Source organism: Aptenodytes patagonicus, chromosome 3 (genome assembly GCF_965638725.1).
Source record: "Aptenodytes patagonicus chromosome 3, bAptPat1.pri.cur, whole genome shotgun sequence".
NCBI classification, from domain to species: Eukaryota; Metazoa; Chordata; class Aves; order Sphenisciformes; family Spheniscidae; genus Aptenodytes; species Aptenodytes patagonicus.
In genome coordinates this window covers 19,599,173-19,743,351 of record NC_134951.1, presented here as the reverse complement: position 1 = coordinate 19,743,351, position 144,179 = coordinate 19,599,173, and the positions used below count along the sequence as shown (strand labels likewise).

General features: G+C 41.4%; 3 protein-coding genes across 5 annotated transcripts; 2 read left to right on the top strand and 1 right to left on the bottom strand.

Annotated features, from left to right (window-relative positions):
• Window positions 1-46,480: 46,480 nt before the first annotated feature.
• Window positions 46,481-52,323, bottom strand: CMPK2 (cytidine/uridine monophosphate kinase 2). Its single transcript, XM_076335309.1, has 5 exons — window positions 52,228-52,323; window positions 51,999-52,113; window positions 50,996-51,197; window positions 49,603-49,836; window positions 46,481-47,727 (listed from the first exon to the last, which is right to left on the bottom strand). The coding sequence occupies exons 1-5, from the start codon at window positions 52,321-52,323 to the stop codon at window positions 47,607-47,609; spliced, it is 768 nt and encodes a 255-aa protein (XP_076191424.1). The 3' UTR covers window positions 46,481-47,606.
• A 7,490-nt stretch (window positions 52,324-59,813) lies between these two features.
• Window positions 59,814-66,816, top strand: RSAD2 (radical S-adenosyl methionine domain containing 2). The gene is made up of 6 exons (XM_076332825.1): window positions 59,814-60,156; window positions 60,370-60,531; window positions 60,974-61,203; window positions 62,394-62,543; window positions 64,384-64,416; window positions 64,980-66,816. The coding sequence occupies exons 1-6, from the start codon at window positions 59,814-59,816 to the stop codon at window positions 65,142-65,144; spliced, it is 1,083 nt and encodes a 360-aa protein (XP_076188940.1). The 3' UTR covers window positions 65,145-66,816.
• Window positions 66,817-69,722: 2,906 nt separating this feature from the next.
• RNF144A (ring finger protein 144A) lies at window positions 69,723-139,285 on the top strand. 3 transcript variants are annotated; one of them, XM_076332822.1, is made up of 9 exons: window positions 69,723-69,837; window positions 86,736-86,825; window positions 109,310-109,455; window positions 126,302-126,406; window positions 126,617-126,677; window positions 127,741-127,948; window positions 129,801-129,948; window positions 131,267-131,356; window positions 134,472-139,285. In XM_076332822.1, the coding sequence occupies exons 3-9, from the start codon at window positions 109,321-109,323 to the stop codon at window positions 134,601-134,603; spliced, it is 879 nt and encodes a 292-aa protein (XP_076188937.1). In that variant the 5' UTR covers window positions 69,723-69,837; window positions 86,736-86,825; window positions 109,310-109,320; the 3' UTR covers window positions 134,604-139,285. The 3 variants fall into 3 exon arrangements, with proteins under 3 accessions (XP_076188937.1, XP_076188938.1, XP_076188939.1); XM_076332823.1 differs by lacking the exon at window positions 69,723-69,837 and adding an exon at window positions 79,203-79,222; XM_076332824.1 differs by lacking the exons at window positions 69,723-69,837; window positions 86,736-86,825 and adding an exon at window positions 108,846-108,864.
• The last annotated feature ends 4,894 nt before the right edge of the window (window positions 139,286-144,179 follow it).

The following is a 144,179-nucleotide window of genomic DNA, read 5'->3' as shown; positions in this document are numbered from 1 at the left end:
GCTGGTTTTGCCATAAAACAAAGTAAGGTCAAGGGACCTGCACAGGAGATCCAGTTTTTAGGAATAAAATGGCAAGATGGACGTCGTCAGATCCCAATGCATGTGATCAACAAAATAACAGCCATGTCTCCACCAACCAGCCAAAAGGAAACACAAGCTTTCTTAGGCGTCGTGGGTTTTTGGAGAATGCATATTCCAAATTACAGTCTGATTGTAAACCCTCTTTATCAAGTGACCCGGAAGAAGAATGATTTCAAATGGGGCCCTGAGCAACAACAAGCTTTTGAACAAATTAAAGAGATCATTCATGCAGTAGCCCTTGGGCCAGTCCAGGCAGGGCAAGATGTAAAAAATGTGCTCTCCACCGCAGCCGGGGAGAACGGCCCTACCTGGAGCCTCTGGCAGAAAGCGCCTGGGGAGACTCGAGGTCGACCCCCAGGGATTTGGAGTCGGGGATACAGAGGATCCGAGGCCCGCTATACTCCAACCGAAAAAGAGATATTGGCAGCATATGAAGGGGTTCGAGCTGCTTCGGAAGTAGTTGGTACTGAAGCACAGCTCCTCCTGGCACCCCGACTGCCGGTGCTAGGCTGGATGTTCAGAGGGAGGGTCCCCTGTACACATCATGCAACTGTTGCTACATGGAGTAAGTGGGTCGCACTGATCACACAACGGGTCGAATAGGAAACCCCAGTCGCCCAGGAATCCTGGAAGTGATCATGGATTGGCCAGAGGGCAAAGATTTTGGAATATCGCCAGAGGAGGAGGTGACGCGTGCTGAGGAGGCCCCACTGTATAATAAACTACCAGAAAATGGTATGTATATGCAATATGCTCTGTTCACTGATGGGTCCTGTTGTATTTTAGGAAAGCATCAGAGTTGGAAGGCTGCTGTATGGAGTCCTATGCGACAAGTCGCAGAAACTGCTGAAGGAGAAGGTGAATCGAGCCAATTTGCAGAAGTAAAGGCCATCCAGCTGGCTTTAGACATTGCTGACCGAGAAAAGTGGCCAGTGCTCTATCTCTATACTGACTCATGGATGGTGGCAAATGCCCTGTGGGGGTGGTTGCAGCAATGGAAGCAGAGCAACTGGCAGTGCAGAGGCAAACCCATCTGGGCTGCCGCATTGTGGCAAGATATTGCTGCCCGGGTAGAGAACCTGGTTGTAAAAGTCTGTCACGTAGATGCTCATGTACCCAAGAGTTGGGCCACTGAAGAACATCAAAACAACCAGCAGGTGGATCAGGCTGCTAAGATTGAAGTGGCTCAGGTGGGTCTGGACTGGCAACATAAGGGTGAATTATTTCTAGCTCGGTGGGCCCATGACACCTCAGGTCACCAAGGAAGAGCTGCAACATATAGATGGGCTCGTGATCGAGGGGTGGACTTGACCATGGGCACTATTGCACAGGTTATCCATGAATGTGAAACATGCGCTGCAATCAAGCAAGCCAAGCAGTTAAAGCCTCTTTGGTATGGAGGACGATGGTTGAAATATAAATATGGGGAGGCCTGGCAGGTCGATTATATCACACTCCCACAAACCCGCCAAGGCAAGCGCCACGTGCTTACAATGGTGGAGGCAACCACCGGATGGCTGGAAACATATCCCGTGCCCCATGCCACTGCCCGGAACACTATCCTGGGCCTTGAAAAGCAAGTCCTGTGGCGACATGGCACCCCAGAAAGAACTGAGTCAGACAACGGGACTCATTTCCAAAACAACCTCATAGACACCTGGGCCAAAGAGCACGGCATTGAGTGGGTGTATCACATCCCCTGTCATGCACCAGCCTCTGGGAAAATTGAACGATACAATGGACTGTTAAAGACTACACCGAGAGCAATGGGTGGTGGGACGTTCAAACATTGGGATACACATTTAGCAAAGGCCACCTGGTTAGTCAACACTTGGGGATCTGCCAATCGAGCAGGCCCTGCCCAGTCAGAACTTTTACATACTGTAGATGGGAATAAAGTCCCTGTAGTGCACATAAAAAATATGTTGGGGAAGACAGTCTGGGCTATTCCTGCCTCGGACAAAGGCAAACCCATCCATGGGATTGCTTTTGCTCAAGGACCTGGGTGCGCTTGGTGGATAATGCGGAAGGATGGGGAAGTCCGATGTGTACCTCAAGGGGATTTGATTTTGGGCGAGAATAGCCAATGATTTGAACTATATGATGTTAATTGCTACATAATATTATATGCCATAGCAATGATTTTACAGTAAGAATCACCCAGATTAATGAAGAATAACTTTGTTGAAACTGAGCAAAGCACAGTGATGATGGAACCAGAACTGACTTCAATATGAAACAATCCAACACCGCATAACATCCCCATCTTTCCTGCCCTGAAAGATTATTATTACAGATGGAGCCCAAAGTCATGGACTAAATGAACTCACCGAACATTTTAGAGGGACGGCCCACAGACTAAGGGCATGATATCTGTGTGTATATATATCAAAAACCAGGAAAAGGTGTGGTAATTAATGGAAATGTATTGGAAAGTGTGGGACCTGGGCATGACATAGATGTTATAGAATAAGGGGTGGATACTGTCCTGGTTTTGGCTGGGATAAAGTTAATTTCCTTCCTAGTAGCTGGTACAGTGCTGTGTTTTGGATTTAGCATGAGAATAATGTTGATAACACACCGATGTTTTAGTTGTTGCTAAGCAGTGCTTACACTAGTCAAGGACTTTTCAGCTTCCCGTGCTCTACCGACTGAGAAGGCTGGAGGTGCACAAGAAGCTGGGAGGGGGCACAGCCAGGACAGCTGACCCAAACTGGCCAAAGGGATATTCCATACCATGTGGTGTCATGCTCAGTACATAAACTGGGGGAAAGCTGGCCGGGGGAGCTGCTGCTCGGGGACTGGCTGGGCATCGGTCAGCGGGTGGTGAGCAATTGCATTGTGCATCACTTGCTTTGTATAGTCTTATTATTATTATTACTATTATTATTATTATTATTATTATTATTTTATTTTATTTCAGTTATTAAACTGTTTTTATCTCAACCCACGAGTCTTCTCACTTTTACTCTTCCGATTCTCTTCCCCATCCCACCGGGGTAGGGGGAGTGAGTGAGCGGCTGTGTGGTGTGCAGTTGCCAACTGAGGTTAAACCACGACAATGAGGTAGGCCTAGGGATGCTGCCATAGACCATGTCACATATAAGCTACTAAAGACATCATGGAGTTAAACAGTAACTCAGCAGGCATAAAAACAGCTACGGAGCCACATTCAGATGGATCACATAGATCTAGAATTTCTTGACATTAGTGGGAACATTTCCATTGGCTTTAGTGATTGCAGAATTGCCTGAAAACAATAGATTTTTTGTGGCTGTTTTTACATTTCAACAAGCTGGATTTAAATTCATTAACATTCCAAATGAGATCAATAATGAATAGTTCGGTAATAATTACCAGGACTCTACAGAAAACTCTATAAATTATGTCATGAGCTATACACTGCATGTGCCAATTTTCCATAAACAAGGGATTCATTCACTCTCTGTTTTCTAACAATAAGCACGTTTGGTAGTTGTGACTAGAACTACACGTTGTTCACCCAAATTTAAAACTGTGGTCATTTATTCCTTTGCTAAAATTGTCCTTCCATTCCAATACCAGGTCTGTAAGAAACAGATTCAACTGATGTTTCCTCCAAGGCAGTGGTTCTCTTGAACCTCATGACCTAGATCTGAGTTTGAGCTGAAAATTCATCAGTTCTAATAAATTTGCCAGGGCTAAATGTGATCTACCAATAGCTAATTCAGCTGACTGCAAGACAACTGGGCTGCCTGCCATAACAATTTTGTTGCACCTCTCATAGTGCTGTAGTGTTTATCCTAAGGTTCAAGCCCCTAGAGTAAAGAGACTATCTGAAAATCTCCTTTATTTATTTAAAAATAAATAAATTATTGGACTTTCTGGTCATGGACAGTGTTTGAAAACCTGAGGGTAGAGAAGGCCATGGTAAAGACTTCTATTTTAAAAATTACTTTTAGTCCCATTACATTAATGCATAATCCCTGGCCACAGTATTTGACCACATTGTAGACCAAAATCAATGGTAGATCAAAAATCAGAATTGAAAGGGAAGAGATTTTTAGAAATATACTTTTATGTTGTGTAGAGAAATTACCATTTGTGAACTTATTGGTGTATTTTACCTGGTGAACACTAAACTCTCAGCAGTTGATAAAACAAGGAAAGAACTTATCATGAAGCAGAATTTTAAAATCATATTTACAGAAGTTGTAACTGCATTTCCAAAATGATTACAAGGAACTATGAATTTTACAGTAGTCAAAATTCAAACTGACAGTTGTGAGTCTAACTGTGGAAGATTATTCAACATTTTGCCTCAAAAATTAGCCTTAAAACTTCATATGCTGACCAATTGTTTTAATATCCAATAACACAGACCTGAGAACTAGAAGGAATCACTGTTAACTTAATCCAGACACTTATTGCAAGTACCAGTCAAACTGTGTAATCTCATCCATGATCTCACCATTTTGAACCTGAAGTTTACCTTCTGTCCACTACTCCAAATGGAAATCTGCTTCAAATGAGCATTGACTCCTGCAGAGAGTAGAAAAAACCTTCTTATAATTTTCACCTTGTGTGAAAATTATATTTATGACCACTATCACTTATTTGTTCTTATGCCAATATTATTCTTCACTGAAAATATATCTTCTACTTCTCTGATGTGTACTATTTTTAGGCAAACTTCTTGTGAAGTTAAACAAGCCAAGCTCCTGTAATCTCTTTGTAAATTAAATTCTCAAATTCCTTGATCATCCCAGTATCTTTTCTCTGTAGACTGTCTGAATGCATCTTTCCTGACTGTGGATGATCAGAAGCATTTCATTAAAACTAATGAATTAATTTCATAGATGGCCACACCTGCATTGGTGAACACACCATGTGTAAAAGAGGTCAGCTGATGTGGCATGGCTCACTTCCACACAAGTAAACGCGCCTCATCCCCTGGTTTTCAGCACTCTCCTGAGAATGGTTCCCAGTCCACATTAGCCCCTGAGCCATGCCCAGGCACTACCTGGGAAAGTGCTAATTGGCTTAAACCAAAAACATGCAAGGGCTATACTAGCAGTTTAAAGTAGGGATGATCATGCATCATGGACTGGCCCATGTCTTGGTCCTGTTATTTTATTTGCATAGTTGTAGCCTCTGATGAATGCTACAGTGCTACTAGTACTTCTCAGTTTCTCCCGGAAATACTTTTCACAACATATCCTAGATCTCAGTTTGCCTTCCTGATGACTGTGTCACATTCATAGCTCATAGCCACACTGCGGTCAGCTGCTGTACTTGCATCTTTCTCCATCTGACTGCTATCATCTTCCAGGCTTTTACCAAGTCAAGCCATTTGGGGTTGTCTAACTGTGACATTTACAAATTTGTTCAGTTCTCCAAGGGGTCTTCAGAACTTCCAAGACTGAAATAATTACAACTCTACACCGTAAGCTAGTAAATCAGACTTGTAAGTTTTAATAGATCCATTCTCTATATAAAGCAAGTAAGGAAAAGGGCAACATAATACACTGAACAAGGGGGTTTATGTATACAGAAATGATCATTTAGTTTACCATATTTACTTGCTACTAGAGTGCACATGAGTTACCAAAATTCACACGAACATTGGGGTTTTTTTTTCAGGTACTGTGATTCGCCAATAGTCATATGCCAATAACTTCCTACATTTCCTCAATTTCATTCCAAGGTTGCATCTGTTAATAGAACACCCTGAGAGATTTCCTGTGAATATGCTAAAACAATACCCAGAGAAATTTCATATGCATTATATGACATTAAAATCTCAGTCTATGCATGTTTATCAAGCTTTCATTCAGAGACCACATGTGAACATTCATATTCTTCATCCCCAGGAAGTATATAACCAAATCAACTTTAGCACTCCGTTCACTTGAATCCTTGATAAAAAACCCCAAAGCATTCTGGTCGAATTCAAATGCAATACAAATAAAAGCAACGCTGACTTTGACTCTTTATTTCTTAAATGTCTTATCTCTTAGCCACCAGAGGAAGCTTACTGAGGCTATGAATAGTTGAAATAAGTGATTGATAATGAAGAGGGGGAAAAGTTAATTAAAGATTTCAAATGAGGATTTTGATACCCTATGTGTTCAAACAAAGTGCCTTTCTTAGATCGTACAAAGCCTTACCCATATGCTAATTTCTTGGAAATGAGGTTTATTATACTCCGTGGATTTTTCATTAAACAAGCAGAGGCATAACCATATATACTCTTCTCTCCCTACCCCAAGCTCTCACACATCCTGTGAAAGGTGTGATAACTACTTGTTTTTTATCCATTTTTATCCCTTGTCAACTTGCCTTTGTTGAATCAATATAAAAGAGACAGTATACTGTACAAGATGGATCCCCAGTCAGACTGAACTCAGCATTTCTTATCATCTACCCCGGCACTGTACATTTCTGCTGGTCTCTAAAATGCAAACTTTCCACATGCAAACTACTTACTGACAATGGTGTCTGCCTCATCCTAACTAACAAACCATGTCAGAGACTGGGCTAACATCTTAACATTGCATTCAAAACCGAGCCCATTTCCCAAGAATTGTCCCAATGCTTTAAAATTTGCTATTTTGGGCATATCTTCAGCCTGTACCCACACTATAGATTCAGAAGATTTTGTCAGATCTTTCTTTGGGATCTTTTCCTGCAGCAATTACCTCCTCTTTCCACCTTCAGAAGGTTCCACCTGGCCCAGGGTGCAGCCACCAGGACAGGAATATGCAGACTTTTTTTTCTTTGCTCCTAACCACAGCCCTTTTAACAGAGTATATCACATACTGAATTTATGCATGTAATCCTTTTGCTAAGGAGGAAAAAGAGCCATCTCAGATTTTAGGTATCAGCAATAAACACTATCTCGAGCCCATCCAGAGACCTCAGAAAGTTAAACTAAACTGCCTGGAAACTTCTTTCGGACTTAATGGTGACACAACTGCTTGGGGAGCACCTACATGCTATTTTCTGTAACAGCCTTCTATTCATAGCTATTCATAATACCGTGTCTCTGAACACACTTTACAGCTAAAAGCAAGCAAAAGCTGCTCAAATTCTCTAGTCTTCTCTGCTGCATTTATTCTCTCTGCTCTTTACTCTGCCTGAAAGATTAATATCTTAGTTGACTTTTCTATACCTGCTTGGTCATCCAACACGGAGTACTCACCAACACCACAGAGCAGGCTGAATTCTGAATATCAAGCATCAGTGTCACACAACAAAATGACAATGCTAAAAGCATATTTAATTAGCTAAATAAAAGCATGGTACAAATTTTTAATTTTAAACAAAGAGAAGTGTGGAAAACCAGTTCTGATCTGAACATTGTGCATGGCTCAAGAAGGCTAGTGAATCACTTATGCTACTTATTATTTATTCAACTATGTTAGAGCCTGTCTTAGTTCCTTCTCAAATCTGAGGAAGTCATTCCACTTGTTCCAGCAACAGGTCTATAAGGATATATATATTTTTAATATTCTGTATATTTTTTAGTTCCCCTTATTTTACCAACAGGTACAGCTGGCCATAAAGGATTCAATTACATTTTTCAGTTATACCTAGTATCCTATATATATATATATATATAGGATATATATATCCTAGATGCAACTTAATATCTATTAAATGTCATTTGAGTTGTCCTACATATCCCCCAGCTGCCAGTTCAGAAGGGTTTCCTGGTTTCCTCTAGTTTTCTGCCATATTTTCAGTGCCCATAGATGTCTTATATATCCCAAGGCTTCTTAAGAAGCCTAGACATTCATGTTTAGGCACCTTAATCAAGCTCTGGATCCAAACACCCATATTTCTACTGACAGTGCAAAGGAGCCCTATTTCACAGCAAGGGGCTGTGGCAAGGTCATCAACTTCTCTCTGCACTGTTTTCTGCTGAAATGCACTTACTTTGATCTCGTTTTATAGAATCAAACAAAACATGTGACTACTTTAAGAGTATTACAGTGAATGCTTTATATGACCAGTTAGTGAAGTTGTACTGAGTTCAGGAATTTTCTTTGTTAGTATATTGATTTAAATTAGTGGGATGCATAGAAAACTAATTAGGAAGCAACACTTGGTTTCCCAGAACAAATACTTAGGCCAGCTCTTCAAAGATAATGGGCAAAATTATTAACCTCAAGGACATGGCATTCTGTCTGCTAATAAGATGTATGTTTATTTTTCCAAGCTCAGAACTGGAAAATGTAAAGGCTAATGAGTAGTTAAAAGTATCCTGAGAAGAAAGGATAGGCTAAGGAAACAGACTGAAGGGTTAAGCAGAGGGAGAGGCAGAAAGAAACAGATTCTATAGAAAGAGCCTAAGATATTGATGCCTTTCCAGAACAAGGACGTAGCAAGCTGCGGGGAAAAGCTTCATATGAATGTATGCTGCATTTAGTGGTTTAAAGAATGTTTTCTTTGATGCCTTCCTTCTAAATAAATTACACTTCTAGAAGGCTACCGGTCATATATTACCCTGGCATGGCCGCAGGGAAACAGGAACTACAGGGTCCAACCCTATTTCAGACCCAGCCTTCGAGTGGGAGAACTGCAAGCCAGGGGACAGCCAAAGACCTGAAAAGGACTACATTCATTTAGACTACAGGAGCCACAGGATACTGTGATACTACTACTTTGTCAAAATAAGGAAAAAAACAAATCTCTCTGTTTCATTATAGTTAATATTTTACATTCTAACAACCCACATCTTTATTTTTCCTCATATACCTCTCTCAGGCATAATTCTCTAGAGAGGACATTTTTTTTCCCTGAATAAGGGGACTCTTTCTCTTCATTGTACCATCCAGCTCTTCCTCTGCTTGTGGATCACCTTTAGGCTGCATTTTGACCCATTTTGGTCTGAATAGAAATTGTGTTACTGTTCTAAGATACAATGCATGGTGAGTCAGGATGTGACAGCTTTATAACTTGGGTGATAGCATGGTGAACGGGCACATTACAAAAAGGGCAATTACTGTAGGCTTTGTGATGTTATTTACAGTACTTACTTTGCTAACAGGAGCAGCATTGTAAAAATACTAGTTGTTAACACTGCTAAAACCTAACACCAGAGTTTTCTGCCGCACAAGTGGCTGGTATGCTGATAAATGACACTGCATGAAATGGTGGCCATGAAAAGCAAATTCACAGTGAATCACCCTCAACACCAGATTGGAGTAAGAGCATTGCAAAGCTGATTTGTGGGCTGATGTTGCCATTTAATGTGGTTTCCATCAAACTGTTCATAAAATTCATAGCCGCAGCTAACCTCCATTACTGTGTCCTTGTACATTCTTCTTGAAAATAACTTGTTTATGAAGCTTCAACAGTGCAGAAGGATACTGTATGATCTGAAGGAAATGGAAGACCTTCATGTAAACATCACTGCAAAGCAGTGGCCAAAAGGTACATTCCCTGTGTGAGCTTCAACTTCTTACTTGCACGTTGTGATTATGTCCAACAGCCTTTATGATCATCTCTGCCATATGTTGAGACCAGCCTACAGGCAGATGCAGGTCCATAGCCCATAGATATCTACACAGATACCTAATTTATGAATCTTACTCTGGAGCTGAACTCCACCCTTTATCCCTTTGGTAAGCCTCCAGTTTCCTTGCAGCCCAATGGTATGATCCTCAAGAAACATGAGCACTATTCAGGATCCACAGAGGTGTCTGGCATGTTACGGCCTCCAGCTCCTTGGAGAATCCCTGATTTAGACACCAGCACCAAATCATTTCTCTATTAACATCAAAACCATTTTGATGAAACAGTCTATTTTTATTTGCAAGTTGATGATTTCATGTAATGTTTCTTCATCTCACCAGCCTCATGGCCAGCCTTGTGTGATTAAATGTTCCACACCTCCAGCCCTTTTACATGACTTAGTTTCATGATGAGAAAATATCAGTCATATCTATAGAAAGTATGACAATAAGATAGAAAAGCAGCCTGTGAAGTTCTGAGAGGGAATTTTTGTTTTGCTTGCTTACAGTAATCCCTTTCTTCTTTGCTAAAGGTTTTTTTTGTTTTATTTTGGTTTGGTTTACTTTGGAGGACACATAATTTATATAAAAAATATTGGGTTTTTTAAGCTGGGGAAAAAAGAAGATTCAAATTTATTTTTAAAATCTCTGTAGCAAAGTTAAGGCATATATTCTTAGATGCCAGAATCAGGGAAATGTTTGTAAAAGAAGCATATATTGCTGAGGTGTACACTTCACACAGTTTTTGATTCATGTTTCAAGTACAGATTTACACCATAAATTGAGTCTGTGGAGAAGAGTTTTTAACAGTCCAGTAGCAACGTAACTCTTCCTCTGGTTTTTCATAGAAAAGGACTTCAAGTCCTTTTCAGATCAGATTGTATGACTTGTCTAAAGGAAAATCAAACTGGAAAGTGTCGTTGCCTTAAAGAGGAATATGATTTTAACAAAGCAAGAAGCCCTGGGAAGACTGTGTGTCCACTATGATATCTTTGACTATAGATCATGGAGTCAATAATGTCTTCCTAGAAACTTGCATTAGGGAATGAAGCAAGTATCTCTCTGAGCTTCACAAAACGTGAACTCTGAAAATCCCTGCGTTTTCTCCATGTTGGGTAAAAGCAAAAATTAAACCATATTACTTGGAAACTTATTATTCAATACTAAGAACTGATTATAATGCTGAAATTACCAGATATGTTTGTAAATATTCTAGGCTCGGTCAGACAGGAAAGTAATTGAAATGTTTCAATGAAATCCAAGCTTGCATCTCCCTGGATAAACTGCTCAGCCTACTAGCTTGAAAAGGGAAAATACAAAGGGCAAGATTTTCACAACTGAATATGGAACTGAGAGAGTCACTTTGCATTTCCTTAAAAGGGGCCTGATTTTCATAAAATACAGAGAAGCCTTGAACCATCTCAAGCTGAGCACCCCAAGCTAAAGCAGCTAAATTTACAAGTAATTTTTGCCAGTCTCTGGCAAGTGGTATATTTAAATTCAGTTTCATGAAAAAAAATAAATCAAAGAGACAAATCCAATTTGATCATGAGAATCAAGTCCTACTAACTTTAATTATTGATAAAATAGATCAAACCCAGGAAGGATGCAAATGCTGCTGACATCTTTTGCTTTCATTCCTTGTTTGGGCTACCAGGAAAATGGTTTAAACTAGCTTGCAACATCATGTTGCATTCTGAAATTGAAAACAAACAACATCCTCTGCTCTACAAAGTCCTCACCCACAGTCAGAACGACAACAGCTAATTGGATTAAGAAATGGATTATGACACCCAGCATAGTTTGAATTTGCTAATTGGATTAAAATAGATTGAACTAGCCATTTGGATTAAGGCATAATCAAACTTCGCCACAGACAAAAGATCTGAGTAGCACGTTAAGGGGAAAAAAAAAAAAGAGAAAGAGAAAAAAAAGATAAGGGACAAGAAATGCTTGTTAAGGGGGGGTATGCTCCTCTCCTTTTCCTAGCTATTTTTAATGAAGAGCACATTATCTCCTTGCCTAGCAGCTGAAATAACATTGTGTAATGGAAATGAGCTCAGCAAAAGGGCTGTAGTTATTATAAAAGATCCCTAGAAATCTGTTTAAATGTTAATAAATAAAAAAGGATAAAAGAAGAAACTAAACATCACAATACAATGTTACCCGCTACACAAAACTTCCCAGTCTGCATTCCCTCCCCTCCGCATTATTGATTTTTAAATTACATTGTCTTTTTATTACTTTTCTCTAAATCTGTCACTGTAAGAACTGACACAAAATCTAATCAAACCGTAAGGAAACCATCAATTTTATCTAGTTATTCAGATGGTTGGTGAATAACACCACAGCCCCTGGTCCTGTTCACAGTAATGAAATCAGGCCCTGGCCTGTGCTTACTGATTTTAAAGGTTTTGCTTTGGAAGAACGGCACAGCTGAAGAGAACACCTGTTTTGGAGTGTTGAGGAGCAGGATAGGAATACAGACTGTCACAAGCTATTGACTGAAGCACTTTTATATTTCTAATTGAAAGATCTACGTAGAGCTCTACATGCTTTTTAATACTTTCTCATGTATGTGCCTTTTCCACCAGCAAGCCTCACAAAAATATTTATTTTCAGAGGTTTATAGAACAATAGACACCATTCCGATCAGTGTCATTTCACTGAGCGTCACACGGGCGTGCACAAAAAAGTTAGCCGGTGCAAAGAGCCTTAAACCCTTGCCATTAAGAATGGGCATCAAGCCAAGTGCTGCCATCCATTCCCATCCAGGGACTGCAAAAAGCCCACGGTGCTGGGAACATCTGCCAAACTTCTGGGCCCTCCAGGAGAGCCATGGGCTTGCAGCGCCTCCAGCAGTGGTTGAGGGTCTGCTTTATCATCCAACTCCCTATTGCAGAGCAGGTGATAGCCTGGGCTGGTGGGAGGAAGGGCTAGGGAGAGACGTGAGGGAAATGATTGAGGAAGACAGTCAGGTTGGCTACAGCGATGGTTGGGTTTCTAGGTGTTTCGTCTCCCCCTGTAGCTCCCGTGGCCCGTGCAAGCAGCAGGGAAGTGAGTTATTGCACTTCCAGCCCATGCTTAGCTGCCAGGCTAGAGAGGTCAGTTGTTTCCTTTTGGGTCTTCTTGCCCAGAGCTCAATCACTCTGGCTTTGCTCAAGTGCACCGAATGCACCCATCAATAAACAAACATAGTGAGAGGGTCATGAAAACAGATGACACTTGGGGTCAGAGATGGATTAAGTGTCATAGCAGTTCAGGACTATCTGAGCAATTTTCCCAGCTGCACAGTTTGCCAAAAAAACCAGTCTGTATTCAGCAGCAATGTGATATGTGTTAACTTAGTGTGAAAATCCTACCTCCACTCTCAACCTCCGCAGAAGCCCCATCATAACCCAAGTAACACTGCTGCATAATACGTGACTTAAATTAACAGATGAATGGAGGCAAGAAATAGTTATAAACTCTAGTCATAAATCAATGCGTATTGAACTTTCCAATCACTATCTCTCAATCAGCTTAGTTCTGTCCACATTTTCTTTTTCATCTTCTTTCTCAAGAAAGGAACAGGAAATAATAAAATCTTGGTAATTTATTAACGTAAGAACAGAAGTTGAGGATGGGATGATATACATTTATCAAAAGACTCCCTTTCTTCCATGATTCAGAAAATACATTTCCTGGGTTTGGTTTGCTTTGGTTTGGTTTCAGTCAGAGACCATGCTATGGATATTTGCAAATTTATAGCAAGACTTTTACTTTAATATCATATAGAAGACACCTGTACTACCTTTTAAGAATTATGGAAGAAAGCTTTTTCAAGTGTTACAGAAGTATAAACAGTAATGCTGCATTCTGCGACCTGGAGGAGTTCAGAGCATGCCTTTGAATGCTATTTTTGCACGTAACCATCTTCCTCATATTTGTTTGAACAGCCAGGACTGCTCTTCCGTATCAACATGAGCATCACGTGAAGGAACACAGGCCCTTTTTAGAGAGCTATGGAAGGCTCTTAGCTTCATCAAAAACCAGAACCAAAGGGTTTGGGGGCTTTAGGATCAACCATTAAATTAATCTGCTGCTTACCATCAGCTGCAGGATACTGCACTTTAGGACAGAAGTCCCGCTGACTATATATATCTTAATATAATATAACTTAATAATCTATATTAAGAAGTTTTTTAATTTCCTTAAGTGCTTAACTGTTTTCCTGGGACTCTGTGACTGGCCAAAGAGAACCAGAACCTAAAACTCTCAACCTCTATCCCAGCTGTGCTCCGCTGTGCTGGTCTGGCTGGGCACATAACAGGTACCACAGCCACCAAACTAAGTGAGAACTCTAGCAGCAGAGTGATTGCCAAGCCAGCACCCTAAGAAGTAATTCATAAAGCAATATTGGCTTTGACCCACCATCTCTTCCCTCCCCTCCCCCTCCGTGAACCTGCCCGTCAATCTGCAGCTTCAAGGTGTCAGAATTAAGCTTCTTCATGCTGAAGTAACCAATTAAGTTTTATTGCTTTATTGATGCCACAGATATAAAATGACTATGTAGAGCATCTGTCATAAAATGCTTGCTTAAGAATCCGTTGTTGGAGACATCAGTACTCCAGTAGGAAGATGAAAGGAAGATTTAAAACGCGTGATGTGGATATGTGTTAGAAGCTAATTACATGCAGTGGGAACAGATACAAGGATGGCTTGCCATCAGCTGTGGATTGCATCTAAGATGTGGTTATCAGTGCTAAAATGTTTTCATAAAACAATCTTATGTGCTGTCGAGCTAGTCATTTTTCTATCATGAATTGTTCCTGCTAGTGATTTTTTTTGAAGAAGAAAACTCGGTATTGGATTGAGCTCTTATATCGTATACAGTGGAGTTCTTTTATGGGGAATTCACTAGTACACACAAAACATTAAATGCTGGTCCTGAACAGGGAAACCTATTGTCAGGAGCCGTCTCTGATAGCAATGGCATTAATTTATAGAAATATAAAGAATAAATTCAGCATGAAAACTCTATGACCATATAAATCTATCATGGATCAGTTCAAATGAACACTGTTGAAAAGAACTGGACTGCCAGTATATTCATGTAACTGCCTGTGACAGAGAAAGTTTACAAAGGAAGAAAGAAATGCTAGCAATAAAAATGGAAAGGTGTCTTTTTTCGACCATATCCTTTTATCTTGATATATGCCCTGCTTCTGCATTTTTCATATGAAAGCTTAAGAGACTATTGAAATTCTTTAAAAAAGAAAGGAAAAGGAGAGGCAGTGTATATTGCCTATCAGATATAGTCACAGAGGCAGTAGGCTCAGATATACAGATTAGGGAATCTTTTATGCTTTGGCAGCATTGGCCCCTGCATTGTTCTGTGTAGACCAGAGGGGTATTATCTTCTTAATTTGTTATTTTATAAATACTTTGAACACTGAAACCTTTAAAAAGACCCAGAACAAAATAAAAAGCCCAAACAGCACCACTATTGTCAGTTTTAAAATGGCATACTCTGATTCCTAGCAGGTTCCTTTGAAAAGAGAAATTGTGTATGAGGATCATGTGCATAGGGACACATTATCAATTCTGAACGATTTTCAAGATGTAGTCTTGCCTGCTGCTAACACATTATACAGTGCTGCAAATCGGATGTACTCTTAAGAAAGGTCAGAAGAAAGATATTTTAAATACCATGGGATTCTTCTTCTTTTTATACAAAAGGCCATGCTTTATTGAAGAGGTTAGGAAATCTGGTATTGTAAAATCCACAGTGCAGAACAATTTTGTGGCACTGAAATAGGAGGGTATGTTATTTACTACATGTGTAAATATTAAAGAACTGAAAACCTGTTCTAACTTAACTTTAAAACACGTTTTTCAGAGATCCAGGCATATATCTAATAAATTCACTCTCTTATTCAGGAAAGCGAGGAGGTAGAAGTAAGTATTAAAACCCCCTACCAAACCTGCCCAAAGAAATATTCACTGATGATTTTCATTCCTTATTCCTTTTTTTCCCTCTTTTCCTTTCTGCGTCCTCTTCCTTTTTCTGGCTCTATAAATACTTATTTTTTTCAGGGTCAGGAAGGATGTTCTGTGGCAAGGGAAGGAAACTCTCCTATCTTTTTCTTTTTCTTTTTCTTTTTCTTTTTCTTTTTCTTTTTCTTTTTCTTTTTCTTTTTCTTTTTCTTTTTTTATTTTTTTTACCATTTGTTTCATTCATATACCAAGACAGAAATAGTTTAAAAATACTCCCTAAATATTGACATTCAATAGAATTAGAAAATTGCAATCTTTTTGTCCTGACCTGATCAACCTTCCAAAGCATTCAACATTTCACTCGATCAAGCCTATGGCTAAACCAGTGATGAAGAAGTATTTGTTTTGCTGTCTGATTTTATTATTTTAAGAATAAAATATACTATTTTTACTGTTATATTTGACCATGTCCTAAAACTCATTGTGAGATTAATAATTTCTTTGTGTCCATTTATTGGTCCTGACACAAAACCCCTCTCTTATTGACGCAACTATCTTCGTAACCATCACACCTCTTCTAAAGTGAGAAGGAGGAAATGAAGGAGTATTTCGTATTTACAGAATTTATTTCCTTCCTTGACATTCAAGAGAGTCAAATGCAGATGCTAAATATCTGCAGGTAATGTGGTTTACCTCCATCTTGTCAAATAAGGTCAGGTAAATCAAGTTGTACCAGGACCAGTCTTTGCAGCAATAACAGGGAAAAATAACTCTGGTTAGGGAAGGTACACGGGAAGGCTGCAATGGACGTATCTCTGCAACTGTGCCTCATTCCCCTCTGCCCACCAAGACAGCATCAGTCACCATTATCAGACACGTCTCTGTGTGTACTCTCTCCATGGTTACATTTACTCAGAGAGCAAAACCTAGTTATATATGAACCTCTGCTTGGAAGCTCGTCTCTGTTGAAATACCCAATTATCTTGAAAGTTATTAAACAAATTGCAGTTATGTGTTCACGCATAGTTGCAGCTATAGTACTATTTTTGTACTTTGGATATTATTTAAATTAAAATTATTCATACAAATACACAGTCTTCTTTCATTAGTGCTTTACACTCTATAAATCATAAAATTGAAGTCACAACAGAGCAATAGGGTGTATATTATAAACATTCCAGTTACAAAATTTCTGGTCCTGAGATAGCTTCTATCGAGACAGGGCACACCATGGATCTATCTTGTCATTGGAGTTCATTAGGCAGGTTGCATACATGTAGGCTGAATTCCTGGGTCAATCAAAGGAGGCACTGGAAACATGAGTTAATCTACCCTGTGCCGTAGTTCCTTATCTTGAAAACATGAAAAATCATTGCCTCTCCCAAAGGGGTATAAGAAGTACAAATCTATTAATGGTTGTGTAAACTTGGATATTACAGTGTTGAGGGCCATAGCGAGAGCTCTTGTATCTTTATATTGTCTTGATTTTTTTCCAACTTTTTTTTATTCCTTAGTCCCACCACCCTCTGGGAATTCCTACAAATATTCCTCCATCTCATCTTGCCTCTTTGTATAACATATGCTAGTTCACCACGACTGAATCCAGCAGTGGCTGGGGTCAGGCTGTAAAACTATGAAACTGGGAGCATAATCACATGGTTTTAATGGGGATCAACCACCTCCTGAACCCTTCCTGTAATGGTAGTCTATCTTAAGATATGCATTAGTGAAGAAAACCAATTAAATTACCACCACTTAATGAACTATTGCTTGTTGGCCAAGTCAGGGTACCTGACTATGTTTACCACAATTTAAAAAAATGTCATAAAGGAGACAAAGTAGATGCATGTCATTTCTGACTGATGCAGGCTGGGATTTCACACATGTTCAGATAGCAGTGAAATGTATTTTTATTGGCTTTGCTTGTATTCAGTCTTCCCCCCAGACGAACTACAAGTCACAAACTACAATCAATAACCAAAGCTCTTCTTTGGCATCTCCCTGCAGTGGACTAGACCTAACCTTCTCCCATTGCTCTTCCTCTCCCTGAACTACACGTCTTGCTTCGGACTACACCTTAGTAGGAAATTCTTGACAGAATGTTTAAGATAAGGAAGCAAATCACTGCAGCACAGTTACGCATACAGACACAGTCAAACATTAATTCAGTTCAGGTTAAGCTAAATAGCATATTTCTCAGATCATTAAGGATGAGCCAGTGTTTGTACTGCTGCAAGGATTAGCATTTAGTTTGAAAACTTCTGGGCTTTTAACTTTACAGTTCCTAGTATGTCTAAGGCCTCAAGCGCTAAGAAATTTGTGATCATGCAGTTGCTAGTAGTTCACATTGCAATGTCAGCAGTGAGTGTCTTGCATGGCTCTGCACAGGAAACGGCCATAAATGATCTGGACTAAATTTCCCCTTTCCCTCAAGAGGACTTCCAAGGTCAGAGTTGAGGTCATTAACAGGATGGTGTGGGGAAACTCACACTGCAGCTATCTCTCGTGTTTGCAGCTCATGGATAAACAACGGACTTCATTCTAAAATGTTTCAGTTCATTAATCTTCATAAACACAAATATTTATAATGCAGTAAGAATGTATTAGCCCTGTACACAGTGCCTGCTTGGTTTGCTTCCCTTTGTGCAGTTCATTAACTGTTTTAATACAGGCTTCAATTCCAAGGTGTGTTGTGTTCACTCTTCATCCATCTCTCCATGTATATCATGCACAGAATATCTAAGAATGTAGGGGTCATCTTCCTGCTTGTGGATTTTGTTATGGCGTTTAGGAGAACTTAATTGTTCCAACTTTATCCCCTCCCTCTGAGGTTGACAAGGCCATGAGAAAGAAGGCACTTTCTCCAATTGCTTTGAAAATCTTGGGAGCACCTTCACAGAGTACAAAAAAAGAGCAATCCCATAAAAGCTTTTTTTGTACTCTGTTCCCAAACTGTGCCAAGCACTCTTCAAAAAAAGATGCTGGTCCAGAAGAATAGTATTTTCAGAACAGGCTTTCGTCTTTGGTTATTTTCATTTGAACAAAAAAGTGTTTCATTCTGTTCCATCAATGCATACGTGTGTCAGTACCTTATAACTGAGATCCGTATTTTGTCCACTGCGCTTACCTTTCAAACACAGGTTCAGCACTCACAGTTGCAAGGAATGATTTTTCATAATACAGAGCAGTAATAACGATGCTGTTTCTCTTGTAGAGCTACTATAACTGACATAATATCATATCTAATGGGCCACTGTCAACAATGAACCGTCCATGAAAGAGGACATTCAGCGCTGTCACTTTCTAGGCAATTAGTTCACCATTTAAATTATTATATTTTCAACAATATGTTGAAAACATTTTCAACAATATTTCAACAGTGACGTAGGCACATCAAGAAAAAACTGTATTCTGGCAATTCTTCACCCATGTTAATTGCTTGCAGACCTGTGGAAAAGGCAATAGAAGGAAAAAAAGGAGAGAGGGGAGAAGGCAAAACAACCCTCTCAAGTTATGAGTCCCTGATGGAAATGACTTAACATTAGTAGTGCGCTATATGTATATCAATTTATAGACACATAGATGTTGCTTGCACTGTTCTTACAAATATTTGCTTAGTTAGATTGCTAGTTTCATAACATTGACTAATGGATCAAAATTATCTAGTACATTTTTATTCTTTTAGATTTCAGACATAGAAAAGTAGTTCTACTTACTCGCTCAACTTACTAACAGAAACCAGTCTCTCTTCTATACATAACTAAGCTTTTGCGTTTTGCTATGCCCAGTCACCAGTGCAGATCAGCAGCACCGTACAGCTTACGCTTTAGTGCAGGATTTTCTAACAAACAGCTAGATTTTTGCTCCAGCCAGTTCTGTGAACTGGGCAGAACAGGAGTGTACTCTGGCACCATCTAGCCAAAGCAAAAAGTAATTCTCATTCTCCTCCTTTCTAAGTACAGACTAAAATGGGGACATGAAATAACTAAACTGGGAGAGAATTCAAAATATTGGCACTGGGCCTCTTTTTTGACACAGGTGAAAGAGTGCTTTAGGGATCATTTATAAATATGTACCCACTGCTCAAATGTGGTTTTGTACTGTAATAGCAGAAACTAATTTCTTCTATTTCAATGCAAATGGAATAGAATAAATAATCTACAGCGATGATTTATGCCCCTGCAGAAGGGGATGAAAAAGCAAACTCTCATTTCTTAAGTGTAGGCTTCCGCTTTAATCTTACTTGAAACCACCAACCGAGGCAAACACCGATTGTCTCCTGAGGACCAGGGTGATTCTAACAGTGATTTGTCTGCTGGCCATGAAAAAGCCACCTGACCTGGTTTTCAGTATCTCCGTATATACAATGGAAAAAACAAGATTTATTTTACAGGATTGTAGTAAAAATAAATTCTTGCACAGTTACTGGTTGTTCTGAAAGCATGACCCAATCTCAAGTAATTATTTTCCTTCCTATTAACACTCTAATCAGACAGCTTTCAGGCAGAAGCTTAAACTTCTAAAGGGAAATGAGCAACCAAAACCTGGAGATGAGAAAGGAAAACGTGTTACCGTATTAAAGAGAGCAGCTCTGCTGTTCTTGCTTTACCTCGGATACAGAGGGTGAGCTCCTCAGCTGGTATGAATTGCACTCCTTCCAGCTGGCTTCAGATGATACCCATTTACATTGACTGAAGGCCTGGCCTGTGTTTTCTAGCAACTCTGACCTTAGAAATCCCTTTGTTTGAAGACGTTTTATGGAAACCTTGCCTTCAAAACATTTATTTTTGAAAGACAGAGGCAGTTGGAGAAGGTTTTTTCATTGAATAACAAATAATTGCTACCTTCTCTAAATAGGGCTTTAGAAAAGTTAAACACAATTAGCCTGACTTTATAAATCATATCGTTTGGGCTCATGTTTTAATTTTCTTCTCATCAAATTGCTTGTTCCATAAATACTTCCTTTTCTTTCATCTCACCAATGCCATCTTGCTTGCAATTTCTGATAGTTATTTGGGACAGTTTATAAAGAGCAGGGGTTCCTTAGTGCTGGTAATTTATCCAGTCATTTTAAAGTATCTGTAAACTTTGGGAAAATCGGGAAAAATTGTTTAGCAAGCAGTTTGAATCTAAAAATGTTAAAACCGTGTAAGTTATTTCAGACATAAATCAGTAACTAAAATGCCCAGGTATTTGTAAGTACGAAGTTTATTTCACAAGTTTATCTATGGACTTTTTCTTGCCTTTCTCCATTTACCTGAAAACAAGAATATATTTAAATCGCTATTTAAGCCTCATTCCATCCTCTCTTTTTCCACCTATTCTTGATTCATTCCATCACATCCTCTATGAAAAAAGCTAACTTTTGGAAGATCTACTCTGGAACCTAAGTGCATTAACATTTTCTTCAATACTTCATTAATTAATTCATATATCTTTATATAATATCTGTGAAACACTGACAGGAGAGAGGACATTTCTGATTTTCTCGCCTCTCCAAAGGGACACAGGCAGTTTCCAGGTCTGAGGGTTTTTCTCTTCCTGGCTTCTCCTAGTCCCTGTAGTGCATATTCAGGCTACAAAGAGCTAAATGCTTCCATCTGCAGGGTGTAACCTCAAGATATGTTATAGCCATCTCAGCTGTTTTCTGGGCCAACACATAACTTGGTAGAGACATATACGAGCACACCAGGTTATCAGTGAGGAATACTCATCTGTACCTTGCCTCCCATGGCATACATATACACAGCAGTCCCTGACAGAGCAGACTCTTAGCAGGGCTCCTTTCAGTGCCAGGCTCTTCTCACAGGTGGGATGTCCCCGCTGTTGCTGCCTCCCCCGGGGGCCCTGAGTCGAAGCACAGCTAGTTGAATCCTAATTCCGAGTCATGCTGCAGCACTGAAGGAGCCACATGGAGACTGCAGCAAATGACCACGCTAATAAACTGCAGCAGAAGCAGACCAGTATAACTTACACAACCGGTCTGTGCTCCTGCCACCATTTCATGGACTGATGGGAGGACTTGGCCTAGGATCTCACAGAGATCCACAACGTCAGCTGATTATAGGTGCACAGCTTTTACCCAAATGCATATTTAAGAACAACGTTTGGAAACATTTTTAAATCTGATTACATATGTTACTTAGCCACCTGCATTGGCTATTCCATACATAAAGACAAATTTTTGTTGGCTTCTTGACATGAGTTTAAAATATGTTTGCGAACATAGTTATGTGGGAAATTATTTGAAACTGGACCTTCTTCCATTCTGCTGGAACAATCCCTATGGCTTCAGGGTAAACCAAATGGAAGGCATTTTATTTAAGCTCTGGCAAGTCTCCACACTCCAATTTTTCACAAAGTCATGATACACATATGCGAAAAAGTTGACATATCTGAAGTCTTTTTGCAGCACAAATGTCACACTAATAATAAAACCAGTGGACTATGGTTTAGGCCTGGGTTTTTTGTACCATGCCAAATTCCCCTGTAGGATGAACATCAGAGAAATTATCTCTGGAAAAACAGACTGATTATACTTAGTTTCATTAATAAGCTGTCAGTGTCTCCCTCTAAAAGATTCACATATGCAAATGCTGGCCTTCATATATTTAGATTTTTCTCTATCACCCCAAGACTGTCCTAGCTCACTGCAGCTGTGTCCTTTCCAAGCTGTCAGACTCACATATTAACTGATATTTCATCAATTTGGCCTGAGCTGCATTTCTAACTGAGCCCCAAGGGGAAAAGCTAATGCATTAAACACAGAACATTAGCCTCCTGGAAGTCGTATTTCCTTCAGAAGGAAAGAAGCCTTCCTCAGTCGAGCTGTACAAACCAGAAGCACCAAGATGGCGTGGAGAAACTCATATTGTTCCTTGTGAATTTTTCATAAGTGTTTCTGCCCATGCATCTCTAACATCCAGCTGTACTTTACTGACCTTTACTTATCCTCATCCCCATGGTAAAGATGGGAAAGGTAAAAATGATCTGGTCCTCCACATTTTTGGGGATATTTGATACAGAAGGAAAACAAAGATGCTTCTTTTCTGTTTAAAAGGAATTGAGGATACCGGGGAGGAGTATTTGGAGCTGGGTGTGGGAATCAGGATGGATGTATGTTAGTTTGCTAGTCCATAGCCCAATGTCTACAGAATCATGGAGTGCCGGAGGTAGTTAGTTTGTAGCTGCACAGATGGTCATGGATGATAAGATTTGCCTCAGGCAGGAGAGCTGTTCTTGCTTATTCTACTGAAATGCAGCCTTAGATATCTGTAGCTAAATTGCTTTGATTTTTTTTTATTGTAAACTCCTCAAGTTAAAAGGGTAAAGCTCAATTTACGAACAAGATGTCAGAAGGCGAAGTATAAAATGCAAGCATCCCCTAACCTAGCTCAAATACAAATTTCAGAAACAATTTCATTTGAAATACATTTAACTTGCAAGCTTACCAGTCGCATCATTTCCCATACAGTTCAAATCAAGACTCGGCAGAACTTTCTCATTAATGCATCAAATAATGCAGATGTCCTTTTTTTGCCCCCTTTGAAGTGACATATGCTTCAATTTATTTTTAATCTTCTAAGTGATGTTGTAAGTAAAGCCGCCCTGTGTGACATATGAAGTTAGTATTTTCTTCATTGCTATGGATCTGGAGAACTCAGGCAGTAGTGGCTAAACCCAGATTGAATCAGGCTGTTTCACCTAAATGCCAAGGAATGAAAGCCAGCATTTAATTGTGAGGACATACACAAAGGCAAATGCAATGAATTTGCCCCTTGCACTAAGACACAGAATACACTAAACACTTAAAACCCCACATCTGCACTTTTCTTTCACAAGGCACATTTTCACTGCCAGATGAAGCCTCTCAGCTGTAGCTGTGTGGAACAACAGTGTCATCCAGTGGTTAGCTGGCTAACCACATACTTTTCTTCCCTCCAGATTTTCCAAAGTGTGCATCCCAAGCTTGCCACGTTGCTTGAGAGATGACAGCTTGAAAATGAGCTGGCACGGACAACTAGCCCTCTGCATCACATCTTTAAGCAATATTTCAGGTAATAGAATGGCTTTCTGCAGCATGAATGCCGGGGGAAGGAGAACAGGTTGCATGAGGAACCTGTCAGCCTTTTGGGGATGAGGTACAATGAGCAACTGTTTTGCTTCGGCCTGATGCAAGCAAGGAGAATTTGCAGCTCTTAGAAAGTTGTGGTCAAGGCCATTTCAATGGATGTTTTTAGGATTTGACTCTGGAAAGCCCTTTAAGAAAACTGCCCAGAAGTCCAGCTAGCCCAAGGAGGGCCAGGTGAGGAGGCCCTCACGCTGCTACAGAGATGTTTTGCTAACCTCCCTCGGCCTCCAGCATTCACAGCCCAGGGGCTTACTGAACCAGAGGCAGCACCTCTGTGTTCTGCAGTCTGTCATAGATTTTCACCCTGTAGTTTGTCCACATGCTCCGTAAAATTTTGATCCTTCCACATGCAAGGAACCTCATGATTTATATATACCTGTGCAGGGAAACAGCTTCTGTCGTCTGTTTTGACTCTGCTACCAGTCCTTTCTCCTTCTTATGCTGGAAAAGGAAATGAATAATCTATCCCAATGCACTCTTTCTAGGCCATCACCGTGCCAGATCTCCCCTCATCCACCTCTTTCCAGTCACCAGACCTGTACTTGATCGCAGCAGCCACTCCACATCTTTGAGCTTCTTTGACCTTCTCTATGCCGTTACTAACTCTACAATATCCTTTTTGAGACAAAGACACATGACTGCAGATAATATTCAAGATTAAAGATGGCATTTTTGGCAAAACTGGAACTTACTTTCACTTTCAATAAAAGAAAGTCAAAATTAATAATACAGTTTTGTTTCCTTTAAATAACATAAAGATCTTCACTAGTATTAAAATAAATTGATCTGTCTTTATTGTTTTCATGCATTTTCCTCTGACCTGAGGATTAAATATTAATGTTACTCTCTATATAACATATCTACAGTATTTAATATTTTATACTGTGATTTGCCATGGTCTAAATGAAATCCTTTAATATTAATGAACTGAAACTTTCTGACATTTTCAAAATAAAATGCAATAAATGCTCTGATGTTTCCAAACTTAGGGACATAATTAAAAAAAAGATCCAGTCTGTCATAAAATTCAAAATTTCCATTTTAGTTTGGCATGAGATTGTTTAAAAAAAAAATTCCATGGGAAAACAGTTCTATCTTCTCAAGGCTAGTTGCAAGAGTTTTCCAGATGGGAAATGATGCAGCTTCTCATGGGAATATAATGCTTTCCGTATATTTTGTTAAAGGAGTGCATATGATCACTTTGGAAAAGATATATTAATCTCAAGATTTATGCCTTGTTTGCAAGAAAAAGATGCTGCCAGGGAAAAATAAAACCTAAAGGACAGCCTAGGAGAGGCCATCCTTATGACTAAAGATTTTTTTTTTCTTTGTGAGAGATACCATCCTTTTTCAAGGCTTAATTTTCCTTTCCCTTGAATGGAACCTTTACAAGAAATTCAACAGTCTCAGAGTACAAGACCCCTCTCCCTCCTTTTGTCCATGCAGCCTCTCTATTTTGCTGCAGGAGAGCACTGGAGATAAGGAATTTTATAAAAGAACATAAGCGATTTAGGCACAATTAGATATGTGCTCTTAAATCTACTAGGTGCATTTAAAAGTCTCCCTAGACAGGTTATGACCATTTATATCCTCATTTATATGGCCTGCCAGGACTACTTCTTTAAATTAGCTTGAAGAAGGCCAGATAAACCTAGAAGGAAGTCAGTTGTCTTTTCTTTTGGCATATGGATAGCCATTGCTTCTGCTTTCAAGGCTAACAACAAACAAGATGAGGGTAGAGATAAAGGGGACAAAGACTAAACCATCTTTTTCCTTAAGAGCTCACCATGCAAGCAGCAAAATGTCAAGACGAATTGGATGAAATAGTAGAGTAAACTCCAGTAGGAACAATACATCTTTTGAAAAGAAAGGCTGCCAGATAGCCTGAAAATGTTCCTTGGCTAGATTACCTCTTCCCCAGCAAAGCTCATGAAATCATCATGCTAAACAATCATGGATAAAATGATGGTAATTATGAAGGTTTGAGCCATAATACTTGAACTTTGCAAAAAGCAAGATAAAAGCTCTCTGTTCATTAGTGTTATTAGGTTTCAGTTTGTGCTGAAAATCTATGATATTTTAAGAAGCCTGGAAGCATAACTCAGCTTGAAGAGTAATTTCTGCAAGAGCATACAATGAATGACGAGGAGAGCGTGTGTGATAGGATCTCTGCCAGTCTAACTGGAACTGGGTGCTGGGGGGGTGGGAGGAGGCCAGAGGAGGTATTATAACGCTCCTCAAAAGGTAATACTGCTAAGAAAGTTTCAGGAATGTGTGTTGAGAATCTGGCAGACGAAGGCAGGTTTTATATGAAGGTGACCTTCAGAAACACGTAAGCAGAATATTATCACTGACCTCTGCCTACAGCAGGAAGAGAAAGATGTATGTTCCTGGGGAGGGGAGCGGTGTCACAGCTACAAACCCAGGTGCTGCCCATATGACTTTGTATTCTGATTTTAATGAAACTATGTAACACAGATGCCTTTTTTTTTAACCCACTGTTTTGTTTGTTTGTTTGTTTTTGTTACTGGGTTTGGAGGGTTTTTGTTTCCTTATGTTTTTGGCAGGGCTTTCACAGGTGTGTATAGCTGCAGCTGTCACACAGCAAAGCATATGTACACACACGTATGTTCTGGTTTCATATGAAATAAGTTTTCCAGCCTCCAAGGAGAAAGAAGCAGGAGAAGGGTGCTGATGACTTCATGCAATAAAGTTTTTAGCCATCCTAACAGTAGTGCATAGAAAGTTCATGTTATGAAATGGGGAGAGTGAAAGCAAGTTTATTCACAGAGAGCAAGAGGCTGAAACAGGCAAAAAGTGACCTCAGCTGCAAGGAGTCCTAAAAAATAATGGCAGTATATGGACAATACAAATCATAGAATCATAGAATCATTAAGGTTGGAAAAGACCTCTAAGATCATCGAGTCCAACCGTCAACCCAACACCACCATGTCCACTAAACCATGTCCCTAAGTGCCTCATCTCCATGTCTTTTAAATACTTCCAGGGATGGGGACTCAACCACTTCCCTGGGCAGCCTCTTCCAATGTTTCAACACTCTTTCAGTAAAGACATTTTTCCTCACGTCCAATCTCCCCTGGCGCAACTTGAGGCCATTTCCTCTCGTCCTATCGCTTGTTACTTGGGAGAAGAGACCAACACCCACCTCGCTACAACCTCCTTTCAGGTAGTTGTAGAGAGCGATGAGGTCTCCCCTCAGCCTCCTTTTCTCCAGGCTAAACAACCCCAGTTCCCTCAGCCGCTCCTCAGAAGACTTGTTCTCCAGACCCCTCACCAGCCTCGTTGCCCTTCTCTGGACACGCTCTGGCACCTCAACGTCCTTCCTGTAGTGAGGGGCCCAAAACTGAACACAGTATTCGAGGTGCGGCCTCAGCAGTGCCGAGTACAGGGGGACGATCACTTCCCTACTCCTGCTGGCCACACTATTTCTGATACAGGCCAGGATGCCATTGGCCTTCTTGGCCGCCTGGGCACACTGCCGGCTCATGTTCAGCCGGCTGTCGACCAGCACCCCCAGGTCCTTTTCCACCAGGCAGCTTTCCAGCCACTCTTCCCCAAGCCTGTAGCGTTGCATGGGGTTGTTGTGGCCAAAGTGCAGGACCCGGCACTTGGCCTTGTTGAACCTCATCCAGTTGGCCTCGGCCCATTGATCCAGCCTGTCCAGGTCCCTCTGCAGAGCCTTCCTACCCTCGAGCAGATCAACACTCCCGCCCAACTTGGTGTCGTCTGCAAACTTACTGAGGGTGCACTCAATCCCCTCATCCAGATCATCGATAAAGATATTGAACAAGACCGGCCCCAGTACTGAGCCCTGGGGAACACCGCTCGTGACCGGCCGCCAACTGGATGGAACTCCATTCACCACAACTCTCTGGGCCCGGCCGTCCAGCCAGTTTTTGACCCAGCACAGAGTACACCTGTCTAAGCCGTGAGCCGCCAAATGTGGGCACATACAGGGTTAAACCCAATGTCCAAGGCAATACAATGAATTTAACCTCCTGTTCCTAAAGCAAAGTTCCTCTAAACATGACTCTGCAGTTGTTGGAAGCCAGTTCTTCACAATCAAACCACCCCTCGCCCAGGCTGCAAGCTGGTGGGGTGGAGATCTCCTAATTCACTTGGGCTTACAAAACCCGAGGAGACACCTCCACTGACACCAAGGGGGAACAGACGTATCCTCTCCCTAACCTCTCCACACTGCTCAGGGCAGTTCAAAAGACTGTACTTCAGAGAACAGCAGAGAGGCGGCAGAGTGATAGTACTCCTGCCCCGTACTGCAGCAAGTGAAATACTCCAGACCCTCACAATTGCGGCTGTAATTCCATTGAGGGTTTCTGGTGACATTAGCCAATCCCTCAAGTCTTTCTCTTGATGGAATTAGAGACCGGCTATGGTCTGTGGGATAGACATCAATGCTGATGTCATTAGCATCAGCGCTGGTTCTGCCTGAAAAGGCTGCAGCACTGAAAAGCAGCTTCTGAAAGTTAAGAGCTATTTGAAATAATGTTTTAATGGGAAGCCAAAGAGCTCACGTAGCTTTCAAGACAACAGTAGCTGAAAGATATAACAATATACAGAGAAATAGAATGTGCTGTTTACATTATGTGTTATAACATGATAACTCCTTGCTTTTCTCCTTGCTTTTCACCTTGCCTGCACCAATATCAACTAAAATAGCATCACTGAAGGCAGTGGGATCATGTTGCATAAACCCATCTGATGTAAATCAGGATCAAGCTTTAAATATAAATATATTACTAATTCTAGGACAGCTACCAGACAATGGTGGAAATCCTCATTACCTAAGGGGCAGTTTTGTGCCTGAAGCTCTGTTCGCACAGGACTTTGCCTTCCATAGAAGGCTGCCTAACTGGTTTCTGCACTTTGTCATCTTAAGTGGCCTAAAAATATGCTGACAATAAAAGCTTTTTTTTGACAGTTGTATAGAGGCCTCTAGTGGGGAGATAAACAGAGGGTGGAGGTTATTCATCCTTCTCCCTCCCCCACCCAGCCTGACACTCCACCCAACTCAGCAGAGCCAAAAATGTGTCCACTGAAGAAGCTTTCTCTTATTTTTGAAAGTTAATCTCCTCCAGAACTGGATTACCACTGGCTAATCCCTTTAACCACAGGCACATAATGTTGGAAATGGATAACTTGCTTAGAAACCTGCTCAGAGCACACACATTTAAGACACACACACGGCCTTTTGGCTGCTCAGCATCACGCCTGTTAGAGCAAACACTGCCCGCTGCTATTTGCTGGCTCCTGCCTTGCTTAAGAGGCCTGTCGTACCTTTCCTGTATACATTATAGAGGGATTTTTACTGAGCTGTTGTGTACTACCCTCCACATTATGCTGGAGCTCTGCTATTCCACCTCCTGCCTTCTCGGAATGTGTTTTATATTTTAGTTGGAGAGCTGTAGTAGAGATTTTAAATGAGCAGTTTCTGCTCATTACACAGGCCTGCCGCCCTATTAAACAGATAGATGTTGAGCTTCTCATTGTGCTGGAGTCTTCTGCAGCAGTTTGTGTACTGTGTCCCACACTACACTGCTTTTTATTTACATTTCAAAACACCTGTCTAGCGCTGTGCGTGCTGCACAAAAATTAAAATTACAGCCTAGTGCCAGAAATATGCTAAATATTTCTGCCTTGTTGATACTGCACTGGAATGTGTGAGAGGGGAGAGGGAAGAAAAAGCATTATTATTTCATTCAGAATGTATATGAGGAACCAGAGCTTTTTGATTAGTAGTGTGAAGCACAAAGGTGAGTTATGATACAGGAGTAATAATACATCTTGGTTGATGAGTCAGCACCGAGCAGGGAAGCAGCGACATTGTTTTTTACTCTGAGCATCGCTGGTATTTGTTCCACAATCAGGCAGTATCTGGGATATTGATGAAGTGTAGACAGCAATACTGGTTATAGTCTAATCATGTAACTGGAAGGCAGCTTCTGAACATATAATTACTTACACAAAAAATCATCCATGTTCTGTGCTGAATTATCATCTAAAAAGGGATATAATTAATATTCTGTAATGGCACAGAGGAGAAGGTAATAATGATACAGTATATTCTAAGTCTCACATTAAAAACTAATCCAATGCCACATTGTGATTCAGCGTGTGAAGTTAGAGGCAGTCAAATGCAGTCCTACCCATCTCAGAACCTTGGATGTTGATACCTGCTTGATTTAAGATGGAAGGGGCATTTTACTCTTTCAGCATAGGTAAATCTCAAATTTACAGATTCTTCTTATAAAATGGTCGTTGCATTTGCCTGCAGGCTCCCTGCAGTACCAGTTTCTAATCAGATATGTATTTTCAGTATGTATAATGCCTAGAAAGTAATTCTGAGCTGTCTATGACTGGAAAGTTTTAAGCTGGTACAGAGACACTGTCATAATATGAAATCAGGCCCTGTCTAAAAATCACTGATAATGGAGAGCAAAGGCATTATTTCTTTTTGTCATTTTAATATTGACCAGCACTGGCGTAATCAATTAAGAAGAGTTGTTAGATTCACAGATTTCTACTACATTGGAAATACAGAAGTGACAGTATGCCAGTATGCCATATGTGCATCACTTCTGTCTCCTGGGCATAACAGGGAAACAATTTATCACTATAGTGCACCCAACATGTCCCCATCTATCAGCCAGCCCCTTTATCATATGTTTGTGCCTCCATTTCAACAGCAGGTACCAAATGTCACACTTGTATTTACTAATGCATGGTTCTGCTGAGGCAGCTCCTCAAAAGCCTTTGTACTACAAAACCCAATCTTTTGCCGGAAAAGACTTTAAAAAAATGCGCAAACACTGTGCCAAGGTAGGTGTCTGCGTCGGATCAGCCGTTGTCGGCATAATCCAAGGTCTAGGTAAACTGTTTTGGAAATGGTTCAGATGCTCGGGCAATGTCTAGTCTGCAACCAGCATGTGAGCTTCACCTGCTGCCACGAGACTTCCAAGGAGACAGCTGGCAAGTGAGGAAGTCCATCAGCCCACCGAGGCTCAGAAACGTTGATGCTGCCCTTCTGCATGCATCAGCCAAAGCAGCCTGAGGATGGTCTTTGTCTCTGGGGGGCAACTACCTGCAACAGTGAAGTTGTTTCAGTCCTGTCAAACTGAGAAGTGTTTTCCATATGCTGAAGATTTGTTGTTTTATTTATGATGCTGTGATGGCTTACTGTAATGAAACGGTGCAATATGGGCTGCAGTCTCACTGAAGCAGAAAGCAGAAATTATCTTCATTTATTAAGATGAAGACTTTAAGTATTGCTAATTCCTTAAAATAATTCTTAAATGAGGTAACTGAATTTACACAAGATATTTGCTTCCAGTCTGTGGGATGGGGCTGGCTCTCAATGCTGCAGTGACTAGGAAGTGGTCAGATATCTCTCATGACAGAGACTGCATAGATGTTTCAATTTAATCATGTACAGAAAAATTTTACAGGTTTTAACTCTAGTCCCCCTCCATTTCCTATAAAATTCAAGGGTGCCTTCATTAATTGAAAGACCTGACAGTGATGTGAGATTTATAAATCTGGATTTTAAATTAGGTAATTTAGATTACTTGGGATAATCCAAAGCATATTCTTAGTTTGACTGGCAGAGGCTTTGTGTCCCAAAATGCTGAATTCAGATCCTTTTCATGGGCCTCTTGGGAAGACACCTTGGGCAGAGACTGCTATCCCATAATAAGCTACAGGTCTCAGCTACATCTGCATGTTCAGCTGAGCACTGGTGCTGGCTCACCTATACTATTAAATTGTTAGCACAGTCCTGAGAATGTTTCATGAACTAATACAGATGTCTCTCTTTCCAGGACAAGAGCAGATGACTCAAGAAGCTGTAGAGACCCCACCTTCTGTCTGTTATCAGTCACCGTTTACCACTCCAGAAACCAGTATTTGATGTTTTCAACCCATAACTCAGGGGCTTTGCAAAGGTTCCTAAACTCTGACTGTTTGTTTGAAACAGTACAAGCTATAGACAGGTCTTTCAACCACTGCGAGACCCGGCTGCAATCTCTGCCTCAGTTCCTCCAACAGTTGTGCATGTTCTCTGCAAGCTGGGCTGAATCAGCTGGGACATCACAAATCTTCTTGTGCAAAGTTTCTCCTGGAGAAAATGCTGCTGAATCTCATGCTTATCAAGGCACAAACCATTTTCCTAGTTTGACTACAAATCTTAGCGCTATATTGCCCCGTAAGAGCTATTCAGATGTTGCTAGTCCATGCATTGAACTCAAGCATGATGGCATCTTGCGCTTACCTTTGTAAGACAAGAAAAAATGAAGCAAGAGCTTGATTGCAAGTGTTTAGTACAAGGAGTTCATAATTTCAAATTCATGAATTGCAGATAAACAGACCTGTAATGGGTGAGGAACCCGAACACAAGTGCCAAGGAGTTTTTATGTTCATTATATTCTCACCTTAACAAATCAAAATTATTTAAAATTACTTTGGTGGCACAACAAGAATTGGTTGACTGCAGAAGGGAAGATACCACTGCTTAAGAAACAGTATTTGCCTCACAGTAGTAGGTGAAATCTGTCTCATTCACTCATTTTGGCCATCAGTTGTTTTTGTGATGGAGCAATGGAGAATGTACAGTTGGGAAAAGACCTTTTTTTAAATTTTATTTATTTAAATCTTCTACTTTGAGCATCTGATAATGCAGCCAGAGAATGCATTGAGGGGAAAATGCTGGTGAGGCACCTGGATGAAGTCAACCTGGCCAACATTTTTTTTTAAATGAGAAAAGTAAAAGGTTATACAAGTAAGTGCAAGAGCAGAAGGATGACAAGGTGCACTTTTTCTATCTCACTGCTTCCAGAATACACACACACCAGAGAGTACCAGGCTCTGTGTGATTAGTTGTGTACTGACACATCAAACTGTTTCAGTGAATTTGTAACAAAAGGACAGGCCACTCCAGCAATTTGTTGCTCAAAATATGTGAACTTCCTTGGGGCCAAATTGTGGTGCAGCTTCCAGAGTCACACAAGGGAATAACAGGACTGAGACACCCCATAAAAATTTATACTGTGAGTGGCTGCTAGAGCAGGGCGCTTGGTGACTCAGCTTGCCTTGCAGTCTGCTGCTGGGGCAATGTAACATTACCCAACCCTTTGCATGGGTCTCACAGCAAAGCCATAGTTTGGCCTTTAAAGAATAAATCTCCATCATTATATTATGCCTGAATTTTCAGCGTTAACATGCCAATGGTCAGTTTTGGAAGTTACATGGTGTTGCCAGTTAATATAATGGCCAAGCACATGTAAAGTGGGAATTCTGAATATTGCAGCAGGATATTTATAACTTAACACAGTTTTTCAAGGCAAAATTCAGTGTTACTGTTGGTGGCAGAGTGGTGGCAGAGTCTGTGTTGGGGTTGGGGGGGAGGAAGTGGAAAAGGGGAAAGGAAGGTTGAAGGGGGCAGAAGTTTCAATGAAGGCAGTTTAGGTAAGAGGGTGTTGAAGGAAAAAGTGTGCTAGAAAGGAAAAGCAGCAGAGAGCTATAGATGGAAATGCTTTCTTTTCCTGCTACTGCTGGGATGGGAATAGGGGCAGCAATTTTATGTGGGTGGGAGCAGCGCATGCCTTGAAGTAGTAACCATCCCATATACTCCTGTGTGGAAGCTGGAGCTGGGGAGTATATAAGATGGAATAGCCTGTCTCAGGGCAGCTGTCTGCTCCGACCCTGCCTTGAGCGATTTTGAGATGTCCTGCCTCAGATTTTGGCTGTCACAAGCAGCTGGAGCTCCATTGACTTTGGAGTCCCACCTCTTCTCTTTCTTCTGTCAACCCCGGCAGCAAGAGGCGCAAAGGCACACTGCATATGTAGCACGGTGCCAACAGAAATGGCCACTTGTGAGTTTTTAAATCACACGTTCATTGCAAAATTCATATCTTGTTTAATGGCTGTGCTCACTGTGCTCACAGCATTTGCTGTGCATGTCAGCCTGCAAAGCTGTGCAGCATTCACGTGGGAGCGTGAAAGGGTTAAGAGTCCGGCTGGAGCGTATGCGCAGCTGCAAGTTCAGATGAACCCTTGCAGACATTGTACTTCACTGTTTGTATAGGGTTCATTTTCTACTGCACTCCAGCACACTTGCATACCCCCGCTCGCACACATATACACACACGAGTACCCCTCTGAGAAGATTACAGTAACCAGCAGTTATAATTTTACTTAAGCCTTTATGACGTTTTTAATTAAAAAGGCTTTAGTGCTTTTCTAGCATGACATTTGATTGCACTCTAGATAATGCGCCCTTGCCGATTCTGGCACCAGTAAAGCGTTTAGAAAATATATGAAATATTTTTATAAGGAATTTTGCCTGATCTGTCTTCAATGAAAGACACAATGATTTTAAACTGTGTGTATTCTTTCGAATAAAACAACATATGTCAGAGCAAGATAGCTGAAGAAAATCACCCTGTCCAAACTACTGTCCATTCTAAACTGTTTTCATTCTTGCTGCCTAGATTCACGTTTATGTTTCAAATAAGAATTTACGCAAATTGAAGTACTGACTGACACGAAACCTGCTACAAGCTGCTTCTTGCCTGTCTGTAGAAACCTGGATCTGATGCCCTTGTTATCCATACCATTTTAATTTATTTGACTTAATCCTTATTTTCATCTCAAGCAGAATCACAGATCCTCATTCCTCAGAAGCTGTCAGAATTATGCTTTATTATTATTATTTTTATCACTATTAATATTTATATTCCTTTGATTTATTCGCATGTATTCCTTTATCCACTTTGGTCAGCAATAATCACACTTTGCTTAAACATGGTACCTTGTTAATCTCTGACACTGAGCTCTAATGCTACGCTCTTTCCTGGACTTATGCAAATCTGAAAGCAGAAATGCTGTTACTAAGGACCTCACACACTTTGATGCCATGGATGCATTTCCAAGATCCAAGAACAAAATTCTAGCACCACTGAAGTCATCTGAAGGTAGCCATTGACAAAAAGAGCTCCTAGATCTTTCTCAAAATAATAGATTTCTTAGAGAATCATTTGGTTGGTTGTTTTGTTTTGTTTTTTCCAATTAGGCAAAGCTTCTGACATTTCAAACTGTTTCCACCCAAATTGAAGCAAAAACTTTTTTTTTTTAATTAATTCTGAGGAAAAAAATCCTGAGTAAAGCCAAGTTGCCATTTTTGAACAAATTTAAAACTTTTTTCAATTTGTAGCAAAAGCTGTGTATATTTTGTGCTGAAAAATATTGAGAAAGTTTTACTTTTATTGTCTTTTTTCAAAATAAAACTTCCGTGGAATAACCCTGTAGAAAACTTCAGTCGTGGGAAACAAATCAGTCATTTCACGATGAATTTGTCTATGGCTCCATCAGGATAGCATGCAAATGCTTCCCAAATGGATATCTCCTGATAGTATCCTTATGACATGAATAGTTCTCACCCTTCGCCTGCTATGGATGAGGAAAAAGGCACAAATATTCACATCAAAACCTCCTCATTTGTTAAACCCTGATTTGAAATGCCAAGCCCCAGATTTTTCAGCCAATGTTGTTTTACGGTGCTTTATTTATCATAAGATGCTTTATTTACTCCGAGCATAATTCCCACTGACTCCAGTTGTCACCCTGAAAGCTCAGCCTTGCTGCAGACCAGACACCAGATGTCCCCTGGTAGGCACTACAATGAGGAACACACACACTTCGTTACCACCTGTGAAAAAAAAGTGATTTATGCCACTTGCCCAGGGATGTAGGGTGACCTGACCCTCCAAGAGCCCTGGGGCTCAGCTGGACCTGCTCCAGCCTTGGCCCATCTGCCTGTGCAAAGGGAAGGATGGAGGCGACTGGCAGGGGGCAAGCCGTGTGTCGCAGGAAGGAGGTGGCTCCTCAGGGGACAGCTCTGGGAACCGAGCGTTGTCCAGGCAGATTGCTCTGAATTTGATATCTACTTGAAAAAATCAGCCCCACGTTGGATCTGCTGTCAGACTGTTTCTTTGGAGGGGCTGGGGAGAAAATTGTTATCCCCCACCGAGGATTGCATAGGGCTTCACAGTCAGAGGGCAGGATTGGCTATCACTCTCTGCTTTAACAACCCGTCCAGCCTTCCCGGGGCTGCAAGCCCTTCACTGCTTTCCATTTTTGTAGTGAGACGAGGGTCCTTTTTAATGAGGCTTCACTAAATCCCTGTCTTGGTCCATTTCCTGAATCCCATCTATCTCATGTAGTGCGCAAGGTGGGGATACAGAAGAAAATATTTTGTTGGACTGAACCTGCTGAGTCCCATCTCATTCACCGGCACCTTGAGCCTCAAATGACGACGAGCTCTGCCCCTTGACTGCATACGGAGAGTGGTCCTCCGTTGTGCACATTCAAGTACATAGCTCCTTGCTTTTGGCTCATCCCAATTTTTTTGATCCTTAGGCTGATATCATGCAGATCTTCTTCTAACTGCCTGGTAACCCCAGCAACAAGCTGGGAGAGCCAGCAGAGGCAGCCCTGTGCCATCATGCCCGATGCCCAATGCTGGCTGTGGGTGATGAGACTGTGGAGACAGCTCTGCTCAGCTCCATCGGACCGTACTTACCAATGGGAGCATCGGGTCTCTTTAACAAGCCTCCTCTGAGCTGCAATGAATTGAAAGGCTGCAGAGGCTTATGACTTGGCCAGATGTTGATAGCTTTTTTTTGGTGAACACTACAAGCACGTTTCTGACACTTGGTTAGGAGTGGCCCATGACAGGTTTCAGATACGTTGCAAACCATGGAGATGCTAGATGCCTTCAACAAAATGGTGGCTGAAACTTTCTAAGATGGGTGAAGCAGCTCATCTTTTCCTGCATGCCATGCTGGGGAAGCAGTGCACCATTTTTGCAATGTTTTTCCTGGATGTTTTGCTAACATTTTTCCAAAAGCATTCACCCTGGGGCAAGCACTCTGCAGGAGATATTCCAACTCAGAAAGATTGGCAAAGTTATGAGAAACTAAAAATGGAGTCTTAAAAGGACACGTTTCAGGCAGCTTTCACCATAAATACCACTACTTATAAGGCATGGACTTACACAGTACATGTAACTTTTGAGGCACTGCAACCAATTTTTCAACAGTAAATTTTTCCCCTACTTTAAAATCAAAATTCAATACAACCTTAACTCTGGAGGTAACGTTACCTCCACAATGAAATTTTGTAATATCTTTAACACCAGTAATTCATATGACTCCTGCCATTATTTGTGGCCTGAAATATATCAGGAGAAGGAGAGTGAGGAATTCCTACTGACTTGAAAGAGGCTTTTAGAACCAGCGTATTATGGAGTGCAGTCCCCTTTTTCTTAATGGCCCAATTTGGTTCAAAGAATGCTTCAAGGCATTTAAAAATGCTTTAAAAGCAGCAGGTTCTCAACTACATATGTCAAGTTGCAGCCAAGAGTGAAATTTTATAGCTCATTGAAAAATAAGATTGTATTATGGAAAGATCTGACACGCCCTTAATTATTGCAGCCTGAACGAACCCATTACAATAAAGCAAACTGATAAAACTCAGGAGACACAAAAGACAGGTCTGTAATAGCAAGCCAGATCAATGCCATACGTGTGTCGCTGCAGAGCTCTGGGGATCTTGACTTTTTCATCAGAATACCTGGCTTGTAGCCTCAGCGGCACCCCTTCTGCATGGCTGCATGGAAAACCAGCCCAGAATGCACTTGAACAAAAAATAGCACCGTTAAAAAAAATCCAGTTATTTTATGCTAGTTGTAACAATCAAAGCCCCTGAGCCCCAGGTACCTGCGACATACAATCTTCGTACACTCTTTAGTGTATTTGAGCATGTTCAGCTTCTCTGTGAGGGGAAGATATTATAACGCATTCATTTCAGACCTATAGAGCAAATGGGGCATAGGGGAAATAGGACTACAGTATTATTTAGGTACTTCAGTTCTGCATTTTTTCTGAGTATTAGTTACTTAATTATCCCTGAGGATCTGGGTTTGGATGATTTGCTCACAGCCACACAAGAGAGCAGTGACAGAAAAGGCAAACCTTCCTTCAGCAGTGCTGTTGTAAAGATGAAGTATTGTGTTTAAATTCTGGGCAACTGAGGGTCATATTAATCACCTTATTTAATATTGCCCTTTTCCCTTTCTCTTAGAGGGACAGTAGAAAGGTACATGTAAAAGCTACACCTTTATGCCGTTCGGCAGCTTAGGCAGCTTAGCCGGTGTTCTCTATACAAAGAAATAAAGAATTGAAAAAAACCCGCCTACCATGTATCAAAATGGCTTTAAACTGTCTTTTGGTTTTCCACCTTTTAATACAACCACATACCTTCTGAGCTAAATCCCCCTGTTCTTCCAGCTCTCTTTATGTTTTATGTGTTTCTATCCCTCTGAAGCTGACTGTGCTTATCCAGCAGTATAACACCCTCTTAAATCCCAGATTGCCTTAGTTAGTACTCTCGCTCCCTCTCGTGGCTCTGTATTATCCATACACCGACTCTGAAAGATGGCTTGCGGAACAATTGCAAACAAGTAACTTCAGAAGAGACAGCGTTAATCTAATGCGCTGCAGATTTCCCTTTATGCACGAGCGTGCCTGATACACTGGATTAACAGAAGGAGTAAAAGAAACGAAACTTAAAAGAAAAGGAACTGGCATCGCGACAGATTTAGGCACGCAAATGGAGCAAGGCGGGTGGGTCGGAGCCTGCCGTCTGATCCGCAGTGCTTCCCCCTTCGATGGAATTTATGGCACGGTGCGTTTTGAAATCAGACTGCTCACATCGCCCGTGCCAGATCTGCTCCCTGTGTGGAGAAATCTGGGCAAGCGGCAGGAAAGTCTGCAAGGTTCCCTCAACGAGGCTTCCAGCAGATTGTTTTGTCAGATGTTGGCCACCCCACAGATAAAGCCCCAGGGCCTGTAGATCTCTGAGGGAGCCTGCCAAAAACCAGAGTCACCTCCCTTGGGTCGCTGGGGCTCTACCCTCCCTCCCCACCTCCCTGCCTCCCCCAGCCTAGCTCCCTGCATCTCCTTTCAGGCCCCTGTGGTCCTGCAAGGGGAGGATTTCACACTACAGGAGCCTGCCTGGGGCAAAATTCGCTCCCCAAATTCACACTAAAAATCCTTTTTCCGGAGGTCGAAAAAGAGGATCTTAATGGCAAGAGGCAGCGCTCCTTTCTGCACGAGTCTCTGCACAGATCACCAGGGACATCAATAGGTCATGCATGCTGGCAGACAGCCGGTGATGGAAAAAGCATGCAATCCAAGATCCCTGCTTCTGTCTGGGATGGGCAGACAGCCCCTACAAAAGAAAACATTTGACAGAAGAAATAAGATATATTTGCCTAAAAGAAATGCTGTTCCTTCCATGCCCTTTTATGCTATAGAACAGATTATGAGGACAGGGAGGTCTTTTAAAAGTCCGTTAAATACTTCCCATACAACTCCATTGCTTCAAATATTTGATTCTTCTTATTGAAGCACTTGAAAATGAGTATATCTTGAGGCTGTAAACCTCTTCAACTGCCTGAAACAGGGTGAGATGCTTTCTCACCGCTGACCAACAAGCAGGACCTGCTATCCTGAGCCTCAGCATGTGCACACCTCCTGTTAAAGACCAGGAGCTTAGTGCCCAGGCCTCTCCACATCTGAATATTAGATTCTAAAGCCACCATGTGGATCCTGTTAATTCTACACTGAGAAAGAATATCAGAGCTCAGAGTGATAATCCGTAGTGGGCCTAACCCAAAATTCCCAGCCGAAGCAGCCGTGACCTCTGAAGGAGTTCAGACCCAGATCCAGACTTCTGTGACTTACCCCAGCTCCACAGGCTGTGCATGCAACATTAACGCGACACGAATCCCAGGAGACAAAAGCAAACCACAGGTTTGTTGATGCCCCAGCTGTGCTTGATCTACTGAAACCGGATTCAGGGCTTTCCCTATTACAACTGGCCGTACCACTGGCATGGCTGGAAGCAAAGGACATTACTTGCTTTTCTCCTGCAGTGTGCTAGTATGTTCCTGCCTATTTTGTCCCTGATGCTGTAAACCAAAATAAAGCAAGGTTTGACATTTACTATAAAGCTGTTTCTCTGTAGGGTGGGAACTAGAACAAAGAGCTTGATTACAGAAATCTTTGAACTCCTCCTTCACACTGGTCATCTCTTTATCCCTCCTTATGTCAGTACCTCCAATTCTTCTGTTATTTTCTGCTCCTTAACCTGGCAATGGGAAATGCTAAAATCACTCACCTCTACAATTTTTCCTGCGGGATATGAACCAACACCATCTACAATATATTCATTTCTCTTTCAGTAAGTACAGCTGCTGAGGAAGAGAACAAAACAAAAACAAACCCTCAAACAGAGAGGTGAAACAATGGTGAGAACAAGCCTCCCACAAAGCTTTCAAGCCTGCTGTGATTTTATTGATACAGACCCCTCTGAAAGCAGGATTTCTCATTGTTTCAGCATTTGTAGTCCTGGGTGAAGGCAGTGAGAGGGATATGTACGGACAAGTTGAGCTTCAGAAGTTTCTTGAGCAGTTTCCTAGCCTGCTAGGTTTGGTTTAAGAGTTTTAATCATATCCAGAACACTCTTCCCATCCCTATTGCTGATGTTTTCCAAAAATTGATCAACACATCATTTTTTTGCTATCTGTCTACCAAAGATGAAGTCAGAAGTCTGAATGAGGTACCTGTGTTTTACATGCAGAGTGTAGACTTTGATCAAGGAACTCGTTACAGCAATGACACACAGCTTAAAGATCTCCAAAAGTACCAAAGTGGAAAGACTGAGCAGAAGGTCCCTATTAAATCCTCCTGCCTACCAATGCATTACTCACGTCTACCCAGGAGTGCAACCTCACCTTGGCAGTACTCTTCCAGTGAAAAGACTGGCTAGGGCTCACCCAGCAACCTTGAGAGCACAGGGACAGAAATGCTCTTCCTTTGTACAAAAGATTGACAAAGGAAGACATAACCAGGAGTCAGATCCTTACTCTGCCTTCAGAGGTTCAATCCCTTCTCTCTTTTCTCAGGTAAGAGTCAGGCTAAAACTGCTTTGGGAGTAAGAGTGTTCTTACTCTTGTAGCCCTGTGGGGAAAAGATTAGGAAATCACCACACTTGTTTTTCCTATTTCCAGGAGGCATTTGAAAAAAAAATTCCTGTCATATAACTAAGCTATGTATTCAGAGGCAGATTTAATTCCCTATGCCTTCCCCCAGCGCGGATGTGCACACATACACACACACACACGCACATACACATATGCACAGTTCAGGATGGTGTGCATCCAGTCCAGCATCCTTGCTTTCTTGCATCCTTGCAATCTTACATCAGTGCGATTCTATCATAGATGATCAGGTTTTGAAACAGAAATGCCTCTATTCTTTGCATTTCTTCATTTTTTTCCATTGCTGATTTTGTATGGAATATTTACTGTGCTTTTTATGCTTTTTGTGGCATGACCTTTCAGGAGGGAAATGCGTATTCCTCTGAGCCTGCCTTTTGTTTGAATATCCCCCATTTTTCCTGTCTCATTCTTTATTACGGCATGGGCTGAGTATAGCTCTCACTGATTCCCCTCTGACTCAGATCTCCCCTCTGCCTGGTGGGCTGCAAACCCGGAGCAGTTCCCAGGTTGTTTTGTTTGTGTTGGAAGACTTTCTTGTTTTCCTTTGCCCTCCCCAAGGGGCTTCCTGAAGCCTCCTGCAATTTTGTTTGATCGGGCTTCTGAGCCCTGTGCAGCGTCCCAGGGTTCTGTGGTCAGGGTAGACATCAGGGACTGTTCTGGCCAGTGAATTTGCGTGTACAAATGGCTGCAGACCATTCTGCTCCCCTTCTCCAGGACAGTACTGCAGCTGCTCTTTTGTTTTGCCCTGAAAAGAACAGCCCAAAGAACTTCTTCAGAAAAGAAGATGAGGGTAGCAATCCCTGTCCCTTCTGAATATTGTGAAATCATCCTGAAAAACCACCCTGTAGATCCAGTGTCTCTGGAGAGTTACCTGAGCAACAGGTTTTGTCCCAACAGATTCAGATTTATAGGAAAACCTTTGTGAAATGCCAAGCAATTTCTTCCTAAGATCAAACGCTTTGAGCAAGTGAATCTATTTTTGGTGATCGCTGGCAATGCTACATATAGGTGTTTCCTTTGAATTGCAGCTGCAGATAAATAAGTTTTAATTTCCTATGCAGAGCCCACATTCAGATAACCTCCTAGCTGTCTGCTCAGTGAAACTCCTGCACAGAAAAAGGAGAGGCTTTTTACGGTACCTTGAGAGCAGTTTGTTGCACAGATGATGCATCCTCCAAGGGAGGCAGCTGTAATTGTGAAGTAGATGAACTCTAGAGCTGAACTCTTTGCTGTGTTGCAACAGTCATATGGGAATGTTGCCGGTAGCTGAGGAGCTGTGCTGCTACAGGGAAGCAGAGCCAGACCCAGTTAAAGGCCTCTGATCACAAATGCCACCGTTAAACCCAACGGCAGTTCAGAAGCTGGGAACTGCTAGATAAAAGCTAACTGCATGTGCTTTCCCTTCACTAAAATAGCCTATATTCCATTTACCAAACAAAGCTCATGTGGAAAATGCAAAAGCAGAGCAAAACCCATGTTATTTGGGCAATACACATACGTAGTATGCAAAAATGATACATGAACTACATTATTAAGGAATGTCTATATAGCTTTTATGAGAACAGACAAACTTCGGTAATCAGCTTCAGTAAAATGTTGTTGTAGCGTGAGAAAACTCAAACGAAAATATTAGCACAGAGACATTTTTGCCAACCTGAAACAGAAGCATTGCATCCCATTTTGAAGTGAAAACTAAAAATAGTCTTAAGATGTTTGAGGATTTCTTTTCTGGAGGGGCAAGATGGGTATCAGGGGTGTCTGAAGCTTGTGTTGCCAGCAATTTGGACTGCAGGAGGGAAAGGCAGGTTTCTGGGAGCTGCAGTCACGGACTGGAGCATTCACCCTGAAAGCTTACAGGCTGGGAACAAGGAGTACATGCAGCTGGATACAGACCAAACTTCAGAGGCAGCAGCAGCACAGTATCTTCTGGGTGTCAATACACCAAAATCTGCTTGCATCAGCAGATGAGACTCATTAGCATGGTGCATCGTTACCGCTCCAACCTCATACAAGTCTGACCGATACCACTAGAGTCAAGGAAGACTTACTTGGAAATGGTCCTCAACAAGAGTATTCGTATCACCAACAAAAGCCTCAGTCTCTGGCCCAGGAGACTTACAGCTGTGGGAGGTGGTCTAGATCCTCTGCAGAAGTTGTGGCTTCAGTCCTCTCAAGAAAAGATGTGCCTGCTTGATTACAGCATCTTTCACGAAAGAAAACTGAAAGCCCAAGCAAGTACATAGACTGCACTAACCTTCCACCTGTACAGCTGCCCCTGGGGAGGGGGAGAGCAGCAGAAAACATAAATTACCCCACTGGAGCTCATTCTGTACCTGCCACGTGCTTAAAATGGGGCTTCGTCTGGCTGGCTCTTTTCATAAACAATGAGTTTGCGGACATAGCATTTTTTGCCATATTTCCCCTGCTTTGGAGTACATCACATGCACTGTCTCTATGGCTGAATAAAAGGTCATGACTGACCAGCTGGTGACACAGAATGCATTTTTACACTAATAGCAGGGTATTCTAGCTTTTGTTTCACATTACAATGACTGCATATTTACATAAACCCTACATCTGTTTAGTTAAATTAAGCCAGAGGGTGATGAACTTTGTCTTTACAAAAGAGCCGATTTAATTTTATTGATCATAGGTTTCCATTTAAAAGATCAAAGTCAGTGCAGCCCCCTGCAGCAATAATTCAGTCTTATGTGTTTCTTCAAATATTCAAATTAAGAAAATAGGGGAACTGGGACTGAAAAAGCTAATGAATTTTAACAGACAACTAGCAATTATTCATTCCTTAGAAGAAAAAAAAAGAGAAGAAAGGAAAATAAAAATAAAAATAAAAATAAAAATAAAAATAAAAATAAAAATAAAAATAAAAATAAAAATAAAAATGAAAACTCTTTGGAGCTTTTGTTTATCATGAGCTTGAAGAGAGACATTTTTCCTTCCATCAAAGTCCCATGGAATGTCCTGACTCTCCTGCCTCTGAAACTGTCAGGAATTGATAGTGGAGGCAGCATGCACATTTTTAGGCAAATTTCTAGAAGCTAGTAATGCTATGGGGAGATTACACAAAATGTGGAACAGTGAAGAAAACTTGGTGGAGAACCGGCCTCTCTAGGTGTCATGTGTTATTTCCAGGCACTCAGCACAGTGAACTCCTACTTGATAAACCATCAGTTTGTGTACGAAGTTGTTTGTTATCGCTACAGAAAATAATGGTAAAAATCATGACTATGGAACTGTATCTGTAATGGAGATAGATATTTCATGTCTTCTGAAAGAGCCCGCATGTCATCTTCTAGCCTCTGACTTTGGGGAATTAGTCTTTGTCTTGCAAACTTTTACTTTTTTTTTTTTTTGGGGGGGTGGGGGGGCGGAAATGGCTGAATACCAGCCTTACGTTTCACTGCTGAAGTTTGGTATTTGCTTACAAGTGGTTTCCTCGCCTCTCAGGCTGACAGCAGCACTTACTACTCCCAACACTGGATGAGCACCATGGCTACACCCCATGCTACGGCAGGATGGGGCCAAGCACACACCAAAATCCACTTTTCCCTGCTCCCATCCTGTGGTTACCCCCTGCAGGAAACGTGGCAACATGGACCAAAAGGAGCTGTAGCATGTTCCAGGTGAGCCCTCAATCTGGACACTGAGGAAACCGGACCAAAAGTCTGTTTTGGCTCCAAGGAAACCTTTCCAAGAGATACATGTTGCTTCTACATTACATGTGTAATACATCCACATTAGCATTTCAGCTTGGATCAGGAACGCACTTCTGAAGCGTTCCTCCTGGCCACCCCTCCTCACCATGCTTTGCTTCATGTCGTGGAACAGTCCTGGAGTCTGTGAACTGGACTCCATCCAAAGCTAAACCAAAAGATCTGGTATAGAAGCACACTTACTGTGTTACAGAGAGACCAGCCCACGTGACCAGATTAGAGCTGGTCTGAAATAAATCTCTGAAATACATGGAGGGCACACACACTGGGTCCTCTGCACCAGCTCCTCCACGCTACAGATCTGCCCTACTTGTTCCAGGCCACCTGCTAATACAGACACAGCCCAAAGAGGCTTCACTGCCGCTTTCTAACCCTCTCACTGCTTAAAGGGGTGAATAGTGCCATTTTAGGCACCATATGGTAACCCTGCAGCTCTCCAGCTGCCACTCTACAGATCAACAGCTCAACCAAACGTCTCGTGTCATATCTGGCAGCCCCACACAGACATCTCAGATACCTTAGGGAGACTAACTGTCTGTGGATGTCTATGTTTAGGCAACTGAATACCATTTTATTTAAGTAACTATTCCCCTCTAGACCAAAAAAATGGAAGCAAATGAGATTAAAAATGAGAAAAAAGGTGCTTGAAATACTATGGTGAGTTCTATAAAATAAAATAAAATATCTCGTAAAATTCTCTCATATAAAACTCTTGGACAATTTTTAAAAATAACTAAAAAGTACAAAAAGTTTAATTTGGGCAAATGGAAGTATCGTTTTGTACTTCAAGAAACATCCGAACTTTACAAATAGTGTTTATTGTTCAGTAAGGATTGGATTCACTGACTTTAACAGAACTATTGAGAAGCTTGATATTAAGTTTCTGTGTGTGTACTTTACTGGTCTAACACCCCAGATGCTCGGAGGACTGTAGTATCAGGATCTTTGCAGCATCACGTCCTAAAGCTAGGTCTGTACTAGTAAACCAGTAAATTATCAAATTGCTAAATTTACTGGGGTAGTAATAAAAGAAATATGCTTTGGCATGTCCTCTGCCCTGACAATGACTGACTGACAGAGAGCAGCCTTCGTCTGTGCTAGCAAACACCTGGCCTCCAAAATGGGTTGGCCGCAGGTAAACAGGGATGCTCCAGGGGCTGACCATGCTTGGGACTGTGTGGCAGAGTCTGGAAGCCACAGGCCAGTGCTGTGTTACAGGCTAACCTCCCAGTCTTACACAACGACCCCACTCCAAAGCTGCAGAAAACCAGTTTTAGCTACCAAGACATAGCCTAAGTTTCTGAATTTGCATGGAATTATTTGGAGCTCCAGGTTTTTAAGCACTGAAACCAATATCCTGACCTCTTGTGGCCATAAAACTTCCTAGCAAAACAGTTTGTAACACATGAAGCAGGTGATGCTCTTGCTGGGCACGCAATGGCTGGTGTTCATGTATTCCTGCTGCTCCTCCCCCAGACCTGCCTGCATTTCAGCAGCCACTGGCAAACCTCTACATTTGTTATACACTGAAAGCACTGGTAAATTAAAGTAATAGTGCAGTCTTTTTAGACACTGCGGATAAAAATGTGACAAAAATGCCACAGAAATGGGAAGTATGGGTGTGATGATGCACATTAACATCCTGCATGTGGCACACAACCTCCTGCAGACTTTTAACTGTAACAAAGACCTGAGAAAAGGACATGTTGGTTTGCTGTCTACCTTGCTTTGCTCTTCTGTTAGTCTGCCTAAGTAGCTTTGGGCTAAAGAAAAATATGGACTATGAATATATACTGCATGTGTGTAATTAATAGTGTCTGATGCCACTCGTTGCATATATATTACCAGCACTCTTTTAAGTACAAACCTACACTTCTAAGAACTTGGCATCAAGTTGTACTTGTACTGAGTACATTTTTATTTACAGGACAGATTCACTGATAATTGCACTTGCTTAACATAGGAAAGTAAGTAAAAATAGTGTTTTAAATCAAATTTACATTTTAGTTATGCTCTTTCTGGATCTGCAGTTCTTTTCTGACCCCGCAAAGGCTTATCCTTATGTTTAGTTTTACACTTATGAGTAACAATAGTGAAACTAACGTACATAAAAATAAACCTTTGCAGAGCTGAAGTCTTGATGGTAGCCCGCTTTCACATTCAACATGTGCAAAAACCCACACAAGAAAGAAAAGGTGACGTGAAAAGGTACAATCACTCCCACTGCTCAGATTCTCTGTGGTTTTTCATTTCATTCTCTCAAAAGAACACAAATTCACGTTAACAAAGCTATTAATAGGATATAGAAAATGTTTTGTAGAAAAATATCTTAGCAATCATTTATCAAATGTTTTTAATTTCAGGTTCTTCTCAGGTCTCTGTTTCCAATATGTCAGCAGTCTCCTGTTTCCCTCTGAAATGAATTGATATTTCAGTTGCATATGTTGACAGGCTTGGACTTTATTACTTGGAAGCCTAGATGCTTATTGGCCCTCATTTACGACACATTTTTTACAGGATGCCCATCACAGCAGCAGCTGCTCATTCTCTATTCCAGTAAACAACACTGGGCCACTGGATTCTCTGTTCCTCAATGCTATAATCATTTTATTGTTTTACTGATGGATGACATTTCAGCCTCTCCTTGGGCACCTAATGCTCCTGCTGCAGTCCAGTGAGTTCTGGTGCACAACGGATGCGGGAACAGGTTCTCCTGGTGATGAAGATGCAACACGATAGCATCTTGAAATGTCACAGTGTCAGAGAGCACTCTGAAGTACTTTGTACATGACTGTAGTATGTTTGTGGCTTCGCTAAGAATGCTGAACAATGTGGGAGTGGTATTTTGCCTTATACAGAAAAGTACCAGCGGGCAATAGTGAAACATAACCTGCCCAGATTACTGTCGACAGGAGAAAGAGAAGATTCTTCTGTGGGACAAAACACATCACAGTGCATTTTTAGGTAGCAAAAATAGAGGGAAAATAATAAAATATCTTTTAAGTGCTATTACACAGAAGTTGCTTTCACAAAGCACAGTGTTTTTTAATTAGTTGTAGCACTGTCTTGAGAACCTCTTCCTTGGAGGGGCTGGCATCGACCTCTTGGCACGCAGGATTCACCATCCTTCTGTATGACTCTTCAACTCTATTTAAAAACCAAACAAGAGAAACGAAACTACAAATTGCAGGGATATGAAATGTCATCAGTCATGGAAGAAAGCGCTTGCACTGCAGAATGAAATCTACTGCAAAGAGCAATAAACCATTAGTAACCATTACAATGCGAACCTCAAAGCACATAGTTTCCTTGACACTGATTCCCAGAGCTCTATCCATATTCACATGGCATGGCATTAAAGTATTTTTTTCTTTACAGCTTAGCACTGGATACTGTCTGGTACAGCAGTACAGTGGACAGCCTGCTTCTAACACCTGAGTTAATCTATTCAGAGCCCGCTAAGGTGTCTCTGAACTATATGGCATGGCGTTGTGTAGGTGTGCTCACTGACTGATCTCAGCTTTGAGTCACTGGAGAACTGGATTACAGAGTTGACACGTTGTTTAACCCTTTCCTCTGATCAGCTTTGCTAACCAGATGCATAACGGAATGAAATACAGGATGAAAACCTCCTCGCTTAGACTATAAGCCTTCTCATAATGTAGAACTCTCCCACATTTAGTCTATGAGGATGTGAATGAGAATGTGAATGTAATTTTCTATGTTCCCACAAGAATTAATAACGCCAAACATTCAGGCCACAAGTTGTAAGATGAATCAAGCAAGATTCTGAATGCTCTCACATCCAGGTTGACATAATTAACAGGTAGAAATAACCAAAGGCTTTCTGACGAGAATAAGTATTAAAACATGAAAGATTCTTAAATGGCAGCATGTTCCCTTGGCTCACACATCCCTCTGCAGGTCCCCCTATATGAACCGTGTGTCCGCACACAGCTTCTGTCAGAACTAAGCAATGGATATTTTAAAGGTATATATCATCACCAGAAATGTTAAAACCCTAGAGGTAGATTTCAGCTTTGTGATTTGTAGATAGACACCTACATTCAGGTGTCTATACGGAGGTATCTACACGAGCACTAGGTATTTAAGTTTCCACTGTAGACAATGATGATCTAAACAATACATTTGACAGAGCCTAGACAGCAATTCAGCACACCCTGAAGTAAGATACCTAGGGTGCAATTCAGTTGCCTAAGCAAATGTATCTAGTACTGTATCTAGTAGGTAAACATTGGAAGAGGCTGCCCAGGGAAGTGGTTGAGTCACCATCCCTGGAAGTATTTAAAAGGCATGGAGATGAGGCGCTTAGGGACATGGTTTAGTGGGCATGGTGGTGTTGGGTTGACGGTTGGACTCAATTATCTTAGAGGCCTTTTCCAACCTTAATGATTCTATGATTCTGTGCTTGAGATGCTCTGGATTCTCTCATTTAGCTGCCAGTTGCTGGTCCAGAAAGGGCCTGCAGGTTCTGCATCACATCTGCCAGCCTGATGCAGATGTCTCAGATCATGTCAAATGGCTCTAGGCACTTATGCTTAGATCACTGGGCTCCAAGCAGGTGGTGAGCTGAATCACTTTGAAGGCTCCATTGAATTTATTGACTGTATTGGGACCTGAGACACTTAGCACAACTAAAGACATCTACAAGAGGAGATATAAATTTTATTCTCTTAATCCGGAGCTCAATTCCAGACTTTGGTGGGGAAGCTATGCATTTCAACTTCTTGCTTCTCAGTTCTGGAACTTTTAGGTCTCTCTCCTTCATGACCACAATAAGAAAGGTGCTACAATAAAAGCAGCAAGTAGCAAAATACAAGTATTTTAACTCAAAGCTCCTTTGCAAGAGAATGAAGTTCTTCACCTGCAGCTTTTAAACACTTTCAATCAGAAGTGACAGAATTTACCCTCCTTGTCAGCCATGAACCCTTGCGACATTTTGCTACTGATCCTACAGGAGCCAAGATTGCCTCCATCCTCTTATTCCTCATTAAAGTGTACCTTTGGCGAAACAAACTGTTAGCTTCCAGCTCAGCTTCCTCCTTTGTTTTCTCCAGCCCCCGACGCTGAAGTCTCCGGACTCGCTCCTCAGGGTCAACAGTCAGGAGAAGAACAAGATCGGGTTTAAGGAGATCCTCAGGCCACTGGTACACCTCATCATGAACTGGTGGAAGATCCTGGACTTTGCCATTTATTTCAGTGGCAATTGTGTAGGCAGCTGTGCTGTGCCAGTATCTGTCAGGAAAATACAAAATGGAGAGAGAAATTTTAAAGAGGACACTAATTCTTCAGTAATATAGGAGACAGGTGTCAATATAATGACAAGTGCAATAATGACTAGGAAGGTGACAATGTGATTTTGAAGGAACTGTAAAGAACAATTCTGCGCCATCCATTTTTCCTTAACGGGGCGATAATACTCAATGCAGTATTCAGAACTGCTGTGAATTATTAATTAAAACATATGGCAGAAGCTACACATTAGGCAAAGAGTGTTCCAGATACTCAAAAGAAAGTCTTCTCATATAATGAGAGAGGTCAAAAGAAGAGTTGCATTATATGTCCAAACCCAATATGCAGAGTCTCTTTTTTGTGGTTCCCATCCTACTTCATGCAACCCATTTGGTATAGAACATGCAGTCTTCAACCACATGTGGATGAAGACGGACTTTATTAATGGTTACAACTTTCACTTGCATTTAACGTTCCCACCACTATAAGGCACTGTATTTTATATATTTCAGTGTTTTTGAGGCTGGTTAAAAAAAGCAGTCACACATATGCAAACAACTTCTGTGTATGTGTGTTGTGGGGGGAGGTTACAGTACATCTACTGAAACAAGCCAGGGGGTTCAAAGTGCATCTAGACTTTCTTTATTAACAGCAATACTGAAAGCTACCTACACAGTTAGTAAAACAAGAAATGACATAAACAAAACCAAAAAAGTGGGAAGCATATTTCTGGCTTTACATCCTCAAAGAGTAAGTCTACCTAAAACTCGGTCATTCTAATCCACCCGTATCTCAGACGCTTCTTGGAGATAGCCATGATCAGCAGCCCTCACTCTCCTCAGGTTTGTCACAGAGCCCTGCTTTGGTTCAGGCTGCACAGTCCATGCCTCCACTATTCCTAACTCAAGACGTAACGCTTTTCATGTGTGCTAAAGCCAGTTATGAGTATTTCACTGATAGAAGTCCCCCACCTTACTGTTATCCTAAGTATTGCGCTTTAGAAGATTGAATATTTATCTGACTACCTGCAAAGTAGCACTTGCAAAAAGAAAAAAAAAAGAAAAAAGACAAAACCCAGAGACTATCATTGACAACTTCTGCTTGTAACACTGAACAACTGTATGATGGCACTGATATAGGAGGACTTCTTAAATATACAAACCTGTCTATGATCACAGGTGCCTGAGTGGATGCTTTCGCTATTTCTGAAGCAAGAATGTAGTTGCCTGCAGCATAAAATGCTCGTTTAATGGGTGCTGGCTCATCATCAAATATTGTCCTCCACTGGCTGATGCAAGTGGGTGGAGACCTTAGCAGAACGCCATTCAGGGTGTCCTTAACAGACTGGGTTACGGTGGTTTTGCCTGCATTTCATTTACAGAAGGAAGCATTTGTTATATTATGTATGAGATACAACTGAGTTTTACAAACTGAGAAATGCTCCTATCTGTTCACCTGGAGCACGTGTTCTGACACCTGACCATGTAACCTGAGTATCTTGTGATAAGGTTTTCAGTGGACAATGATTATGAGTCTGGTTCCAGGAATTATTATTCCACTTCCTACTCTCAGGGCCTTCCTCCCCTCCCTCTTGCCAGCCTTCTGTCTTCACTCCTTTAAATGCATTAAATGCATGGCAATTTCTCTATATGTCCATTTACAATACTTTTCTAGGTCACAATTCATGTGGATGTTGCAGCGCTGTCACCCAACACTTTCTTCTTAGAGGGCATTTTCAGTTCTCTTTAACTGAAAATACAGAAAACAAAGTTATTCAGAGGCAACTAATATTTCCCTGAGAGACAAACTGCTGCCAGTTTCCCCGACTACCACTATTTTAATTCATCTATTTGAAAACCCTCCGGTAAAAGTACGTTTCATCATCTGGACAAGAAATTTAATTTCCAATACTCCACTCTTTGTATTCTGTCATTTACATAGATAAGGAATTCATCCACTGAAAATGAAAATTAGCATAGACTGTTTGATCCTTTACAAGTAAGAGAAGACAGACTGGGATTTATAATTACTAATTCTTTCAAATCTGTCACAGGTTTCCAGGATTTTTTTTGGATTTTTAAGCCTTACGCCTGGCCGAAAGCCATAGCGGCTGCTCTTTCCAACAACTTCTCATCTGCGGTTCTTCAACCGCACATGGCTCTTACCCGTGGCATCCAGCCCCTCAAAAACTACGACGGGAAAACCTCCTTTCTTCTGGTGCTCGGGACACTTCTCCAGCAGGTCGAGTACTGCTCCAGCCTCCGGGATCCACGCCGCGCACTGCAAGGAGAGATGCGACCCTTCACACCCGCCCGCCGCACAGGCTGCCTTCGCAGCACCCTGTGAAGCTGGAAGACCCAAACCGCGTCCCCCGCAGCCCCGGCGGGCTCTCACCTCCCGCAGGCGGTCGCGGACGGCGGAGGCGGCGGACGGCAGGGCGCGGCGGAGGGGCTGGGGGCCCGGCGGCCCCGGGGCGTAGCGCCGCAGCATCGCCGCCGAGAGCCGAGGCGGGCGGCAGCGCGGAGAGGGGCGGGCGGCGGAGGAGGAGCCAGCGGGAAACGAAACTAGCGCCGCCGGCCGGGAAAGCGCCTGTCTACGGGGAAAAGCCCTGCAGGCAAGGGCTGCCCCTCGGAGGGGAGGGTTTTCTGCCTCCCCCCCTCCGCGCTTCAGTGGCACTGCAGTGGAGGGGCTTGCTCCCCGCGGGAATGGCTCTGTGCAAGCGAAACATAAGGTCCTGGCCTCGGGATCCGGTCTGCCCGACCCCCTCCAGCAGAAGACGGTCACATTCCCACGGACTCCTGTGGCTGAATCCTGGTGGTCTCCAAAAAAAACCCAAGAAGCGCAAACACACTCTAATGCTCTGGACTGAGCCAAAGAGACAAGCAAGCTGTAAACCAACTTGAACTGGTTTGCTGTGTTGCAGTGCCCAAGTAGCACTGAGCTGTCAGGGCATACTGGTAGCCTAAACCCATTGTTCTGTTACTCCGTGCCTTGATAACAAGACTAACGGACTCAAATAATTTGGGAAGTAAAACGGACTTTTACAAGCCTGCAGTGTGTTCATAACTTTGTGATGGCCAATTTCAGCTTTCATCAGCTCAGGGGCTGGAACCAGAAGCTCTGCAAATAGCTGTAATTGGTTTCCTGTCAGCTGCTGTGAGTAATGTTGCCCAAAATGTGGATTTTGAGTTTTCAAAATATGTAAGTTGAAATGTAGGAGAACCTGCACCTCTGCAGAATCCTATTTCTCCCTTTCAATAGCTGGAAAACTGCCACTTAGAGATATCTAAAGTTAAGCTTCTGATGCATCTTCTGAAAGAATATACTCTACAAGCCAGTACACTCTACAAGAAATTCCTCAGAAACTTGGTGTTTTCCTCCGGTCAGCTCAAACATGCTGCCCAAATTACCTTCTGCTTAGCGTATCTGCAAGGAGAGGGGAGCAGTTGGTAGGCAGTATTGGTTAGCCAGAGATCAGCTATACTAGTTGGAAATTGCCCATGCTGAGGAAGCTGGTGGAAGGCTGGGCCAGAACAGGAGCTGGGAATGCAGCCTTGGAGGGTCTTCAGTACAGCCTCAGCAGCAGGTACAGAAAATAGCTTCTTCAGGTGCAACGTGTCCTTTTTCATACCTGAAAACTCCAGTGTCGTTCCACATCACTCAAACACATGGCTATAGCTCCTGGTTATGGATGGCAGAAGACAGTGGGCAAAACATGGTTCATTATCTAATAAGCCAATAGATGTTAATTTTAAGAACATAATAATATGCACTACTGAGACAGACTAGTGGCTCTTCTCGCCCAATTATTTTGTCTCCAGCACCGGAAGAAAGTCATGCTGTGCATAAGCCTGGCTTATCCATGGTCCCTTCCCGTAATCCTCATGCTTCTCCAGCGTCCACAGTCACCGGGTTAGGAATGTTAGACAGCACATCTTCACCTCTTCCTTTCAGCACCTATTTATGGTGCTGAAAAGCCATAAGCACCGGGGAAGATTATGAAGCGGTTCATCTTGAGGGCGCTCACAAGGCATGAGCGGGACAACCAGGGGATCCGGCCTAGCCAGCACGGATTCATAAGAGGCAGGTCCTGCTTGACCAACCTGATCTCCTTCTATGACCAGGTGACCCGCCTAGTGGATGAGGGAAAGGCTGTGGACGTGGTCTACCTGGACTTCAGCAAGGCCTTTGACACCGTCTCCCACAGCATTCTCCTCGAGAAGCTGGCGGCTCACGGCTTAGACAGGTGTACTCTGCGCTGGGTCAAAAACTGGCTGGACGGCCGGGCCCAGAGAGTTGTGGTGAATGGAGTTACATCCAGTTGGCGGCCGGTCACGAGCGGTGTTCCCCAGGGCTCAGTTTTGGGGCCGGTCTTGTTTAATATCTTTATCGATGATCTGGATGAGGGGATCGAGTGCACCCTCAGTAAGTTTGCAGACGACACCAAGTTGGGCGGGAGTGTTGATCTGCTCGAGGGTAGGAAGGCTCTGCAGAGGGACCTGGACAGGCTGGATCGATGGGCCCAGGCCAATTGTATGAGATTCAACAAGGCCAAGTGCCGGGTCCTGCACTTTGGCCACAACAACCCCATGCAGCGCTACAGGCTTGGGGAAGAGTGGCTGGAAAGCTGCCTGGCGGAAAAGGACCTGGGGGTGCTGGTTGACAGCCGGCTGAACATGAGCCGGCAGTGTGCCCAGGCGGCCAAGAAGGCCAATGGCATCCTGGCCTGTATCAGAAATAGTGTGGCCAGCAGGAGGAGGGAAGTGATCGTCCCCCTGTACTCGGCACTGCTGAGGCCACACCTCGAATACTGTGTTCAGTTTTGGGCCCCTCACTACAAGAAGGACATTGAGGTGCCAGAGCGTGTCCAGAGAAGGGCAACGAGGCTGGTGAGAGGTCTGGAGAACAAGTCTTCTGAGGAGCGGCTGAGGGAACTGGGGTTGTTTAGCCTGGAGAAAAGGAGGCTGAGGGGAGACCTCATCGCTCTCTACAGCTACCTGAAAGGAGGTTGTAGCGAGGTGGGTGTTGGTCTCTTCTCCCAAGTTACAAGCGATAGGACGAGAGGAAATGGCCTCAAGTTGCGCCAGGGGAGGTTTGGATTGGACGTGAGGAAAAATGTCTTTACTGAAAGAGTGGTTAAACATTGGAAGAGGCTGCCCAGGGAAGTGGTTGAGTCACCATCCCTGGAAGTATTTAAAAGACATGGAGATGAGGCACTTAGGGACATGGTTTAGTGGACATGGTGGTGTTGGGTCGACGGTTGGACTCGATGATCTTAGAGGACTCTTCCAACCTTAATGATTCTGTGATTCTGTGATTCTATGATTCTATGCACCCTTGCTCCATAAATCTGTCTAAAACCCTTGTTGACTCTGTGATGCAGTCTACCTCCACAAACCCCTGTGGTCTCCAATTCCAGCAGCGCACAACCTGTTGCATATAAACAATTTTCTTTTATCTGCTTTAAACTCATATCCTACTTGTTTCAACAAGTGCCCCCTTCTAATAATGTTGCTGACTTTGGTGAATAACAGTTCAACATTCAGCTTATTCATCACCTTCATGGTTTTGTAAAGCTCACTCAGATTTTCTCCTCAGCTTTTTCATGTCAGAAATGACAGCCCCCATCTCTTGTAAGGCAGCTGCTTCATCCCCTTGATGTTTTAGATGCAGGGATAACTTCTTTAACTCCGTGAGGTCCTGCTGAGATGTGGAGACCTGAACTGTACCACCAGTCAAGGTATGGCTATACATACCAAGGTTTCACAGAAAAGCAAAATAATGCCATCTGCCTTGTTCTCAAAACCTTTCTGGATGGTACTAAGCTTTTTGTTGATTTTTTTTTGCTGCTACCTCCCACGGAGCCATTGATTTCAGAGGGGTAGCAACAGTGACTCTGAGATCTCTTTCCTGAGATATAAGTGCCACTACTGAGCTCAGCATTAGGTATACAAGGTTTCAATTATTTTTTATTACGTTCATTGCCTTACCTTTACCTACACTGAAGCTTATCTACCACTTTTCTGTTCTTTCATTTATTTGAGGTCCAATCGACTTGCAGCCAAGTTTCACTTCAGAAGTGTTTGGAAAGCTGGCCGTGTTCCTCACTGACCTCTCTGGCTCCTTGCTCTTCTGTGTTTCTGTTTTCCTGATGCCGCTGTTGCCTTTCCCCTCCCTGCTGACTAAATGGAAAAAGTTTACTTTCGTTTTCCCTTTTCCCTGCTCACCACCTTGCTATAAACATTGCTGAGCCAAGTTGGTGGTGCTTCATTCTTCATTTATAATATGCTTATGAGATCATTTATAATAGGCATATGATGTCTGTCCTCCTGGCTAATTACTTAAGACTACCCTCTTGCAAGATTTTAGGTCTTTCCCATCAGATTACACACAAACAGTTCAGGTAAAAACATAGGAAAAGAGTTGCCTTTTATGTCCAAGACAGATCTTTGTATTTAAAATCAGTGTAGAGAGTATGAATCTGTTTTGAAATTAACCTATGGTAAGTATTTTTCAGTTTCTTCACAAGGACCTTTATCATTTTGTCTTCTGAGTAACATGAAATAATGTTGAAGAGCAAATGTGCTAATTATGTGAAAAACACTCTTCTGGAGCCTCTTCACATCTTTGAGCGCCCACTGTGCTTGCACGTAGCTATAGGGAAGAGATACAGATACAACAAGAAGCCGTATGACCATTCAAAAACTTTTTGATCCACCCAAAGTGGAAAAAGAGGAAAAAAACCTGACAATTAATCAACCTGTAACATTAAAAATATAAAGTGCACAGTCCTGTAATGTAGATAAACAGCTGTCTGAGACACAAGGCAGGAATTACTTAAGTTGAAGGCCCATAAAATGCATAGGTACATAAAATACACACAAATAGAATATAGGTGTTTTCATGCAGAATAAACTTTAAAGGACACCAATAAAGGGCCTTCCAGCAAAGATAAAGGTCTGCGGATAAGATCATAAGAACACAGAAGTTAGTATAGTGTCAGGCCAAAAGACCCTCCTCTTCTGCCCGTGACAGCGGCCAGTGCCAGATGTTTGGAGAAGAGTATGGAAAGGATGCAGAAGGATCCTTCTCCCAACATCTTGTCCCACATTCTAGGAGTCATCTGTTCAAATGCTTCTTGAGCTGGAGATCACGTACATGCCATTAAGGGCCCATGGTGGACTTCTTTCAAATATGCCTAATCTGTGTCTATATTTATATTGTGTGTTTCATATGTGTTTCATAACTTGATTGCATGTGGGTTTTAACTTTCTATCTGGTAATTTCAAAGGCACCCCTTGGATTCGTGCATCCCGAGGAGGGATGAGTCACTGCAAGTACAAGTTCCTTGACAGAATCCCATTTATGGTGCTGCAGACACAATGAGGGAGATCATTTCCAGCTGGGAGTGGAGCAAGAAGTAATACATTTATCAAATGCTAAAAACTACATCTGCCATTGCGTGACTTGCCTGGTTATCCTTAGACCACTTCTGGTCCTCACAGATGATGTGATAACAGCTCCTCCTTTAACCTTATTTATGTTACTGGTTCATGTCAGTAATTTGCTTTCCCTAGCAAGATAGTGTTTGACTGGAACTGCCAACTAGCCACACTGGAGAAAGCAATCTCTTTATCTAAATAAATAAAAATACATTATTTAGATAAATAATATATCATTGTTTTAAAGTTTTGCTTTCCTAGCAACTAGGGAGCACAACAGCATTATCCATGTTTATCCAGTTGGATTCTTCCATGCTAGTTGTGTACCTATATACCATCCAGTGCACCATTACTACTATTATTCAACCGTTTTTGAAAAATGTATGTTGAAAAGGTTTTTTGGTGCAGTTTTGCAGAACTGAAACATTTTGAGTACTGGGACTCCGTCGTCCCACTGTAGGATGACTTCCATAGGAAAGAAAGGGAAGGAATCAGACCTCCTACTGCTTTCAAAGAACATCATCCTTTTTTGAGCCTCTTCTAGAAGGCTCCAGGACAGAAAATCTCATTACAGTTCTTGCTTGCAACATTCCTTGTAGATTCAAAGCTAGTGCATAAAAATGAACATTTGTGTTTTCTTGTAGGTCTCACAATAGAGCATGTTAGCTAGAACAGTTTGGGAAGCAAAATGTGAATGTCTTTCTTGCTGCTGCTAGGACTTGCACATCTGTAGGGTGCACATCCCAGTCTGGGTTTACTTTGTGGGACTTTACTGTAATGCAGAGAGTGTCATCTGAAAACATGCTTAGTTGAGGCAAAAAATAGAGACAGCTTTTATAATTGCCATTTTCTAAGAAAGCATAGATAAAATTACAGAGAACAGTTAAGTCTTGAGTAAGCTTGAGTGTTAGGTTCTCTGCATGTTTTGTTCTTTGAAACAGAACTCTTCCCTTTCAAAGAAAAACAGTTCAAAAATGGTAATGTTTTAGTTTACTGAGTCATTGAGCAACACTCTTCTGACACGCTCTTGGAGTGTTTGTGTATCAGATGTGAGTCTTGTGTTGAGAGAAATCGGTAACTCATTGGTAGTGATTTTGGAAATGAAGTATTTTGAACCTAATTTTCCTATCCAGCTGCAGCACTAGGCAACGAGCTCAGCCAGCCTCAGTGGATCTTTTGCAATGCCCAAACTTTGAGAAGATCAGGGAAGTTTCTGAGACAAGGTGAGCTAAGTGATGATTTGTCACCTGCAATAAGATCGCTATGCCAAGCTAAATGCAGAGATTGTGAGCTTGGTGGTATACATAAATGTATATACACACACACACACGTATCTACTCAGACACAACACGGAGTATTTCTTGAGATGCACAATTTGAAGTGTTGTGATTGCCTTTAAGATCTTGTGCTTACCACAAGTATTCTTAGTAACTGTACTCCCTATATCTGCATTGGCTCAACTTGACATGAACAAAAGATAGGAATGAGGTGAGAAAGGAATTTTAATTGGGGCCAGAGAAGATATGAAATGGGACAGAGTTCCTAACATGAAGCAGAAGGGATGTATGGAGCGAGAGGGAAACAGCGTACCAGACTTAGCCAAATTAATTGAAACACTGAAACAACCAAGGAGTAACTTCAATGTCAGGTTTCAGTCTAAACTTGCATTGTCTTGTCTTCCTCCTTTCGCAATCCCATTTTCAAGTTTGTGATCAAAAAACCCTTTACTTTATTAAAAGATCCTGCTTTCATCCTTAAACTTGTGTCTTATGTAAACCTCAAGGAACTGGAAGGGCACGTTCCTCCCATGGTAACTCGCTGAAATAGTCTCTGCTAACAAGCTCTGAGACAATTTTGGAAAGCCTCAGGAACTGAGAGGTTTCCCATCATGCTGCAGCAATACATTTGTGAGGTGGCATTACCGGGGCTAGACATAGCAAGAAGCCTCCATCCTGCCCTACTGGCATGAATCCATTCCAGCGAGAAACAGCTGAGAGAGATAACAATAAATACTGGCTGAAGGGGAAAACCTGAAGCCCTGTTATTCACTGATCCAGACATTACTGAGCCGGTAGATCATCTCTGGGAAAGTGAAGGAAAGGTGATAGGATTTAAGGATAGCAAATGACAGTACTAATTAACATAAAGGAAACACTTTTTATTCACAAGCAGGTTCTGTTTCCCATTAAAATTTGCAAACAGGATGAAACTAATTCTCCTACCCCTTTTTAAAGGGAAAAAAAAAAGAAGTCAACATGAGGGCAAGAAGTGGGTCGGAGCGGACGGTGGAAGAAGCGAAAGAGCGAGCGAGCGCCCGCGGCTCGATGCCAAGTTTCACTTCTGCGAGAAAGGAAAACGAAACCGAGCGCTTCCCCTCGCCCCGGCGCGGCGGGGCGGGTCGGGACGAGACGGGAGGGGGCCACCGCGCTCTTAAAGCGCGGAGCGCCGGGCGCCTCGCTGCAGCTTGCGAGCCGAGCCGAGCCGAGCCGAGCCGAGCCGAGCCGAGCCGAGCCGAGCCGAGCCGAGCCGAGCCGAGCCATGTACCTGGGCGTGCTGGGCCGCCTGCCGCTGGCGGTGGCGCGGGCGCTGCTGGCGGCGCTGCGCGGGAGGCTGGGCGCGCTGTGCTGGAGCCTGGCACCCCTCTCCCTGCCCCTGCCCCTGCCCGGCTGGCGGCGGGTCTCGGCCCCCAGCCCCGCCGCCCCGGCCGGCCCCCGGCGGGAGCGGGAGTGGGACGACGCGTTCCCGACGCCCACCAGCGTCAATTACCACTTCACCCGGCAGTGCAACTACAAGTGCGGCTTCTGCTTCCACACGGCCAAGACGTCCTTCGTGCTGCCCCTCGAGGAGGCCAAGCGGGGGCTGGCGATGCTCAAGGAGGCGGGTGAGTCCGGGGGGGCCGCCGGTGGGAGCCGGGGCGGGGGCGTGCGCGGCGGCCGCGTCCCAGCAGGACCAAGCGGCGCCGGAGAAGTTATCCCTGTAACTACACGGCCGGGGTCCCTCTTCATATCGCTGCGGTCCGGCACTGACAGGGTGTGGAAGGAGCGGGCAATAGGCAGGCAGAGGTTCGCAGCATCTTTCTTTGGTCCTTTTCTAGGAATGGAGAAAATAAATTTCTCGGGAGGAGAACCGTTTCTTCAGGACAGAGGCGAATTTGTAGGCAGACTGGTCCAGTTTTGCAAGCAGGAGCTGAAGCTGCCAAGTGTCAGCATTGTTAGCAACGGCAGCCTGATCAGGGAACGGTGGTTCAAGAAGTACGGTAAGGAAAAACCACTGTGCACGGAAGCACTGGCAGGGTTTGGGAGCCTCCTCGGGGCAGCCTCTCCGAAAGATGATTTTCGGTGCAAGTGGGAGATGGTTGGTTAGTGGTTCATTTACAGTAAATGCAAACCGAACGCAAATACCAGTGAAATACTGTTAATTATATGTTGTGAAGACAGGCAGTTTGTACTATCGCCTGTTCGGTATAATAGTGTAATAAAATAATAGCTCAGACTGTCTCTATAATGCTGGACGCACACACACACAAAATACGTGTTTTGATGCTGCTGCTGCTGTGGCTTTTGTGGTTGATGTGATGACTTCACAGAACTGCATTTACATGGCACTTTGTGACAGATCATGAGGAAGTGAAAGTGGGCAGAGTCCTGACAGCTTTTAACTGTAGGACTGAATATTAATTTTTTAAAACTTTCTTTCAGGTGAATATTTAGACATTCTGGCAATTTCATGTGATAGTTTTGATGAGAATGTCAATGTTTTAATTGGCCGTGGTCAAGGAAAGAAGAACCACGTGGAAAACCTGCATAAACTGAGACAGTGGTGCCGAGAGTATGCTGTTGCTTTCAAAATAAATTCAGTGATCAACAGATTTAATGTTGAGGAAGATATGAATGAGCAGATCAAGGCACTCAACCCTGTGCGCTGGAAGGTAAGAAAGTGGTGTATACCATAGGTTTCCTGTTCAGAGAAAAGTAATGATGAAGTTCTGGAGTTGTTGTCTGAACCTCAGTCACATCTCCAGCTGCAGCCTGGGCTAGCGTTGGAAGATTTCTTGTCAGTGCTACGATACATGTTTCAGCGTACATACATCTAAGTTTTTTACGATACTTAAAGTAAGATAGAAGGTCTTTAACATTTGAAAATGTGTCATGGTGTCGAGAAAATGAGGAAAAGTTAGTGTACAATGATACATTAGAGTTAATATATCAGCAATATATAAGTGTACAGTAGACATTAATGTTCTGTTACAGAGTGTGAGTGGTTAGTGTGCATATATTTTCTACTAGAAGTGTATAAAATACATTATGTTATCAGTTTGAAAATGGGTACAGATAATATGACATAAATATGGGAGAACTTACGGAATAATTTCTCATTATTTGCTTCATGGAAATTGGTGTACACGCATGATTTCCCAGGAAAAAAAAAAATGACTGTGAAATCTTGGCCCTACTAAAGGGGTGTAAGGAAAATACGACATACATTTTAATATTTTATCAAGCTTCCTGGCCTACTTTCTTACTGGGGTTACAGAGCACGTTGATGGCAAAGGCACCTTTTTTCCCCCCAAAGTCTGAATGTAGTTGAGGACTTGGCCATTAGAAGGAGGCTGTTAAGTAGACAAACTATTGCATTTTGTTTCTGGGGAGTCTTCTCTATCTTTTCTGTGACCATCTGAAGCTAGTTAAACTTACAGTCACAAATCAGGTTAAAAACTTCAAAAATACAGATTGACTTAACAGTCTGCACTGTACATAGTACTTACTGGCTTTTATAATACAGCCATACTATTTGAGGTTCAATCAAAAGTTAATTTGAGCTTTTATTATCCATGCCCTTATTAAGACCAGAGCAGTTAAGATTTCTGTGGAAATCTGGTCAGGAACCACGACTGTATAATTACATTTAGAACTATGTAATGTTAATTTGCTAAAAATAAATCTGCACCGTGCCCTTCGTATAGTATTCACTTATCACAATTTGTGTCAGTATGGCTCCACTGACAAAAATTAAAGTCATCGCTACTGAGACAACTGAAGGTTTTTGTCATGGTGACAGTCTTTTATACTCAAGGCAAATGAAAACATCAAATCTTAACCAGGTGCCTTTTGTCTGCAGGTATTCCAGTGCCTGCTCATCGAAGGGGAGAACAGTGGTGAGGATGCCCTGAGAGAAGCAGAGAAATTTGTTATCAGCGATGAAGACTTTGAACAATTCCTGGATCGCCACAAAGATATCTCCTGTTTGGTACCGGAATCTAATCAGAAGGTAAAATTGAAACTGCCCTTTTGTTACTTTATTTTGAAATAAAGTTGGAAAGATGGGAAAGAACTAGAAGCTTTCATGGCAACTAACACTTTCCCTATTAGTATTGGCTTAGAAGAGGTACAGTACAACTTTGTCAGCAACTGGTTTTGTTATGGTGGAAGCCAAGGTTTTTAATTTTCTTTAAGGCTTTTTATTGAGCACAAAGTTATTAACAGAAGAGTAAAAACCCATTGATCCCAATCCTGTGGAAACCAGCGGGAGTTCTCTTACAGCGTTGTGTGGGCCTCTGCTCAGTGAGATGGATGTATAAAGTATTAGCACAGAAACTGGAAAAACTGAGTTTTCCACAGCTGAGTGGTGAACTCTAAACAATAATTAAGCCCTCTGCAATTGAATAGCTCTTCCCCACCAGGGCACAAGATCCTGAAAAGGTTGGATGTTAATGTAAACACACTTTATACTCTAAGCCTAGTTTCCTAATAGAGATTCACCATGTTACGCTATGGTGGTGTCATCGACCTACACGAAGTAAGATGTCATCCCAGTCAGCATTATGTTGGGTATTGAGGAACCAGAGCTAGTATTTTTGCCTGACATATCTTACTAGGTACTCCCTCCCACAATAAAGTCGCATTTTTAACATTGTCTATCTGAACTCCTTTGGACTGCACGTTCAGACTCTTTATTCACAAGGAGACTCCTTGCGCTACTGCAGAGCCCAGCAGTTAACTCCATGAGCTGCCATCCAGCTTACGTTAGCTGCAGTAAAGTGCCTTAAGGGTGGAGCTCAGGATCTTTTGTAAGATGCTTACAGACCCTATACATGGCATGAGGAGAGTTAGAAGACTCACTGTTAGGAAAGTTTATGAACTGAGTGAGGATTACTAAGTTGAACCAAGTTCAGGAATGCCTTAGATCTCCCATCTCGCCTTCCTTTTCCTCTCCACAGATGAATACTCTTCATTTACAGTTTACTTTTTAATATATAGAGAGCTCAAGTGAGCAGACTGGGTTGCCTCTACTATGAAGACATAGATGTGCAGTCTAGTGTTTAAGGCATTCGGTGGGAGAGAGCACTTATCAGAGAAGGTGTTTAGATGAGAACCCAGAACTGTTTCTACATTTTTTTCCATGTAAGAAGTCCTACAAAAAAAGGGTAGACTTCCCTCAGTAGGTTTGGTTCTAGAAGACTGTTTCTGATTTCTGTTAAACCTGTGTGAAAGATGGGCATCAAATTGATCAAACAGATTTCCCGTTCTACACAGCAGCAAGCTCCAGCTACCTACAGAATTTTAGGGAGGGTTATGTAGATGTCCAGTTAGCTGAGCAAACATGTCTTATTTCAGCTGTTGGCCTGTTCCCTGGTATAGACCTGAGAGCTTTTTGAGCTGGGAGATTGCCTTTGAGCTGGGAGAACACCTTTGTCCGCTGGGGTGATAATTAAACACCCCAGCAAAAATGGTCATGTCATTTGTTTGGAAAATGACAATCATTCCAATATGCAAAACAGTGTAAGTTCTGCTGATGTAGAATTTAATAGAAAACTTGGATATTATTTAAAACACCTTTATCCAGTTGGGCACCCACATGTCAATTAGGCACTTGAGAGGTCATATTCAAAGAATTACTGGTTTATTCATGCATTAAGTCATGCTAGTAATCCTGTCGTTTATTTCTATAAATTTGATCCAAGCTCACTGAAATAGTGGGAAGACACTACCTGTTTCAAAGATTTGTATCAGGCTTTGAAGGAATAGTTGTTTGTTTTGTCCTTGATTTTTCATTAGAATGAAATTTTGGTTTATATATTAATTTAGTTTTTTCTTTTGATCTATTACAGATGAGGGATTCATACCTCATTCTGGATGAATACGTAAGTCTTCGTTCGATACTTGGTATTTGTATGCTAATATATGTATGTATACAACAGTGATAACCAATTCTATTTACTGTGCATTCTATAAAATAATTTTACCACGTAGTACAAGGACTAGATGTAATTTTTTCCCATCAAACATATTGAGAACTTGAATTTAAGTATGACCTAAGGAGGAGTTGCCATCAGGTTGCACGCATGATCACTGCATCACGAATCTTAAAAGTGTAGATGTGTATTTTTGCAGGATGCCTTTGCTGTTTTTCTTTAATTTAAAAATACGGATCTTGTCCTGAAAGTTAAGTTTCAAAGAGCCTACTTAGTTTACGTGTAACTGAAAGGCAAACATTTAATCTTCAGGAATTACGGTATGGCTTTGTTCCTGCTAAGATGTGTCAGTGTGTTTAACCGTGAGCTTCTGAGCCTTCTAAGGACTGCAGTGAAACTGTTCATGCACTTACGTAGGCTTTTGTGGGATTGCAGTGCAACTTGTTTAATTCTGTAGAAAAATTAAGCTTTTACAAATTGACTCTCTAATGCCTTACCTATTGATGTTTCAGATGCGTTTTCTAAACTGTAGAAATGGACGGAAAGAGCCTTCCAAGTCTATCCTAGATGTTGGCATAGAAGCAGCTATAAAATTCAGTGGATTTGATGAGAAGATGTTCCTAAGAAGAGGAGGAAAGTATGTGTGGAGTAAAGCAGACATGAAACTGGACTGGTAACTCAATATACTGAGTTAGGGCAGGTGCATTATGTAAAGAAAATGGGTGTCTATATATGTGCATGTACATATGTGTATATCTAATGCTTTTTACTACACTTGGTATATTATACAGATTGATGTTCAGTATAACTCTATATATGAATGTGTTAAATGTTTTTAGAATGTAGGTTATGTTCTTATCTATTGTTTGGTTGAACATTACCAAGTACCTACTGAGCTTTCATGTAAATAGATCTCTGAAATCGACTTTCTAGTCCATTGTATGAAGGACTTAAGGGCAAACTGTTATGGTAATGTCACACAGGAAACAGTTTTAAGATAATATGTACGCGTGCATGCCAGAAAATAAACCAAAACCCACCCCAATCTCTAATTCATTATAAATAGATGTAATGATGGATAAGTGGAAACTTATCAGGGAACGTATTCCGCCTCGTTCATATGGAAAGGTAGATTGCAGCTCCTCACTCGATCACAAGAGGGCCAGCTTGCAGTCCTTTGGAAGCAGCCACTGCCTTTTTCAGGGGTAATAGAGGGTCAGAATCTAGGAATCGTTATCTGTAATAGTATATTTAAAAGGAAATCAAGATGAAAAAATTGGCAATTTTCATTCTTTAAGACTTAACTGTAAAAGCGTCTGTTGTTCTTCTCCCTCTCCTCCATATACACACACGATATTTGCAAAAGATGCTGGGGGATGTAATTTTCTGTGAAAATGTATTTTTAGTCATGAAAAAATATTGTATTTGTCCTAAAACATAAAAGTACGTTTTACCCAATGATGAGCAACTTCTTATTTCACATTGGCAATGACCTTAGTTCTAACAAATATTTACAGTGAAAACAATGTTTGCATTTTATTCGTAACTTCCTCCATTTCCCTTTTATCTGCAATTATTGATTTAATATTTTTAACATTTTTTTCTTTCCCCATACATACAGTTCTGATGAAGATTCCTTCTGAAATGAATTAATGCTATGTAGCACACCTAACGTATCTTCTGTTGCATACTGGCTGTGTTATTCGCATGGTTTTTATTTTGCTAAGCCATGGAATACAAACAACAAAGTTCATATATCATGTAACCTTGTTTTAAAGGTTGCTTGGCTCAGTAATCATTCTTACTTGCTGGTTACAAACATGCAGGTGTTAAGTGAAACTAATTGGGTTTTGTGATAGCTGTCTGATTTTAAGAGCTGGCAGCATCAACATAAAATAGAGAAAAGTCAAAAACCCCTGCAAAAACAGTAATCTAATATGCTGCCCTTGTTCTTGGTTTTCTGGCAAATTTTATGACTTTATAATTACAGTTTTCCAAATTTAACTAGTCCCATCTGCCCCAAAGCTCTGTATGAAGGGCACGGGGATAAGCATTGCACAAAGCAGAAGTGAGCTGGCGCTACTCCTTCTTACTGTCCATTGAACTCAATGCCTGGACTGTCTCACACATTTAAATATTTGCAGCAGTTGGGAGCCAGCATGCATTAAATGTACCATGTAGAGAAAATTACACCTTTTTTCCTTTTTCTGATAATGCTAGTTGATTTTTTTTTAAAGAGTTTTTCAAGATAAATGTTTTGCATTCACCTAATGCATCTTCAAAGTTGAAGGGGAAAGCACATAAGTAGGAGCTGCTATTTCTGAATAAAGGAAGGTGCATCTCTGAATACACTGTGAAAATGTTTCCATTTATAATTCCTTCAGTTTCTATTTTTACTATCCTAACTGTAAATACATGGTCTCAGTGGTGCTCTTTTGTCTCTTTGTATTTTGCATTTTGCAATCACAACACTTCCTAGACACTTAAATTTCAGGGTTTTTTTTCTTGTATTAATACTAAGTGACATTTAAAATGTGGCCCATATACATTAACCCCACAGTCTTTTGGCAGCTGTTTCGCTGACCTCAGTTGGAATTCTGCCTGAGTGGGAACTATGGGCAGTGCAAATTTATGTAACGGTGGGGTTTGACTTCCTCTGCATTCCCATTGCTCAAATGTTAAATCTAGCCTCTTCCTCAGCACCTACGCTGCACGATAGAAAAGAAGCATTTTCCTTTGCTGCTGGCTCAGTCCCAGCATGGGGAGACATTTAGTGCAGCAATGTACCACTAAATCTACCAGCTTGCTGCTTCTGCAGAAAATGCCAGCTGTATCACAGCACGCAGATGTGAGGCGCACAAACTCCAATTCAGATCCAGAAATCCTGCTATTCTTTGCTTCGCAGTTTTCTCTGTAAATGGCTATTCTTTTGCTGCAAGAGATCCTCTGTGGCTACGGAGGAAGCTACAGGATAAACAAACGAGCTGAAAATGTGAAAATCCAGTAAATAATGTAAAGACATTGATGATGGCTTTTATCAGAAGGTTCTAAGTTCTTATCTTCTTAAAATCCTAAGGATTTTATATCTCCTCTTGCTACCATACATAATTAAGCAAAAGTTTCTGCTCTGTGTGATACTCTTTTCCAAAGGAAATGCTAGTCCTGTACATTGGAAATGAAGAATTGGACATAACAAAGTTTGACAGACGGTCGTTGAAGTTAAAGAATAGCTATTGGTATTTTCATATGCAAAATTCATTTTTGTGTAAAATCTCAAAAATTTCTTTGGCTACAGCTTGATTAACCTGGTTTATTTTTTTAAATCTATAAACACAGTTCACGTTGGACCAAAAATGGACTTCAGGCTTTCATTCTGTAATTGGGCCTAACTTTCATCATGGGACTAGAAAAATAATACTGAATTCAGTAGGGCTACTCCCAAGCTTAGAGATTACATGCACATTTTAAGTCCTGTAAACACAGGTATGCTTAACTGTCTTTTCATGTATAATCTCATAGTACTGCAGCTAAGCACTTGCTAAAGATGCTGAATTGGGAAGGAACTTACACTGTAGTTTACTAGCATTATGCAGCTGTTCATATCTAAAATTTGTAGAGAATGAGCATTTGGAAGAATGAATTACTTCAGTTAAAATCATGAATGTACCTTGGGTAATGAATAAAACTGTCATTTAAGATGCATTTTAAGTTGCCGTCTTTTTCAGCGTAAAGAATGCTTGATATATTTGAATGTTACAAATTATGACTTTTTAAATGATACTGTCACATAATTCGTGCTAAATATTTCACGAGTATGTTGCACATTTCAATAAATGTTTCTATTTTCTTAAGTTTGCCTGTAATTTCTTTTTTTTTTTAAATATAACCCAGAACCATAATAGCAGAATGTGTGACTGCATTCACAAGAGATCTATAATTCTGGATGCAGTCTGTATTTAGCCCAGGGGGCTGCTTGCACGGTGCCAAGGGCAGCATCTAGGCCGAAATGGAGAACAATAGTGACGATTCTCCTTGTGATGAAAAGCATTTGTTACATGCTGAGTGCGCTGGGCTGTGTTGGGAGAAGACAGTTAAAATACCTTGCGCTGTTCAGCTGACAGCCATTACGAAAGACACAACTATCCATAAATATCTGAGGAGAAAAAAAGATTATCTTCTGTTATGTTAAATAAGAGGGGAAAGCTAGTCAATTTAGAGGAGTAAAGACAAGCGGCTTCTCAAGCTCATCTCCTCATCTTCGGGCTGCAGTATAAAGTCTCATACTAGACAACCTGAACTGGAGCTTTCCACAGTAATTGGTTGTGTGTGAGGGGAGGCTTTGCATTTCCCCCCAGCCCCCGGCCTTCGCCAGTTTTTTTCCTGCATATTCCAGGGGAGCGAAGGTGCCCAGGAGCAGAGCTGCAGCAAGATGCTTTATGCCTCCCGCCTGCCTTCCCCGACCCCAGGACCTCCGCAGGGTGCCCCCCAGGGACTGCTCGTGTTGGGTCGCCCCTGCTACGGCTCGGGCAAGGGCACACGCTGCATTTTACTAAATCAGCCGGACAGCTCCTACTCATCTCTCCAGCTCGGTGTTTTTCCTTTTGTGTCCCCGTGCCTTACGGAAGAAAGCCGGTCGTTGCTCCATACATAAACCAACAAGAGGAAAGCAGCTGTTTTCGCTAAACAGTGCTTGCAAAACAGCCACGACCATCACGGTTTCCTTGCACTCCCCTTCTTCCCCTCGTTGCAAGCAAGGCAAACCCTTCTGCCCCTCCTTCGTAAAATCAATCCCCCGGTGTTTCCCTCCTGCCGCTGAATGACCTGCTGGGCCGGGGGGCGTCACACTAGGACAACCTGAGACGCGATTCCTTAAAAACAAAATTAAAATACGGGAAAACCGGCAGCACGGCACGCCCGGGGAGGCCGCCGCCGCCGCTCGGACCGGCGCAAGGAACACGCCCGGCGCTGCCAAGCGGGAAATCCCGGGATCCCCGCGCCCGCCGGGCCGGGAGGCGCCTCCCGCCGCCGCCAGGGGGCGCCGCTGTGCCTGGCGCGGCGGAGCGGGGCGGCCGCTTCAAAGCGGGCGGCGGCGGCGGCGGCGCGGCGGTTAATGGCGCCCGCCTAGCTGCGGGCGCGCCCGCCCCCGCCCGCCCTCCCTCACCCCACCCTCCTCCTCCGCCCGCGCCGGAGAAAAGCCCGGGAGCGGCGCCCGCCGCGCACACTCCGGCTCCGCGGCTGACGGCGCCGCGGGGGGTGGAGACCATGCCTGGGGGGGCGGCGGCGGCGCTCTGCCGCGGCTCCGCGGGATAGCGCGGGGCGCCGCGCACCTTCCGCGGGCCGCCCCGCGCCGGCAGAGGCTGGAGCGGCGGGGTAAGTTGTCCTGGGCAGCGGGCGGGGGTAGCCGGGCGCAGCAGGAGGGGTGCGGCCGGGAGGTGGGGGTACCTCCACCGAGCCCGGGGGTGGGGGGAGGGAGGGTAGGGGGTGACCCCGCTCCCCGCCGCGGCGGTGGGGCAGCGGGAGGCGGCGCCGAGCCGCGCGGGCCCGCGCGGGGCACCCACATCCCCTTACGTAAAGGGCTCTGCCTGCTGCTTCCCGCGCCGGGCGGCAGGCGCACATGCCCGTCGGCGGGCTGCGGGCCTCCTCCGAGGGCTGCTCTAAGGGCAGAAACAGCGTTCTTTCTGCTGCCGACGGCTCGCTGCGCCCGGCATCCAGCGCCACCCGCTGCGGTGGGCGCCCCTTCGCCGGCAAGGTGGTGTTTCTGTAGGAGGCGGGGGGGCGCTCGGTTTTCGGAGCGGTACCTGGCTGTAAGGGGGTTATGGCAGATCACCGGCTGCCTTAGAGGGAAGGGTGCTGCCGGCGGTGCGGCTTCCAGCGGGTGTTGCTGGGCACGTAACGAAAACGGTTCCTGAGGCTGGCGTGTTTTCTGTGCTGTGGTTTCCATAAATGAGCTAAAGCTTCTTCAAACAGTTCAGTGCTTTGGAGTGCAATAGCCGCTCTTCGAGGGTGTAAAAATAATAAATAAAGAGGCGTGTGGATTGACATCCACCGCCAGTGTTCTCGGATACAAGTGAAGTGTGCAGCTTGGGGAGAAATTGCTTTGTTTGGGCTGCAGGAGTGGAAAAAGTAGGAGTAGGACTCGGTTTTTTCATGCTTGTATTTTTTTTTTTTTTTTTCCTCGTCCCTCACTGCGCTTAAGAGATGCTACCGCTGACTTTTTCTGAGATGTTGGAAGAAACCATGTGAATGATAATGAGGTTGTCGTCCCCCCCCCCCCCCCCCCCCCGGATCCCCAATGTCGTTTTAAACCAAAGGTATTTTATTCCTGAAAAGTCAGGCCTTGTATCACTCTCTTTTTATTGCTTCTAAAGAGCTGGGAGTGTCAGTGGGGGCAGGCTGGTGGAAGGAGATACAAGCTGTTTGAATTTCTGCTGTATTCTTGGAAATACTGTAACTTCTGCCCTGGAACATATTATTCTCTGTTCTACAACAAGCATGAATGATAATTTATAAATAGATCCATTTGTTTATATTGTTCCCGTGTAGCCAAACAACTGTTTACATTGTGAAATGGATTGCTTCATTTCACATTAGCTTATCAGCACTGGCCCAGGAGTGACTACAGCTGAAGTTACACTGTTCTTGGGCAGAGCGCTACTGGAGAGATGACATCAGTCGCTTAGATGCGACTTTAAGACTTTTTAGATTCCTTTTTGTAACTCAAGATACAAAAAAGAATACAGTTATTCTACAGGTATTCTAAGACTTTAAACCAACTCCTGGTTGCTGGCCTTTGTTTGCTTGTGTGTGCTGTGCTTATAGACATGAGATGTAGTGAAGGGGGGTGGGGGGGAGGGTGTGTGGGGATGTGGTGTGCTGAGGGGCAGATTTTGTGCCTTTAAAGGCACTGCTCTGTGTATGGGACTTCACAGCGTGGGAGAACTTGAGTGACTGTCTCCCGGCAATGTTAGGGCATCGAAGTGACCTGACTTGAAGTTTGTTAAATACCCAACAGAAGCAAGACCAAGTGAGAAAAGAGTGTGGGGGCGGAATCTTTGCTTTTGCTTAGGTACTACTTGAAAAATACAGGTTTTTTTTCATGATGAAGTTTTATTTCTTTTCCCAGGCCACCATGTCTCATTATCCTTTTGTGCAAGCTGTATATTGTTCATGAGGGGGAGAAACCATCTGTGATTGAAATATGAGTACAATGACAGATGTTTCAATCTGATATAACTACTTTGAATGAGACATCCTTTAGGTAAAACAAAGGTTGATTCCCTCCCCCCCCCCCCTAAATTGCCCCGATTCCTATTCTGGGAGCTGCTAGATCAAATCACGTGTTTATTACCTACAACAGTTATTGTAGATTTTTGCCCTTGAAGCACAGTCTAGTATTATGAGTTATCTTCACTCACAACCTGGATTTTTCATATTTCAGTGTTTTAAGACAATAATTTTGGGGAAAAAAAAAAAGACTATGTATTTGCTTAACTGCTTTTGTTTCTAACGCTTTTTCCAGTACTGCATTCCAAGTCTTTGTCACATTTTCTGTGTTGGTTTTTTTTTTTAATAAGTCCTGACAACTTTCCTTTCAGTTAAGCCAAAGGACAAGGCTGCTGTCTTAACCATGAGTTTTGGCTGCGGTGCCATACTGGGGGTATGAATGGCTTCAGTGTATCTGCTGTATTTACAAGAATGCTCTCATAGGCTGGCAGAAAACTGTTGTTTGCCCTCCCAGTGCCGATTCAGGGAAAAAGAACAACTCTGATCATCCCGCAGCTTGATCTGTGCACGTAGACCATTTCTCTCCTAGAGACCTGATGTAGCAGGGGAATTGGAACCAGTTAGATTTCTCACCATGTTTCCTGTGGAATAGTATTAATAGTTAGTCCGTTGAGTTAATAGTCTATGGTTTGATTAGGAGATTTGCTTTTAACTGTATTCTTTTTTGTATCTTGAGTTACAAAAAGGAAATGGAGAACAACTACGAACCAACCCACCACTCAGTTTGAATGGTTTAGCATTCACTAGACACATGCTGTGTCTAACTTAGGCCGTGGTCAGCTGTTCTTTTTATAAGACAGGATCCTTTTCTATTCTGCTTTGCAGAAAGGAGCTAATAATGTTCATCTTTCCCTGACCTTTTGAAGGAGATCAGACAAAAACATCGTAACGATAATTTCTATTTTTCACTTCTGATGGCTGGGAGGAGCTGTTGAAAATACACTTGCTCCTCTGGCTGCATGCTGCGAAGTAATGGGAATGATTTTTCTATCTCATAATCGGATCGGATCAGAAATGCTTACAGTTTTTCTGCATATGCAGTCAGTGAATACTGGAGCTGGCAGTGCTAGTACAAAATGGGTTTTCAAATAGCTTGATTGTTTGCTGATGGTGCCATTTATGGTGGTGACACCATAAGTGTCCTTTCTCAAAAAGGCTGAAGAAAATGAGGAACAGAAAAAGTGAACCAATGTGTCTGGTAGTTTTATTTACTGTGAGGAAAAAATTCTCATCAAATGGTTCTAGTCTTATTTATTCTATGTTCTATGTTATTTCCTTTTTATAGCATCGTTTCCATCTTTTCATTTAAAGAATAGCAAGTGAGTGGTAGCTTGTTGCATTAAAATACTTTGCTGTTGTCCTCCAGGTACCACAGTTTAATACAACTACATCTTGTTTGTATTGAATGGAAATGACTTATGATCGAAGAAATGGACTAAAGCTTACTTAATATAGCCTTTCTCTACCCTATGATATCCAAAGGATCATCTGAAATTCTTGGGAGTGAAGATGGGTCTTGCAGGTTGTCTGGAAAATAACAGATTCTGACCTAGCAGGTTCAGGCATAATTTTTTTCGCTATATCCAAGTGCTCAACTTTGTTTGCATTGATCACAGCTTTGCTTGTGAGCAGCTAGGTTCCAAATATTTGGAGTTTTAATATTTACTCTTGACTTTCACTTGGAAATTTTACTGACTATTCTGTTTCTGGAATATTGGGGTTATTTTCTGTTGTCATAAAACTCAACAACAAACTACAATCTGTGAAAGCTATCACTGTGGTTCTTGGAGAGAGTTTCAGCTGCCTTTATCCCAGCTCCAGCCTCCTAGTAAATAGGTCATCCGCAGCATAAGAATTGGATAATACCTGACAACTGTTGTACGCATCCAGCCCTTGTGGAGGACTCTTATATTTAGCTAGTGAGGAATATGAAGATGAATTTAGGAAAGTATATTAAGGCAACAATCCATTATTGGCCCACCATAATCTGTTATGTGATCAGCTTCTTCCTATGCTTATTATTTCTACTGTTGCTGTTTACCAGACGGTCTGCTTCATTTTATTGCTGGTGAGGATCCATAGAGGGGGAACCATATGTAGATTTCTTCATCTCAGAAATATTAGTCTCCTTTTTATATATAGTTATATATGTGTGTATATACATGAAACGTTATATATAATATTTTATAAGTTATATGATGTTATATATATATATAAAATATTTTTTTTACCCTTAAGTTTCTCTAAACAATGTCTGGTGGGGGTGGATCTGGCAGAATTGTCAGAAGTGATCGCATACTGTCCCACCCACACTGGCTTTCCTGAAGCACTCCTTATTATGACTTCTGGTGTCTTTCTTTTTCTCAGCATGTTGCCCTTGAGGTACATCCTCTTCAGATTTGGATATGCTGATAATGAAGCTTTTGTTTTGTTGAACAGTGCAGACTCGGAGAAGCCTCCTCCTGTTGCAGGTAGTTGGCATGCACAAACTGTGGCAGACCCATGCAGCCTGTTCCTGGTGGGGTAGCAGAAGTGGCGAGGAAGCCAGGTTATTGAATCACAGAATGGTTTGGGTTGGAAGGCACCTTCAAGGATCATCTAGTCCAACCCCTCTGCCAAGGGAAGGACATCTTTCACTAGATCAGGTTGCTCAAAACCCCATCCAACCTGACCTTGAACACTTCCAATGATGAGGAGCCTGGGGCCATTTCTCTTTTTCTGGTATTTAAAAGGATCTTTCTGGCAGATCAGTCTTTCTGTTATTGCCATAGCTGAGCCTGCTAGACGAGTGCTGAAGCTACACATGCAGTGCGATCCCCAGAGTAACTCAGGGTGGTGGATCTGTGTTGCCCTGAGCCTGCAGTCTGGCCAGATGTTCTTGCTTGAAGGACTTTGGGGAAATGCCCAGCTATTGCCAGGTACTCAGGGGTGTACCTGACATCAGGCCCTCCAGGAGGAATTTGCGTCCCATTTGCAGGCAGGGTTGCCCAGTCACAGTGGCCAGGCAGGGTAGTTGTTGTGGTGGGGGTGAAATGCCTACTCCCTGGGGCGACAGGAGGGGTCATGCCATATTGCTTGAGGCAATTGTATTTTTCTGGGCTTGATGCTTTAGACAGTGTTTACCTCCTCTTAGGAGGAAAATGAATGTTATTTACTTCTGGTTTTCCTTCTATTGCTACTTAAGGAAACAGTTTTCCCTTCATCTCTCTATACCTGCATTAAGAAACACATCCATCCAGATGGAATGAGAGCAATGCTCTGAGACTTGTGTGGTCAGGTTTATGTCTCCAGTGCAATCCTGTAACAATCCTGTAATCCTGCAAATTCAAGACCAAGCTATTTGCAGTCAGTGTGTATATATTTTTAGCTTGGTTTTCTGAGAAAAGAGAGATCATGTGCAACTCTCTGTGAATGTCTGTCTTTCGCTCTCACTCTTAGTGACTTCTAAACCTTTTGACCAATGCCAGTTGCGTTTGTGAGAGGGTAGAAGCTTATCTCCAATAAACCTACAAGTTTTCTGGCAGTAGGCAGCCTAGGCAGATGGAAAGATACCTGCCGAAGGAGAGATTGCAGTCTGAACTCTTCCTACAACTTTGACACACATTCCTAGGAAACTGGATTTTACTGGGTCAGTTGCTCACGAATCAACTTATATTGTGCTCCTGTTTTTTTACCCTATCTCAAATTAGACTGTTACTTCCTCTTTGGATATTTTTGTAACAATTTTGAATATGGAAGAAGAGCAAGTGTTTAGTCTTTAGCCCCAAATAGCTTTATAATACTGCAGAAAGTGCATGATGAGAAAGAAAAGACTTTTTTTAAAAAACATATTCTAATACTGTTCTTCATATATTACAATAATGTGCTGCTTATGTTAATTCCCTTTTGTTCCAATAATTATTTTAACTCTCATTTCTTTTATTAATTTTGTCTTGTAATAGCAATTCTTCTAGAGACCCAGAAACTTTTAGGATTCTTGTAGTTGTCTTGTATAACAATAGTTCTCTGAATAGAGCATGTTACTTGATAGGACACAAACTGAAATGGTTCAGTCTTATTTCCGTATTTCTCCTCTGTATTTGTTTTGCATAAACATACCCTGTGTGACCCTTTCAATTAGCTGATCACTTTTGCACAGTTATCTCTGTTGAATACATCTTATGGTCTTCTGTTTATTTCTTCATGCTGACAATTAATGTTGTGCCATCATCTTCCTTCATGTATAATATATTTCTTGTCATGCATTTGGAGCCTCGAGGAGAAAACACCTAAGCCTACTTTCTTTAGATTAATTATGCATTACTTTTACCTTTGTGTACTGTCCTTTCTTACCTTTGTGGAAAAAGTGCTGACCAAATGTACATGTTGAGGATACGTGTAAGATGTGTTAGATTTGCGGAGAGGCAGTCCATATTTAATTTTTAAAAAAAACCCCACAACTTTAAAGCTTTCCATTTTTTTCTGATGCTATTTGTACTTCTGATATTTGTTGACATCTTAGATTTTGAAAGGCTTGCAGATGACATTTCTCTCTACTTTAAATTACTAGGTTATGCTTGTGTCAATCATTGTTTCCTAGTTGTGTGTGTGTATCTCTCTAGCAAAGATGTAGTGATGACATCCACTAGGTTTCACTAGCTGCAGCTGGAAGGCTGGAGGGGAGAGGTAGGATAACGATGGTCACTGCCCCAGGATGCTTGTGCCAGCTCAGACTGGTGCTCACTGCGTCTTGAGGTCTGGTCTCAGGTGATCCTCAGGACCAGACTTGCCAGCTGTGCAGGCAGGAGGAACACTGCAAGTGTGCTGCAGGGGCTGCCTGGGCGGATGCCGGAGGGCTCCTGACGGATCAAGGTGATACTGGCAACTTTGCCACATGTGCATGGAACAAACCGGTCAGGAGCCTTCTGGGCTCTGCTTGCTCCTAAGACCAAGCTGGGGTCATAGCCTTTGTGCCTCAGGTAAGCTGCAGGTAAAACAAACCAGGCAACGCTTCCTATTAATCACTGAAAGGTGAAATCTGTAAAGGCTGTTAAGCACAACATGGTGAACTTTGTAGTTGCTACATGTGTCGACACCGACCACTTCCTAAGGGCGCGGTGTGCATTATCTCATCTGCAGCTCTGATAAACAGTTAAAAGCCTTTCATGGCTTTTCATCTGTTCATACTCACCTGCAGGGTGTAAGTTTATCTCGGGGCTCCAAGCTAGTTTGTTTTTCTTTATCTTGCGATGTGACAGTCCCCGGCCTTGGGAAACATTATACTAGGAGCATTTGTGCTGTGCGAGGCTTGCACTAAAGAGTGCTGCTGACCCTGGCACCTGTCCATGCTGTTGTTGGCTCCAGTATGTCTGTTCGGTTGTGCCCTGTACTTTGGATCTGTTTGGCTTCAAGGGAGCCGTTCTCCACAGTGTGAGTTCATCCTTCTCTCTGCTGCAGTTTCTCACCTCCGCTGCTTGCCTGAGCAATTGCCGCCAGAGCTTGGCTCGCATCGAATTGCTGCCATCGCTGAGCATCAGCTGTGGTGGTGTTCAGAATATGTAACCTCCCATATTTATCTCCTTTCTTCCATGATGTGATGATGTCCCACTGGAGCAGCAGTGTCGGCCACATACTTTGCATGGATTTGTGTCTGAAAATCTATTCTCAAACATTTTACCAGTGACTGTTATTGAGAGTGAAACGTATAGTTCTTGCTTGTTTTACTGTTCCCTTTGCATCTGCGAAGAGACGTTAGTAGGGTGATAACCCATTTCTCTCTCATCTTTCGTTCCAGGTTGATACTGCCTTTGAAAAATAGCACTTCAGAGGGAGCAGCAATGTAGTTGTAGCTTCAGTTCACGTTAGATATTTAGCTTAAAATCAAGTTATGACAAATCCTTAGACGACTCATAAATCCAAAGAGTGTGATAGTCTTTTTAGCAAACTGTCAGTTAGCGCTAAATATTTTCACCAGTCACTTCACATTTCCATTAGCTCCTTAAACAGCTGAAGTTCACAGATTTGAATGAAATAGAATGTTTATGACTGTGTTCCCTGCCTTTCAATTTAGACTACTGCTATGAAGCTTTATTATAGTTACAGGTAGATGTGTTTTCAGGGGCTGCCCTTTCTTGGGAAGATCAGTTTTGTTTTCTCTTGTCTGAAAGGTCTGCATGGGTTTTTGGGGGTTTCTTTGGTTTGGTTTTGTTTTCTTCTCCTCCATGATTCTACTGTACTGGTCTCCAGATCAATGCAGGCCTGTCCTTGTTACTTTCATTAATGGGAATTGTTGCTTTTGGATGGGATGATTCAATGTATCTGCCAATATAAGGAAGAGTCAAACCATCATGTCCCCTCATTGTGCTAATAACAGCGATGTACCATTTTTCTGGCAGGCAATGCTGCTGCTAGTGGCATCTTCAGGAGTGATCGCTGGAAGGGCAGCAGGGTCATCCAGGATCTCTGCTTTTTCTTCTCACCTTATTATCTTTTCTCATACAGCTTAATTTCTCACCCCTTGAGACTGAACTATTCTTTTCATTGAAATGACTGTGTATTTCTCACTGTGGTATCAACTAATTCTGATCTTGAACTGTGGAAGAAGGGTGAAGATGGTGCTATTTTTTTTGGGGGGGGGGAGAAGAAAAAAAAAAAAAAAACAACAAAACAGTGTGTTTGCTACCCTGGACAAGAGTGTTACTAAAATTACAACTTGGAGAGTGCCAGGGTAAAACAATATGTGGATGTGTGCATCAGGATGTCCTATCGAAGTCACCTCAACTAACATGAAAATCCACTTGTCTTCTCATTATGGAGGGAGCTTTCATATGATTCCCTTAACATAGGTGACAGGAGTTGTCCAGCCCTACTGGTTATGGAGGATTTGAAGAATTCACAGTATCTGGAGTTTGATATGAAAGAAAGGAAATTCTTGTTCTCCTCAAAAAAAAAAAAAAAATCTTTACAGTCAAAGAAACTTAAGGGAAGTAGGCTTAAATGAAAGACAGTAGAAACCTGCCAGGTTACAGCAAGGTCTAGATCTTTAATAGTTTAAAGATTTCTAATAAATGTTTTATGGACTTTGTTTTTTGTTTCTTTAATGTTTGCCAATTATGCTAACAAGTTGTTAATCTTGGGGGGGGAGGGAGAGGGTCTGAAGCAAACCAAGAAAATAACCTTTAAGTAAAGTACAACCTAATTGCTTCAGAAAGAGCAGCCCTATGTTTTCCCTGTGTAACTGCCTGCATTACTGCAAGGCCCGTGTAAAACTGCTAGCAAGTCAAAATGGCCCATTCCTTCACTTAGCAGGCTGCTGCTCGCCCACCCTCTGGGAGAAGAAGGGGAAAACCAGCACATACAGAATAAGGCTGTGGGGTCAGTGTTTATCTGATGGAAGAGAGCGGCTTAAAGGACATACCGAGAACTACCTGAAGCTAAAAGTGAACGGCCCACCTCTAAACGGCCCACCTCTAAACGGCCCACCTCTAAACAGGTATTTGGGGTGGTGATTGGGAAGACAGTAGGTATCTGTGTGCTTGAAAGTTGCTGGAAGGCTGCAGGAGGTTAGTATCTGATCATCAGCAAGTAGATCTTCCAAGAAACATGTGGGAAATGCTCTTCAGAGAAGCTGTAGACCTGAGCGTAGGTGTTTCATGTTAGCCGAAGTCTTTGTCTGCTGTCCAAATGTTGCAGTGCTTGAGTGGGAGAAAATCGGAGGTTCCTCGAGATCTCTCCTAGACATTCATCAGAAGTTTGATTATTTCCATTCAGTGAAGATATGCAGAACTCTAGTACTTGAAAATGGTAAATGCTGTAACGTGACAATAAGAAATAATTGAGACCTAGGTTCCTGTCTGGTATGGACCTCTTACCTTGAATACAGACATCAGATATAGGCACATCATGTTTTGATGCATTTATAAAAGCTAAAGAGAACTTCATGGTAACTGTATCTTCTGTGATTGCATCATTATATGCTTAGGAGGTCTAAGTAGCTAATTGACTTTCTCTTTAATTGAGGTGGCTCCTGCCATTTAAAACTAATATATTTAAAGCTACAGTGATGGGAAGTCTGCAGGGGTCAGAAGAGATTCCCTGATTTGCCTGAGAACTTTTTTCAAAATATACTGTTCTCATGTTTCTCTAAAACAACAGTTACTTTTCATAATAATAGTAATACAAAAAACCTCCTCCAGTTTCATTTTTTCTTCCTACTCAGCAGCCATTCAGTACACTGAAACAAGGAAATGAGGATATTTTGAAATAGGGATACTTTGCATAAACTATTTCCAAAAATACTGCTGGTTTTGAATGTTGACATTTCCTATGGAAGTTAACAGTTAAGTAATATAATGGAACTGGCAAAGAAAACAAGATATGAGTTCCTCAGAAAAGTATAATGTAAATATAGTGGTTTTCCTCTCAATGCAGTATGCTTTCGCAGATGTCATCTATTCTGGGGAAGTACCACATATGCAAAGAGAGTGGCTTCAGGGCAATCTGTCTCAAAATGAACAAGAGCATTGGGCATCTGATGGTACATCTTAAAAGTGTATGCACTCTTAACATGTAAAGGCTTGGTGTGTCTGTAAATGAGTGAGCAGTACTGTATGGCAGGAAGATGTGAGTTATTTCAGAACCTTCTTGGAGGATTGTCTGGTGTTAGCCATGGAGGCAGCCAGGTTGAATGGGGGCCTTTGACTACTGTGGCATTAAGAATTACAGCATTGCAAGCCATGCTATAAATGAGTAACAGTGTACAGAGAGAAGGGGCTGTGTACCCTGTATACAGAGCTGTATTTTCCTTCCTGACGATTCTTGTTTGAATCATTTCCGTCGTCTTTTATGCTCTCTCCCTATGTTCTCCTGTGTGTGTAGGGGGGTGTTGGTTGGTTGGCTTGGTTTTGAGGCTACATGGGAAACCTGAGGCAGAAAACAGAAGATAAATCACATATCCAACTTCCTTTTCCATCAAAAGACCATAGTCCTCTCAACTGATAAAGCACCTTTGGTCAATGTGCTGATACAACACAAGATACAGGGGAGGAGCACTGGCAGTCACTGTACAGCTCTAATCCAACAGGTGTAGGGAGAGTACCCCCACAAAGTTCTGGGGATATAGGGAGCGTATGCCTATAGTGATAGTTACAGTGATAACACTGTTCCATCAAGTTCTTCTTGCCTCCTTTTTTGCCTCTGTTTTGGCTGTGTAGCTCACTGCTAGTCAGCAGTGATCAAACCATTGCCAAGTCTATCCATCTGGCTGTAGACTATACAAAATGCAGTTGTACCTCTGTTGCGTGGACAATTTGTAGTCCAAAAGAAGTTGCCCCGTGTATTTCTCTTCACCCAGTCAATCTCTTGTGTGCTCAGGTTTCAAGAGGGAATGTAGGTGCTTCAGGACTGCAGGAATGTGAATCTAGGGTATTGAAAATGACAATTTCCTTCATTAAAAAGAAAAAAAACACAAAACCCCAACCCAAAACCACTTACCTTTTTTCCAGTCAAATTCTTTGTGTGTTTCAAAGTACCTGAGATGAGCAGCAACTTCTCTGGTCCCTTTGACTGACTGTCAAAATGAGGTCAGGTTAAATCTGTGTAGAATTCCAGGTCACCCTGAACCTGTCCTTAGACTCCTGTTTAATTTCTCTTTAGTACTTCAAGTGAACAATAGCTTTAAAAAATATTTGCAATTGAGGAACTAAAAAATGGATTTACTTTCTCATACGTGTCTGAGGGATGGATAGAAATTTCCCAAAATTCAGCCATTTTTACACCATTTGGCTCTTCCTTCCAAATCATAGTCAAATTTTTTTAATATTTCTCCTTAAGTAACTAGACTAGCAAGCTACATGGGAAAAGCATTTCTTCCTACACAGTATTAAGACTGTTCAAAGTGTTATGATATGCGTATATCTCCCTTTTTATAGGAATCCATACAATATTTCATCAACTTTACTGCATTTGAAGATCATCTGGAAGGATTACAAAACCTTCTACAGTAAGATAAATATGAAATGCTGATTTCATTATGTTAACAGCAGGTGTTGATTGTTTGTTCTTCACTGGAAGAAAAAATAAATACAGGGAAGACATTTTCCACTCCAACTTTTTAATAAGCAGGTGTGTGTGTGTGGGGAGTTGTCTTCTCATGAAGGCTTAATTGTGTGTGCTTTTTCTATTGCACGTATTATAGTAAACCTGGTAGTTAAATCCAAGTTAAGACTACCTCTTCTTACAAATCTAAAATGACAAGGCTGCTTTTGCAAGTGCATCCAGGAGTTAGTAGAGTAGTAATAGCTGTCAGGTTCAAAGCAAAGCTAGTAATTTAAATCTTCTGGCCTATCATGTTAGAAATGTAATATATTTCTCTGTTTTCAGCACACAGTATCTCATGTATTAGTATGAACGGATCTATTAAAATACCTTTTATCACTGTGCTTTGAGCTTTTCTGTCTTCATGAAATCACGTAGCTGCTTTCTGTAAAAAGCCTTTAAAGAGCTTCCCACATCTGATCTGATAAAAAGCATCTTATTGTCATGAACCAGCCAGCCGAATAACTGTTCAGCTGTGGTAACCTGAATAATGCTTGCCAAGAGAAAACGATGTGGGATATGTAAACCTGAGGTCATAAGGGGAAGGATTGTGGTGGGTGAGCAGCTTCAGACTCTGCTCCAGGGAGTACATGGGAATTTCACCTCCTGGCTTGAATGACAGCAGAGTTAGGCTGACTCTGAGCAGCAAGGAGCTTTACCCAAAGCTCGTATGTACTTCTCTCTTCACTAAACTGTGCGCTTAAGTTCTGCTTAAGTGTTTCAAGATGTAACTATGTAACCTCTCTGGCACAGGGATCACAGGACTTTGGTTTGGTTGCGGCATGTAAATACCTTGCACAGCAGAACTTCCCTGTGACGAGTGCATCGCGTCCCTGGCGCCTGTGGGAGCTGTTGCTGCCGAGGGATCTCATCTTTCACCCTGCGGTCCTTCCCTTTTTCTGTAGGGGTGACAGTGTAGGACTGTACGAAATGCAGTCTCCTGGCAAGGCTAAGGAGGCTGGTGAGGACATCATGTTTTGTGTAATCACATGTTGTCACTGCCATAAGTAAAGAATCCAAAGCTGAAATTCCCTCTTGTGCATATAACCTGTCAAACTTCATCCTTTTTCCTGTGCGTCCTTAAGCTTTCCTCCTTGGACCCTGTGGCTGCCGGGCGGTGAGCGGCATCATCAGCTCTGACAGGATGAAGTGGAGGGAGATGAGTTTCACGGCCGTTCATGCCCCCTAGCTACTCTCGGCTGACACAAAAAACAGATGAACCACGGGCTGTCACACAAATACAGAGCAGATCCCACAGCCTTTCTTTCCGCATCTGTCACTGGTCCTGTGCTGAGCCTGACACAGGTTTCCTAATTCTGCCTGTCAGCTTGTGGCTCTGTACAATAGAGCTTTCTTTTTGGGAAAACCATTACAGCATGTCAGCAAAAGCATGCTGGGTGAATGGAGCAGCAGCTGACTGTGAAATACAAACAAGTAGATGTCTGTGGGAAATAAACTGGGAATCAAGATGCTGCAGAAGGACTGGGCCCAGACCAGACACCATTTAACAGTTTCATTTGTAAGACACAAGCTTAAAAAAAAAAAAGGCAGATTATGCTGTTTACCAGTCTGTCATTCCCAGTTTTTAATGATATGTAAGCGGTCACAAAGAATTATTTCTTTCTTTTTGATGAGTAAAACGAAAGGTAGGTATGCAGGGTGTGGCTGAATACAGTTAGGTTTCAGTGACAAGTTTTCTGAACATCCATAGCGTGGGAGACTGCATCCTGGAGAGCAGCAACTCTGCAAAGGTATTAGGGATTGTATTGGATACAAAACTTTAAGTTACCAGTTCATTGTTGCAGGGAGAGGAGAGAGGGCTAATTTAATCCTTGGCTGATGGGATTTATAAAAGAAACATTTTTCTTTCTGCACAGCATTAATGACATTAATACTCAAATTCTGTACCTGGTCCTAGTTTTCACATCTTTGAAAGGTCTTTTGACAACCTGCAGGAGGTTTACAAAAAGAGCCACAAGAATTGTTAGTGCTGAAAAAATTCCTGGTAGTGATTTAATGTGGAAAGGGTGGGGTGTGAGCAGCTTCCCCCCCCCCCCCCATTTGTTTTATTTCTAATTATAGGATCCCTGTCCAGGTAATTTTAGGACAGACTTCATATCATCCAAAGACAAATGTCTAAAACAGGTTGGATGGATTGATCTGTCAGGTCCATCTCTGAGATAGATTGCTCTGTTGGTGATGGAGGACAATGTCACCGGCTGATCAGAAGTAGGCAGCTGGCTCTTAAATGCTGGTAAAAAGTGATCAAGAGAAAACAGGCTGAGAAGGCTATTAAAATTATGGAGGAGGAGTTTGGGGTTTTTACATTAATTAAATAGCAAAAAAGGGTTAAAATGGCAAGGCGGCGTTCAGGGGAGACGACTATTGCTTATGTCCCTTCAGAAATACTTCTCAAAGTCAAATTTTCTTGGTTGAAGCCCAAGAAAAGGAGGAAGATCCTGAGTGCCCGATGAGCATTTTAGTTGTCTGACAGATCAGAAGGAAAAGACTGCATTTTATGTATTATGCATGTTCTTTCTACAGGATTTAGATGTACAGGTTCTTGTTGAATATCGTGATCAGCCTGCAGGCTGGGGGACTGGCAGGATGCTGGCTAACCAAGGAAAAGCCTCTTGGGAAAGCCTTGTGTGGGAGGAGAGATAAGAGGTTTGTCTGGCTCTCTGTAGAGCTTAACCTAGTAGCTGGATATCTCCAAGGAAATTTCAGAGAGGAGGACTGAAATTTCCAGTTTGGATAAGGAGAGAGAGGCCTGGAATAGGAGGTAAATCTGTGAGGTCCCTCTGTAGAGAGGATAACTGGATTTTTGTGGCTGGAAGAGATTGTCCAGAAGCAAACAGGAGGAGAGACAAACGCTGCTGATAGAGGAAATTGTTTCCTCAGGATCGCTCCTGCCTTTGACAGATAGTGGGAGAAGAGGGCCCCAGGAAGGCAGTGCTGGTGGAGCGATTAGTGAAGTGCTGAGTGAGGTGCTGGCAAGGGCAAGATTTTAAGAGGAATAAAGAGGTCAGGAGATGCCTGAGTTGGATGAAGCTGATGCAATGACTGAGAGTACTGGCCAGGACAAGTTTTGTGCTAAGGAAGAAGAAGGGCTGGCAGAAGAGCTGGAAAACATCTGTAGTAGAGCTGTAGGAAAGGAGTTTGCAGGCAGCTTAAAAACAAACCATACCCCGACAGTATGAGAAGAGACTGAGCATCTTAGCTGCCTTGACAAGACAGTATCTTGTACTAAATTTCTTCTACTTTCCTTTTTTATTTTTTATTTTCTTCCTCCTCCCATTTAAAGAGCAAGAGGCATAACTAGAACCAGTGGCTGAAATTCTAAAAGGAAAGAAGGTGAAGGGCTGCAGCTCTTCAAACCAGCAAATTGCCCTTCCTACCATTAGAGAAAGTGGTGGATCTCTTGAGGTGCCCAGCCCAAGGCAGGTCATGTGCCCGGGCAATGTTTGTTAGCCATGTACAAGTTACTTGTCTTGCTTTCAGGATACTTGGGAAATGGGTAATAACTTGTGGTGTTCAGGTTAACAAGCTAATGCATCCAATGGTCCTTCTGACCCTAAGCTCCAGGAAGCTGTTTTCTTATTTTACAAGCAGATATACTGTAACGAAAATAGATTTTGTCACAGTTTTTTTCCTCCTAAAATGTCAGGAGAATGTGGGAAGAGGGCAATAACACAATTTTGTCAGATTTCCTAATTTTCAAGCAGGATTTGTGGCAAAGAAGCAAGTAGGAGGGGAAGGTTAAACTTAGGAGAATGTGCAAAGAAGGGAGGAGGGAACGTCTTTTTGGTAACAACTGTTGGTTGAATAACTGATTAGTAGCCTAAAATGTTGCAGTGCGCATGTATCTGAGCTTGTTCTATTAAAGGTTGCCTAAGCTGTCAGGCTATTCCTTCATCTACTGTTTGTTTTGCTTTTTTTCTAAAAGTATGGCAGATATTTTTTTCCATATCACATCCCTCTAAATGGAAATCAGAGTGGAGGATGAGAAATTTAGCAGAAACTAAATGCTCATTTTTAGAAGTTCCAAAGGTTAATGCACGCTTTGATAATTACAAGTATTTTTAAATAGCATGTCGTTTAAAACTTAAGATGAATAAGGAAGACCAGAATCTTGCATGTTTGGCTATAAACTAATGCCAAAGCTGCCTCTTTTTAGATTTGAATAAAGGACAGGTTTTACGCTAAAAACTACAGACTTAGTTTGAGGATACAGGTTTTCTGAGTATTCACTGGAAAGGAACTGAGCTCACAAGTTCTCTCTCAGAAATAATACTGTTGGATAAATCTGAAAATGGGAAATAGCTTGAAGTGAAAGTAGGACTCCTGCCAACTGCTGTGTTCTGAATTCTTCCTTGTCCCTGGCATCTCATCACATTTATTAAAATGCTCTGCCTACAGACTGATTTTGCTCAAAGTATTGGGCTTTGTATGTGGTTTTGTATGTATGTTTTCTTGGTACAGTTTCTAGAAATGCTTTGCTAAGTGTGTGGGGAAGTTGTTGTAGTTCACTGTTGGTTTTGTACATAAGTCCCTAAACCTAGTGCTGGATACAATTTGTGATCCTTCAGAGTATGTTTTCCTGAAGTTCTGGATCATGGGGGCTGCAGCTATGTAAGATGATAGTAAAATGTGTTTTTTTTTTTTTTTTCAGGCTATTGCAATAAAAAAAAATCTCTTGTGTGATGGAATTAGTCTTCCCAAGCTGATAAGTACAAACTGAGCCAGTAAGGGCAGAGAGTAAAAGGGTTAAGAGGTGAATTTTGTCTTTCTGCACTAAGACCACCTGTGCCACCACACAATTTAAAAGCTCATTGACAGAATGGAGCTGTTAGTTCCGGTTTTATACAGTCAATCTAATTAAAGTCTGACCTTTATTTTTTGTTTTTCAGGCTTGTCTAACACTACCTTGAGCCGAATTCCTAGACTGGTTGGTGCTTTCTCATGGGATCCCTGTGACTGACAAAGGAGAGATTGTTGTGGTAGGCGTTTGCATTGACTGTCTTGACAACACTTGGCTTGGGCACAGACAGATGCAGTTTCCAGTCTTTCATAGGACTCTTATGCCAACAGGACCTGGGGCGGGGGGTGAGGGGAGGGTGGGGAAGGTGCCTGAGAGATGGGTTTTATAGTTTTTGGAATTGCTGTTTTGTTCCCCCCTAAAAATCAAAACCACATAGCCCAGAATATTAGAGGAGGGAATTTGTCAAAGTTTGCTTTTAATTATGGAGCTCTGGAATGAAAAGGGTTGGTTCATTTAACAGTTAAATGTAGGAAAACAACAAAATCTGCATTCTAGTTAACTTCCTAGCAAAGTCCAAGGTGCAGAGAGAAAGACTTGTTTTGGTGCAGTTCGATAACTGTCTTCAAAGCACAGTTTTACGGTACTACCTAAAATTAGTTTTATATTATTATTATAGTCTTTTATTTTTATATTTCTATAAAAATGTATCTATCTTGTCTCTATGTATCTTTATATCTCTATAACAGAGCTTGTTTTGCTTTCATATATGGTCCTTGATTTAATAGTTTAATATCCCACAATACTACATTTTCGATTTTAAACAGCAGTAAATCCATACTCCAAATAAGGAAGTGAGATAATAAAAAAGTGATTTCTTTTTTGAGATGGCTACAGATCTATATGTACTCCATAGCAAATTGCTGATATATTTGATAAATGCATTTCCAGTCAATCAAAAAAAAAAAGTAGCACATATTTGTCTTCTTGTCTTCTAGAAGGCAGTAAAAATTCTGTTTAAATAATTAAAGTCTGTCCATTTCTCTGTTTGCAGTTTGGAAAAGATCATCCTGTAAATATCACTAGAGCTGGAAGTGCTGCATTATGCTTACTCTAATACATGGCTATATGCAGAAATAATGACATTTTTAGTGTCTTCATTTGCCTGAGCTCATGATTTGCTGTTGATAGCTTTCCATTTTCCCAAGCAATGCCACTTTCACATGCATGCACCTTCTGGAAATAGTATTGAAAAGTAATATACTTACAGACTGGCAGATTTTAATTTTTTTTCTCCTTTCCTTTGAAACTCATGTTCTTGGCTTAATTATCGAAGTGTAATGATGTTCTTGCTTGACTTTTTCTGATCACAAGAAAAACCTCTTGTGAAGAAAACATACTCATGCCCTCATTGGCTTGAATTTAAGTATTGAGGTTTTACTGTAACAAGCTGTATGCACAGCTTGAGTAACATCTCTTAGTGTAAAGAAGTACTGTTTAATTGTAAAACTTGTTAAAATATTTTTAATCTGGGTTTTTTTCTGCTCACTTTTTTAGTACTAAGTGAAAAAATCTTTTTTTGTCAATCTTTTTTACTAGCAGAAAAACAAAACAGGGAAAAAAGGAAGAGAGATTAAATTTAATTTAAAACCAAAATGTCTGATATTGTTTTCCATATCCCTTGCTTAAAAAGCAAGTTGAGGTTCAAACCACAATTCTACGGTTTCATTGCTTTCTTTATATTTTAACTAGTTGATTTAAAATTTAAATACGGAGAAGTGGAAAGGATTTCTTGGGTCTCTCTCAGTTTGGGCTGTAGATAGTGTAATTCCCTTCATAAACTTTCAGTTTACGAGTGATCAGTATTTCTGCTCCCCCTACTTTTGGAAAGCTGTAATAGAAACATGTAATGCATCTCTGATACTTAAAAACTTGAAGAAAGTTTCTATAATAAATGGACAATGACAAGTTTATACATGTCTGTCCTTGTAGTCAATGATGTCTTCTTCGCTTAAATAATTCCTCTCCCATGGTGTGATGCATGTCACCCTGCATCGTGTATTCAGGGAGTGACTAATCTCTTCTTGATCTCCACGTGCGAAGCTAAATAAGCCAAGGTCCATTAGCCTCCATCCCTGAGATCAGCTCTCCATCCCTCTCCCTGAGAGTCCCATGCCTTCAGGCATAGCGGTCTGCCTCTGCACCCATTCCCCACCATCTTCTTATCAGCAGTGCAGCTGCAACTGCTCAACTCCCTGTTTGTTTAGTTTTCTGCTGAGGTGTTTCTAAAGATCCTCAAACCTCTCCAGGCACCATATCCCCTTTTCTGCAATACAAGGGGAAAAGTGTGTGTAAAGTACCTCAGGACCTGTGTCCAGTCTCTGGAAAAGCATGCAGAGCTGGTCTTTCTTTTTTCTTAAAGAAGTAGAAACCTCATTTTAGTGTCATTGTTCTGGCAAATGTGAAACAACTGTGGACTTCTATGATCTTTTGTGGACTTCTGTGATCAGTGTGAGAGCAGCTCTGACATATTGTGTACATACATAGCTGAAATGTGCCTTGAGTTTTTTAATCTTTCTGCTGCCCGCCAACCCTATTTCACTGAAATGGCTCTGAAGGATTACTGAAGTGGAGCATATCCTGGCAGAGCTCTGTATTGGAAAATACTTGTGGCATACGGATGATCATGAGGTATTTGTGTAATGAATAAAAACATACCATACATAGTTCAGGCTATTAACACAAAGCAGAGGACTGTTGCCCTCTGGTTTTCCTTATCTAGCAGGCAAGGAGCCCACCGCTCCTGTCAGTGCAATAGTGAACATAGTGGCAGAACTCATTGATCTTTCCTAAGGATCTAGAGAAAAGCTTGTGCATCTCGTCATCTTTAGAGATGCTTTCATAGACAGAGCTTGCTCCTGCTCATTAGTAGGGAGAGGGGAGCAGATGGGGAAAGTCAGAGTTTGCCAGTAAAAGGCAAAATTCTTCTCTAATGATCTGGTGTTGGCTTGAAATTGTTGGGCTTTCTTATGGAGTTGTTTATTTCTATCTCATTGTTTATAACCTTAAAATAGTTATAATGTTTCATTTTTTTGTGGAAGGAAGTGATCAAAATATCTGAAGCAAAGCCAAAATAAAGATAATGTTTTCCAAGTAGCTGTCGGTGACCCTAATGGCAGCTGAGACCTCTATAACTGAGTCAATGTACCATAATTTAGTGACAAGTGTGCAGTGTGGATGATCTAGCTCCAGTGACACATTCATGATTTGCACTATTATTATGTTATGTCTTGTAGCAGTAGCCAAAGGCACAGCTTGGCTCAGTCCAACATAGAAAACTTTGATAGCTAAAATGAAATTTATCAAATATGTAAATATAATCTGCCTACAAAAGTCAAGTAGTGGGTTTTTTTTCAGCCTGTGACAAGAAGAACTGCACTGCAGAGGTGACAAACTCATGCTGTGGTGACAGCCACAAAGTAAAGTTTGTTTTTAATTATACTTCATGAAACAGGATGTGAAATTAAACCTATTCATTGGCTTCAGTCCACAAAAAAATCTCCCCCAATAGCAAAGAAAAGTTCAAAGGTGGGAGATGACTTTTTTTAGTAAGCAAAATTTTTGAAGTAATTTATACCAGTTCATTCTAGAGCCATCTGCATTCCTTTGTTTGCCTGGTTGTTTATATGTATGGGTCTGTGGCTTGTGCAGAGCAACATGGAGTGGTTTTAACCAGGCAAGGGCTTTTCAGTCTTCAAGGTTTTTAATTCTTAGTTCTGAATGTCTCACTATTACTACAGAAGAACCTAGCATCCTATTGAAATAAATAGCTGTGGGTTGCATTTCTGGGGTTATATTTCAAATACTGGAGGCTTTTTCTTTTTTTGTTGCTGTTTTGTGTTTTTTTTTTTTGTTTTTAAACCTAGTATTAGTTTCTAGTAAGTTCAGATTGAATAAGAGGTTTTGGGGTTATACCATATGCCAAAAACTAAATGGGAGTTATTATCTCCCCTCCTTTTGCAGTATGTAGAACTGAAATCTGGCTGCAAATGTTCACTTTTGAACAGATTCTGTGTATATGTGAAACTGGCTTTCTGAATAGTTTGTTCCAGGTATCTGTGTAACTGGCCACTTTTCTGTTAAGAAGGGGTTGGAAGAGTCAGTGGAGTGTGAAGGGAGTAGAGGACACTGACTACTGCAGATGCACAAAGCAACAGGGAAAAGCAGTAGGATTCCAGTACTTAAATGTGCTGGAATGTACTGGCAATCTACAAAGTAGGGAAAGAGGCACAAGTCAAGATACTTGTCTGCTGTTTTGTATTTTGACCTTCATAGAGAAGAGTTAGGCAACCACTGCATACCAGTCCTTGTAGCAATCATCTGTCTTGTGCAAAAGGGTCTCGTTGCTGCATAACAAAGTCTGTTCCTGAGCTTTCACAAGCAGAACTTCCACTTTTTCTACTTTTTTTTTAATGCAACTTACACGAATTAATTACAGCAGTACTTGAGAAATTTTCTTGCCCCTTCATAGATTCAGATGTTACAATGGGGCCTCTAATTTTATCTCTGATCAGTTTTTGATTCTCGTGTTAGTATATTGATCCCAAGAGGGATCAATAGGTCTTTCCATGTTTGCTGTCATCTCAGTATTACTGAATCTTCCTCCCATCGCCAATAGCTAGAAATTAAGCTCTTCCTTCTTTTTTCTTTAATTCTGGCTCACTTTCTGCATGTCCCAATCCAGTTTCACTTTCCTATAGAATTTGCAGGTTGGCTTGAAACCATCCTGCAGGATAAGAACTGCCAGGGGGAATGAAGTTGCCAAAGAGCTCTGCATCTCAGAGAGGGGACCTGTCAGCTTCATCCCTTTCCTTTGCCACCATGGTAAAGGCTGATTGACATGTTAATCGGTAGTCTTTTTAATGTCTCTGTCATAATTTTGAGGTGCTGGTTCCCATTTCTGTAAAGACTAAAGCCCAAGGCTGAGGAAAAAGCAGGTTGGGTGGCTGGTCTGTCACAGGCATGAGCTGAGCTGCGCAAGCAAAGTAGTTTTCTCAGGGGCTGTGGAAGGAACTTCTCCAGGAACTTGGAGCCCTCTCAAACCTCACTGCTTGCTGTTCCAAGCACAACACCCACTTTTCAACCACGCTTTCTTTAACCAAAACACAAAGCCAATCTCCCCAGAAGAAAACACTTCATTTCGAGTATTAGTAGAGAAGGCAGGAGAGTACAAACTGTGACACAGGATAATTATATTGCTTTATGCACTACATACCACTCTGCCTGCTTTTTTCCATCTGTTAAGTCTCTGACTACTGCTGGTGTTGCAGGAACCCAGGCCTCCTGGTTATTTCAGGTCACTAGCAGGTATTGGTGCATCCTCCTCAATCCAGCTCAGTTGATTTAAACCTATGCTTAGAAGTTAAGTCCAGTTTGTCACTCAGTATTGAAATGTTGTGCCCAAGTGCAAGAGCCTGTATTGCTGACCAGCGCCTGGGGGAAGAGGTCTCTGCCCAGCAGCCTGAATTCTCGCTCTAGGGCTATTTTTCTGTGACCATAATTGGTTCCTTTTATATTGCTTTGTGATTATTTTTTTTTCCTACTGATTTTTCTTGTCATCTCTATCAGGCATTTTTACAAATGGTTACTTACTTTTATTCATTTGCTAACAACCACATAATTAGAAGCCTCATGTGGTCAGCTTATGCTGACCACATATAACATATAAAACATTATATGTTTTTAAATCTTGTATTTGGATGTTTCCTGGTCTGCATGTCCTTCTCATTTTCACTGTCTTCTGTAGACCTTCATTAGTGGGGTTTGGGTTTTTTGTTCTTTTAAAGTATGGATAGACTACAAATGTGCTGGTAGTTACTGACCTAGTTGCTTTGTCAGTCGTATTCCCGAACTCCCCACTAACTCAACTGTGTGACTTCAGCTATTAGACTTCAGAGGCTTAAAGCTTATGTAGCATTGCCTTGGCTTACAGCTGGTGCAGTATGTCTGGTGCAAAAACCTCCCTTTAGAACAGAGTTTGGTATGGATGAAAGAAACCCTGAATTTCCCATCTTCTGTTGCATTGTGGGGTCTTCCTGCACTGCTCTGGCCTTTCCCACCTAAATGAGATCTGAAGCCCACCAAGCACCTTTGTTCAAGTTGCGATGCTCTTGCTCCCATTTGTGCTGACCCGTGTAAAGGAAATGCACTGCCCTTGGGTCTCCAGTTCTTAAACAAATGGCTTGTTCCAACTCTTGGAGAAGCAGCAGCCAGCTACTGTGCTCCTCCCTTTTGTTTATTTTTTAAAGTAGCACTGCTTTGCTCTTGAATCTATTAATTGGTTTCCTGCTGGAAAGAAGCTAAAAGGCTGCCTTTGCAAATTAACTAGGGCAAAATACTGTATTAGTAGACAATGTAGGTTAACCAAGGATTTTGGAAAAGAAATGTGGGATACCTTTGATGGTTAAACACTTGTTCTTTGGCAGGGGGTTCTTTTCATTAAATATGGAACAGGAATTCAAAGACGTTCCAGGGTTCAGTTCCTTCCCTCTGAAAGTTTTCTTCCTGTCTAGTTTTAATACTGACAAACTATTTCATCCTAAAAGCATGTAGAGCTCTTAACTCCTAACCAAGCAGTTATTCTCCTTTGACAAAAAAAAAAAAATCTAGAAAATTACTTCAGGCCTGTGACACAGCTTACTCATGTAATAGACTATCTTTAGGAACATTAATATCCATATTTTAAATGAAATTTCTATTCTTGGCCTCCTAGATTGCTAGGTGCAATAAAGTCAACCAAGAGAAAGCAATCAGATTGAGTTTGTTACTAGGAATATCTAAAAACAAACCACAAAAGCTAATTTTAAGCAGTGGGTTGCAATCTATGTTGTTTAGTTTAGAACCTCTGGAGCAATTCTTTTCCAAATGTCTCTATTTTAAACTGGTATGTCAGACCACTGTGGCTGCTCTTTCAGGGTATCCTTAACATAAAACACGATAGTGACCATTAAAGTAAATAGGAAAAAGTAACAATTACAGAACTTACTAAGAAATGAATCTTTTTTTGGTACAGTGGATTCCCTTTAAATAGGGGGGGGTATGTCTCAAGAGCTGGGTGGGTGGTGTGTGTGTGTACCATGTTACTTGGCTGGGACCATAATGAATGACCTCATCTGTGATCTTCACAGAAGCTGAAAAAGAGGGCAGGCTTTTGCGGTTTATGTCTTGTTTGGTTTGGGAAAGCACGAGTTGAACTTGGAAAGATTCCTACTATCTAAAATGTTCAACACGCGGCCTCTGGAAGGTGTAGAATATCTTTAACTGCCATTTTTAATTCAGCCTTTTTAATAATAACTTTTTTCCAGTAAAATTTTGTTTTACTAAGGCTTTTCTGCTTTATTTTTTTAACATTGAAATAATGTTAAATGGTTGACGTGATTGCTTCTGCTTTTTCAGGCTGCATACAAAAAGGGAGGAAACTACAGGAGTCAGAACTGCTCAGACAGATATTGTTGCAAAGATACTTCCTGACACCCAAGTGGGTCTACAGAAAATGGTTGTCCACTAAATTCAGCTGCTTATCCATTTTTTTGAGGCACAGAATTTAGTACCAAGGATATTAATGTTAGTTGAATTTTTATAACTTTGTTTGCATTGACGTTAACTTCTGAAACCTGTGGTCCACTGCAGCATGCACTATGCAAACATAAAAGAAAGTACAATTTCTCTCCCACAGAAGAGTTTGCAGTCCGAGGGTGATACTGACCCTATTCTGGGTATCTTACAGTATGGAGCAAGACCTGACCTAGTGTTTAAGGTAGGTTGTTTGATTTCTGTTAATAAGCTGGCTGTGACAGTGCAGAGCAACCGTCTGAGTATCTGTCAAGCTTCTGAAAGCTTGACATCAGACATACGGCGTCAGACATAGCTGATGTCCAAGGTGAGAGGCTTGATGTAGATGTTTTACATAGGGAGAAACATGTCTTCAAAGAGCTATTAGCTGTTTCCTGGGTATTGTTTTTGTGGGACAAACTTTAGTCAACTTTCAGATAATGGACTGATCACTTGGACTCGTGGAAGGAGCTCATTTTATGAAGTAGCTTAGGGAATATGTTGTGTATATCAATCCTTTAAATGTAAGTGTTGCTGCTTTATTTTGTTTCCTTCTTTAGGAAGTAAAATGACTTAATTCTGGTAATGTTAACTTCCTGTAAAAACCATCAAGGCTCACTGAAGAAAACTCTTCGTTTGACTGTTTTGTTTTTAAAGCTCTTCTTTGTGCTCATCATTCTAGGGGTTTATAAACTTAAGCTGCCCTAGAAATGTTTTCCTCCTTGCCAGAATAAGTCTATGCAAATTTCCCTCACTTTATGCTGCATGCCAGATCTCTCTGCTGGGAAACTGTGAAGAATAAGTGTGTTTTCTATCTATCACACCCAGCGTGCTCTCTGCTAGTAAGCAGGTCAGCACTGTGACCCATAAGAAGTGTGCAGCAAGGGCTCTGTTTCAGTATCCTTCCTGCTCACACTCACGAGCAGGTAGGAGTTACGGATCGAGCAGAATGCAGGTGGCTTGCACAGAGCCACAAACCAAAACTGCTCCTATGAATATGCAGCGTGGGATACACCCAACACGCCAGAACTGAGTACCTGTTGCAATGTGTGTGTTAACTAGGGGAAGGGGTTAATATGGTCTAGTAGTGCTAAGAGGCAATGCAAAATGTTAGCAGGCAATTCCTATCCTAATCAGCTCCATATTGTCCTTACTAAATGAATTAGTTGACAGGGAAAGCCATTTACAAATGTAGAACTGCCAGTAGTTTTTTCTTAAGAATTAGTTATAAACGAGGAAAGAAAAACTACAGTTCAAGCTCTAAAAGCAGCTTACTTTACTACAATTAATCAATGAGTAAGAGGGGGGAAAACTAAATGGAAACTAAAAGTAATAAACCAAGGCCCAACACCTATTGATTTTTTTTTTAAGAGCTGTGCTCGAGTGTACAAAGCAGTATGGAGAAAATCCCAATAGCATTCCTCTGCATGTGTTCCCTAAATCAAAGGTCTGTAACTTATCAGTACTTGTTATCTAGACAACTGTAGCATGGGGAGCCCTGAAGGGAGTGTTTCCACTGTGGTGAACCTGTGCTCTTTCCTTTCTCTTCCTTACGCTTTCTGCTGTCTCTACATGCCCGAGTGCTTCAACCTTTGGTTTCGGTCTTTCTGCCTTTGTTGTTGCAGAGGCGTAATGCAGAGTCTCTGCCACAGGCAGATGGGGTACTACAGTGCTTCTGCTTTCTGCAGTAAACAGGTGCATGTGTTATACTGGAAATGCTGTTAAATGTGGGGAGGGGGAAAAACACCACCAACAGAGCAGGAAGCATTACTATGCAACAGTAATATTACTGTGAAAGATTAGAGCTAGGGCTGATGTTGAGGCCAAGACATTATACCTCTGAAAATACTGCAAATGCTGATTCTTACTCTGCAGAGGGAGAAGCGAAGGAAAACATGCACTCAGGCAGCTAATGCACTGCTCATCCACCCACCAGCCTATGTGATGTGGTAGGTACCAGCTGATGTGTCTGAGGCACGACTAAACTGTGTGAGCTGCTCAGTTATGCAGTAAGCTTGAGGCAGAAGAGGTTATCAGTAGTTTCTTATAACTCCGGTGATGTTCTAATCACTAGGTCATCCTTTTTTTTGGTGTGTGCAATCTTAATGGTTCACACTGACATAAGAACTTTCTCTTGATTGTGTTTGAAGGTCTTCCAAGGCCTGTGCTAAATGACTTGACTGGACCATCAATAAGGAGGTAGGAAGAAACCAGACCAAATTAAATGTCTGCCCCTAGTCAAAGTGTTATGACATAATAAGAATCTGTCTGTAAGTTCCCTAGCCCATGTGAGTGACAGGTCTGTGCCCAGGCAAGTGCTGATTGAATGTCACATCGGGACATGACTTCGAGAAACATAGTTGGAACATGTAATTCTGTAATGTGTGAAAGGAAACTTGGGAACAAACAACACTTTATTCACCAAGCTAGCATGGCTGAGATATTAACATAGGCCATAATATAATTAAATTTTGTAACACTGCTTAAAAAAGGCAAACTGCTCCTCTCCCAGAGAGAAGAGGAAAACTTGCCAGTCTCCTAGTAGAACACCCTGACCTCTCCTGTTTGGCTGACCTGGGCTACCTTGCCTTGGATACTGTGCAGTGGAGGTGAGACTGAAGAACTGGATTGTGATGCAGATGTGATGGGAAGAGGGCAGGCTGCTTCAAGCAGGAGGACGTTAGAGCAACAGCATTATGTATAGGAAAGGAGATAACCCAAAGAAAATAGAACTTTTACGAGGATGCAGGGAAATGATCGATTGGATTTGAACAGTGCACAGAGTGAGATCTGAATCCAGAGTCATCAAGTTTGTCAGGCCAGAAGTTTGTTGTAAAATGTCCTAACTGATAGGTGTAGTTTTTATCATGTGAAGCATCAGATGATATGAAGGTTCGACTATTTGGTGAGAGATGCAGGAATTCTCAAATCTTTTCCTCTCTTCCTCATTTTTAAATTTGGTACTACTATTAAGAGAAACAGTGAGTAGCTAGTACTGTTGATCAGGCTAGATTCTGTTTGCAGGATGTACCGAGCAGGCTGTATCAGAGTTTTCTTTCTCAAACACTGGGGGAGGGGTGTGGAATCTTGCTGATCTATAATTCAGCCAATTGCACAGCCCAAGTCATTGGATTTATTGTCAGGAGATGGAATTCTTCCAGAAAGATGTGGTGTGGTTTTTTTTCGGTTTGGGTGTGTTTTTCCTTTGGCTGTGGTGCCTGTTACTAGACATACAGTCTCCCTCTGAAGGCCTTCAAAATCACTTTCCTTCCTCTCATTGAGTAGGTAATGTAGGCAGTTATCTTAGAAAATCTGCTACTTTAGGCACCAACAATAGGGTGACTATCTTAGGTAGCCTGAATCCCATCCTAGGTTCCTCCTTATGCTTAGTCTTGTGTGTCACGCTGACTTGGTGGTGAGTTTGTATACCATGGCATCTAATTCAAATACACTGTACTTTTCTGTCCTCTGAAGACTAGAGGGGCAGTTCTGGGTCATAGCTGATGCATAGTGAGATATGGTATGATGGAAGCTGTTACTTCTGCAGTGAAGGCGTCCAACTTCTTTAGGCATGGTTTTGGAAAAAGTAAAAGTAATTTTCTAGATGGCTGTAATCTGCACAAACAATTTCTATGAAGTTTTATTCTTTCTATGAAGAGTCTTTCTCTTTTGTACTTCGGCAATATTTTCTTCCTAGTCCTATAGACTATATGTGCTCTGTTGGTCCTTCTCCCTCTTAATATTGCTAGTGAAAGATAATTCTTCAGAACAAGGGAGAACTTCATGCTAATCTCTGAGGGGCAGATCCGGGGCATGAGACTGGGAACTCGCTGTCCACACTGGGAGCTGTGAAAAATGCTGTCTCTTACAAATATCTGCCTGGAATTTTGTGGTGGCTGTTGAGTCACAGGAGCAAAGAGAGCTGTGGGTAAGTTAACCAGACTTCACCCCATTCTGACTGCTGTTTTCAGCTACCAGCATATCTGCTTTGTGGTTCAAGTATAGTATATGAAGGGATGGTACTTGTGTATGTGTTATCTTACAGCTAGGATGTGAGCTGTTGTTAAAACCTGAGCTCCACTGTTAGTATACAAGTATAAGACAGCAAGAAGGTTTGCAGTGGGCTTTTTCGATCCCATGTACTTTGTTCCTTCATCTGAGACTTGTCAAGTGCTATGGAAGTGCAGCACTGGGCAGTGTACCAAACATGCGTTTTGCCATAGCTGCGAGGAAAAAGACAACTTTGACTGGTGGAAATGAGAGAATTGCTAAGCTGGACTCTCCAAGTGTCTCAGTCAGAACTAGGCTCCACTCCCGTTGTTCATATTTGCATTTTCTCAGTAATTTCACACAGCTTTAAATGTGGTTTCTAGCTTTAAGCTTCCAAGGCTTTTCTCTTCCCTTCCCCCCAACAAAGAAAAAACCCACAGAGCTCAAGCTTGGTGTCACTTGGGTTTTGTGTAAACATAGCTCTTACTTTTCTGAGAGAGTCAACTGTGGAGAAGGAAAAACCTTGTGGTATGTTAAAGTTTCAAACTGCTCCTTACTGATTTATTGCTAGTGTGGAGACAGCTCAGAGTGCGCTAATTCATCAGTTCCTTGTAAGCAGAGAGGAGGGAAAGAATAGGAGGAAGCAAGGAAAGGGGTGGAGGGGGAAAGAGTTGGGGAAGAGAAAAATAAAGATGTGGGAAAATGTTAGGGATGGGAGGAAAGGCATAGCAAAGCAGTTGTTTTTGACTGGGTGGTTTATGAGTTTCTGGAAAATAATAAAATAAGATGTTACCCTAGAGAGCAGTGGAATTGTTTGTGCCCTTGTTATTACTGTTGCCTTCACAAGCTAGAAAATGATTCAGTCATGAGTGACTTATCACTGCTAGACAGTGTTTGGGGGTTGTTGCAGCTGCGAGTTGCATGCTTAGGTTACAACTGGCTTTGGTGAAGACCAGTCTCTTTTAGGTTGGCTTCATCTTATCTGACTTTAAGACCTCTTACAGATGTCTGATCGATTCACCCTGGGATCTTTTCATTGTGGGAGAGTTAAGACCAGCAAGAGGGCAAGGCCTATGGGTGGAAATTTAAGGTATTAAATGCAGGTGGCTACTGGGTTACCTGTAGCCAGTAGTAGAGCTCTAGTTGGTATGGCCAGCAGAACTGCCAAAACAGTAAGCACACCCTAAAGTAGAGGCACCTATAGCCCATAACTATAATGGGAGCTCATAGCTGGAAAACTCGAAAGTATCTCCTTAGTCATCTTAATGTGGAGTAGGACTTAACTGTGTTCTGAGCTGCCTGCCTTGGCTGATGAACACTAGCTGCATAGCCCTTAGTGTACTCATGGTTTTGAGTATGAATTCTGTTAACAAAGGTGGTGGCTACAAGGTGCAGAATACTCTGTAAATCTGAAAACTTAGTAACCATCAGTTGTTTTCCAGTAGAAGCAAATCTGAAAACATTCAGCCAGGAAAATGAGTTTGACTGTTTCTGATTTTGTCTTCTGATAACCGAAAAAGTGAAGTCAACAGGATGTTGCTTTTTCACTCTGAAAGTCTCCTGGTTGTTGCTGGCATCTACTGAAATGGTTATTCATATCACAACTCCTTTCAAGAAAGATTATACTGCTTTTGTTGTATTCAGCTGTCAGTGGAGAGGGGAGGTTTGGCTTTTTCCTGAACTCTTGTTCCTTTGGTCATGATGCTAATAAGTTGTTTTAATCTGTACTTGATCTCAGAGTCTCACTATTATTTCAATCATGTAGTCTTGGCTCTGGTTTGTTGAAACTTGGAGAGAAGAGGAACAATGGAGTGTAGAGTCACTCTTCATGGAAAAAATCTTCCTTATTTCATAGAATCATAGAATAGTTTGGGTTGGAAGGGACCTCTAAAGGTCATCTAGTCCAACCCCCCTGCTGTGGGCAGGGACATCTTCAACTAGATCAGGTTGCTCAGAGCCCCGTCCAGCCTGACCCGGAATGTTTCCAGGGATGGGGCATCCACCACCTCTCAGGGCAACCTGTGCCAGTGCTTCACCACCCTCAGCGTAAAAAATCTCTTCCTTATATCTAGTCTCAATCTACCCCCCTTTAGTTTAAAGCCATTCCCCCTTGTCCTGTTGCAACAGGCCCTGCTCAAAAGCTTGCCACCATCTTTCTTATAAGCCCCCTTTAAGTACTGATAGGCTGCAATAAGGTCTCCCCGAAGCCTTCTCTTCTCTAGGCTGAACAACCCCAACTCTCTCAGCCTTTCTTCATAGGAGAGGTGTTCCATCCCCCGATCATTTTTGTGGCCCTCTTCTGGACCTGCTCCAACAGGTCTGTGTCTTTCCTGTGCTGAGGGCTCCAGAGCTGGACACAGTACTCCAGGTGGGGTCTCACCAGAGCAGAGCAGAGGGGCAGAATCACCTCCCTCGACCTGCTGGCCACGCTTCTTTGGATGCAGCCCAGGATACGATTGGCCGTCTGGGCTGTGAGCACGTATTGCTGGCTCGTGTCCAGCTTTTCATCCACCAGTACCCCCAAGTCCTTCTCGGCAGGGCTGCTCTCAATCCCTTCATCCCCCAGCCTGTATTGATACTGGGGGTTGCCCCGACTCAGGTGCAGGACCCTGCACTTGGCCTTGTTGAACCTCGTGAGGTTCACACGGGCCCACTTCTCCAGCTTGTCCAGGTCCCTCTGGATGGCATCCCGTCCCTCCGGTGTGTCAACGGTACCACTCAGTTTGGTGTTGTCTGCAAACTTGCTGAGGGTGCACTTGATCCCACTGTCTGTCATGGATGAAGATATTAAACAGTACCGGTCCCAATACGGACCCCTGCGGGACGCCACTCGTCACCAATCTCCATCTGGACATTGAGCTGTTCACCACTACCCTCTGGATGCGACCTAGATTTCCTAGATTCTGTGTGCAGCTGATTTTTCTGTCTCTAAGATACTTACAGAGCTTAAACATTTCAACTGTTAATGATTTGACCCGTGGTCTTCCACACTTCTGCATGGGCTTAGTGGTTGTCACAATAATTCATAGATGGTACCTTGGTCTTGGCCCTGGTATTCAAAGGCAGTGGTTCATTGCATTGAAGTTCATGGGAGTTTTTAATGAGGATCTAATGGGTTCATGACTCTTAAAGCAAACCAATGAGATGAGCAGGCTCATTCTCTCCAGACCAAAATGTGTTGCATTCATGCCAGTTTCAGATCCAGGTGATACACCTGTACTACAGTGTCTAGGCTTTTCTCCAGTACGATTTGGGCTGGAATTTTCCGGCTCAGCGTGGAGGAGGACGCTTTTAAAATGCCTATCGTCTTGGCCTAGCTGTTTCAAATTATCTTGAGGCCTTGTCTTTCTGGCTGCTGGGAATGCCCTGAGGTGTGTTAAGCGTCTGGGACTCCACTGTGGGGAGACAGGATGGTGCAAGGCTTCCCAGCTCTCGCCTGAGGTGCTCTGCTGCTCCAGGACTCACATAATCTCTTGGATAGCAAACATAGATTAGACAAATGAATTTTGTGCAATGTTCCTTAATATTACCATATCTGTTCCTTTATTCATGTCATCTTTTGGGGATATTGAATGTTTGGGGCATAATGCAGTGGAATTCCACTTAACTTGTTGTACTCTGTACAACAGAATACACTTCTTCTGGGAACAGCCAGGAAGAAGATCTTTTTCCTGTATTTTCTCCTCACTTCTCCCCTGTCTCTCCTGTGTTCTGTCTTCCTTCTCACCCCTCTTTTCTCTTTATTAAATTACAGAGTTTTTTTTTTCCATACATTTGAATCTTCCAGTTCTCTCCCTTCTGCTTGACCGCAATTTCTTTCATGTGGAGTAAAGTGATTTTTTTTTTTTCTTTGAAATGTTTTCACCCCTGCCTATGGGGTCTGAATAACAGCCACACCCAGTTTATTCAGGTTGCTGCTGTTTGGCAGTGCTTTGAGAAACCACAGTGGCACCAGAGCTGGTGACAAACACAGGAAAATGCAAGGTCAGAAGAGTCTTTGGCTCTGTCATATTATTCAGCGGCTATATTTTTTTGGGGATACATGAAATGAGGATTTAATGGGTTCATGACTCTTAAAGCAAACAAATGAGATGGGCAGGATCATTTTCTCCAGACCAAAATGTGTTGCATTCATGCCAGTTTCAGATCCAGGTGATACACCTGTGCTACGGTGTCTAGGCTTTTCTAGGCCCTCTGAGGTACTTCTGCATGGACAGAAGATGAGCTTGTGGCATGTCTATTTGTAGTGTTCTTTAGAAGTTGGAGCTTTAAAAATCTGTTTTTCTGTGTCTGTTTCCGTAACAGCTTTTCCTTTCTATCCACCCATGCATTTGATAGGGAACATCATCATATACATCCATAGATCTAGAAGCTGTCCATTACTTTTCTAATATTTAAAATTTTTCGTGGTCTGTGATGTAATCAAACCAAGCTGTGTAAATTTTCTTTTTTTTTTGCCTTATATGATACTCTAATTTCTCAGGAAAAGAAACAAGAAAAATTGTTAGCCAGGTGTTTAGCAAAGACAACTTTTTTTAACTTCCCCTAACTCAGTGACTTGTCCCAGAGGTGGTCCAGTAGACTTTTTTTTTGCACTCTTGATGCTATTGTTCAGGTACTTTTTAGTAGTGAGAAACCAGCTGTTCTTTCTCTTTTTTTCTTTCTTGGGCATTGGAATGTTTGAATGTAATCTTTATACATGTATATATCTTTATATATACACGTGCATATATATTAGATATGTACATATATTTAAAATAAGTTTTGTATCAGTCAGGAAGGTAAAGCATAGAAACATAGTGGCTATTCATGGGGTGGACCGAAGCCCCTGGAATAATTCAGTTTCAAGTGAAGAAAGAGACTGTTTCCCACATGCTATATTGGCCACGAGATTGAAGTTTCTGACAGTGCTCTAAGCTTTTACATGGTCTTTTATCTCTTCTGGGCTTGGGCCCTGGAATAGCTTGAAGATAAGAACAGAGATGGTGAGCTTGGAGTTGATGGTTAGCCGGTGTAAGGACTTAAAGGCCAGGTCTGAAGAGTTCATGGTAGACTGTGTTGACATGACTTTCTGCAGTATTCTGTACAAGCTGAAGTTTCTTACGTGTTGAAAAGTTATGCCTGAAAACAGCAGCCTATTATACTGCTGGAAGACAGAACATGGCTTTACTGGTTGGGGTTGTCTGGAATTCAAAGGACGACTGATATCTGCTGGACTTGAGCAGTTGATTGTGGATCAGATTTATGAGTGAGCCTTAAGAGTTAGGTAGGCGTTTGGCAGGATTTAAGAACCTAAGGAAGGAAGGCACCAAGCCTCTGTAAGCTAGTCATCTCTAAACATCTACGTAAATCCAGTCTTCTGTGTGTTAGTTTGCCTCACATCTAGCAGAGCGAATTATTCTACTTTAACTCCCAAGCAGTTCTATGAGGATGAAGACTTGGAGACAGACAGTTAATGCAATGATAGACACCAGTAACTAACTGGGATTGGTAAGTGAGAGACACTAAGTCTGCCTGCCAACTTTCATAACCATAAAATCTACCTAGAGGGTGAATTTATTCATCAATTTGTTCTACAGAGGGACTTTTAAATGGCCTTATCAGTCTATGGTACAGTTACATAATAAAAACTGGCAACACCAACAAAAAATACTTGCTTAATTGGTCAACTCTGTCATAGAGGCTTCTTTATATTGCTAGGGAAATATGAATCCTACTGAGGATCCCTGAAAAAGCCTAGGAACAGGGAAAATGGCATCAAGCTCAAATTCTGACGAAGGGGTAACAAATAATCTGAGTTGCAGAACTGCCACTGAACACTCTCAGCCACCAATCTCGATCATGTAAGCTAGTCCCTGCTGACTTGGGGGTCTTGGAAATAGCTGTTGAATCGCATATGGTGAGTTACAGCTGTGGCTACATAGGAAAGCTCAGAATTGTTTAGGGCACAGAGTCAAAATACTCACTTAATAGATGTGGCAGGTAGTGCCAGTTACAGCATGTGGTGTAATAGCCTTTCTGCAGATGACTCTACTTCAGAAATGTGCATTTTTTCTCCACATAAGTAAAATATCTGGAGAAATTTTTATAGATTTATATTTTAATATATTTATAAATATTAAATTTATATATCCAATATATAAATATACTTTATATATAAAATTCATATATAAAACTGTACTATGACAGATGTGTTTGATTTTATTTAGGAAGAAGTGTAGCCTGGATTATATATCTATATTTATATATATAAATATATAAAAAACCTGTACTATAGCAGATGTGTTTGTCAAAATAACTCTAGTTAAAATAATCCAGGCTACTAGATGAAATCAAAGAGGGACAACAGGAATGAGAACCAATTTTAAATCCCATTTAAATCCCTTCCTTTGTCTTCTAAAAGAGCTGTTTTCCATCATGTTAGTAAATTCAGATTAAGATAACTCCTTAAGGCAGATGACTTTAAGTGTACATGATTAACTAGTTGTCTGGTAGGAGAGGGGGCTGAAGGCCTTTATTCAGAAATTAAACCCATCCCTGATCTAAAGCTTAAATTTTCGATTCTGTTGAAAGCTCTATTTTGGGTCTTGCTTGGTGAAAAAGACCCACCAGTTAAAGCATGCTGTGTATGACTATTTAATTCAACCATATTTTCTAGTCACTTTTTTCTCACATAGCTGGTCATATATCCATGAAGTGTTAACTTGATGCAGTTGCAGTTTGACTGTACAGTGCTGTGAAATACTTGACTACGGTGCAATGAGAAAAATCATATTGTGTTTTATAATTTCTTGAATGACTTGCACGGGAGAAAGTTGCATTATTTCCTGCTTTCACAGAGTTTTTCAGACTTTCTCACAGCATTTCTGTTTCACTGTTTTCTGCAACTTCTTGAAGCCTGGAAAGAAAGAATTGTTCTATTCTTGACTTACCAGAGATCAAGTCAGCCATTTGTTCTCACTTGAAAATGTAGTCTGTGTAGGTGGACCAAAAACTAAGGGATTACTGTTCAGAAATCCAGATTGTAGTCACTTAATTCATTAATTGTTGTTTAGAAATAATGAAAGATTCTTTCCCCTCCATACCCATCTCCCAGAACGCATAACAGTCATGTTTTAAATATATTAACATGTTGTTACAGCAGCAAGACTTCAGTCACTTCTGTGTCTTTATGTAGTGGTTCCTTTTTTGTGTGGACATGCACATGGTTGCAGAATTAAATGGTCATTAGTCAGGTTGTTGATTATTTATGAAAAGACTGCTCTGAACAAACTATTACTAAAGCTATTTCCTATGCTTCCTACTCCCAGCTTGCTTTGGGATGCTGTTCTAGAAAGTGATGGGCTGCATTACCATATTTATTACAAATTCAGTATTACCAGATATGGACCACAGTCTGCAAAAATATGTAAATAAGACTGACCTTGACTGCAGTAGAATTTGGAATCTGAACTGATGACCGACTTCTCTCCTGGTTTTCTGCGTCTCTAAGTCTGATTAGGCGCATCTGTTATCAGGGCCTGTGAAGTATTGATGTTTGTACTCAGTTTGGTAATCAACACTAAAACTCTAATGAACTAAATATTTATTGGGCTAAGATCTGTTCAGTAGGTGGATTGAACTGTAGTTCTGTACCTTTGCTAGCTGTATTTCTTGGAGCCTCCTAGCAGATAGCCAAACCACAGGCAAAATTTTCTACTGGCTGGTGCTGTAACTGGTGGTCTTCAGCATGAGGGCACACCAGTATATAATTTTCAATATTTTGTTTCCCTAAAGTTCCTTTCAGTTGCCTTCTCTTTCTTCTTACTGTTACTTTACATTCTCCGTGAAGTATTGCACATCACTAGAAAGCATGAGAATACAATCTGAAGCCATAAGAGACCACAGCTATGGAACAGTAGGAGTTTTAATCCAATTTTGACAGACGGTATTTTTTTCTCTGCTGTTCTCTTGCAAGTTTGTTTTTTTTGGTTTGGTTTGGGTTTTTTTTGAAAGGTTTCTTAAGCATCATGATATAAACGCAGAAGCTTATTATTTAGCTGCAACAGTGTGCCAGGTGATTATGAAACAAGATCTAATCTGTGCTTTGGAAAGCGCCATTCCCTGTGTTCCTTTACAGGGATACCCAGCAGAGATGTTCCACTGGGATGTAATAGCTTTCTGTACGTGTTTTCCAAAGTGAGGTGGCATATTTCTTGATCCTTGCTTTAATGCCACCAGCAACAACAGATACTTATTCCCATGCAAGTGAATGTAAGATTTCATTATTAAAGCTAAAGACTATTTTAGCATAGATTTAGTGTGTAATTGAGGTTGTAATGATTGTGCGTGCAGTAGGCTAAAGTGAAAGGTATAAAGTGATACAGTGCTATCTTGTACTTTTTGTATGTCACGTTTTCAAATAGAGTACAAATAATAAATACAAGACTAATTTGGTGACTTGGAACTTGTTTTCTTTGACAGTGTGGGATAGAGGCCTTTAGAAGTCAACTAAGTATTTTTTTAATGCGCCCCTATGAATCGAGGCAACCAGCCTCTGCTGCACATATTACTGTCTCAGCAGAAGGTGTTTGGCAAGGAGGGGTGAACAGAAATGGCTCTGCTGCAATTTGAAGCTGCATTCAGGTTTTGCTTTCTGTTATCATTATGGCTGAACTCATCATGGATTACACGCCAACTGTATTGGGCAGCCAATTTCTGCTGGCCTGCTAGATGCCAGCTTGAAAGAAGTTTCACTTTAATTCACTTTTGCTTTGCAGGAGAAGGCAAAGAGGAGAAATATTTCCCGGTGAGGTGTTACTGCAGTATAGTTGTGCTGCAAAAGAGGGATTACCACAGTGATACCAGTAATCCCTGGTCCCAGGGATCAGGGAACAAGTAAGCCTTGAAGCTCAAAAGGTTAATATTGTCCCCTTTATCATCACTTATTAACCCACATTGAATATATATAAACTTCTTTGTCTGGATTGAGTCGTATCAATATATGTGGCGAGCTTTTAGTCTGAATTGTGTCAGATTTTACATCTTCACCGTAAAACTTGCTAGGATTTTGGTCTGCCTGATGTATGCAAGTGTGTCCTTAACTTAAATTTATCTCTCTTCATTGTTCATCTGCTAGTTTAATTTGCTTGCTGCCATAAGCAACAGATGTGCAATAAACTGGGCAGGACAAGCAAATCAAACTAATAGCAAACGAGTTAGTTCAGGTGTGTTTGATCACTGCTTCTCAAATACTTCATGAGTCTGTCTGCAAATGTCAGATAAACCAAAGTTTGGAAGAAGAAAATTGTTTTTGCTAATATTTTGTTAGATGAAAAAGGTAGTGGCAATTGACAGTAAAGAAGCAGTCTCATAGCCTTAAAACTCTTGGGTTTTCATTTGTATCCCTATGTCAGACTTTCATGTTTAAGTGTCAGAAAAGACTGCACAGCAGAAGTCTTATTTTGGAATGTGGAGGTGTTTCACGTGTGCCATTCTGTGGGACTATTTCATCTATTTCCTTTGAAACAGTGTGGAGTCTGTGTGTGGGCTTTTGGAGGAAGTGATCCAGAGCATCCCTGGAAATGGGGTTGTTTAATCTTTCTTCTCTTCCCCTCTCCTCCCTGATGGCTGCACTAGAAATAAGTATTATTAGGCTCTGCTCTTTTGGTGTCCTTTATGTACTTTTTTAAAGGGCATCTTCTAATGAGTTAGACTGAACGGAGGGCTAACGTAAAATCTTAACTTTGTTTCAGAGAATTTAGAGACTTTGGAGTCATGTCCACCATGAATTGAATATCAAAGACTCAGACTTCACAAACATTCTTTGAACTCTCCGTGTGATTTGTTTGGGGGCAAAAAGCATATTTTGCTTGAACATCTGCCTAAACATAGTCTAATAAGCATAAAAGTCATTTGTTGCAGTTCTGGAGGTCTTAGGAAGTTCACAGATAATATGACTTAGATATAAGCAGTTGCTGCAAGTGCCAATGAAAAAAAGAAACTGTAATCATAGTTGGAGTAGCATAACTGCCTGTGTGGGGAAAGTAAGGAACCAGCTAATTTTGAGAAGGAGGGAGACGAGATAACGTGGACCTCCTAGCAGCCTCAGGACATGAATTTCCCACACTTGGAAGGTCAATATCACAGTGACAAAACAATACTAGTAAATATGGTATTAAGGTTGGACATACTACATAAATTACCCTAGATGTTTGGGGGAGTGTGTGGGTTTTTGTTTTGCTTTTCCCCCATGTGTGTAACTTCTAAATTAGCTTTCCTCTTTGTGGGAATACATTTGTTATGTGTGAGATTATTTTCTTTCTGGTTAGTCATTTGACAACTCTCCATCTGCACCCTAAAGCCTAGAATAAAGATGCTCTGCATGGCCCTATCCTATTGCTGTCTTGAGGGTGATATATAGGTATTATAGCCTCTTTTTATAGCTCACTTAGTTTTCTTATTTGCCTCAGTTGGTTGTTGCTACAACAAAGTTGTGGTCTTGGCATATAGCAAGGATTGGGAGAAAAATACAGGCTAAAACTCTGAGCATGCTCAGAGTATTCGTTGTTATTTCTAAAATTAACTTAGCAAGCTGATTGATCTGTCATGCTCTTAGGAACAAAAATATCTGGCTCTGAGTTGCAATATCATCAGGCTGGAAAAGGGGCATAATAGGTGTTTGGTTCATGAAAAACCTTGTGAGTCTCACCTGGGCAGCTGAGTTGTGGGGGTTAGGGAATGTATTTTAAGTGATAAGGAATGTATTTTAAGTGATGGGTAGTCAATGTTGCTGAAAGCAAGCTTGTAACTAGTGAAAATGGCAGGAATTGGGAATGAGATTTTTGCATGTATAATGTCAGACAGAAGTCTGTGACCTAAGGATACTTCCTGATTGCTCTCATATTTTGTCAGTTTATTACGTGGGTTTTTCCCTTCTGCTTACTATATGCATGTTCTATAAGGCAGTGGACGTATAGCCTACTGCAAGTGCTGACACTGTCAAATTAGCCATTGCTGTTTATAGTTTTTTGTCACAAATAGCTAACAGGCAGCAGCTGACAATGAGATTTTCAGTGGCAGAAATGTACTGAGTATCCATATAAGGAAATGATGGAGTATCTTTACTTTTGTGCTGTTTTTCAGACTGCTCTGCAATGACTACAGCAAGATATAGGCCTACCTGGGACTTGGTACTTGACCCATTAGTGTCCTGCAAGCTCTGCCTTGGTGAATATCCCGTGGAGCAGATGACAACAATAGCACAATGCCAATGCATCTTCTGTACCCTGGTGAGTTTGCTTTTTTATTAGGCATAAAAAACAATGCACAATTTTAACTGCAGAAATCACATGTGTTTCTGCTGAGTGGGTTTCATGCTGAAGTATTGATGCTGCAGTGGAAATAAATACTGTTGCTGTGTACTTGACATAAATGCTAGCAAGTAAACTTTTCTGTTTTCCTGTTTAAAAAAAAAAAAGTTTTTACTCAGCACTTCCATATACTTCTGTATACAGTTACCTCCTTAGCAAGGTTATCCACATTTTCCCTTTTATCGATCAGTGGCTTGGATTTGGGTTTTTTTTGTTGGTTGGTTTTTGTTTTTGTTTTTAACTTTAGCCCCAAGTCTTTCTGGAACAGAGCCATGCACACACTTGTAACTAGAAAAGTAGTTAATATATTGTAGATTCTAATTTCACTCTATCATAATTACAATCACATAACAGGTTTTCATTACCATATTGCACATGTGTGCCTCGAATAACAAGAATCTTGTCAGTTAAGTATAAAACACTATTTGGTGAACCTAAGTGTAGTATGTAGCAAAGATCATCATCACATAAATTGGTATTGCTAGCTTACAAACAGAGAAACAAAAGTAGTAGTAGTTTTCGTTCTCAAAGGATCTAACACTTTCATTCCAAATCAATTTTGCAGTAGGTTCAGGTACAGAAAAAAGACTTTAACGATGGTTCAGCAGTGGAAAAATTACAGTAACATCAGTAACAATATAACTTCTGGGATACATGCTCAAAGACTTTAACACTGTGTCATAAACTATTGAGAAATAATAGGTTCAGACGTGGAATCAGGTGATTTTTAATTTGAAAGTCCTTTTCAACAAAGTATTTTCTGTTTTGGTTTTTTTTTGGGGGGGCGGTGTTTAATGTTGAAGAGCAAGGATTTTTAAGTAGTCTTTTCTATGTTTTGATTTCTTCATGGAAATATTACCATTTTTTAAATAACAATTTTTTCTCATGGTCATTGAGAAGCTATAGGGGGTTACCAACAGACCAGACAGCTCCTTCTTGTTGCTTACTGAAAACAGCAAAAAAGAAGCAATGCAAACAGCTTGGTTTCTAATACATGTAATATTCTAAAAACTCCGAGTTGTCGCAACCAACTTCAACGTTGATGTTCCATGGGAAAAGAGAAAGTTAGTACACAGGCAGGTAAACAGGTACAGTCTGTTACAAACACTGTGCTTGTCCAATTAAAAAATAAGTATTGCTTCATTACACACTTTGAAAGGAGTGTCTGCTCAAGCATGCAAAAGTATATAAAATAATAGGCTTCATGAAAAACAGAATGATAGGCTTCGTGAAAACTGTTCTCTACTGCACAATGGATAGTTCTAGTATTTACAGCTGAATTTTGTCTCTCCCTGTTGCCTGGACGCAGAGAACATTTTCATTTCATTTTTCAGTAACATCTAAGTGGCAGCAGAAAGGCTGGGTTACCAGATATGTCTTTTCCTCTCCACCTTGTTCCTTCTGACTTTTGCTGCCATCACTGATCTTCCATTTCTTCTTGGTAGAATATGGTTACTGACTCTTTCTGCTGTTTCGAAAGATATAGCCTGTTACAGATATTAAAGATGTAACCTTTGCCGATAACCTGTTCTTAGGACCTGGCATAAGTAAACTTACTGTGGTGACATTGGATTCTTGTGTCAAACTCTATTCAGGTGGAATCATCAGTCCATTTTTACTACTTGTATTTGATTGTCTTGAATAGTTCATTCAGCTTTGTCCTGTTTAAGCGAACCAGCATACCTTGTCTGCCTCTTGTTTGCCATTTGTATGAACTTCACTACAGTGATGTTTGAGTGCCGTGGAAAAAATTATTTACTCTAAAGTTTTCCTATGAATTAATAGGAAATAATATTACCCTTGCTTTCATTGATGGTGGTGGGGGAAGAAATAAGAATCAAACCTAATAATTGCAAGAGGCAATAGCTGTCAACCTGTTACAGCCAAGGAATTCAGCATGACTGAAACCCAAGGCCTCCATCTCTACCTTGTGGACAGCCTGCAGGTTAATAAATTCCCTAAGAAAATACTCGCGTAATGAGTCAGACAAGACTGTTTAGCCCACTGGCAATGGTTAAGGAAGGGTGTGGTAACTGTGCACTGATTCTTCCACTGGTGTTCCTCCAGTGATGATTTCCAGAAACTTGGTGTTTCTGGAAATCCTCATTGCAGTCCTCAATATGAACTGTGTTTTGTAAACAGCCGAATTAAAGTTATTGAAAACCAACAGGGGGGGGGGAAAAAACCCTTTTGACTCAAGACGTTGGATGAGGTCTACGTACAGTAGATCCAGTACATTATACTAGGATAAGTTGAAATACAATTGGAGAAATATTTGACTGTCTCTGTTTTTGTTCTTGATGGACCAATGTATAATTTTGTTCTGGCTTCTTGTTTTTACGTAAATGATCTGAGGTAACTGATGGCCTCTATAGTGATATGAGCAAAAAAGAAAAAGGTATGTCCGTTACAAGTGTGAAAACTATTTTTGTTGCAGCTCTTGCCCCAAGCTCTAGCCCTTCTGTCTAAATAGCAGCAAGCTGAGACAGCGTGAGTATGTATTACAAAGAGATCTTTCGAGTGCAGCACTACTGGTATGTAGGCAGAATTTAGATCAATGTGCAGATTTCTCAATCCTATAATATTTCTGTCTGCAAGTCTTCACTCTTCATAACCATAACAGTGCTGTGGTAGAGATCTCATGAAGGATTGTCTCTTCCTGACACTTACACAATAACACAGCATTGCTATTCAGAAAGATAGAATGGGGACACTGTTTCCTTTTGCTCTCTGGCAGAGCTGTGCATGGATTGAATAGAGCGGACTGCCACTCCTCTGCTAAGGCATCGACGCTACAATTTCCCATCGTATTATTTTGCCAGTTGTGGCTATTAGTACAATACTCCATTACGGTTTTTATCGTTATGATCGTTAATGCGCACACAATGCTGTGTGCTCTCTCAAGTTTTGTATATCTCATCCATTAGGAATGTATCCGTTGTTGGATTGCTTAAGGTACCAGAGGAACAAAAGATTAGAGAGTAGAAAGGAAAACAAGCTGTCTGCTGTTGGCTTTTTGTTTGGTTGTTTTTCCGAGTATTGTCAAGAGGCAAACTAATATCTCTTTCCTTCTGGAACCATGTCAGCAACAAGACCAAACTTAAGTGTGCTTTTCAAATTTTGGACAAAAAAATGCTTAAATGTCTTGCTTTTTATTAAATAGAATCATAGAATAGTTTGGGTTGGAAGGGACCTCTAAAGGTCATCTAGTCCAACCCCCCTGCTGTGGGCAGGGACATCTTCAACTAGATCAGGTTGCTCAGAGCCCCGTCCAGCCTGACCCGGAATGTTTCCAGGGATGGGGCATCCACCACCTCTCGGGGCAACCTGTGCCAGTGCTTCACCACCCTCAGCATAAAAAATTTCTTCCTTAGATCTAGTCTAAATCTACCCCCCTTTAGGTTAAAGCCATTCCCCTTTGTCCTGTCACAGAGGCCCTGCTAAAAAGGTTGCCACCATCTTTCTTATAAGCCCCCTTTAAGTACTGATAGGCTGCAATAAGGTCTCCCTGAAGCCTTCTCTTCTCTAGGCTCAACAGCCCCAACTCCCTCAGCCTTTCTTCATAGGAGAGGTGTTCCATCCCCCTGATCACTTTCGTGGCCCTCTTCTGGACCTGCTCCAACAGGTCCGTGTCTTTCCTGTGCTGAGGGCTCCAGAGCTGGACGCAGGACTCCAGGTGGGGTCTCACCAGAGCAGAGCAGAGGGGCAGAATCACCTCCCTCGACCTGCTGGCCACGCTTCTTTTGATGCAGCCCAGGATATGGTTGGCCTTCTGGGCTGCGAGCGCACATTGCTGGCTCATGTCCAGCTTTTCATCCACCAGTACCCCCAAGTCCTTCTCGGCAGGGCTGCTCTCAATCCCTTCATCCCACAGCCTGTATTGATACTGGGGGTTGCCCCGACCCAGGTGCAGGGCCTTGCACTTGGCCTTGTTGAACCTCATGATGTTCACACGGGCCCACTTCTCCAGCTTGTCCAGGTCCCTCTGGGTGGTATCCTGTCCCTCTGGCGTGTCGACCGCACCACTCAGTTTGGTGTCATCTGCAAACTTGCTGAGGGTGCACTCGATCCCACTGTCTGTCATTGATGAAGATATTAAACAGTACCGGTCCCAATACAGGCCCCTGTGGGACGCCACTCGTCACCAGTCTCCCTCTGGACATTGAGCCGTTGACCACTACCCTCTGGATGTGACCATCTAACCAATTCCTCACCCACTGGACAGTCCACCCATCAAATCCATAGCTCTCCAGTTTAGAGAGAAGGATGTTGTGGGGGACCGTGTCAAAGGCCTTACAGAGGTCCAGATAGACGACATCTGTAGCCCTTCCCGTGTCCACTGATGTAGTCGCTCATTCATAGAAGGCCACTAGGTTAGTCAGGCAGGACTTGCCCTTGGTGAAACCATGCTGGCTGTCTCGAATCACCTCCCTGTCCTCCATGTGCCTTAGCATAGCTTCCAGGAGGATCTGGTCCATGATCTTCCCAGGCACAGAGGTGACACTGACTGGCCTGTAGTTCCCCGGGTCTTCCTTTTTTTTCCCTTTTTAAAAATGGGGGTTATGTTTCCCCTTTTCCAATCAGTGGGAACTTCACTGGACTGCTATGGCTTCTCAAATACAATGGATAGTGGCTTAGCAACTTCATCTGCCAGTTCCTTCAGGACCTGTGGATGGATCTCATCGGGTCCCATGCACTTGTGCACCTTCAGGTGCCTTAGATGGTCTCGAACCTGATCTTCTCCCTCAGTGGGCAGCTCTTCATTCTCCCAGTCCCCGCCTTTGCCTTCTGCAGCTTGGGCGGTGAGGCTCAAGCACTTGCTTGAAAGCACAAGACTGAAACAAAAAAGTTATAGATTACCCTCCGCCTTCTCCGTGTCCCAGGTAACCAGGTCTCCTGTTTTGTTCCAGAGAGGGCCCACATTTTCCCTCATCTTCCTTTTATCCCCGACGTACCTATAGAATCTTTTCTTGTTGCTATACCAAGGCTTCCTTTTTGTGTTTGAGTTTGTCCAGGAGCTCCTTGTTTGCATGGACCCATGCAGGTCTCCTGGCGTTTTTGCCTGACTTCCTCTTTGTTGGGATGCATCACGCCTGAGCTTGGAGGAGGTGATCCTTGAATATTACCCAGCTTTCTTGGGCCCCTCTTCCCTCCAGGACTTTGGCCCATGGCACTCTACCAAGCAGATCCCTGAAGAGGCCTAAGTCTGCTCTCCTGAATCACTTTTTCCTACTTAAATAGCACACAGTAGATAGCTACTAGCATTAAATTTCAAGATAGTCACTTAGCAGTTGCTTGCCCCAGGAGAAGTAATTGATTTTTGCATCTTTTCTTCAGAAAGCTTTCCTTATTACACTTACCTCCTTACGGAAGGAAAGGGAGAGTAAAGCAAACAGAGCATCACTTTTTTCCTGTGTTTAATTTTGTTTTGTATTAGTTACTGCACCAAAATTTTTCAGCTTTTACTTAGCATTTGCTTTTTTGGGGGTGAGGGGGGAGATAGGGAGGGAGCAATTTTAGTCCAATTCCTGCCTGAAATTCTGACCATTTTATAATCTATGATGATATTCTCACGTGTCTTAAAGGACAGGATGTTCCTCTGATGTGTTACCAGTTGTCTATGTACCAAAGTTACAACAGGTCTTGTTCCAGTTGATATTCTTGCATGTAAGTCCATCAGTTAGTTGCTGAAATGTGTTGTGATTCAGAATTACCTGTGTATGTGTGTACATATATAATTTTTATATATATAAACATACACATAGAAGTGCCAAATAACGTGTTGCAAGTACAGTGATGCCACTACTCTTACTCAAGACAGGCTAAACTCCTCTTGGCTTCACATTAGATTGTTCAGTCCCCATCAAGATTTTATGCAGTGCTGATCATTGTGGTACGGGAGGATTTGTTGCTTACCTTTCTCAAATTTAAAAAGGGAAATCAGTCAAGTAGTCAGTCCAGACAAGCAAATATCTAGAAGAAATATGAAGCCTGAGAGAGAACTTGTCTCTGATGGAAAAAGTATTTTGATTACTCATCTGCAATCCACCTTGCTACCAATGGAAGGAGAGAGTGCTATTCAGATATGTGAAAGAGAGGTCCTACAATCAAAAAGAAAATAATAAAAGTAATGTTAAGACCTAACTTCTGCTGCTTGTTTGTAATTTCTTGTTGGCCAGCTGTGGACATGTAGATTAGCTTTGTGGTGTTTGAAACTAATACTGCTATGCCAATTTTATATCTGTTTAGTAGATACTTTGTACTTTAATTCTTACCCATAGGCTCTACCTTAAGCCCTTGAGACAGCTGGTTAATATTCCCTGGACCTTTAGGTGTCCCTCTGAGTTTGGTAGAACTGTGATTTAAGTCTATATCTAAGTGTATTCTATCTCAACTATCTCAAGTAGCATGACAGTGGGATAGTGATAGATTCTCCTGCCATCACTAGCCCTCTTTAGGCAAATGCAGTAATCCTGGTTAATCATGACTGTTCATACATGTCTACTTAATTCTAGTAATTCCCCTAATTGAGCTTCTTCATAGGCTGAAGATCTGAGAGGAAGGGAAGACCCTATGATCAGCAAGGCAAATATCACTAGCCTGCCTGTAACGGGTAGCAGGTGTCTTTTTTTTTTTTCTTGTCATGCTTCACTGGAAGCACATAGAGCTTTGCTGGCCTCTGAGTTGAAAGACAGGAAAAAGCACAATTTACTTAGTGTTCTCTCGCTCCAAATGAGGCAGCATCAGCTTCTGCTTCCCCTGGGGCAAGGCAGATACCAAGAGCAGCATGGATGGGAGCAGGTGGGCTTGGCTGCCCTCCTTATCTGCCATGGTTTGTCCCTGCTTGCCAAGGGAAACCTGCCCTAGCAGGGCAGCACAGGGCTGAGGCCAGGCTGTCCCCCACTTCTACCAAGAGGAGATGCCCTGCTTGATTTGAAACAGGAGGGAGGGGGAAACCTAATGGCTTGTGAGGTTTTATAGAGCTCTGGGTACTTTTTAGCAGCTGTAATGTTTTCCTGTTTGCCACCAGCTGCTGGCAAAGCTTAGAGCTTGCTGCTTGTGCTCACTTCCCCCAAACCTTAGCAGAGAACTGATAGTAATCTTGACATGTGATGTGTCAGTAGAGGCATGTGGTTAGAGGTCACTATGTGTTTGCATAGCAATTCACATGGCTGGCTGGGTTCTGACTTGTCTCGTAGGTACTGTGATGACAAAACTCCCTGATTAAATAATAAACTCGCCTATTTACAGAGTAATTAATGTACAGGTGGGAACGGCAGAACCCTAAGTGAAAAACTAAACTTAATCCAGAGCCTTCAGTTCTCCCCTCTCCTGTGTGATGTTACTAAATGAGATTTACATTATCTGTCTTCATCTGGGTGTTGGGAAAACTAGTTCATTTTTGTTTGCATAATGTTTTGCATGTGAAAGGTCCTTTGCTGCAGGTGTATTGTCCTCCCACTCAGAAATATTAATTCTGTTCTGAAATAGAATAAACTCTTCTCAAACAACCATGTAAGGGAAGACTTTTTTTTAATTGTTTTTTGCCTCCTGAATGTTTGAGTTTCATCCTGCATATGTTGGCATTTGAAAATAAATTTCTTTTTGTAAAGTTTACTCTGTGTTTCTACCAATTGCAGCCCTGAATAATTGAGTACAAGCATCTTATGCAAGATAATGGAGGGGTGAAAATCCATCATGAAAAAATGTTTACGTGTACATCCACTTGCAATATCTATTCTAAGAGGAAGATACGCATGAACTGCAAGATGTTATCCTTGTCTCATTTGGTCATTTTCTGTTGACTATCCTTGTTGCGAAAGACTTATCTGAAGAAAAATTGTTCATCTTATATATGCTTTCCAGTACACAGTTACATAAATGTGTATATAAACTCCCTCAAAAAGACTCCCCACCATTTCAAAAGATAGGCAGCTGTAAGTCTTCATTGCCTTCTCTTTCTCTATTAAGACATTCAACTGGAAACAGGAACTTGTTTTTCAGGTTCATTTAGTTTCTGTTGCTTGGTCCTGCTTGCGATTTTCACAGCCATTGATTGCTGTGTCTCAAAGGATATTTGCCATAGTCTAATATTTCTCAAGCTGAAGAATGAAGCAAGGCTCTCACTGAAAATACCTGCATCCTTGATAATACATAAATTTCATCTAGCCTCACCTTTATCTTTTGTTGACTGATGGTCTGATGCTGACACTTCCCTGTACTCGAACTGGCACAGTTACTCCGATGCAGAGGGTTTGGAGGCTGCACTCAAGCAGAGGGGTGCTGCACCTCATCCCTAATGTGAATATCTTGTCTGTGAGTTGTTTCCATCAGTTAAGAAGTGTGTACTAGGGACGGCTGTGATATTTGGGTGTACTGTCAGAAAGTATTTGGGCAGAGGTAGAGCCAAAGCAGCAAAATCTGCACCGCTGTCCACAGGCTAAATCAACAGCCGTCTTTCCGTTAACCACAGTGGCATTTGCAATGGGTGAGTCCCTGCTCCTGGCAGGCTGCTGGCCATTTCCCATCCTGAGATTCTACCAGCTGATGGGAGCACAAGGACTTTTGGACAAGACCAATTTTTACAGCTCAGGAAAGGATGCTCAGATGGTTTGTCCTGAGGCATGGAAGCACATGGGTTGCGTTTACCTTCTCCAGCCAAGACACTGTTTGGCTATCATCCACAGGCAAGATGATGTGGCTGGATTTAGGCTGACAATATAGGCTCTAGCAGGGCTGCAGAACAGCTGGTGCAATCTTTAAAAACTGACAGCATGGGGGGAGGAAAGACATTTAGCCTTGGCAATTTTGAACAAAAATGTATCTTTAAAAAGAGGCCAAGCGTTGGGCAGGTAGAGGCAGGAAGCCTGTCAAACAGCTTTTTCACATTACTTGCCACTTCGTGGAAAATGTTTATCACCTGTGATGTTATCCATCCCTGGTCCTGGGTGAGGTCCCTTTCTCTGTGTGTACCTTCTTGTTCACAGCATAGGAGGTCAAATTTGGGCACTAGATATTTCCCTGTTGCAGAGCTCTGGAGAGCCTTGCAGGTGCTTGTCTTAGAGTCAAGGTTTTGTATGCTTGTGTAGCATGATTTTTGTCTCTGCAACAAAACAAAGGATATAAAGAGCAAACATGTAAGACTGTTCTTTGTTACTGCTTTCACATTTGTAGATCTGAAGTACTGCATGTCAAGATAAGTGACCGTTTCCTCCTGTGATTTATTCTTAAGGATGATGAATCAGCTGCAGGGTTAATAAAAATTGGAATTTTGATAGTGAAGTTTTCTTTGAAAATAGATTATCTCTGAGAAGATGTCTACAGAAGTGGAAACGATCTATTAAAGTTAAAAGTAGTATCACAAACATTAAACATCTGTCTACTGTACATCTGTCTCTGAGACCTAGGTGGTTTGTGAGGTTCAGTATAGCTTGTGTTCTTGAATTTGGTCGGTATATCTGACAGTATATCTAATAAAGAAAAAAAGATCACTCCCACGGTCATATGTATGCCTCAAACAGATCTCTGGTTAGGTGTGCATAGATATCTTCTTGTAAGCCACTTGTCAACCAAGTAGGATTCGGGTGATACTGAAAAGCCAGATTGTAGATCTGCCATAGAGAATTGTGCATACTGGAGCAGCAGTGCAAGAGTATTTCTAAGTTGAGCCTGTGATTAAATAAGAATAGATTTGAGCAGCATTATAGCTACTACTTTACATAAAAAGGCCATGTAGTAAGTTTGAAAGAAGCTTAAGAGTTCTCCAAGGAACCTACCATTTTTTTTCTTTCCTCTCGCATGTTTTCTTGCATGCTCTAAGCGTACCGCAGAAATTTGGCAGAAAGTAGTTTTATTTTTCTGTGAAACACTACAATTAAAAGTGTATTTGTCTTATTACCAGATGAGCATTCCTGTTGCTTTTAGAAGTATCTATTGAAATATTAAAAAAAGGTAGCATATGGCAGTTCTGTATGGCTACATAAGGAAAGACTCAGGCTCAAACCTTACTGGGTCACTCTTCCCTCTTCAGAGAATACCCCAGCTGTAGGCTGCTTATTTTAGGGGAATTTTTCCTCTTGGGATTGTTCAGCTTTGTCTAAATGGAAAATCTTTCTAGAAAGCGATGTTCTCTTCAGGGAAAAGCTCCAGTCTAAAATGAATTTGTTGTTTGGACAAAAGGGAGGGGAGCTATTATTCCAAGAGTATTAGCCTCCACCTGAGACGTGGACACCCAAATTCATCTCCCTGATTTATTTGTAGTGAGAGACATTCACTCACTCTCATGCACACTCTCTACCCCTGCCCTGGTGAGTATTGCACACTGCATCACTATTTACTATTCTAAGCCAAAGCTAAAAATGAGCACTAGATCACATTACCCGAAAGATTTACGGACAATGTGTCTACCAGTATAAATACCTATTCACCAGACTGACTGCAGAATTAGCGTAGTGGAATTAGCACAGAGCAGTGGAATAACCTTGGTATTACACTATCTTCTGGCAAGAAAAGATACTACGTTCTCAGTATTCATTTTTAAGTAACATAAAGAAAAATACCTGGTATGTAGAACATAATATTATAAAATACTATCAAAAGTAGTTGTTGCGGTAGTTTTGTTCACCTGTGTAGCCTCATCACATGAATTTTGAGCGTTGGCTTAGTGTCCTTTTAGCACAAAAACTACCCATAGACCAAACTGTAGATTTGTAGCTACAAAACACTGCTAAATAAGTGTTTCTCACTCAATATCCTTTCATATTCTTTGTATTCTTTCCTAGAATGTAAAGCCAAAAGGGATCATTACATTCATCTAGCCTGATGTCATTTGTAATGTGGGTCATAAAATACCAACCAGTGTTTCCTGACTCTTCATGTGGTTGAATGCAAGTTTATATAAACATATGTGTGTATATATATGTATGTATATTTTTAGAAGTTCATCTAATCCTGGTTTGCAGATTGTATAGAATTTGTGAGACTTCAGCAATTTAGTCTACGTGTTAATAATCATCTTACTTGGAAACATTTTCTTGTTTACTTTGAGCTTTCTTCCCAGTATTATTTTCCATTTCCCCTCTTTGCATTGAAACTTAGGCCCACTAATTTTAGAATCGGATTTTTTGGTTAAAAATAATTAAAAAAATCTCCCATGTTGAAGAAGCATGTCAGCCCTTCCTTGTGTTCCTGAAGTGCGGTGCAAAACTCTTAGTGATTGTCTGCCCAAGGTGAAGGATTATTTACCTGGTTAATATTTGTGCACAGTAGCAACTGCCTTCGTCTACCTTTAATATTCACCTTTAACAAATGTGTTGTAAAAAATTAATTCCCTTTCTTTTTTAGAACTTGGTAAATGCTAGATTTCTTTCCTTTTAGTTCTTCTTTTTTCCCTTTCGATTTTATCAGTAGTTGTTTGGGTTTTTTAAAATGTTTTACCAATATCAGCATGTGATGTTTTTGCATGTAGTGCACATTTCATTTTGGAATGGCTGTGGCCTAATGCCAGCACTAAAAATACATTTAAAGTTTTAAGAAATAAATCAAATGATACAGTGATGATATACTTGGCTCTGCAATCCTGTCGTGCTTTTTTGGCCTTTCCAAATCCACTGACTTATTTATAAAATTTCCCATATGACTTGGCACTTGCATCTGCAGCATTAGTGTAGTCAGAAGTCTGCCTTTTGACAAAATCCACCTAGCAGCTGTTAAGAAAATAATACGGGATAATCTTTTTGTCTGTCTAACTCTCAAAGAAAAGGTGACATCTTAAAAAGCCATTCCTTGTCTCCTGTGATTGTAGCAATAACATGTTCTTAAAAGTAAATTTGTTATAACTTTTCAAAAAGGTATGCTCTTCTATTTTAAAAAATGAAGACGTTCACCAAAAATATCTTCAAGTGTTTTTAATTGCATGCATTTTGTATTGTAAAATTACCTTAGGCACCAAGTGAACATATTTTTTCTGTCGAAGCAGATGGTAGATAAATGTTGCCCCATATGGAAACAATGAAAGTCAGATTCCTTCTTATGAATTATGATGGCTTTTATTTGGTTTTGGGTGTCAGGAGAAATAAGTCAAAGCACCATCATGAGAAATAGGCATAATTGTTGCTTGAATTCTCCTAAAAGAAAATTAAAAGCCAGACATTTTAATTCTTTATATTGAGACTTTGCTGTGGCCTGTGCAGGTTTGTTAAGAGTTAAATGCAGCAGAACAAAATTATGTGTTATGGTTTGGAAATGAGGCAAAAAATAACCATCCTGATTCTCATAGGGTATTTTGATCTTTATAACGTTAGGCAAAATGATGTGGAGCCCTAAAGCAACAGCACATCAATGGTCACTGAATATACCTTTCTGTGTGGCACAATCCTTGATGTACAAAGGTTAGAAGTACAACTCCTCTTGCAGAGCTTTAAATATTAGGCTATGCTTGGCAGCTTCAGAAGGGAAGTCATTCCTGTATTAGCCGCCTATCTCAGGCTGAGGCAAAAAAAAAAAAGTGTTCCTAATTTGTATAGGAAGCTGATAGTAAAACCGCTGCTGAGTTGGGCTCTCAGTTGATCCTTGTGAGAGAATGGATCTGGGCCAAAACTCCTCAAAGTGGATGTGCTCCTGACCTTTGTCACGGGGACAGCAAACAACAGGAGGATTCTTGGATTACCAGGTGAAAGAACAAGTCATCCAGACACCAGAAAGGACAACAGTGGCGTGCAGAAAGAGGACAGAGCAGGGATGCACAAGGAGTGTGCATACACAGGGAAAAATACAGGTGTAATGCTCAGGGGAGCTAACCGGTCTCTTCTGACTGATCTTACGCTGTTTGGCAGCAATTGGTGCATGCGCTGCATCTTGACCTGCAGTTTATATAACCTTATATAAAGTTTTAAATACAGTTTATATGTATGTGGTTTATATATATAGTTTATATAGTCTATATATAGATTATTTATAACACATATGTTGTGCAGTGCTTTGCTTTCCTTTGTCCATGGGAAATTACAAAAGTTATGTGGCAGTTTTCATGCGGTTCTCTGTCTAACATTCTTATATGGTAGTATATTACAATCTCCTTTTAATTTAAAAATACAGGAAGTTGTAAAATGAATGCTAAGGTATAGATCTGTATAGTTAAGGAACCCAAACAACCTTAGTAGTGTCCTAGAGTGCCATCATATAATAATTGTTCTTTTCCTCCCCAGAGTCATTTGGTATGCTGAGAGTATACATGCTGGACAGAAAACTAAGCTACTACCTGTTCACTTGTTGCAACTGCAATGTAAAATAGAGTAACTTGCCTAACGATTGTTATAAACTGACATGTTTTAGTTCTGGATTGAGAAAGGAGTAGGAGCACACACATGGTTTGTTATTGTCGCTGGACTAATGACTAAAAACTTACACACTTGGTCCTCTCTTCTTGCTGACTAGGCAGGTCTTCATTATTCCAGGTGAAGATTGTTAGAGTACAGAAGTGAAGTACAAAACTGAATGCAAAGGAAACGTTTCCTCTTATGACCTACTTAATTCAGTAAAGCGTTATTTTTTGTGAAATGCCAAGTCTTACGCTGGCTTCATCATGTCATAATATATACATAAGCAGAAATGTACAGAATAACCACCATCAGTTTTTGATAGGTTTAGAGTATCTCCAAGTGTGACTTACTTAAGTAATATTTAGTTATTTAATTACTGAAATACAATGAGGTTTTTTTTTTAAAAGAAAGAAACAAGTGGAATTTAGCAAAAGTATTGCTTCAAATAAAAGTAACTTTCCATTGACACGCGTCCATTAAAGGAAGAATAAAGATGCTCCTCAGCATATTGGTTTTATAAGGATCAATGTACAACAAGAAGGATATCTTCTGACCTTATTCCAACCTCAGCCCTTAGGTACCCAATTTCAGCTCCTGTTTTCTCTGGGAAAAATTATGTAATACAATTCATTTTGAAAGTTGTTTGGGGTGACTTACACTCACACATTTTTCGTTCATCCTATGCAGTACTTTATTGCCTTAATGGAAAGGCTATGAAGATATTTTCTTCCAGCATGGGATCAACTACGAGCTGCATAGAAAATGAGCAACAATTTATTTGTCATCTTTTTGCAATTGTTTTGTAATGAATTTTTCACAGTACATAACTGAGTACCTAATCCTACTGTGTTGTTTTGCTTGTATGCTGGTGCATTTCTAGTACTGTAGCCAGTTTAAAATTTTCTGACACAAGTGGCATATCTTGTGTCCTCTCTCAAGAGAAGCCACAGCTACCCTGTGCTTCAAATTCTCTTGCAACCTCTTTGGGTTACTCCTTCTCCACCCAAGAAATCTCTGGAGTGAGGAAGTCTTGAGTGGACAGTGTGTTTTATCCTCTGCCTAATTTACAGCGATATTTCGTGGCCTCAAGGCAGCATCTGTGTTCCCAGAAGGTGTAGCATAAGAAGTGCACTTTGGCTGGGCTCATTTTGAGGACGTAGGGGCCAGTGCCACATCAGTGGAAGGCCTTGGACACTGCTCGTGGCAGGGATGAACTGTGTCATTGCTTGGAAGATGTGAGGAAAGGGAAACAAATTGAATGGGCTTTGGCAGTGGTCCCAAACAGGTTGAGGAAGAGAATTAACCACATTAATGATTAATGATGGCAAAGTTCATTCAGCTTGAAAAGTACTTTCTGTAAGTACTAAGTGCTGACATTAAAAATGTATGCATTTGCATTTTAATCCACACTTGGCGTCTGCAAATGGAGGGGAAAGGGAAGAGCCGACAGTGTCATTATGGCAACACTAATACCTCCCTACAGCTGAAATCACAGTTTGCCAAGGCTCGCAACCTAGGACCTGGTTCTTGCAGAGCTCAGCCTGCTGTGGTTGCTGCTAGTGGTTCTCTTGAACTGCTCCACCACCCGCCCCGCAGAACTCTAAGCGAAGGCCTGGAAACCTTCTGCAAGTCAAACCAGCTAGTAAGTGAACAGTTGTCTTCATTAAATCCCTACTGATAAAGAGGAAGATGTAGGCCATAATCTATCACACATGGATTTTTTACACATGTAAAACTTTTAAAGATATCAATTATCCATTCTCTGTATTTCTTTTCCAAAAAATAGACCTGTTGTCTCTGTTTGAGTAGGAGACACAGGGAAGGCGAATCTGACAGAAATGATTTGTTGTGCTGTCAAGGTGGTGGCATGTTGCTGCCAGAAAAGCTGTGTACCAGAGCAGCAGAAATTACGTGGGCAGGAAGTGAAGTTTTTGCTGCAATCAAGCTGCGAGAGGTAAAATCTAAAATAAAATGTTAATATAGGTGATAGGGCCTCTGAAAGGAGCAGAATAGACATATCGAGAGGCAGAACAGAAAGAGAAGAGGCTGAATGAGCAGACTCAAAGTCTGAACCTTCGCAGCTATAAGCCACATACAAAGGGTTAGGCTGGAAATGTGCTCGTTGATGGGCCTGTTTGATGGCGTGGTTGGAAGGAAGAAGCGGCTTTGTGCTCTGACCCGCAGTTAGGCACGCTGGACTTGGCAAGGTCGATGCAGCCCTTTGCCTTCCCAGGCTGATGGCGAGTCAGCGGCTGCATACCTTTTGCAAGTTGTGTCTGGAAATAGTACTTGAAGTCCCCGTTTTGCCAGCTTGCTGCAGAGTGTGTAATCCTTCTTGCCTCCCACCCAGCTGTACGCTGAGCTTGTTTTGTATCTTCATTTCACTCTGCTTTTTTGGGCTAGCCTCACTCTTTATTCACATATCTGGTAACAGAAAGTTAGGGACCTACTTTCTGTAATTGTCTCCGGTTTGCCACTGCCAGCTGAGCTCACAGGTAGGGTGAGAGCACCACAGGGTGACCCATCCGCTGGAAAGCAGATCCTCATTTGCTCTTTCTGTGCAGTGTCGGGCTGGTAGAAGTTGTGCGGTATCTGCAGAGAGAAGGATCTCTCTCTCTCTGTCTGCATTGCTCCCCTTGCCTCCTCAGCAGACACCTATGCGGTAGCTCTCACCTTGATGTGGGAAGGGTGGAGGGGGGTGGTTGCTCTTCAAGAATAACAAGGTTTGGTCTTAATTTGCCCTTAGTCTAAAATATCCCCCTTTCTTCTCTGTTTTGTTCACGGTCGTGCTGTGCAATGCTGTGTTAGATGCTATGTTTTCAGTTATGACTTGGGTAAAATGCTGTGGTTGCTAGGGGAGAAAAGTATTAGTATTACCCATATTTATTATTCGGTCCCCATGGAAACTGTAGTTCTTCTGGGAGTCCTAATTATCACATATTCCCTTCCTATGGAAAAGATATATCTTTAACCATGAAGTTCAGACAGTTATTTTCTAGAAATAGAAGGCAAGATACACCACTCCCTTTTGCTCTCTGGTATGCTTGACAGATGTCTGTCTATGGGTAGTTACTGCTTACTAAGCTGTTTTGTGGTTTCCAGTCATATAAAGGTTAATCTAATTTTATCTTGGTGGTGTTTTATTATTTTTTTCCCCTCCTAGCTCCCTGTTTGATTTGTTCTTTTCCCCATTATTGTTATTTTTTAATTTGCTGCATATTTTAAATTGAGGAAGAGTTATTTGATGGGGAAATTACCTTCCTGTTTTCTATTTAAAGGTATAACCGTGGCAAAAGCTGTGAGCATGGCCCATGGTTGTAAAAGGGACACAGTAGTATCTGCTTTTTCAAAGAAGTTTGAGTTCTGATTTTTAGAGGAAAGCTGTTAAAATACTAAGTGGTTTATTCTTGGTGAGGTAGTTAACTCAGTCTTTGGCTCTCTTACAGTGCCTAAAACAGTATGTGGAACTTTTGATCAAAGAAGGTCTAGAAACAGCAATCAGCTGTCCTGATGCTGCCTGCCCAAAGCGAGGTCATCTGCAAGAAAATGAGGTACACTTTTAGTGCAAATAGTTTTTTTTTTTTTCTTTCCAGGACGTTTGAATGTGTCTTGCTCTGTATGTTACAGCTGCCATTGTTGCCAACATATGTTTTTAATAATTCTCTAAAGGACAAATATTTTGTCTCCATTTGTTGAAAATGCCTTAGATTATTGCTGTTCCTAATTGGAAATTTGTCTGTTCCTTTTCCTTCCTTCAACAGATTGAGTGCATGGTTGCATCAGAAATCATGCAAAGGTATAAGAAGCTGCAGTTTGAAAGAGGTAACACATGTAACACTACCCATTGCAAGGCTGTGGGAATGGTATCACTCCAGAGCAATCCCATAAATCAGAATCTGGCTCTGCACATGTTCATGCAGTCGCATTGTGCATTAATTGTTTGGTCATCACAAAAAACCCCAAAAAACAACCAAACAACCAAAAAACAAAAAACATTGTTTCTGTTCTTGCCTGCATGATTCCCAGAATTGCAACATTCTGGGAATAAGCTAAGGAAAGAAAATTGCTATGTATTATATTGCTCTATAACTAAGGGAGGGAGTGACTTCTATTTCGAGCTTTGCTGTTTGAGTTGACTACCAGTACTCTAGGGGCTGGGGAGGTAGACTGACCCCTTTTATGGAGCCACCATTATCTCCTGTGATGGCATCTGGTGCAGAATTACTAGGCAGTTCTGTGTGTAATGATAACATGAACCTTGTTAATTTTTATGAGGATATAAGCTGATTGGGTGCCTATGGGAATGTGGAACTGTGTGGCCATAAGGAACTTAGAGTAAGGTTTTGCTGAGGGCAGGACCCAGCCTAGAAACCACCGAACTCAGTGGTAGGTTTTTATTGACTTCAGTGGGCTTTGAAACATGAAATGACTTAGCAGTAAGCAGCCTCCAAGAAGGGCATGAAACTGTATAACAGTCTTATGCTATTGTTAATCATGTGGTTACCTTAGGGCAGAGGCCAACTTGAAATAGAGTCCTACTGGGCAAGGCACTGTAAAAACACGTTCTGATGGGTTATACCTGCATAGTATATACTCTATTTAACTTCAAGTACAACTGAAGAAAAACACATCTCATTCTCAGAACAAGTTTAGTTCAGTGAATGAAAGTGGGCAATTAATTCAAATTCGGGAAACTCACTTTAGTTTGGTGCCTGTTTGCAAAGCAGGCCAGATTTATGTTGAAGTGGGTAGCATAAATTAAAAGGCTTCTTTTGAAAATGTGTGTCGTCAGATGCCCTGCCAGTCAGCCTCTGCTGGAATAATTGTTATGGAAGGCCGGCCTTGTAACCACCTTTGAATTTTGTTCTTTTATGCCCCTTTACAGAAGTGCTTTTGGATCCGTGTCGGACTTGGTGTCCATCCTCTACTTGCCAGGCAGTTTGCCAGCTCCAGGAACCAAGCCCGCAGGACCCCCAGCTGGTCCAGTGCAAAGTCTGTGACATTGAGTTCTGCTCTGCTTGCAAATCTAATTGGCATCCAGGTCAAGGCTGTCAAGAGAACATGCCAGTCTCTTTTCTTCCAGGAGAAACAAGGTGAAGTATTGCAAAAGATCAAGTATTTAGAAACAAAACACTCAATCTTTGAAAAAACTGGAATATGAATAGTAAAGAGGCGTTTTCCTGATACTTTGTTTGAAAGCTGTTTCCTTCACTTAGTCACTCCTGTTCCTTTAATGCTGTATTCCAAAACTGGGTAGCTCTTGGCAGCCTCACTTCTTGCCACCATTCCCGGCAAAGCACAAAGGAGCTGCTTGAGCCTCTATCAGCCGCCCTTTTGCCACAGTGGGAATAATATGATATCCAGGCAGCTCATGAGCTTCCCTTCAGAGAAGATCTCATTGCTGCTGCTATTCTGGACAGCGTGAGGGTTGGTAACATCATGCCAGACAGTGATTTTTAGGATACCCTGTCAGTCATCCCAACTGCTGCACATTTGGCCAATGGTCTTAAGTTCTGCTTCAAGCTGTTTCCACTGGCATACTGCAGCCAGTGAATAAGAAAGGCCGTTGTGCCTGTGTTCTACTTAATGTTTGGGCTTTTTCAAAGATTGTATAGCAGTTCAAGGTATCATTAAAGCCCTGGCCAGCCATGGACTTAGCTATTCATAACTTGTCTTCTTTCAAGCTTTGCTGTAACAGATGGCTAGCTAGGATGCTGTCATGAATTCCTGGTCAAATATGGTAACTTTTGCACATGCTTTTTGTGTGTGCTTGACCATAACTGAAGATCACTAAACTTCATGACAAGATAAAAAACTTTATTTATTTTCCTTAGTGTTTTGGTTGCTTTTAGTTTTTATTTCATGCTTCATTTTTTACTCCCTTGAGGTTTGTTTTTTCCTTATTTTCGAGCATAATGTGCCAGTAGCAGTTGGTGCTACCATGCATTTGGAGTTTCTTATACAGTTTATGGATTCAAAGCATTTTTCTGTAATATGACTGCCCCAAGTGTGACTAACAAGTGTACGTCCCTTTATCCTGCTGTTGGGCAAATCGGTCAATCAGTCAAGGGTCAGTCCTGTTCTCCGGCAAACTGCTGATTCCCCATCAGTCGTTCTTGTATCTCCCACTGGCAGTGGCTGCAGGAAGTGTCATTTGTTAAGGTACATTTAGTTGTTGGTGTGCATAAAGCCTGCATATGGTAGAAAGCCTCTTGAGGGAAATAACTGTTCTTCTAGTGTTTCCACATTCCTCTGTGTTGTGCCCACTATATAAGGGGACATCCTATGGTTTTGCACAGTGATGCAAGACAGGAGAGGCGGTGCTGACCCTAACTCATGAACCATGGCTCGTTAGGACAGTGTTAGAGACAGAGAGATCAACTCTGAAAGAACGGCATGCCCCAGAAACCTCGTGGTTCCTGATTTGGAAGGAAATTCCTAGGGAGGATCCTCAAGGAGGGCAGAGACAAGCAATCTCTCCCTGGTGCCCCAGTCCAAAGGAATGTGGTCTGGGCTTGTTGTGCCATCAATGCCATCAATGCTTCCTCTTCTTTTCTGAGAAAGAAGAAAGGAGGAAAAAGGAAAATGATCTAGAAATACAAAGCAGTTAGTTGTGAACTAATTGCTGCTCATCTGATATATTCCAGGATAAAACTGTATAATATCTATTAGTATCACTAGATAACAAAAACAGTTGGTAGAGAAAATGTCCTGACTCTTACGTAGGCACTGTAGTCATTAAACACTTTTTTCTAGACATATGTTTCAAAAATAGAGTATAGCCAAAATATCTGAATAACAAAACTCAGTTAAATACTTGGATCTCTACTAATTTATCTTTCTTTTTTTTTAAGTTAAAAAGTAGGCTTACCTTCTTAGCACGTCTTAGTTGTTTTCTCTTCTTTATGGCCACACATCTTATTAATTCCTCACTCTCTCCCACAGTTCAGTTTTTAAAATGGAAGAAGATGATGCTCCAATCAAACGCTGTCCAAAGTGTAAAGTTTACATTGAACGAGATGAAGGCTGTGCCCAAATGATGTGTAAGAACTGCAAACACGCCTTTTGCTGGTACTGTCTGGAATCTCTTGATGTGAGTACATGCCATGCGCTCTGATTCTCAGAAGCTTAGAAGTTCATTGCTTTGCCATCCAGCTGTCTCATTAATCAATTAAATAGTAGCTCACTAACTTCTGCCCAACTTGGTGGACTGTGACCCACCAGAGCTGATGCTGGTAATTTGGTAGGATTTGCATGCTCTGTTTTACTTGTCTGACCTTTGTGATCTTAGCATTTTGTCTAAGTGAGTCAGGAAATAATCATTATAAAGTAAAATTTTACAAAAACGTTTGCAATCTTTACATGGTAACTAACATGGGTTTGTTTGGGGTTTTTTCGGGGGTATTTTTAGTAATACTTCATTTAGTGCTGACTTTTCAGCATTCACCTTCTTGAAGGAGTTACAGGATGAGTATAGCAATGTTCTCAGTCTGTGGAAGTTTATCAGACAAATTTTAGTTTCGGTGTGTCACCATGCAGGAGCCTAGCAGTCAGATTTGTTTCCCATTCATTGTATTCTGTGGGACAAGAAATAGATCTGACATATGAAAAAGAATACAATGTTCTCCTAACACCAGGAATTTGTCAGTCTATAAGCTGCTGCTGTCATATGTTTATGTTTTTTTAAAATCAGCCTGTTACCGTGCCCGAGGATCAGAGTATATACAATATACAACATCTGTTTCCATGTCATCTGTTTTATTTTATAGCATCGTTAACAATAGCTAAGGAAATGTTTTAGGTTCCTGAAAGCTACTCTGACTATTCAAATCCTGTGGTTGTCCCATTTGAATGCTTTACTGACAGTCCTTAAGTCACAGGCTTCTTGTGTGCTCAGTTAAAAAACAGTGTTCCCTTGGTACTAGACCTGCTATCTTGGCTGGTTTGCCAAAGGATGGCAGGACAGATAGGGACATTTCTCAAAAATCTATATTGTCCTTTTATTCTTTAACTAATGAAAGGAACCAAGTTTGGGAAGTCTGCAGTACAAGTATTCGTTTTCCTTTGTGCTTTGTGCTTTCTGGTTTTCTGCAATGGGCAGCTTATCTTCTTGGATCCTCTTGCTAAACTCCACACTAGCATTTAAATATGCAGGTTGAGAGCCTTTGGGAGAAGAATTCATTATAGATATGTAACACTTGCTAAACAAACCTGTTTGTGAAGACACTTAACTGTAAACAAAGCACTTTAGAAAAGTTGGACCTGGCCATATCCACCTCACCAAGTTTTTATCTTCCTGTACAATTCCTGGTTATAAGTTCTCAGGAAATAGTATTTTATAACTTGAAGAACAGTTTGTACTTCTGTGTGTATATATATGTATGTATACCTTTTCATTTAATATTTTGTAGGATGATTTTCTCCTTATACATTACGACAAAGGACCTTGTCGAAATAAGCTGGGACACTCCAGGGCATCTGTTATCTGGCACAGAACACAGGTAAAGCTCAGATCTTTAAAAGCTCTGTACAGGTCTACTGCTGTCATAGTGCCTTCCTTTGCCTTACTCATTTTAACACCTTCAGGTAAAATTCTGTGCCAAATGGTAACTAATTTTCATAGCAGATTTAAAGAGGGCAGTAGCTTGGAGAGGAACAGGTGGCTCTCCCAGAGAGGACACTCCTTGGCAGAAAACCACTGAGAACTAGGGAGGGTGTGTTTGCAGAGCCAGTTAAATGACAAGATACGTTCTCAGTAAACAAGAAGGACAAACTAGATTGCATCCATCCATACTATTAACAGGGAAGCTCATCCTGCAAGGGATCTTTAGCTCCAGATCCAGAACTGGAAAGGAATTAGCCTGAGTATGCTCAGTATCTTGCTATGGACTCCAGTTGACTCATTCGTGTAGGCTGGATAGAAGGTAACCCAGTGAGTTTATCAGTATTTCCAAACACAGATTCAAACTGACAATTACAAAGAGTGTGGGGATACCTCTTGTAGCCCAGATCCAGTCTTGCTGGACCCAGCATGAATGCTGGTAATGGAAGAGCTCTCTGCACTACTTCGATGCATACAAAATAAATGCCAATGTGTGACTTAGTCCAATCTACTGCCTTTACAGTCACTTCAGAGATACAGGGACATCTGGGTATCTGAGTCATCTCTTCCTACATTAACTGTGTGCCAGTAAATATCTACCTTAGCTTGAGATGAAGTGCTTTTTGTGAAGTACAGATTTCTTTCCATTTGAGCATAAACCCCAAGTCTAGAGAATAAACCCCAAGTCTGGACAAACAAGCTAAACTGAAATAAAAGGAGAAGGATTGCACCCCTCTTCCTCCACATGCACCCCTGGGTGCCTGAGCTATGGGCTGGGTTTTGCTTGGCTTAGCCAATGTTATCTTAGGAAATGTGTGGGTACATCAGCTTTCTTGATATACCTGTAATATGAGGTGATTAATCTGATAATTGGTATCTGTTCTTAGCCACAGCAGTTAGCGCAAATACGTTTGTTAGACAGTATGTTTGATGTTCTGGTCATTGTTGAGAAAGAAAGTGATAATTCTCCACCAGTCAGGATATAATTCTGCTAAACCCACTAAAGCCAAATCAACATTGCAATCGTTTCCTTATGTTAAGTTCCTTTCAGTATTTATCCAAGGCAAATTGAGGTGAGCCTTTGGTTTGTTGTTTGTGGATTTAAAAAAAATATTTGTTTTGGCCAGAGGGAATGGCTTGATGCTGAGTAGGGCAGCAACTTCTTCAGAAGCAACAGGACCAAGTAGAAAATGAGTAAGTAATACTCAGCAGGCAGTTTTGTTTAAAAAACAAACGACAAACAAACAAACAAAAAAACACAAAAAAAAACCCCCAAAACAAAACAACAAAAAAACCCAAACAAAATGAAACTTAATGAATTCTTTGATGGCATATTGAGGCTGAAAGGAAGGTGTAAATAGGTATCTCATAAAAATTACTGGTAGTCAATCCAGTCCACTGAATTGGTAACTTCCAGCTTGGCTCTGTCTGACCAGTGCGCTCTTAGCCTGGGCTGCAAATAGTTAGGCAAGGGCGTGCTGTCTCCAAAGAGCAGTATGGCAATAATTGCAGCTCACGGTTTTGTTAAAGGAGATGAGAATTTAGCTTTGGTTTATGTCTGTAGTAAATAAATGCAAAGATTAGTAAATGGAAGTTGCATCACATTGTCAACACCTCCAAAAAAAGAATGAGTAATGAAACGTGCACACCTCTGAAGCTGAAAAAGAAATTGCTCTTGGCAAGAAATAAAATTGTTAGGGCAGGGAAGTTTTGAGCTCCTTATCCCTGGACAGCCAAAATCCAAGATTGAAAGAATTTGGCATAGTAGGAAGCAGTCTGAGGGTGGTGACTGCTGTCCCACAGCGCCATCTCCCGCAACCAGCCTTTCCTCTCAGCCCTTCTTCTGAAGATCTCTGGGTAGTGGAATTGCAGAAAGAAGTACATAGTAATCAGAACGAGAAATTGTCCGTGGCCAACAAAAGTGCTAGTAAATCATCCCATCTATACAATGGCTAATTAAATATTTTCCAGCTAATTGAAGTGGCTTATCTAGCCCTGGCTAGAAGAATTCTTAATGAGTACTACACTCATTTCTTTTTGCCTTCTGTTGTGAGGTTTTGCTAGCAGATTAGCATTCCACTCCTGCCTTCATTATTCAAAATTATTCACAGACACTCTCATATGAATAAAACTAAATCATTTTCTCAAATAATTTGCGGGCATATTGTTGCAGCATTACTCTTAGAGTTGCCTATGGCAAATGGGAAACTTCCTTAGGCAATGAACCTCAACTTGAATGTTCTTTTAATAATTTTCCAAATCTAAACTCTGTAGAAACTAATAGAGCTTGGCACACTGACAGGATGGCTAGGTCTGTGGTCCTCTGCCCATGCTGGGAAGAGGGTGATCAATAAATGTCGATGAAAAAAATGCTTTTAGATAGAATTAGGTCATGTCCCCTGAAGCAGCAGGATGAGCTCAGGTCTGACTACAAAAAGCCATTTGGCATATGCAAAGGCCTCCTATAGTCTATAGTGTTTGTAATCTGCGGCTGAGATTCCCAAGCTTGTGTTCCTGCTGGTGGGAAGTTTGTGGGAGTCTTCCCAGATTCTCCGTGAACAACACCAGAACTTTGATTCTTTTTGGAGCTTTCTCCAGCAAAAAGGGGAGCACCTGAAAATGGGAGTCTCTAACTCTCTTGTAGTCTTGATCTTGATATTTAACACTTAGGTTTGATCAAGAAAAAAGTATCTAATCAGTTGCTTCATTAGTTCTTTGAGATACAGCAAAACTCAAAAAGGCAAATAACCATTTGCATCACTTTGTGTGATGGAAGTGATTTGCGTGGCACGGTTCTGACTGGAGCAATGAAACATGAACATTAGCTCTCTGATTTCACTCACGTTTACTGATAGCAGGAGCTGAGTGTAGTGTACACTTAGGTGGAAGACCTGGCTCTGGTAAGGTCAATGGCATTTGTTGCGATCCTTTTGAAGGACACCGATGATGCACTGGTGTCAGCAGAATCTAGACAATTGTTATCCCTAATGCAATGCTATTCCTTTCTCTTGCAGGTGGTAGGAATTTTCGCAGGATTTGGTCTTCTACTTTTGGTGGCCTCCCCTTTCCTTCTACTTGCTACACCATTTGTTCTGTGCTGCAAGTGCAAATGTAATAAAGGAGATGATGATCCTCTACCTACCTAGACTGAGAGGAGATTGGACTCATCACAACATATGTTTTGATTTTATTGTTGCTGTTGATGTTTCCCTCTTGCACTTACATTGCTGTAGCCTTACTTGCCCCATTCTGCTTTTCATTGACACACAGTCTTGGTTCCAGGAACTGTTGTTACTACTGTTGCATAGATCAATTGATAATATTCAAGGAGGGTAATGGAACGCAAGTTTGGTGCTAAAGGGAGACCATGGACCCAGGTAGCTGTCTGAAATGAAGAGGTGATACTGCTAAAAATAATGCAAAAAGTTTCTGATGCCCTGCTGGTGGACTGGGAACCGTGCTGTATGACCTGAGCAAAACAAGCTAAAAATGCATACAAATGTAAACTTTCTGCATATCCGTTCGCTTCAAAATTTGGTGTCTTACTCCTGTATATATTTAAGTTGCCTATCATTTAAATCAGATAGTCAACTTAGTGTGACTTTACCATGTTTATTACACATCTGGTTTTGTTAAAGCCATCACAATATCCTTTTTAGTACCTGTTTTTCCAAGTATAACAAAACCAATAAGGTGCATATAGGCCATCCTATGCCTTTCTTGAAATTTGGGGAGGGTTAGAAGGACAAAGTTGGTCCTGTTGCCTTCCAGGAATTTTTTGAAGTCTTATAAGAAATTTGTTTGATTGAAAGCTACATTTTAAAAATTAATTGATGAAGCTGTAAGGTTGAGTGGTGACACAAACCTGCCATATAATCAAGGTTCTTTTAAAAATGCGTTATGATATTGATTACCGCTGGACCACTAGTGTTTTTCTGAATTGTTATTTTTTGCTGTTGTTTAGGGTTCTGCTACACTTACAGGGCTACATAACTTCTAATCCAGGTATCTTAATCTTTTTATATATAGAGAGATATATAAATAATCCTATTTAAACCAAATGTGTAAATAGCTGTGCTATTGAAATATTTTGGAAGTTCAAGATAGCTTGCTTCTGTCTTTAGGGCAATTATTAAAAAATACAGGACTAACTTTACTATTTAGCAGACTCTTGGGTTATCAATGAATCTTTCCTTTTAAGTATAAAAATACATCCGGGTTATCCCTGTAGTTAATAATAAAAATGCCTGGGATATTTGTGGAAGTTGTACTTTACATTTAAACTACTTAGCCCATTTTCAGAGTTAATATCGTATGATATATGGTGTATGCTGTTAATAACAATGCTGTGACGAAACAAGTTTTCATTTGAAAAATAATCACTTGACTTGATTTGATAGTTTTGCGGAATTCACAGTGATGTTTTTCCAGGGTAGTAAAGCGTGCTAATCAACTTACTATTAATCATTGTAGTTTCTCTTTAGAAATATTTTGTTGAAAAGCATTTTGCTCTGATTTTAAAGCCTACAAGAATTTGACTAATAACTTCTTACCATGAAATATGAAGCATCTGAAACAATGTGTATGTCTGTGAGTAGTACTGAAGGAAAACATTCTTTTGAATGGCTTGTGGACTGAAGTTTGACTGCGGTTTTTTCATCATCATTTATTTCTGTGCATTATCAATGTACTGAGATGGATGAATATGTTGAAGCCAGGATAACTTTGCACTGAAAATGTATTAAAACTCTTAAATGCAACTGCTTCTGGCTGCTGTCACAGGCTGGGCATATGTTTTCATAGCTCAAGCATAAGGAAATGACTCCTTTCTCTATTATCTTTCATTTTATACTGTCTATCTGTTAAATAAAAAGACTGTAGGGTACAATTTTGAAAAGGGCCACTGTCTTTTTATAAAACTACTCTTGAATTTCTTCTCCTCCCCCTTCTTCCAAGTTTAATGGTATCCAAATTCAAACTGTATCTAACCACAGATTTTAGCTCCGGGAGCTGGAGGTTATCTGCAATTCACTTATTTGGCTTGATTTTAATGAGTTCAGCCATTATAACGTGAAGAAAAAGGATAGCTGGTTTCCAGCAAGTCTGAACTCCTTGTGATTTCTTCAGATTGTTTATGGCAATGCAGAGTTCAGATCTTTACTCTCAATACCTGGTTTTGTTATCACAGTATTTTTAGTATTTTAGCTATCTTTGTTATTAAAAATTGCTTAGTTGTTCAAAAATATCTGTAGGGAAGTTTGGATAGTGCGTTCGATCACTGTTTGCCAGCCCCCAAGGGGTGTGTGGAGCACTGCAGAGTTCAGCGGGCAGTGAGGCGGTTATCTCACTCCGGCTCTGGCAGCAGCTCAGTCCATCTCCCCAGAGGTACCCTAAACCGAGCACCTGGCTTGTCCTGAGTCATAGCTTCAGTGTGCAGAAGCAATGGAAACCCTTCTGCAAAGGACAGCTTCCTGCAGGTAAGCTTAAACTATGACCTTTCATCCTTGGCCCTGTAATCCTATTTAACTGGAGAAAAAAAAACTGGACAAAAGGACGTAAAGATTTCAGGAGTTGTTAATTTTCTAATTGGGAGCACTAAGGGATTTTGCTGTACGTGGCAGTGGTTTTATTGACCAATTCTACTACTGGGATGATAATAAACAGCAGAGGTGCAGTGGCCTGTTAACAGTACTGGAGTGTCCTGGTACGAGGTTTATTTTCTCTGTGCCTTTCTCACAGACGGCCTTTATGTGGCAATATAGCGAAACTTGAGTTTTCCACAGTACTGTGTGGCCAGTTAATAATCAATGTCAAAATTAATGCATTTCCAGATTTCAAAAAAAAGGAAAGAAAAAGAAGTCCTTTACAAATACAGACATTTTCAAATGATAGTTTATAATTGATGCTCACAGGTAACATCATATATAATCAGAAAACTGTGTACTTCTATCAGTATATCTCTGTTTCCGATCTCAACATACTTGAATTGCTGCTGGAGATTTTTATGACATATCTCTTGTTTCACATCCTGGCTCTTGGAATAGACTATATGCCTACATATTTTTACCAAATACCTAATCCTTTCAGGTTTGCTAAATGTCATGCCATCTGTATTCTTCTCGGGGATTGTTTTGGTTTTGTTTTCTTTATTTTTTTTTAATGCTGTTTTGTTTCCAAAGTAGCAACTTCTGGCAGTGATGTATTGAGTTTGGGGCGGGTTTATGTTACAGCTTATGTTGATAGTGTGACATTTAATACCGTGAAATTGAATTGTAAACACATTATTTTAAACTCTGACATTTAAACCCCCTGCCATGGAAAAGCGAATGTTTGTGTCTGCTGTTTTTCAGATGAAATTCTGTTACAACAGCTTTGGCTTTTTAGATTTTTCACCAGAAAAATAAGATTCACTGCATGATTTCTGTTGCATTTTTATGGTTATGCTATATTTAGGTTTTTTGCATTGTCTTAAATGCTGTTTTTAATGGAGTTTGTAACAGTACATCATTTGCATGTTCTGTTGGGGTAAAATGGTGTCCTGCCTAGCGAGCATGGGACTGAGTGCGGAGTGCAGACTCCAGAGGCTTTGCATCTCCCTAGACTTGCCATTCATTAGTTGGGCTGAAATCAGTCCTGAGAGAGATGAGTAGCATAGCCTGCACCAACTTCAATGACAGTAGCATTGAGTTTTCCCCACGTGACATCGGACAAGTCACTTATCTCCTCGTATCTCAATTTAACCATCTTTTAAATGGATGGACCAATGTTTACCTACCTCACAGGAGGGCTGTGAGGGTAAATTCATTGGTTTTGAAGCTCTTCAAAATTCTGTGATGAAAGATTACATATAAATGCATACTGTAGTTTTATGTTAATATTTCAATTTTATTCATGTTGGCATTCATCCTGAAACCTCCTACTACTGACTTTAGCATGCCAAGAACTTGGGATGCTTTCCCCCACATACCAAGCAGCATGATCTTTCCTCAAATACTCCGGCTTATGAATTAGGCAAAATCCCAAATAAGAGCTGACTGGATCAACTCTCAGATTACAGTTGGTCTCCTGACATGCAGGAAGCACAATCAAAATTAGTGAAAAGCTCTCTTGTTTGTGGAGCTGACAGGATAAAATATTCATAGATCAGAAAAAGATGAAGTGCTTTTGATTTAAAATTGTTATGGGCAGGAAACTAAAAATGAAGTTTTGTGTATTTCATCTGTAGGTCTTCTACTGTATAGGAATAAATATATTTAATACAGGCCGTTCTCATCCCAGTGAGGTGCAGCATGCATAAAGCTTTGTGCAGGTTTGCTTTTTTAAAACCAAAGTTTGTACATTTCACATACATAATCTAAAATCTGAGGAAAACAGAATACAGTTTTTGATGACAGTGATATTAAAGACATCAAAAAAGCCTGCATCAGTGCTTAATTGCTAATGCACTTACACTAAGTAAGGCATGCTGTTTGTGTTTAGAGCCCTGTGGTCTTCATTATTGCTTTGATTTATCTCTCTCTTTTATAAGAATTCCAGGAACATTAGGTACAGGTACGTGGTACATAACTGAACCTTTCTTGATCATTTTATCATGGATGTATTTTAAACTTGTATAGGGATAAGCGTGAATGAGTCATGCATATGTACAAATAATGTATTTGACCAGTGTAAAAATAGTTCTGTTGATGTATTTGAAATGTAAGTACATTTTGTGCCACTAACACTGTGATGTATAAAAGAGCTGTTGAATGCCTTTTAATGTTGTGTTTTGTACTTTGAATCATATTGAAGAGTTTAATTTGTAATTTCAATAGATATTTTAAATGAATGTGTCTCCTGTGATTCTTCATAATGACTTCAGTGCTATACATTCACTAAAGAAAAGTGCTTTTGTTATGGTAGGACTTGCTGTGCTTATCTGCCTCTCCATCCTTCAGAGCAAGCACAGCCTGTGGCCTGGAGACCTGCTGCCTCACTTCTGGGCATAACTGCAGTTTCTGACTCATCACCTCGCAGCTTAGCCAAAAGACTGAATCTGGTTATTTGTAGAGCTAATTTGACCCACAGCTGGGGCTTTGGTCCAGCTTAAGTTGCAGTCGTTGGTGTACGCTCTAGCTGGGTGAACGTGCTGCTCCAAGGATTGCTCTAAGATGCGTGTATATTCTTGCACCGCAGATTTAGGTCTGGTGGAGGTAGCTGTAACAGATCTGTCCACTGTGAGTAGCTTGTATTCCCCTCGGTTTGGTGTTGTGGAGGTGAAACTTCTAAAGGCAAAGCCCAATCTCCTGTACAACAGAGCATACTTAACTCTCTTTGACAGTGGGAATTGGCTTTCATGTTCTTGACTCTATCAACAGGCACTTTGCATTTTGCCTGAACTGCAGTTGAGGATGCATTCTTTCCTTCAGTCCCCATAGTTTCTTTCTCACTTGTTAGAATACAATTTGTCTATATCCATAAAAAAAGCACAGGCACAATTTCTTCAAAAAAATGTTGTGCATAACTAATATGCATGTATGTGCTTTATACCTGACAATTCAAGATAAATCAAGGCCACATAATAGCTGCTACTCAGTCATTCCTTTCTTTCATTTTCAGGGAGCATAATGATTTTTCTCCATAAGGGAAAGATCAGTTTAGATATTTTGTTCAATTAATTGGGTAGAAAATAGTCTATACACGCCACAAGGGGTTTTGACCTATTCTAGGAGCAGGTATTATTAACAAAGCAACGTTTCTACTTTCTTCCTCTGCTCCCACAGTCAGTTGCTTCCAATTAGGGTATGTTTTGCTTCGCAGATTTCTTTTAGAGAGAAGGGTTTTTCTCAGTCACGTGCAATTATCTTGTAGTTTAGTAACATTTAGCTCCTGGGCATTTCCTCAGTCTCTCTGCCAGGTTCAGCTTACCTTGCCGTAGAAAGATTTTCTTACCCAATGCCTTCAGCTGTGTGACTGGGTTTCTGCACAACGGGTCTGTAATCAGAGAATCAAGCACTGCAGAAACTCTAAGTGGGGTAACGGACTTCAGGGTCTCAACTATCTAAAATTTAGGGTGTATAGGTTGAATTCTTAACTGGCAAACTTCTAGCCCATGTATGTTCTAGTAAACAGAGAGTGTCCAGGATCATTCAGTCACCAGAGGTGACCCACATCCATAGTCATAAGTTCTGTCAGGAGTGGCCCCGGCCCCAGAGAACTCCTGAACTGTACCTGGGCACTGGGTGGGAGAGTTCAGGTCAAAATCATGCCGGTAACTGTCCTCTAAGAACTGAACGATTGAGACAATTGAATCCCACAGCACAAAAACATAATGCTAGTTCTAGCATTCTACTAGTTTTAATGGTACTAGTAGAGATGTGACTGTAGGCATTGAATTATGTACACACACATGTATGGGGGTAGTGCTAGAGATTGCCACTGCCAACCTGCAAGCACAGTGCATCCTTTTTTTTTTTTTTTTTTTTTTTTTCTGTATTGGAGATCATCTAGGATGTTTCTCATAGGGGATTTCGTGCTGTGGGTACTTGCCCATTAGCAGTGCAGCAAGAAGGGAGGAAAGACTATTTTGGACAAGGAAACCTTTGCTGCCCAGACTCCGCACTCTGGGAACCAAGATTCAGCGTTCGTTCACTTCAGTATGAGGTTTGTCTTAACATTCAGGTGTCTGGCCTTAACTGATGGCAGTCAGTGCAAAGACACATCTGTGTTTTTGGGACACTTCCCATCCTATGCTGCTTACTAAGATAGTTGTCTAGGCAGTTAGTCTCAAGGTGCTTCTCAGCTGTGGTTTTTTTTCCCACCCACTTTGATGACAAAAGAAGCCTAGGCAACTGCCTTTGTACAGGCACATAACTTTTAAATGGCTAAAACTGAGTGAAACAGTCGTAGAGTGCCTTATCACAAGTACTGCTTTCAGATACCAGGGCAGAACTTGGTGGTGCAAATTAGAACCAGGTTACTCTGCTCCCATGCGGTGTTTCCATATGAATGCGTGTGTGTGTGATGACTATAACTTAACACATATGTGGCACATATACAGAATGTTTAGATGCTGTAAATCATGCAAACCAGCTCACACATGCAAGCAATGGAAATGCACTTGAAAGGCTGAATAGTCCACTTCTTTTGTGGTGCGTGCACAGGAGAGAACAATGTCAAGCTGTATGTGCTAACTGGTAATTTATTCCTGGTGTTCCTTGGTCACTTTTCAAGCCAAAAATGAAATGAACACTAGTCAGTATATAAATGCTAAATTTAAACCTAGGTCCCAAAGAAGAGAGCCCCTGGGAGTAAATTAGGTGTCCTATCTCTGCCATTTTCTAAAATCTGAATGTAAATATGTGTGTCTAGCTGATGTGTGATACTTTATTTTTATGCGCAGCAGGTCCTTAAATGTCAAATGTGGCTTCTAGTCAGTGTAGCTTATATATGTCTACAGGAAGAAGAAATTCTGCTGCGTAATTTTGTAGAGCCAGAAATCTGATCCTGGAGCAATGCAGATTGCCCATATTAAATAGACCGCTAAAGGTTCTGGGATATTTTTTGTAGCTTTATATGGAAGAAAGTGTATTAGGAATAGAATTAAATCACTTCCTCCTTCAAAACATTGCCTTTTTTTTTCCCAAGTAGCTGGAAAAGTAAAAACAAACGTCTATAAGCTTGAGTAAGTGGTACTCCATGTATGCTATGAATTGAATGCTCAGAGCCCATTAACATGGATTAGTCTTTCCATTACTTTCTGGTGAGTTTGGATTTTCATTTTAGGTGAGCAACAAGCTCATCTTGCTGTGTAAGAGTACCTGCGACAGAGAACTGTTTTTCTGACAGCCAATGATTTGCTTCAATTGTCATTATCTGTTTTGTGACAGAATCCGAGACTGATTTTGCTGTGGACTATAAGAGGAAAAAGTTGTATATCGTTAAAGGAGAGTGAACATAACACACTAATTTAGCAGGTTCTGTAGGCCTGACCTGCTCGTACCAGTCCAAATTAAAGTCTGTGGGCTCAGCCATTCCTGAGATTTTACACTGCTGTAGATTATTCTTGAGAATGATTACAAACAAGCACACATTTTATTTTTTCTCTTTGCTCCCTTGAGATGATGTTTTGGGTTTTGGTGGGTGGCAGAAATTCTTGAACTTCCTCAAAATCCTGAGGTCTCATTATATTTTGAGAATGACACTGTCATTTTGTAGGATTACCCACAGGAGAAATGCATGAGATATTGTGCAAAATTTCATTTTAAAATTGCCTTGGCAGATGAGCATAATGCAGCATTTCTTTCTTTATATTCATGCCTCAGTAATTATTAGTGTACTCATTTTGTTGAAGTCTCATTAACTTCTATGATGAGTATAGGTCGAGTGAGGGATACCTGAGTTGGAATATGGATAAACTTTTCTTGATGCATTAGAAAAGCACGCAGAAAGGGTATTTTAAGCCCTTGTGGTAAGCGGTGCTGCTGTGAGCCAGCAGGGTGCAGTCTCTGAACACCATTGCAGACAATAAGGACTGGCTTTCTTTGAGAGTATTGCACATAAATGCATATTAACAAGATTTCTATCTCAAGCTTTTAAAGTCTGTGTTTCAAAACCTCCAGAGAGTTAATTGTAATGATATCATGGCTAAAAATAACGATGTTATGATGGGCCTGCACACTCTGCTGGGGCTGTTCTAGTCTCTGGATATTAACATATTATTGCTCCTGTTCTCCGAGAGTATATAAAATTTTCTGAAAGTGAAAAAGCTGAGGTATTTGAACTTCCAGAAAATTGATATAAGCGTAGAGATGTTTCAATCTGCAAAGGTAAAATGAGAGGTGCAAACCGGGGGTCTCTTTCAAAATGCCATGTTCAGAGAGCACTGATTAATTGCACTGAGAGAAGAAGGGGGAACACTAAAAGTCAGTTCGTTCAAAACAGATTAAGTATTGGCTAATAACATTGCATCTTCTCTATATTTTATAATTGACGGATGTTGTAACGTAGCCAAATTATTCTCTTCTCCCTTCCTACCCACGCCTGCTGTCGTATCTGTTCCTCAATACAGATGTTCAGCAGAAACAATGCAACTGTCCAAACAATAACTCTAACCATCCGTTTAGCAGTCAACATGTTTGGTAGGGGAGGCAAGCTGCAATGGGGGGTTGCTGTGAGTCTTTCTGCCTTTACCTCACTCTATTTATATATGTTCCAATCTTCACGTGCCTTCCTTCCTTCCACCCCCCAAGTATATCTGAGTAAAGCAAAGTGAAAAGTTAGTTTCTTGTATTTTTTGTGGCCTAGAGGTATGTTTCAGGATCCCGCCAACACTAAGTTTTAAAGCAAATATAATGTGCTGTCCCGGCTGCCACCATCTCCCTGCCAAACTTCCAGGGACTCCTGGGAAACTTCTGGTTCATGGCAGTTACAGCCTGTTAGGGATGCGTTTGGAGCATGTGTTTCAGCTGGATCCATTCTTCCTTTTCAGGACCTTGCAATTATCTTATGCAAAATGGTGCAATTAGAGGATTGGGGTAGTACAGTGTGTCTTACCAGACGTCTAGCACTTTGCTCCCACCATATCACTCCATTTTGTTCAGCAGATTTCCCCAGCCTTCAGCACTGATCAGGTGGTTACAGGACCTTCTCAGTGCAGGATGCCTCCAGCCTTTCAGTGCTACTTGCAACTCCTGCTGGCTTCCCAGCAGCAGGATATGGTTTCTAGGTGCACAGCAGCATTG

Excerpts from the sequence above, each read along its gene's own strand:
- RSAD2 (XM_076332825.1), top strand. The coding sequence starts at position 59,814 with ATGTACCTGGGCGTGCTGGGCCGCCTGCCGCTGGCGGTGGCGCGGGCG. Across the intron at positions 60,157-60,369 it reads GGCGATGCTCAAGGAGGCGG|GAATGGAGAAAATAAATTTC; the intron begins GTGAGTCCGGGG and ends GTCCTTTTCTAG. Across the intron at positions 60,532-60,973 it reads ACGGTGGTTCAAGAAGTACG|GTGAATATTTAGACATTCTG; the intron begins GTAAGGAAAAAC and ends ACTTTCTTTCAG.
- RNF144A (XM_076332822.1), top strand. The coding sequence starts at position 109,321 with ATGACTACAGCAAGATATAGGCCTACCTGGGACTTGGTACTTGACCCA. Across the intron at positions 109,456-126,301 it reads AATGCATCTTCTGTACCCTG|TGCCTAAAACAGTATGTGGA; the intron begins GTGAGTTTGCTT and ends GCTCTCTTACAG. Across the intron at positions 129,949-131,266 it reads ACTGTCTGGAATCTCTTGAT|GATGATTTTCTCCTTATACA; the intron begins GTGAGTACATGC and ends AATATTTTGTAG.
- CMPK2 (XM_076335309.1), bottom strand. The coding sequence starts at position 52,323 with ATGCTGCGGCGCTACGCCCCGGGGCCGCCGGGCCCCCAGCCCCTCCGC. Across the intron at positions 52,114-52,227 it reads TCCGCGACCGCCTGCGGGAG|TGCGCGGCGTGGATCCCGGA; the intron begins GTGAGAGCCCGC and ends CTCTCCTTGCAG. Across the intron at positions 49,837-50,995 it reads GCACCTGTGATCATAGACAG|ATACTGGCACAGCACAGCTG; the intron begins GTTTGTATATTT and ends TTTTCCTGACAG.